Source organism: Aulostomus chinensis, chromosome 23 (assembly GCF_037954235.1).
Source record: "Aulostomus chinensis isolate RoL2024-O1b breed Wild chromosome 23, RoL_Achi_v1.0, whole genome shotgun sequence".
Classification (NCBI taxonomy): domain Eukaryota; kingdom Metazoa; phylum Chordata; class Actinopteri; order Syngnathiformes; family Aulostomidae; genus Aulostomus; species Aulostomus chinensis.
This window is the reverse complement of record NC_141342.1, coordinates 10207315-10350137: the sequence shown is the minus strand read 5'-3', so window position 1 is coordinate 10350137 and position 142823 is coordinate 10207315. Positions and strand designations below refer to the sequence as shown.

Below are 142823 nucleotides of genomic sequence, written 5' to 3'. Positions count from 1 at the left end.
TCCAAAAAATGTTGGCAAATCCAAAGAGGAAGTTCGGGGTAGAGTCAGCTAATGCTGCTTTCCAGAACAAGACCAAACAGGAATAGAGGATGAAAGCAAGTTAGGGGGAAAAACACACACACACACACACACAACTTTTGCTCGGAAGCCAATAAAACAATCAGGAAGCTAAAAGAAATAATAATAATCCTGTAAAATGTATTGTCGTTTAAAGTACAACAGCAAAATTCCACCTTCACACTTTTTTGGTGTTAAAAAAAGACGCGTTCTCCTGTTATGGATCTTATGTTTACCATATTTTGGTTCTAAGAATAAATATCAATTAATGGAAGACACAGGAATGGGGAGAAAAAAACAGAAAGAAGAAGTTTGGCCTATTAAGAGAAATCCACACATGCATCTTTGAACATATTTGACTTCAAACTGTTATACTGCACACTTCAAAAACAATGCATTTGTACTTTGACCAAATTTGGCCCACTTTTGAAAGGACCAGCACTTTCAATGTGGCATCTGTGGTCTTATTGAGGAAAGCATTCACACTGTTTTAATGTTCTGGGTTTTTCCTTGGCCCAGACGCCACAGTCCGCCAGGCGTGGTAGTTTTTGTGTCATCGTTTAGATTGACCATCCGGCGGGTGAAAGTATAACCTCATTAGAAATTAGTTTGTGTTCATGGACCAAAGAAGCAGCGGCAAGAAGATGTCGACAGACGTGACACAGTTGTAAATCCATCATGAGTGTCATCTGACCTTTGATTGAACATCTTCACGTATTCTGTTTGGCATTTTACTTGTTATGCCTTCATGTGTTCTAAATTCATTCCTGAACTAGCGCAATTTTCTGTCCAACATTTGTAGAACAAAACAAATTTTACAGATAAATATCGGGTTTGCTTCCATCCATCCATTTTCTTCCGCTTATCCTGTTCAGGGTCGTGGGGGTGGAGGTGGGGGGTGGAGCCTATCCCAGCAGGGTTCACCCTGGACAGGTCACCAGTCCATCACAGGGCCAACATAGAGACAGACAACCATTCACACTCACAGTCACACCTACAGTCAATTTAGAGTATCAATCAGCCTCGTCCCCTCTTGATGTCTTTGGACTGTGGGAGGAAGCTGGAGTACCAGAGAGAACCCACACAGGAACAGGGAGAACATGGAGACTCCACACAGAAAGATCCCGTGCTGGAGCCAGGACTCGAACCCGGAACCTTCTTGCTGTGAGGTGACAGTGCTGACCACTGCACCAATGCGCCGCCCTGGTTTGCTTTTAATGTTCCTTTTATTTAGCTGAGTTTCTCCACATTAACGACACCAGTCTGCTCTTTAAAGAGCGGACTGCTTTCTGTACAGCTTTCAGGTTTGTTTGGAAACCTGAGTAGAAAGATAACCTTTCTCTCATGTTCCCTTTAATCTACTCTTGATAATGGTGACGGTGACCTCCAGTTCAGCTGGGATTCATTCAGTCTTTCTCATGTTGAAATGCGCTTATAACTGAGAGTTTCATTATGGTACCTCATCGTACAATCGTTTTCTACTGTCTCATTTCACTTTTACCATGAAATTGCATTTATATGGTAAGCAGTCTTATTACGAACAGGGACGCCTTGTTTATGTCCTCATGTTAACATTGATTTATATTCCAAAAGTAAGCATTTTTCTTTCCTAGAAGAGTCTGTATCTAATAGTTACATTGAACATTTACTTGAGGGGTTCCGTGTCGCTGCTTTATTCTCGAGGGACTACAGTACTTTTTCTATGCTCTGCTCTACTTCCCAGAAGTGACTGGAAAATCACAAATGAAGACCAGCAAACGTTTACAATTCTATACTGTTCTACAGCAGAGCTTGAACAGTCAAGAGGTCATCATCTAGGCTATCAGTTAATTCAAACTACACAGTGTGGGCTCGGCTGGGAGTCACCATGACAACTACAGCCTTCTTGTTATCTTTCCAGGGCTTTTTAAGGTCGCTTTTTATGCCCTCCAGCGTCACATTAGGCTGCATGCAACCGCATGATGAAGCCCAGTGAACACAGAGAGCGAAAGAAAGTGAACGTGTTTTACAGAGTGACGTCAGTCTCGCGGCTCACACACACACACCAGCCTTGGGTGTGTGGCTGTGGGTTTTTCAGATGTGAACAGCGTCCTGGTAGAAGCGAGTGGCCTCAGTTTAAACATGCCCTACATAGACAGTCGTCTGCTCCCACTCAGGACACAAGGGTGGAGGGAGGGAGAGTCGGTTAGACTTCTGTTCCATCTCCAAACAACTGCAATCATAAAGAGAAATGCTGATCAGACGGTTACGACTTTGGCTCCTGCTTCAGTCGTGTAGTTGCACATCGCACACGTGATGCACATCGAAAAAAAAGGCTTGTCAAGGAACATTCGAGGGGATCAAAGAGGTCAGATGAGGAATCTCTGATAAACCTTCATTAGCATCTAATCAAACATAAATCATTTTCAAAGCTAAAGCCATCGACACGTTAAAAAAAAGTACATGCTTTCGTCTAAATTTGAAAATAATAAAAAAAAAAGTTATACAGTGAAATTAAGAAGCGCCACTGCAGTTGGCACTGCGGAGGAAACAATTTTCCCGTTGTCATGCAGGGGGTCATTGCTTCCACCACATTATTAGCCACTGAGACACAATAGATGGATGAGAGGTTATACTTTTGTATTAAACTTGAGAAGATTAGACTCTCCTTAAAAGGCTCTGGAGGACTTTGACTAAGACCCGGAATTCCTTTTTAGTCTACATTCATGCTCTGTTCTGACTGATGGCAATATGCTAGCACCCCCCCCCCCCATTAATTTAATCTCATTATTATTCATTTAATCATTTATTTTCCACCTCTTCCTTTTCTCTGGGGTCAAGGTTCAATGGGCGGGATGGACGTGGCTCGGTTCACAGATGTTTGGGATGTGGGTCCATCGGTTACTGGGACGGTTAATTTACCTTCTGCTTTTACCCATTACGGTCTGTGTTTTGTATTCGATACCAAAACTAAGAAAGAGATTTGTAAAAAAACAAAAACAAAACAGAAAAAGAGAAAGAGAATAGTGCAGCTCAGCAGGAAACTGTTGCAAACATTGATTCCACTCCCAAGCCACCAGGGGTCCCCCCCACACTAAATAAAGAACTTGCTTTTAGTTCAGCAAGTTCACTTTGTGGACTCAACAGTGGATCCCAGGCTTTGCTGAACACTCAGAAACTCTAAGGCAGCACTTGAGAAGGAATAAAAACAACAACTGAGCTAAACATGTATTTCTTCATCTCCACGGGAGTTGGATGTGTTTTCTGATCCAGCGTGAGTACGCCTGTCCACTCTCCCTCAGCGGTAAACGATTGGCAGCAGCAGCAGCAGATGCGTCTCCAGGGTCACTCTTACTAGAATGATGATGACAGTCCACATACGTTTTTTCCCCCAGTGGGATGAGGAATACCAGAGAATGGCTGCTCCCACATCTCCTCTCATCTCAACGCACGGTTGCAATTGAGCATCCTTCAGGACTTCCGTTACAGAGGACTGAAAAACCTCTACCGAGTCTTTGCGACGCTGTCTTAGTCAACAACAACAAAAAAAACAACAACAACTCTGGATTAGTTTGGTGATTACATTAAAGAGGACCCCTCATTAGCATGTCCCAGGTTTATTTCAAGTATTCAAACAACACGAATCCCACTAACATGAGAAGCATCTCCCCTGTGTTTTGTATCTAAATGTTTTTAGATTTAAATTTAAACAATCATATCAAGGCACTAGACAGAAGACCAACACAGGAAATGTAATCATCATCGTCACAATAAGAGTAGTGACACCCCTTACCACACGTCAATTTAAGTTCAATGACATTAAATTACAGGAGATGAACTGAACGAAATCTTAGTGAAAAAAAGAAAAAAAAATCATAAAAGTGAAATACTGATAGGACACTGTCAGATTATTTATTCAAATACTTCAAAGGACTATTCCACTTCATCCAAATCATTTAATCTGCCTTTATCTATACACAATATTTCATTACATTTCAAGTTCTGCATCCACAGGTTTAACTTTGACTGCAATTTTGAGTTTTATTCTTTTTAATTCATTTTACCAAAAAGGGCATAACAGAACAAAGATATCATGATGTGTTAAACAAGTCTTTGGTATTGCATCCATTAAAAACCTGATGGTACGTAACAAGTTCTACAACACTGGATAAGAGTTATTACGGTAGATATTTTATCACTGAAGATAAGTTCTGTCTCATAAAGCGTCATTCATAATTTCAAAATAAAAGCCTCATATCAGGTGTTTGCCCCCCCCCTTTTAACATATTAACAATAACAAGACTTTAAAAAATACTTTTAAAACTTAACTATCGAATTATTTAGTAATGTCATCATGTGAATGATAAGTAAGCTCCAGAAGGAGAAGAAAACAACAGCTCCAGAAGGAGGAGAGTCATCCATCATACAGCCCCTTTAAGCCCTTCACCCTGTGTGCATTATTCAGGGGTTTCCGAGAGAGACCCTCGGGGAAACATGGTGGAAGAAACAGTGGCAGCAGGGAAAACGGATAGGGTGAAGATTAGATCAACTGTAGATGCTGTACGTTTATGTTGTATTGTGGAGCTATGAGGATGTAACGAGATGCATGGGAATCCATCTCCTCCTCTTACCTGGTCAACATGCCCTAACGCTTTAACACAGATCACACTATTGCATGTCCTGCCAGCTCTTGAGCTATCATTAAATAATCATCACTGTATAATGGTCATATACATGTGCGAGATAAGGGCCAACGGTAGTGCTCATATAATGGCTTGTCATCTCCTATGAGGAAATAGGCTCTATTGACCTTAATTTGCTAGATTACTGAAAGCTATATTCAATTAAACTGAACTCAGTGACATTTCTATGAATCCTCTTCAGTTTTCTTCCAGTCTTAGAGAAACCAGAACAACACTGTGAACTCACTGTTTGCTCTCGCTGGTGTGACCGGGTCTGGTGATGCCAGGCTACAGTAAATTACCATTAACAAAGCTCCGGTTGTAATGTTTCTCCAGTTGCTGCTGTCAAGCTTAATAGACTTTGATGGTTTCTTTCTCATATAAAAGAACAATTGCAATTGTCTGTTCTTGATTAGTTCGGTGCTCCAGTGATCCAATTATGAGCAATCATCCTCATCAGAGTGATGGTATATATTAATCACCTCCGCTGAGGAGGTTGTGTTTTCACCGCCATCAGTAAGATTACGCAAAAATGACCGGGTTCGTTTTCATGATACTAAGTAGAGGGCTGGAACATTGGAACCCAGGAGTAATTCTGAAGAATGGGGTTGTGAGATAGGACATAGGCTATAGTGGGTGACATCACACACACACACGCACACACACGCGCACACGCACACACACACACACACACACACACACACACACACACACACACACACACACAGCATTTTCATTTCTATTCCATATTTAAGCATTTAAAATATGCTTAGATGTTGGTGTAGCCAGCAGATGAAAGAGGGCCACAACTTCCTTTCCTGTTTACGGTCCAACTAGTGACTTCAGACATGAGAAAAGAGTTGACAAATGACCTCTCCAACTGGATTGGCTCATGTTACGTATGAAAGAAGATCAGCTAAAGAGCTGTTAGACCAGCGGTTCCAAAACTTTTTTAGCCCCATACCTGCTTCTATATCGGTCGATACAAGCGAGTACAAGATAACTTCTTCAACACTTCATCTTACCACAAAGGAAATGTTTATTTACACGTCTTTATTGTGCGGGAAAATCACACTTAAAACACTCCAAACAGCCATCACGTTTTTTATCTTGCGCACTCCCTAGTGGCAGCACCCCACACTTTGGGAATCCCTGTGTTTGCAGACTGACAATGCAGGGAGGTTAACGATTCAATTTCACCCAATGAATTCCACCCCCTAAACTCTCCAACTATCTTCTAGGCCTGTTCAAACTGGATCGGTCAATTCTCCAAACATCCAGTCCCTTTCCCCAGTGTCTGTATGGATCTATTTGTAGAGGTTAGGAATTCAGTTTTTATAAAGGGCAATCAGCAAGCAGGAGTGACAAAACCACTAATGTATCAGACAATTATTTGATATTTAAGTTCTATTTGGAGAGACACAATAAAGGCGATGACTAAGTGCTTAATTGCCCTTTCGTGTTGCTGCAGATATTTGTCTCATCTCCAGCACTCTTGCTCTACCGCTGCTGTCCCACTCCCTCTTTTTCTTTTTCTTGGCTTTTGTTTGGATTTTCACATTGTCTCAGCTCACAGTGCTGAGATTAGCGGAGGGCTGAAGCGTGCGTGGGCTGACTTCAGTAGTGTAGCGAACATTGCCGAATGCCTGCAGATCGGCGAGCAGTGCACCAGATGAGCTGACGCATGCTTGGTTCTTTCCACTGGGACGCTCTACTGAAAGTGTGTGAAGTGTACGCAAGTGTGTTTAAGAGTCAAGGTGAGGTTAAGGGCGACGGGTGTCAGTTAGAATTTGATGAAATCAGATGGAGGACCCAAGATGTCAAACTTGTTCTGGAATTACACAGACGAAGATTTCAGCGAGGGAGAGAGAGAGTAGAGTGGAAAGTTGTCACAGCTTTAGCTTATCTGGGTTCTTAAAATTTCTTTTTATAATCACCTTGCTGGAAGATGAGCACCAGTTTGGCAGCTTCAATCAGCTCAGGGTCGGAACATGTATTCTATTATTTGCCCTCTGGAAGCATGTGCAAATGTGAGCCACAGCTGTGTAGAGTTGTTTAACAATGACTGGATGTGTCAAGGTCCAACTCTGGTGTTGGGTCACAGGGTGAGTGTTCCTGGGTAACTCGAAGAAGGCATCAAACATTTAGTTGGCCTCCTCTTCAGGATCATAGTATGTAAACAAACATATTATCCGTGTGATTGACACGCAGCCTTTTGTTATGGCACCAGAGTGAAAGCTTAGACAGCTCTTTAGCGTAAAAGGAAAAGAGGGTCAAAGAAGAGGATAAATGATCATATTAAAGATTGGATCAGACAAGTGGGAAGTCTTATTCTTCCACAAGTGCACTTTGATGAACAGAGTGTATACAAGGAGAGTGAACTCATATATTTGTCGAGGGATAAAAAACTTTGGAAGACAAATCAATTTCAATACCACACCTGAGAGTTCCGCAGGTTTTTACACCACCCTGCGTGCTGAAAAATGAAGCCTCGTTTTGCATTTTCTGGTTCATTATTCAATTTGTCCTGGCTCATATCAATACTTAACACACAGGGAAGCATTTAATGTAAGACAGGGCATTTGTACTAAAGTAATACCTCTGGGCTGAATGAAATTAAAGTGATCAAGCACTATAATTGTTGTTTTTAACAGAGGTAGATGCATGGAGGTGGATGGAAAACTCATTAAAGGGTGTAGATGAATAATGGAGGAGGGTGTGTTGGTATTGTGCTAGCTTAGTTTACATCTTCGCTGTTGTGGCTCCTCTGTGACGGCAGGGTGTGGGTTTGGGGGGGCAAGTGGGGCAGTAAGGAGGAGGAGGAGGAGGAGGAGGAGGAGGAGGCTGGCAGGGCAGAGAGCCAGAGTGCCTCAGCGCCATGCAGTGAAAGTGAGGAGGCAGCCTCACTGAAAGACCCAGCCAGCACAGCCTCATCAGGCAAAAATGGAAAAAGGTTTGCCAGCCAGACAGCAAGCTACAGGGATGCACAGCCACCTTGATCACTGGCAGCCATGACAGGAAACATAACCTGCCTCATTGTAGTTTGTGGAAAAACAGTGGGTGAGAATCGTTACATGCAATGTGAGAGGCGGACTGATTATACAGAATAATGATGTTGCACATTTCTGAATGTTGCATGCTGAGTACGATAGAAAGGCACAGGAATGAGTCCCTACTCCCAGAAATATGGTTTGAATTTATGGTTCCCTCTTCTTAAAGCCAGCAGGATTTTTGAATGGGTTTTTGGTTAAATGCCTGAAACGCAGTCCGTGGTAGCTTAATATATTGTAAAGATTTGTTCTATTGCATGAAAAAAATATAAGGAGATTGTTGTGGACATTAATCTCAATCCAAAAAGTTGAATTTGACTTTCAGGAATTAAAAAAATGGGTGTCTTGAGCTCAAAAACAGGATTTTTTTTCACCGCTGCATCATGTCATTCCAAAATGCCGAAAGAAACAGCAATGTTTCTCTAGCTTGAAGAGACCAGTGCTCCATAGTGCCAAACTACAAACAACAGCAAAACGGTCAAAAAATGTCAAACTCTTAACACATTAGTGAGTATAATTCATGTTTGTTTGTTTTTCCAGCAGTATGCTCAGTCATGTAGAGAATATGAGATCTGAGTTTAAAACAAGCAATCTATAACCTTCAGGTTGTCAGCTCTTGAAGAGTTACTATTTGTTTATAGCTCAAATCCAAGTTTTGTGGAGTCCGACGTATGTAGCTGGATAAAATTGACATGTATCATATTTTAACACAGCAATTGGAAGTTAATGAATGGACTTTTGGTACAGCTTTGCTACCGTTTGCAGTCGGTGACCGTGGGGCACCATTAGCTTGAAGCTAACTGTGCATGCCCAGCTCTTCCTGCATTCTGGCGTCACAAAATAGTGCAACAGTAAAACAATGCCTCCATGAGCTCAAGACAAACATTTGTAAGTACGCGGAAGGAAAAATACACATTATTGGTTCAAGTATTATTTTAAACATCTCCAAGAACACAGAAGCAGCACAAACCTAGTTGTGGAGATGCTGAAATCGTGCATCGGCGATGTAGTTGCTCATAGAATCATGTTGGTTTAGATTAGGAAATCATGAAATTGGTGTTCATTTGTCAAGATTATCTTGCCGAGCAGAAAAAGTGAGCTTCTTTTCTGCAATGGTTGAAAATGTAAATATTAAGTTGACTTCGGTTGAAGGCACCCATGGCAGCACCATCCAAAATATGTAATCCCTGGAGCACTCTGTATGTGTGAGTGGTTTGTTTTTTTTACATTTTGCTCAAATATTCTTCAGTGCAGTGTTAAAAGATGATTTTTATTCTGATTCAAAGTCTGTCTCTGCAGTAGTGGGACACTGAACGTCTGTGCAGCTATTATTGTTAACTCAGGAAGAGCATCATTCCTGCAGGCCAAGGATATGTAGTGGTGTACCACGAGTGTGTGTGTGTGTGTGTGTGTGTGTGTGTGTGTGTGTGTGTGTGTGTGTGTGTGTGTGAGCATGTATGTGTGTGCAGCCGTGTGGTGAAAGTGACAAATGAAGCTGGCTAGTTGTAAGGTTGCTGTGGGTGCTGGGTTTCAAATGACCAGTGTTGCATGGTCAGTGTGGTAACCAGAGCCAGGAGCCTCATTCAGAGAATAGAGAATGACCTGAAGTGTTCTGTATTAGAACGAAGACAGAACAGCACGAGATGAGCAAAACTACCGACGCAAAGACCCTCACACACCAAATTAATGTCAGCTATGCTCTACGCTTCAGTTCCTCCTTTGCAGCCATGCCTCATCCTTCAAGGTCCCAAGGGAGCATCTGGAAGTGAAAATTAATAATCACAGGTCCCAAAGTGTGATCGTCTGCACATCGTTACATATGCCTTGTTACGAGAGACAAGGCAATGATGTGCTCATCTAATTTTAGAATTGATTTAAAAAGCTGTTGGTAAATCATCTGTCACATTTGCATTTTGACAGAATAGAAAGATTTTCAGGGGATGGGAGAGCTCATTTGTCGCTCAGAGTCCTTTCAAACCCTCCTCAACAGAAGCACACTCATTTCCACTGACTTATCTTTTATCTCCATGAGTTACGCATACAAAAATTCGTTTATTCCGAGTTTCTCTGTCTGTTTGGAAAGAAATGGGAGGGCATGTTTGTTGTTTTTCACCTGTGGAATAATCCACTTTAAACCAGCGATGACAAAGAAGAGCGGTCGCAGGGATGAGGTTCGCCCGGGGTGCAGCACCAGTGCAGTCGGTGCAGCAGGTAATCTGGTCAGAAACAATATACTCCGAGTGGCAGATGATTCATTTGGAGAGTGATTGTACAACACTGAGAGAGCAGACAAAGAGAGCGTGGTTGAGAAAACACTCACGGTGAGTAGGAAGGCTACAATCCGCAGCTCGGCATTCAAATCACATCCATTTTCATTGTATACATGAGGTGCACAGTATTTTTTTGGGGGGGGTGCTTTTACATGTCTTCATTTAACATCAATATTTCGTCTGAGGTAAAATACTCTTCAAAATCTAGTAACTTGTCAATAATGAGCAGAAAACTCTCTGTTAGACTTGTTTATCAAGCCGTGAAATAAGGGCAGGTTTTCTTACAGTGGCTCCAGTCATAAACACACTGTAAAGAGGCACTGAGACTTAGAATTACAAAGGCAGCACAGGCTCATCAATATACAGCGTTATAAAGTATTCAGGCAATTAAGTATTGAGGGGAGAGAGACTAGTGATGCACCAGTCAAAACATTAAAAAAATGCACATAAGGAGTGAATAAATCACTTCATTGCAGATGAGAGGAAACAAAAGTGTCCCTCATTGCACGGGCAGTATTTGAAACATCATGACCTAAGAGGTGGGGGCAGAAAAATGTAGTGGAGTCCGCCGAATACTGTGACACATTCTTGAATGTTCCCTACAAACTGAAGCATCATTTTGAAGTCCTTGACAGACAATGAGCCATTCGTCGTTTCACGGTGACGTCAGTAGACAGGTAGTATAAAGGCAAGTTTTTGACTGGATGTTTGCCTGAGCGGAGAGGTCAGTGGTGATACTTCCTGTCACTTCTGATCACTCTTAAGAGTCGCTCGTAGCTGTTGGACAGGACGCGTCCTCCCGGAGGTCACTGCTCTGTACAATATTGTGTGTTCTTAAAAAAGTTCTAAAATGTAATGAAATTGTTTTGGGTTTTTTTCCCCAAGGGAGCCAAAGAAGGTAATGTTTTCAGTGGCGTTTATCTGGTTGTTAGTGAGATTACACAAAAATTAAGAGGCCTGTTTCTATGGAACTTGGCGGAGGGATATGGATCAAGAAAGGCAAGGCAAGGCAATTTTATTTGTATAGGCCGTTTTCACAGTTTGTCTCAAAGGGCTTTACATGGCATCATAACAACATCCTCTGCCCCTACACCCTCACATCGACTGAGGAAAAACTCCATAGAAAACCCTTTTAACAGGGAAAAATGGGAGAAACCTCAGTGTGAGCAACAGAGGAGGGATCCCTCACCCAGGAGGGACAGACGTGCAATAAATGGTGTTACAGACAAGAAAACAGTTTATAACACAGAATGTGGACTTCTGGTAGGCAGGGGAGGCAGGGAGAGCGAGCCAGCTTGATGGGAGGACTGGATGGCAGACTGGTTCATGGGAGGGGAGCGCAGGCCGGTGTAACAGCAGGGAAAAAGGGGGGGGTAGGGGGCGATGCAGGTGGCAGTTGGTGCAGAGAGATGGAGCTCCGGTGGATCTGTGGAAACACAGAGACACCAAGGCCAAACTACAAAGTGCAAAAGGTAATGATAATGACAGTTAAAAATCTTTTTTTTTTCAGATTAGGTTTGTCTGAATTTACATTGGCAGTTAACCTTGTTTGTTTTACTCTGTTTTTTTTTTTTTTTTTTTTTAGCAGGGTTACACAAAAAGTTAGAGATTTTTTAAAATCTATTTTTTATATCTATTTAATTTGCAGGGGATTTATCTTGACTCAGAGAGAGAAGGGGTTATCCTGAGTTGGACACTACAGTGTTTTGGAACTCTTAACTATTGTCACAAATGAATAAAGAAAATTGAGGAACATTATCTTCATGATTTCAAGAAAACACCACAAACTGATATACTTCTGAATCCAGGGGTATGAGAAACACACACACACACACACACACACACACACACACACACACACACACACACACACACACACATATATATATTTATATAAATGACACTATACTGTAAAGTGACTCAAGCACCAAGGTCTGCTGAGATGATGTAGATTCAGGGGAGTGTTAATGGACTGGAGCTATGGAGCTAGACGTCCTGGATATGTAATGTGGGTAAAAACAAACAAACACATAAGTGCACTGTAGGACGAGGGGATTTTCAGGCGTGGTAGGGGTTTGCAGCTGCTCTTTAACAGTTTCGTGAACTAGTGATGAGTTTAATCACGTCACGAGTTGTTGGCTGCCACTCATTTCTATCAACAAGTGACAGATTATCGCTCAGAATGAGTGTATACATGCGTATGCAGCTGGTCCACAGAGGTCACGGGGATACCAGACTGACCTAGATACTAAGAATACCAGCAGCCACAGTTAATTAGTGAAGTAATAAGATTAGATCGCTTGATTGGAAAGAAATGGACAGGAGCTTGGGTGAAGGAGGACTAATCCTGTTCAGCAGCTGTGATCCTGATCACAGGTCCGCACGGAGCATTAATGCAGGTCTGGAAATGAAACGTTTGATGTCGTAACATACAAAAAACATGTAGTATTCTTGAAGCTCAGCTGAATCAACAGTAGAGGAGCGGAACAGATGTGGCCAACGTTTGACTCAGTTTTATACGGCTGAACCGAGGTAGCCTTTTTCTTCTACCTGGCACGGAGAAACGCATCATCATCATCACCGTCACAGCAACGAATCATAGCTTTATATGAATGCTGACGAGATGTCAGCTTGAAGCAGCATTTAGCTGTTGGCTGGGAGAACCAGCATCCATAAAAAGACAACAGGTGTCAAGGAAGCAGATGGCAAATCAGGGTAATCTAGAATTGAAAAAAAGGACAAGAGAGACCAGGGGATGTTTACCTGCATTTTTGAACAGGTGTTGTCTGCAATTAGTTTATTCCCTTACAGCGCCGCTGAATTACACGATGTAATCTGTCAAGACATTAAAGGTTAAGATAAATCCTTGCTGGTTAGATATAACTCGTACGTCGAACCTGCCGACGCTGAAATGAGTCACGCCTGTTACTTAAAGATGTAGTCTGATAGCGTTTGCTTTAATTCAACGCCAGCGCGGCTGGGGAGGAGACTCCACGGTGACCCTGCAAAATACTGGAAGTCCTGTTGTACTTTGGGACTCTCACTTCCTTCACAGCGCAGTGGTTACTTTATTGGACAGCCGCACACTCAGCAGAGCTGAGGTCTATAAAAGCACTTTATCATTCCTTGGGGAGAATGCCAGACCAAACACAAAGTGACGCCCCATTTTGGACTAAAAAAAGAAGTAAACTGGGAAGAAACTACATCTGTCTGACACAGTTAAGTGAAATTGGTCGATTACCAGGCAGGGGCAAAGCTTGGAGATGGTTGACCACACTGAAATGAATCCAAAAGCCAATACTAATAATCCAACATGCATGAGATAACTGTCACAAGCTGCTCTAACAATCTTCTTTCAATTTCTGACAGCACGCGTCACTTGGGAAATGAAGCCATTTGGTGTTTTTCCTGCTTCAGTCTAGGCTGAAATAACCTCACATAAGCTTTCTATCAAATCATAGTCATCCTACAGAGAACACCTTGCACCTCTTATATGCAGGACAGACAAGAAAGCTCTGCTGTGGTCACTGACAAACCTCCTAGGGAGACGAAGACCACAAAGTCGGCATAATTGTGCATCCTCTTAAAGGTTAGAAGGGGAAAAAGTGAGAAAATGTGCAGCATCTTATTAGAGTTCTCAACTCCCTGTGGACACCCTGTTCTGTTATAACATCTGTTCTATTATAACCAAAGGTACCAGCATTCAGGTAATAATTGCCCTTGCCAGAGTGCCACTGTTCAGGCTGTGTGTGTGTGTGTGTGTGTGTGTGTGTGGGTGGGTGGGTGGTAAGGACGTCCCATTCCCCAGCGCCAATGACACAGGAGTTGATTAGATGCTCCCTGTAGAAGAAGTCGAGAAATGCACACAATCCAGACTGACGAACCACAGAGATGTTTGCATCTGATTATTACGAGAGCAAGTCGTTGCACTAAATCAATGGCTTTTAATGAATCTGCAGCCGCGCGATTGTCAACTAAAGCATGCTTTCTTTGTTCATAATAATCTCCAGCCCTCTCTCATGCTCCCCATCGATCCCCCTGGACCCTCAAGGCCAATCGGATCAGGGGACTGTGTAAAATGCAGCCCTCCAAGCAGTTTTAATGGTGAGATTGGGAAGGATGCGACAAATGTGGGATGGGACATTTCTGAAATATCACCCATGTACAAACACAACTCTCATATTAAAATGTGGCCATAAAAAAGTATAATAGTACATCATTGTTATATAAAAATATACAGTGGGTATTTTGTGGTCGAATTTTTAAAGACCTGGCAGATGGTTTTAAAAAAAATCCCATACCAACTATTGGGAAATAAGCTTATTTACCAACCTCCCTCGAGCCAGAAAGGGAAGAAGAAGTTTCGCCTCTGGATGAGAGGCGTGACGTCTTCAAGCAAACAGGAATAGTCCACTTGACTACAGCATAACACTTCAGAGACTCTAAAGCTCTTAATCTAAAATTGTTACTATATAATGAATGTTTTGCCTAAGCACGGCGGAGAGACACCAGCTCAGCAGGACGGGTATACATGCTACATACACCCTACATGTCTGCCCTCTGAGCTAGATCTAGAGCTGCCCTGCCAGAGGAAAAAAGTCCTCAGCGTGAGTTTTGAGTCAATCGATGTTTAGGTTAAAGACAATTTTAGCTCACAGTGATACTTCCTTCACTCACTTTATTTTTCTGACTGCTGCAGTTTGAGAAAGCTGGCACAGAGCATCCGAATATCAAAATAGCTGAGGCGAAATGAAAGGGAGCAAGTGTGGGCTGATTTGTTGATTTATTTTTCTCATTTCTCAGCCGTGATGCCTCATTTAAACGCCTTTGTAAAGTACCTTCTTGCATGATCTGTTTACAGCACAGGAATATTTAGACTGCAAGGGGAGACAGTGTTTTATATTGATCAAGTGATTGATCACCACAGTGGATTGTGATGTTTACCTTCCAAATAGTTCTCTGCACACAGAAAATCAATCACCATTCAGGTTTAACTACCTCTTAATAACTGAGGCTCAGCCTAAATACAAGATTTTAGTCATTTGTTTTAATTTTATATATGAGTACAGTATTTTATGAACACCGCAGGTCATACATAAACACAGAACCCCTCCCTGTGAGGTCTCGAGCGAGGGTGGAGGTGAGCAGACGGGTGAAATACAATCCAGGAGGATAGAGTGATTGGAGGTGATAAAAAAGCGGAGGTGATGATGACGATGAGAGGACAGTTCGAGGCCACTGATCACCACCACTGCTGCTGCCGAGGCTCCTTCATGCCGCCACACCCGCCAGCCAATTACAGTAATTAGAGGATCGTTTCCATCGTCTGAAAGATTAAATGCTCAATTTCCTCACAGCTAAGATAGCGCCATGTTTTAGTATCAGCTGTAAAAATCTGCATGTTGTGAAAGTGGTGACACATGTAGGATTTGAAATGTTTACATTACACGTGATAGAATTCTCTGGTGAACTGGACCTGCGCTTTCAAGAAATTTTAATGAATGAAGTTTTTTTTTTATATGTCCCTCCAAAATGTCGCTGTTCAAGCAATGACTACTGCTTCAGGGTATGTAATTATTTGTATTGCTATCTCACTTTAATGACTTCGCTGCAGACTGAATTGCTGTTCATTTAAGATAAGAGACAAATACCTAAACATGTTGATTTTGTGTTTCGGTCGGCTCTAAATTCCATAAAAGCAGCAGATGGTGATTTACTTTGTTAACTGAAATGACTCCATGAAGGAGCAAACTCTTTTCTGTCCTGTCATGCATTAATGGCCAGGGCACTGAGGTTACTGTACAGTGCTCCTGGCGCAGCTACTTGAGTCCTTGCGTGTTGTGAACGATCCAAAAATAAAACAAGTCCTCCAAAATGAGAGCATGAAGCATCACCACTTGGGATCTTCCTGTCCTTTACTGTTATTGCCTTGTGAAGCTCTGATGCCATGGGGTGAATTGTCCGTTGGAAGAGCGGATATTTCTGCAGCGCACTGCAGTTTAGCGGCAACTCACTGATGAAATTCATGAATCGGAAGAGAATGATTCATTTGTAATTTTTTGGGGCTCGATAATACAGAAGAACGGCCGCGTGTGCAATTAATTTTTTTCATGCTGTAATAGCTAATGCAGTAATATAATGAGGTTATAAGTCATTATGACACGAGAATGAATTTGTTATTTCTACGTAATGGGAAAACTAACTCATTATCATGAGGTAATGGCCATTTTCTCAAGATAAAGAGGACATTACCTCGTTGTAACAAGTTAACGAGTTAAGTTATTATCTTGTTATCCAGAGCTACAAGCATAAAAAATTAATTGCAAGTTCCGCCTTTCTTGGCTTCCGTACCATAAAGACAGTCTAGGTGTTTATTTCAGCTTTAATGAGGATGTATAAAAGTCCTGAGAGGCAGGTAGGAAAAACAAATCTGGTGATACATTTTCATAGTCTGATCTATATTGTGCTCTATCCTGTGTTTATTGCTGAATAACAGGCGGATAAAATTTTTTTCCTTATTTTTGATACCTAAGGAAAAAGATGGGAAAATATTTGGGAGGTTAAAAACAAAGTTTTGGTGGGATAACTTTTCTGAGTTACTAAAAGTTGAGGGTTACCGTCAGTTTGTTGACAAATTGCAACAAAAACTTTAAATAAAAAAAAGATCATGATGTAAAATTTTTTCGCTTATTAGAACTTCTGTCATCTATTGACATGAATGTCGTGTGAAGTTGTTCTATCAAAGGTCTAATTGATAAATAATTGGTTTAATTCTTAAAGGTCTGGCAGATAGAATGAGGATGGCGAATTGGCAGTGATGATCGTTTGATTATTGGCACCTGAAACTAAGAATCGTACAAAGGGAGCAAGTTGTTTTCCACAGAGACTTCAGCGGAACCAAATTCTGTTCTGGCTCCGTTCTCCGATTTCTTTCATCGTGTTTTTACATCTTTAGGGGTAGTAACACATTTCTCCTCCTGTAAACAATTAGGCGCAGTGACTCCGAGGTCACATTATGAACCTGGCTGGCCGTCATGGCAACTACAACTATGGACATCCCTGCAGAAATCCTGATGACACACAGAGCACGCAGGGAAGCCATGAGGAAAATAAACTGCTTCTACGCAGCAGAGACTGAGAGAGAAGAGGATTCATCCATTATTATGGGTAATGTGGGTTCACCGAGACGAAGTGTTTATGTGTTTCACAGATGAATTCTGATAAATAGTGAAGAGCCTCTGTGAGGCTTTGAAGCTCAAAAAGGGTCAGAAATCAAAGCTAAAAGCAATGCTGCTAATGAATTGCGGGTAATGAATGAAAAAAAAATTCAATTACGTCAATTTTCTCAGGTAGGATGAACGAGTTCAGAAGGGGTGAGATGGAGTTACAGGTGAGACAAAACCTCCGTGTGTGTTCTCGGCTCCTAGTGTCACTGACGAGTGTATTGCCAGGTTAATAGGAGCCTCTCCCCATCAGTGTAATAGAGAAGACGGGTGGCTGTCAGTTTGCACCTCCTCTTTCATGCTGCAGGTCTGAACCTGATGGTGACATGAGGGCTCAATCAGGAGGCTCATCGCAGTAACGAGAGCACCACCACCCCAGTGTCTCCTGAGTTGGATAATGTTATGAGCGCAAATCTTTAGGCTTTAATGCTAGAGGATTAGATGAACTCAAGCTAAATGTTACATAAGTTTGGATTCTTCATCTCCGAAATCTCCAGTGAGATGAAACCCTCTTCAACCGACAGCAAAGAGGAAAAAGCCCTTTTTTTCTTCCTACATGGCGCATAAAAGCAAGTGTCCTTTGCGCAGCCATTATAAATCAATGTTGAAATATAATATTTTATTATTTGTCAGTGCTGCGGTTAACATCGACTGAAATGTAGTCTCAAAATCACTTTAGGATAGGAGATTTTGGTTTGATTCAAATGAGCACTTTTGCTGAGGTGAGGGGAAAGTCCTGGTTTTTAAAAGGCTGTCTTGACTTTGCTGCAGCAACCATTAAAGCAGATTTGATGACGTGAATGGAAACTTGTGTTAATGTCATTTATTTTTATTAGATTTGTCTCAACTTTTGGACAAATCTCATGTACATAATGATTTCTCATTAATCTGTAATTCGCAGTCCAAGACAGAGGGAAGTTGTTGTTGTTTTTTTTGGGGGGGGGGGGGGTTGCATTGCCATGTAAAAAAAAAACAAAAAACAAAGACGAAGGAATCAAAAAGCCGTCTCCTGTACCAAGTCCTGGGTTTAGATGACCAATCCACCACCCCGAACTACGTCCTTACCCGTGACATCATCAGATTTTCGACTTTTTCTGGGGCCGTAATCACTCAGACTGCTAGATGGGATCTGTCACAATAATGTCAATTTACTTCATGACTTGCCCTTAAGTCCTATCTGATCTTTCCCCTCAGTCTCAAAAATGCACAGCAGCATGCGCGGCAGCAACAGAATACATTTCCTGAATTAAACGTAAAATTTCATCCCACTTTTTTCTCATTCACATTCAAAAATTCAACAAATGATACGATCTGAACTGCAAAAGATCAAGAAACAAACCGCACCAAATCTGCTGGTGGTAAGCCTTTAATAGGAAGAGGCCATGTTGCCAAAGATCATGATGCTCCCTACAATGATGCTGTCCTGTTGTGATTACTTCAGCAGTATAATCCCGATAAAGGGAGGCACACTACTTGAAAATGAATATACCCGCAGAGTTTGTCCTCTCTCCCAACGCTGTGGTTCCCACTGCTCGAATGAGGGCTGACTTTTAATAATTTCACACAGCCTCAGTCTATTTCTCACTTCTCATCCACACGCCCACAGTGAGAGCTGTTAAAGAGGGACGGCAACTCAAAGGGCTTAATCTCACACAGAGGCAACGTGAATCCCACAGGGTTACCTTGGGTCACTGACACCCTGCCACACACACGCACACGCGCGCGCATGCACGCACGCACACATGCGCGTGCACACAAACACACACACACACACACACACAGGTATACACACAATTTCACTGACGGTTTGACAAGTTCAGGTGAATTTCATCCATGTAGCAGTCAAAAAAAAGAAAAATGCTGAATATCCTCCCCTTCTATCCCATCCCTTTAAATCCAGCCTCTCTCAAGGGAACAATGGGAGAAATGTTTGGCTTTCGGAGCCTGTGAGCAGGGCCATTGAGGGCCCTGCGGTGGGATCGGATGCAGTGAATTAGTGTAAAGCCTCAGTAGAGAATAAAGCTGACGCAACGACACTGCTATGGCCTTGCTATCAGTCCCTGCCACGCAACACTGGGCTCAACCTAGAAAACTCCAATGTTGAACAACTGACATGCCCGTGCTGCAGGGAGCTCTATTTTATGCAGACGTGCAAAGGTTGAACTGTACTTGAAAGATGAGAGATGTGAAAAGCAAGTTCTTATCTGAAAGTTGTGCATTCTCAAAAAAGTGTATTCCAAAGCAGTGGCATTCAAGAGCCACGATTTTTTTTTTTAATTGTTGTTTTTCTTTTTAGAAAAGTTTTGTTTTTTTTAGTAGAGGAGTTACATCTTGTAATGAAGTAATGTAGTTGGATATTCAACCATGAATGTCATTTGTTAGAAAAGTTGATATTCCTTCAAGTTGGATTTCCATAAAACTCATTTTCCACTGGTACAAATACAGCTAACGTCTGGCTTTTATCTGCAACAGGAAATACCCACGTATTCATCAGTACTGATGTAAATAGAACACAAGGGTGAACGGGGTTATTGGTGTTCCGCTTCAACCGGTGACTTCTGTCACTTTTTTTCTTCTCAGCCATAAATTCAACCCGTCTTTGAAAAACAGACGAGAGGAGAAGATATAAAATAGTAACCACCGACAAACTGCCACTGCCTTCCATGCCGCTTTGCTGTACCATTTGTTCGCCCTGTTTTCCAGTGTTTTTCATGCCATCAACCACAACAAGCCAGCGGGAAAGGAGGGTCTACTTGCAATGGAAAAAGGGGGAAAGAAGATATATGTGGGTGTATCATACAGGTCTGTGGCTGCCGCCAGTAAAAAAGAATGACTGCAAAAAAATATACAAATTCAGTAGTCCTTTAAATAAATACAGTCGAGGGTCCTGGCACGACCGCTCTACTTCAGTGCTCATGTGACCAGGACAGATTATTAGCCCAGTATTATGAATGGATTCTTATAATTTTCTCCAAAAAGGCCCGAAGCTAAAGGGGCAAGAGGCATCCGACCATATGCCTACACAAAACCACCATATGCCCCACTGGTTAATTAATTTTTCCAAAGCCGCAGGCTGATATTTCCGCATTTCAACATACCAGTCATAGCACAATACACTTTTGAACCTTTGTTCAGAATTCGCTAAATCATGTGATGCTATTTAGAATACATCTGCCCCTCCTGTGTCTATTGTAGTGACATTGCAGACGAGTGTGTGTGTGTGTGTGTGTGTGTGTGTGTGTGTGTGTGTGTGTGTGTGAGTGACAGCTATGAAGTGTGTGAAAGTACATGCAAAGAGTAAAGATACATCTTTAAGAGTTTCTATTGGAGAGAGAGAGAGAGAGAGAGAGAGAGAGAGAGAGAGAGAGAGAGAGACTAAGAGAAGGGTAAAGTGTGAAAGCAAGAGGAAACCAGAGTGCGATGTTTTGAGATAATGGGGTCTATGATGCCACTGAGAAAAAGGGTCAGCTGCTGGTAAAATTAGGGCTTTGCTGAGCTCCGCTGTGTGGAATGGACAGATGGAAGATGGGTTCCCAGGGAGTCGGACCTGCTACAAATAGCTCTGCTGGCACACACTCTCTCACATACCTTCAAACATGAAAGAAGCTCAGAATGGATTCTAACACAGATGCACACACACCCACACAGAGAAATCTGCAAAACAAGAACATGGTAAATGATCCTCCAGACAACACACGCACGCTTTAATTAACCAGTGTGATAGACAGTAAGTGTATATACACACGCACACACACCAAACACCAGTGGTCATATTTGCTGTCAGGTTTGATTTCAAATGATTCCCCAGTTTCAGAGGGTGTTGTCTGGCTCTCGGCCTGGTTTCTCAGAGTTGCGTCGGAAGCACAACTCTGTCCCAACTCCCCAACCTGGGACAAACTCTTGAGTGAGTCACAGCGGCTGTCCAGCCACAATGCCACTGAGCCGTCAAGGTCAGGGGGACAAGGGGACACACACAGTAGCTATGATAAAGTCACAACGTGTCTTCTGACTCTTAACTGCTCTTCTCGTCCTTGGTCTGCCATCTATGTAACTTTGAAGAATATAAACCAGGTTAATGAGGACTGCCTGTCCTGTTTGTACACCCATTTATCAATTTTTTGCCCAAAGACGGACACGGTTATATTCAGGGTGATCGTGCGTTTTGTGAATGAGTGACAGGCAGTGGGCCATACAGGTGTTAGCGCCAAGGAACATTAATAACATGCTTTTCTGTGTAAAACCAACTCTAATCCGTTCAGCGCAAAGGTTTAATTTGTGTCATGAGTGTCACAACATCTGTTAAAATGAACGTGCAAACACACAAAGTCACATGAGGAAGAAGAACATCAGGTGAGCCGGCACCTCTCCGTCCAAACGCGACCTCATGTAGCTTACCGTGAACACAGAGGAAATGAACGACCCCCACGGCCACGAGCGTTTAAGAGCCCTGAATTAAAAGCACCAATGCTCCAAAGTTCTCTTTCTTTGCCAGAATAAATGGTTGAAAAATCTGTGAGTGGATTTCATCAAATGCAGGGTTGTTTTTTTTTGTTTTTTGTTTTTTTTACTGTCACAGCTGTTAAATGCGCTTCAAAAATAGTTGTGTTGTTTTGGTTTTTATTGAATTCTAATTAATGGCGTCAGTGAAGGGTAGATTTGGAAGACGTATTCACATTCTTCAATCAGTCGAACGGAATTAACACGAGCCAAAATATTATTGCATACAGTCTTCAGGGCAAAATCAACCCTTAGAATTAAAGGCAGAGTTCCAAACTTTTATTATACGTATTACCATCAGGATTATTGTTACTACTCATTAAAGATTGTTAAAGCAGCATTTCAGTGTAGCCAGTTGAGTTCATTTGGACTATTTATATTATTATATATACTATTATTATTATTATTATTATACTATTTATATTATTGCTATTATAACGCATTCTAAGTCAATCACATTTTTAATTTAAAATCCTAGGCTGTAGAGTAACCAGTTATGACAAGTGAAAGCTAAATAACACAGTATTTTCCTCTAAAATGTCTCTGAGGGCAAACTTCAGCAGTATACTTCAGTGATGATGCTGAAGGTTGGCCAGAGTGTTTGATCACTCCAGGGACGGCCTGTCGTTTGGGTGGAGGCAGAGGTCAGGGTCAGCAGAGAGAGGGGAGGCTGGGAGGACACCTAATCCTGAGACGATTAATTTTATCACCCCCAGGGGAACTGGTGGAAAAGCAGACAGGTGCTTTTCTCAGTGGACTGTGAAGGTGAGGACATGGTGAACCACAGACACCCGACTGCCACCCCCAGCGTCGCGCCACACAGCTCATTAGGTAATGAAACTGGGCAGCAGGTTTCAGGCAGTGGAGTCATTTGAAACCCACATATTATTCTTCTTTCAGAAAGTAAAGAAAATGTCTTATACTGACATCCCAAAATCAATATTAACACAGTCCAAACAAATGGCCTGGTCCCTTTCTGTTTCACTGTGGCAGACTTGTTAATACTTCTGTCTCCGTTTACTCTTTTAGATTTTGTTTGACGTGCCATCTGACATGGCAGATAGTACCTAAAAGCAGATACGTTCAAGTTAGTCGTTAAACTTGAAGAGGGAAGATGACATTTGTTCTGTCCTTCATGGGTGCGCAGTCAAACAAAAGTCTGAGCGTGTACAACAGGTCTTGTGTTACTCTCACAAACCCTCCTTTGTGTAACCTACCATCACAAGTCTGTGTCACACTCATCCTGTCTAATGCAGTTCAGCCAGGCTTGTAGTAAATAACTTTTATAAGCCTTCTTGACCTCTCCTAACACGCCTGTTACGTCTTCATCAACTGAATTTGCACACAGTTTTATGTGTGTGCACATAAATCTAAGGGAATGTCATCTCTGTACTTGCACACCGATCAGATGAGCTGCCTTTCCAGTCTTGCTTTGCTGATTCTTCACCAGAGTCTGAGCCGACTGATAGAAATGTTTTTGTAGGATAAGTTCTGTTGTTCTCAAGATGAGCTAGATTTTTCATTATCGTCCATTTCCTGGACTTCCAATACACACAAATAACACAACACACAACTGATATATCGAGGAAGAAAGACAGAAGTGGCTGGTAATTAACAGTGGGACTAATTAGAGCGATAGTTTACCCTAAGAGTGTATTTTGAGTGAGTTGGGTCAGCGTTGTGCCAGCAGGTTGCGCTCAGTGCGATGATAAAAAAGCGCCAAACCGGAAGTGCAACAGTTTGTTTTTAACTCAATTTGTTTGTGGTTCACTGAGCCTACCAGGACTCTCACTTTTGCAAAAGATCAAGTTCGACCAAAATTCAAATGACACGCAATACATTTGAAAACAGGCACACACACCCCCCCCGATAAAATGAAAGCCATGGATGTGCATCCATTTTTCATGACAGGTAAGATTAAAATTTACGGCACATCATTTTCCATATTCCTATGTGGGATCGTGTGAGAAGCAGAGGCATCGGTGTGGATCGGCATCTGGAGATCCACTGTTGAGCAGCGACTGTACCCGTGACAGCTTTCACGAGTTCCTGGCGAGGGGTCTGATGCGGCTGAGTGATCACAATAATAAGCAGTCAAACAAGGCTGAGAAGTCTGTGCTGCTACCCTCATCTGTCGAGCCTCGGCTACCTCAGTCTGATGCTAAGCTAAGGTTAGCAGGTGAGTCCGCAGACTTGCTGTTGTTGTTGAGGAGTAACGTTAAGATTGCCGACTTGAACAAAGTTGAAAAGCACACAGAGTAGAACCAGTAATACATCCACATGCTGCCTCCCAGGCGTTTGAGTGATTGTCCCCTCAAAACAGCTACATCTGCCCAACATCTGCTCAACATCTGCTCGCGATCGTGACAAAACTACGTAAGCTTAGTTTACTGATAGGTCAGGCGGCATTCAACAGGTCAAGCTGATGGACGTTTTAGAGCGCCCTCAGCTGGATAAGAAGGCAACTACAATTCTACAATTTCATTTAGCAGACGCTTTTGTCCAAAGCGACGTACAACACAAGCAAGAATTTAGACTTAATTAAGGAGAAGTCCATAGGAAGCGCAAAAGTGCTTCGGTTGTGATTTGGTCACAGGTACTGCCATCTAGTGGCAGGAGAAGTGTCGCCCCCACCCCCCTCCCTTTTTTTTTTTTTGACAGACATACAACATCAGACAACACAGTTAGTGCTACATAATCACTAAGTGCTGGGTCTTGGACCCTCTGACTTATTCTACCCCAAAGAGGAGAAGAGTCAGGTTAAGTGCCTAGGTGCTCTCTGAACAATTGAGTCTTCAATTGTCTCTTAAAAGTAGACTAGGCAACTACTTCAAACTTGTCTGATGAGTTCATAAAGATGAAACTTCAAAGAGGTTATTGAAGATCACAGGTGAACTTTTCACCCTACCGTCATAAAGACCAAGACCATATGGCTGGGTGAAGAGGATGACGTTGATACTGGACATTGTGCTTGAGAGAGAGAGAGAGATTTTTGAAAAATTTTGCTGCCGTTGGTGATCGGTCAAGAGTTGTTGTTTTTTTTAGCTTCAATTTAAATATATGTTTCTGGCTATTTTTGCATCATGGATTCATAAAGAAGTGATGCGGGGGGGGGGGACACCTTTGTAAGCTCAAGACACTTATTTATGAGTACTCGAAAGGCAAAAATACACTTTTGGGGTGAACTGGTATTTCAGCACATGCATGTAAAGCAACAAGTTTGTATGTGGAGTTGCTCAATATAGAGTACGTGACTAATAAACATCAATACCAGCCAGTAGGCATTACTGACAATGCAAAAGAATCAATGAGGCACTGCAGCACTTTATCAAATAACGAATTCGAATTAAACAATCAAGTGAATCAACTCGGCAACAAAACATACAAACTCCAGCACTGCCACGCAAAAACGACAACCAGCTCGGCTTGAGAACACGAGGTCCTTATCCCACCTATTTCCGCCAGTCCAGTAGTAATATCACACACCCAATCACTGCTGACAAGAACTTAAGTTGCAAAAATGTAATGACCAGGAATGGCTCTAAAGCCTAAAATAGCTGCATCAGACAGGAGTCTTGAAGAATAACGCCATTGGGGTGCTTAGTGACAAGCCAAGTGGCGAGTGTGGGTGGGGTGTAGGTTCCTAGCTTTTGAGGGCTTCAACGCTATTTAAAGACGCATTAAGTGTGAGACAAAATGAGATAATAAGGTAAGGAAGCACAGGGAGGTGTTTCTGTGAGTTTCAAGCAGAAGGGTGACAAAGGGCAGATTTCCTTTGTTTTTATGGGTTAATTTAACTATTTCAGAAAGCTCTTATGAAGGAAGGATATGCAATGAAGGAATCTGATATGTTCCTCAAAGACATGCCCAAAATGAAACGGTCAGTGCAATTTAAATAAAAAAAATATATATATGGAAGAACATCACAAATACAGCATGTATTTTAGTTACATTTCATTTCTAATAACAAATCCTTAGGCTGATATTTGTGGATTATGATGGAGAGTTTGAGCCGTCACCTGCAATAAGTCAGCGTCGCTCCTGCACAGTATTTGCTTGATTATAAAAGATGAAATGCCACAATCAATACAACCGCGAGGGGATTTTCTTACTAAATTTGACTCTCTCTACGTTTTCAAATTCACTCCACATATTATGGATTTTATGTCCGTTTTGTTTTGTTTTAGTTGGATTGTGGCTTTTGTTAAAAATAAATAAATAAAAGAAGCTTGTTTAAATGATGTATTTTGAAAAGTAGAATTGTTAAGATTTTCAGTTTAATTGTGGGCCCCTTAAGATTTACCAAAAATGATCAGATTCATGGCAGCGCACTGAGTCATTACTGGTGCTGGTTGACACTTAATGACATGTATCCATGACAGCAAAAAACATGCATTGGTGTTACAGAGAAATGGTGAAGTAAGGTAAGGTTAGGCTAAGCTAGCCCACCCCTAGCTTGAATGTGAGTCAACAATTTCATTTTGTGACTCTTCTCAGACTTTCCAAACGTTATCGGAACACTTAACGTTGCGGCAGAGAAACAATTTCTTAGTAATTCATCAATAATTTATCAGACAGCGTAGGTCTATAGGGGAAAAAGTATGTGAAGAGCATCATGTGATTGGGGAGAGCCGTAAAGATCAGAGGAAATATTTTCATGAACGACAAAATTAGTTCAAACCCGTGCGTGCAGGATTAGTCCTTGAATATTTTCACAGGAGGAGAAAAGAATGAGAATTTAAAAAATTCTAAGGCTGAATTGAAGTATTTATTTGGCCTGTATCAAACCATAAATTAGTAGTTAACACAAGGGAACGGGATTAAAACTGGGAGATTTTATCCGTCTCTCAGATGAAATGCGACAAACAAAGCCTGAATGAAAGAGTTTTCTTCATTTAAATAATTTAAAATGACCCATTTGAAAAGTTCAAATTGATCAAATTAAATTGAAGATAATGATTTCCACAATAAATAATCCTGTAATTTTACCTATGTTACCATTTCTCTGATGCATCTAGTTTACAGTGGCCTTAATTTAGCCGGCGCCTCTAGTTGACCAACAGCCCCCTCCCTCGTCTTTGGTCTGAAAATAGTGAAAATGTGTTATACCTGTAGCCATGGGAGCGACAGTGAAGCTCACTTAGCCTTCTCCCTGGGAGGCAAAACCCTCTCATTCAGACATAGACGTGCCAAGGATATGTGAGCTGCCACCTGTGATTATGGTGCCGTTACATAACAAGGTTTACAGTCTGGATGTGTGAACCTTGTGATCCACTGTTCTCCAGCCCTGAAGCGCCACCGTGTCCAAGCCTTACATTATGCAGAAAGCGGTACAATACCTGTTGCCGACACAGACTGAGAGGCGCTTTAAAGGGACGTTTTGAGCTCCATTAGTTGACGTCCTCGGCCAAATACAATAGCTTGATGATGATCACACACAGGCTTTTGCAAATCACCCTCAGAAGTCTGAAATCAGAGGCTGCAAGGCAGAAAGAATAAGAGCAGAGAGAGAGAGAGTGAGAGAGAGAGAGAGGACGGAAAAAAGCGAGGTTTCCTTCACTGATGAATCATTAGTGATAAAGCCGAGGCTGAGCCAGTACGGCTGTATTTAGAAACTTCTCACTCATTCAACCCCCTCCCTTACTAATTGTCATCTCTTTTAGCATTTGACTGATGACTGGTTCTCTGAAAAGACGCGAGGAAAGGGGAGCAGGCACTCAGCTCAAAGGATAATGTCACACTTTGAAGCTGTCAAGGGAAACAGTAATGTGGTAGAGAATAGAAATAGCTACAGCTTGCTAGTGAAAACACCTGAAGGTAAAAAAAAAAATAAAACAGAGACAGCGACCAATATTTCAGAGATGGCACAGTGACACATAGACACAATAGTGCTGTGTAAACACTGGAAAAGGCTGGTCCTGGGAGACTTTGAGAGTCTCCTCTGGGAGACTTCATATAGGGAGCCGACTAATAGAACGACTGGCATAATTCAATTCAACACAGGAGTGCTGGCGTGCACACAAGAACACACAGGAACACACACACACACACACACACACGTCAGATCAAATATTGCTGATTAGCTGTTGATGACAAGTGTGAAAGGCATTGCTCTGCAGTGGGACACATCAGCCAGCCGCATGTTATATCCTCACACACGCTGCTGTGCTCCACATGAGCAACAGGTGACGACAGGTCAAAAACAAAGATTTATCTCTCAGATATCAAACATTAAACTTATCCTCGCCTGACGAAATCAAAGGTCCCTTTCAGAAGAGCCTCTCCTGAATGAAAGCCCTTTTCCATTTCTATTTTCCCTTTTCCACTGCTAGATAAAAGGATTTTAAGGCTGAGCAGATGGGCAACTCTGTTAATCTGATGTGGGAAGTCATTGTGGGAACCTAGCGCCTTCATGATGTTGCTTTTGATAAACATGTGACCAAATACAATGATTGACTGTCTGTTCATGTTTTCTGAATGATGCTTCTGTGCATCAAGTTGCTGTCAACTGGTGGTGCCATGATATGAGAGGGAGGGAGGGAGGGAGGCAGGGACAGAGAGAGGGAGGGAAAGAGCAGGGGGGAGACAAGAGAGGGAGGCTGCAAATGGCAGCTTCTGTGACGCCACTAGGGAGAGAGAGAAATGAGAGAGAGAGAGAGAGAGAGAGATAGTCAGAGGGAGAGAGAGTGTGAGAGAGAGAGCTGTGGTCCAGCTAGATCAGATTGCAAAGATTGATGGAGAGAGGTGTTCAGTTAATAAGCAGAGAGGGACTCTAGTACAGTTTTATGGGAAAGGTGAGGGATTGACTTCATGTTGGATAAGGTGAGGGATGAGCAGCTGAAGAAATCCATTCGAAAGAAAGATGGGGATACAAAAAAATCTGAATGTTTACTTGGATAGCCCTTGCTTCACCTTTCGCACTCATCTTCCACGTCTAGCACAGTAGAAGTGTCTCGGCCCGAGGTTCTTGTGTGATTCAGCTGAGTTCAAACGGCATTTCACTGGAAACGCGAGAGGCAAGAGCTCAAGCAAGGATGAAGAAATTCAAAGGTGTTCTGTGCCTTATGCTGAAGATGATGGAGTGGTTTTCTTTGGAATTAGAGTAACACAAAGACGGAGCAGCTGCCGCGGCAGATGTAGAGAATGCCACAGTTTGGTTAACATGGACACTGGGAGAGAAGACACCTTTTAGTTCTGCACCCGGGGAGGACAGGTAGACATACAGGTAAGACAACAACTGCACTTGCAGCCTGGTTGTTAAATATAAGCAGCCAGTGTCAGGCAGCTCTGAAGCCTTCAACCTGATGCTAGAGAGTGTGAAAGACACTACTGTCTGTACTGAACCCGTATAAACCATTTATAAGCGATCAATATTAACTAAGAGGCTAAGTAAGCAACAAAAAAAAGCTTTTTTCTGACTTAGACTTGAACCAGGCCATTGACAAATTTGCAGGAAAAAAAATTAAATAAAGATAACTTAACTCGGTATCCAGTAACATCTTTTTACTAAAGGTGCGTGACAATGTATGAAAACGTGGCGCAATTTTTCCACTTCTCGTGTAAACACGCCAGATGAACGTCATCGGCACAAACACCAGATAACCTACTAAGAGCCCTGCATGAGTTGCTACAGCCAAAAACCTCTTCTATAAAATGCAATGAAACAACAAAGGCGATGTTGATGGTGCCAGCCCGAGGCTCCCTGATGCCTGATGTCAGGTGTACGCGTACCAGCTTCCAAATGGTAAAAACACATACAAATAAACCCAAGTTAAGCGCAAAATAAATCATGAAAACAGCCAATAATGTTTAGGTCTGACAACAATGTTGCGTCCATCTCTACATCGCCACCCAAACCTGATCCCTGCTGGTCAGGAGAGCAACACAAGTGTATTAAACTACGCATGAATAGTAATGTTGAGATAATCAATTCATTTGTTAATAAAGTTAGTAACATTTAACCGTAGTTACTATGACATTGATACTGTACTAAAAAAAAAAAACAAACCAAAAATATGTTTTGATTTGTTGCCACATCTCTCTGCCTCTTATCACATTTCTGACCATCTCAGATAAAATAAGCCATTTTGGGATGCCACGACTAACTCAGTTTTATTCATAAAGTTTCCACACTTGTAGTTCAACAATACAATTTCTTACTTTCAGTATCACTCAGTTCACTTGGATTCATATATATATATATATATGTTTTTTTGTGTTTGTGTTTGTGTGTTTGTGTGTGTGTGTGTGTGTGGGGGGGGGGGTTGTACATGACAAATTCAGCCTTTGTGAATGGATGCAAGTAATTAAAACACTGTACATGTGAAGATCAAAAAAAGCCCAGTGAGTGAAAAAGATCAATCGCTGAGAACCAGGTGTTGAAACGGAGGAAATGCTACAGGTGCAACAAGCACCAACGAGAGTTTGGTTGCAGAAAATGAATCAACAACTGCTGAAACAAAATGAGAAGGTGACTCACTTCTCTCAACAGCCACCTGGGATAGCATCCCAGCACAGGAGGTGGCTTGCACAGCCAGTCCAACAGCCTCCGCCAAGAATTACTGAATTACATTCAGAAACAGTTTACAGACAGTTCGGTCTTGCCAGTCCCACATCATCTCTGCACAGCGTGATGTTACTTTCTATAGGAAAATACCTGTAGATCATTTGAGACCACGAGTTCCACATGGTGAGCTATAGGAAAATACGATGACACCTGAGCCTCAGCTCTTCCTTCACAAAGGCCCTGGGAGGTGGGCAGGCATCTTAGTAGCTGAGCTCAGTTTCCTGCCTGCTCGTCTTGAGATGAAGTACCCTCTCCCAGTGCAACCCATTGTTCCTCCCTGTCCCTCCCATTATTTTGTACATCCAATTATACATTCTATTCATCCTAATCAGCTGCAGGCTCATCATCATCTCCCCTCGCCACTCCTCACAACTCCCCGAGATCATGCAGAGCAGACCAGGTGGCGACAGTGCAACTCACTGTCTGTGTCCTCCTTCCAATCCAACATGTGGGTTTGTTGGTTACAGCTGAATCCTTCACTCAAAAATAATATCTTTATTCTATAAAGCAAAGACACGATATAAGTTCACGTCTATGACTTCTGCACAGAGTCTAGAGCTGCAAGTAGAGCTTTAAAAACATCCAGCATCGGAGCACAAAGGCGGACAATGGAGGAGTGTAAACAGGTGTTCATATTTGACCCCCCCTATTCCAAACATGATTAACAGTTTTCAGTCCACTAAGAGTAATATTTCCCATTTTTTAGACAACTGGGCCTATTGATGGTAACATGTCTGATAAATCCAAAATGCACGGCTGACATTGACAACAAAAGTAAGTTTGCTTCATTCAGGCTAATTTTCTTCCTCTTCGAAACCTACTAAAATGTCTGTGGTAGTCCAAAAGTCACCTGAAAGACATCTACGTGCAGATGGAATCGAGAATCATTTTCGAATCAAACTGTAATCTCAAGAATCAGAATCGATTCGTGAGATTTACAGACTCATGCACCGCCTGTGGCCAAATCACCACCAGACCCCTGAATAACGGATATTAACAAAATCTCTGGTGAAGTTCTCAATTTTGTTGGAAGGGAGATCTCTCTGTGTTCAAATTTTGAATAATAGAATTCATCTTTTATGGTTCCACTGGGTTGGTTTGTAAAAACACCGCAAATGCAACTAGTCACATTTATGATCGCTTGTGAATATGGTTTGTGGAATAAAATTGATACTGGTTTATTTAGTAACACCTGTAGTTACTGGAGGTAACAGCCAGTGTGGTTTAATGCATCCACAATTTTGGGGGCAGTAAAAGAATGGATGTGTTTTGATAAACAAGTCAGGCAGTTATTGGCCGTTTTCCATCACTCTCTTAAGGATCAAATTTATTCTACATAAGGCGTGGCACAGTGACAGGAGTTGGTAACCGCACTGAGAAGTTAACATAGTTTCTTTAACTAATACAAAAAATAAAACTTAAACGGACTCTTTTGTAGGCACATTTTAAATGAAAGATAGCACAAAGGGCTACGCTTACAACTGGAGGTATATTCTGTTTCCCGCGACGAACTCATAAATGACAACTCGTGATTTGCGATTTAAATGTCTTGGATGTGAGCCAGCAGCACTAAGATAAGTTCACTTTGCACCAGTAGAAACTCAATGCCAGCAACCAGTTTTTAATACAATAATACAGCAGTTTTACACCGGGCTTTAGGCTTGAGAACTTTTCTTTTGATCACAAAGAAGTGTTTTGTCAGTGTCACTAAATCAATCTTTAATCAAATTTTGACTCTGGACAAAGTTATGGTCAAATCTCCATCAAAGAAGCAGCGAATAAGTTGAGTCTTTAAATAGTACATGCGCTCAAACCTGACATAAATGACCACTTAGAGGGACAATCTAATTCAAAGGCATCCCATGATACTACAGAAAAGGCTTTCCGTATTGGTTGCGACGATAAGGCACTTATCTAATGACTCCTAGGATGCAGGGGAGGGTTTTTACTTTCATTTGACCAACTCACTGGACACCTGACACTGCGTGACTACACTATGATATAGAGACCGCTCACTGCAGAGGGCCACTCAGGTCATGCATGAAGTATAGAGAGCAAGATGTATAATGAGCGATGCTGGGATGAAGTTCAGGCTCAGGAATCATCTCAATTATATAACGCAGTCAAGAACACAAAAGTTTAATCGTCAGTATAGATTTCCACGTTTGACGGGAGTGGCAGGATTGCTACTTTTAGCATTTTTTTCAGTTGTGGCTCTTTTGGGAATGTAGCATGATATTGTCAAAATGCAAAAACAATGTATAAAAATAGAGCAGGTTATTTGGCTACAGTATGTTTTCCTGATACAAGTATGTGAGAGCCCTCTGGGACAATTTCAAGAGAGTGCATGAGGTTATCTGGCTCCAGATAGGAGAACTTCCACCTGAAAGAGTGTGGAGCAGACGGCAGGGCACCTGGGATTTAGGGGCACACATGAGTGATCTGTTAAGTCTTCAGGGCCCAAATCAGGCCGGTCGACACAGAACGGATGTGGCCAGGCGATAAAAGCTGTCTGCACCCAGTGGGGCCTCAGTTCGGCTCCCATGGGTAATAGCCCCTGGCCCCTCAAAATTCAGCGCAATGGCCAGGTTATCTGCTGGCTGACAAAGACTTAACTTGACAATTTTTTTTTTATCCATTCTGATATCTAGTCTTGTAAAATCCTTGTGAACTGAAGTTCCAGCATGTAATTACAATATATAAGTAATGCAGGGCACTGCACAAGGGAGAAAAACTACATCTCCTGTGCACGATAGGGAAGTGTTATAAATGTACTGCATCCTCACAACATGATTAATAATAGTGTGAATTTTACAGAATGGGGCCAAATAAATAAGAGTCCCTCCATCCCCTTATGCAGCATCTGGTATTGTGTGTTCATGGAGTAAGTGGCACATATAGAGGTTCCTTTGGGACATTGTTTAAATACAAACAGACACACCACATCCCCTTCTCTCCTCACATTCTCTTTTTGCTGAAAGGACAATGGCAAATTTAGGCCACATAAGAAGCGATAGAGGAGCACAGCTTGTCTACTGGATGTGTCATGACTGCATAGCGTGCTGCTGATGAACTATAAATATAACCATGATGCACTGAAAATGAACAAGTGATCACTGACACTGGTGGGCCTAGAAAATGATAGTCTGTCTCCTTTTCTATTCCAGATATGAGCATCATGGTCATGTTTTGTTTTTCTAATATAATGTGAGAATAAACATCTGGTAGGTGATGGTATAGTTTTTCTCCAGTTTCAACCCTTTGATGAGTTTCAAAAAGAAAAGCACAGGAAATGCCATGTGACACAAGTGGCGGTCTCACCACCCAGCACACATCAAAAGACATAAGGACCCTTCAGCGAGGCCCAATTGGATTGAGAGTCGTGCTGCTGAAGGAGAGCAAGATGGTGAGGAGAAGGAGTGTGAAGCAACTGGTATTATGGAGGAAGCAAGACAGAAAATAAATGTCGACATGAATCCTTATTTGTCATGGCTCGTGGACTGATTTAGAAGAAACATTGTAACACAAAACATTCAGATGAACAGGTTAACCTGATATACCTGCTTTTATGCAGATCTAGCACTTGAAAAACTGGAAATGATGAGCATTAATGAAATGAGTTATTAATACCAGTGGGCTTCTTTTTCGATCAATAACATATGTTTTTGTACGAGCGTGTGTGTGTGTGTGTAAGTAAATTATGATCCAAAGTTTCCTCAGCAGTAATTAAAAACTGGTTATTTGATTATACTCTTTGCCAGTTATGGTGTGATTTAACTATTATGTCACAAAAAGACACTCACATTGTTCTCCGTTCCTCACACAGGGATTGGACTAAAGCACAAGGCTCCCGGCCAGCTAACAATCTATGACTCACTAAAATGCAGCTTCACCAGTGATCAAGCTGTGGTCGCAGCCTGGATCACACACTGGCACTCAAGGCCAGCCCTTCCGCTCTGACCCTGCAGCTGGAGGCCCCAGGAGCATGAGTGTAGGACGGATCAACCGCTACAGCATTGTGTCGTCTGAAGAAGAAGGCCTTCGCCTCACTACCATGCATGGCATGAACGGCTTTGGCAATGGCAAGATCCACACACGCCGCAAGTGCCGCAATCGCTTTGTCAAAAAGAACGGCCAGTGCAATGTGCAGTTTGCCAATATGGACGACAAGTCGCAACGCTACATGGCTGACATCTTCACCACTTGTGTTGATATTCGTTGGCGATGGATGCTGGTAGTCTTCACCCTCGTATTTGTTGTTTCCTGGCTGGCATTTGGCTTAGCTTTCTGGGTCATTGCTTTGTTACATGGAGATCTGGATAACCCAGCCGGGGATGACAACTTCACTCCATGTGTGTTACAAGTTAATGGATTCGTGGCTGCCTTTCTATTCTCCATTGAAACACAGTCTACCATCGGTTATGGCTACCGTTGTGTAACTGAGGAGTGCCCAGTGGCTGTCTTCATGGTGGTGTTTCAGTCTATCGTGGGCTGCATCATTGACTGTTTTATGATCGGTGCCATCATGGCCAAGATGGCAAGGCCTAAGAAGCGAGCACAAACACTGTTGTTTAGCCACAATGCTGTCATTGCCATGCGGGACGGAAAGCTGTGCCTCATGTGGAGGGTAGGGAACCTTCGCAAGAGCCACATTGTAGAAGCCCACGTCCGGGCACAGCTCATCAAACCTCGGATCACCGATGAGGGGGAGTATATTCCTCTAGACCAGATAGACATCAACGTGGGTTTTGACAAAGGCCTGGACAGGATTTTCTTGGTGTCACCAATTACTATTCTCCATGAGATAGATGAGGAAAGCCCACTCTTTGGGATCAGCAAACAGGACCTGGAAACAGCCGACTTTGAGATTGTCGTCATCTTGGAGGGGATGGTGGAAGCAACCGCCATGACCACACAAGCTCGCAGCTCCTACCTGGCGTCTGAGATCTTTTGGGGTCACCGGTTCGAGCCAGTTTTGTTTGAAGAGAAGAACCTATACAAGGTGGATTACTCTCACTTTCACAAAACTTATGAGGTGCCGTCCACCCCCCGGTGCAGTGCCAAGGACATGGTGGAGAACAAGTTCCTAGTCCCCAGTTCTAACTCCTTCTGCTATGAAAACGAGCTGGCTTTTCTTAACCGTGACGATGAGGAGGAAGATGTAGGTGGTGGAAGTAGGGCACTGGCAAACCTCAGTCCAGACCGGAACAGCCGACATGAGTTTGAACGCTTACAGACCACCAGGGCAATGGATCAAAGGTCTTATCGTAGAGAGTCAGAAATATGACCTCTACTCATTGACCCAGGGTCACTCTTCAATAACTTTAGTCAAGGGTAGAAATGCAGAACAATGCAAAGTGCCATAGGAAAAGCTGACTACTGTGATAGAAAGAAGTAGGACAGTAGTAAAAGGGACATAACTGCAAGGAAAGAAAAGCAAGTACACAGCTTAGGAAACTGTGATAAGGAATGTCTACAATCAAGGAAAAGGCTAGAGAAAGACCTTCTTCCTTCATGGAAACTTGAATCTTTTTTCACATGGTCATTTTGAGTGTGTAAGCTATTATGGCAAAAACCATATAATCAAATCTTAGATGTAAATACATTTCTTAGGTAAGTTATGTTTTGTGTGCAGTATAAGTTTCCAAAAGCACCTCTAAAATGTTAGAATGTGCAACTCCAATTTGTTCCTGAGCACAACTGTAGTGTTTTAAGGCTGCTTTTAAGCTCTCCTTGCATTCATGTAATTTGTTGGACTTGACTTCAGTGACACATTGTAAATTTGTGCACTGCAGCATTCAGATGCAATGAGCCATGATAAAACATCTGACTGTGAGCCACCGAGAACAACACAATTCAACATCTCTTTTCTTTGATCCCAAAAATCTACCAGTGGTTGGCAAAATTAATCACACTATTAAGAAAATAAATGAAGATGTTGAAGTGAAATACATCTATGTAGATTTGTTAACACCTAATATGTTAAGCGAAACCTTACAACAGCCTACAAGCCACCAACATTTTAATTTGGTTTCATTGCCATCCACATCATCTCATGGAGACAGTGTGAAAAAAAATTAAATCACAATGAGAGGAGAATGAATTTAAATGTTCCCCAAAATGTATTTCTAGCAAGATGCAGACTGCAATATCTATTTTATTAATCAAATTTTTAAGTACAGCAGCACAGTGAGTTCAATGAGTAACAGACCGCTAGAATCCTGCATGTCCGCAGACATCATGTTTCTCCCATTCCACATGGAAATCCCTTACTGCTCACAACTGACCATATTATTATTTATACTTTTGCCTCTTTAAAAATGAATCTATGCATATTGTTATGGTATCAGGGGACATTAAGTTCTTTGTCAGATTCAATTCTTTTTTTCCACAAAACATAACGCAAAGAAAAACAGACCGAATTTTCAGAAAGACTAAACAGTATATTTGAAAAGACTTTAACGAAATTTATTTCCAAATTTAACATCTTGAATGCTTTTAAAATCTACGCAGGAAATATCCTGATTTTTTTTTTTTCCGGCCAGAGAACAGAGTATTGTCAAGCTAAACTTCAAATGTGAGATGCATTATCGGGATTAAACCATTCTGAATTGTACATGAACAATAATTGTAAGGGCAAATGTCTACAACACGATGCGTTGTGCTAATGGGGTGAGAAAAGTCCAACTATATTTGCCAAAAAGCTGTAGCCGGCCCTCCATTTCTACTCATTTCACATCAGCTGAGGGTAAATTTAGCAGCTGTTGTTACGAACAGAGTCTGTCTCGGTTTCAAAAGTTACCTGGTTTACATACAAAAACATAATGTAACACCTCAAAAGCATCACTTGCTAAGCAAAGTGACGGTGTGGAGAACAAGGTTTGGTTACGAATATATTTCTGTCACTGGTGTCCAAAGATTTACGCAAGAGCAGCAGTACAAACAGAGAAAAAAAAAGCTTCCTCCAGGTCATCCTCATGTTGCTTCCTGTGGCATTTACAAGTATCAAACACTGTAGACGGCTAAATGCATTTTAGCAATATGCTAAAGAGGATGAGACGATGACATCGGACCAGTCTGAATGAAAGCAATAAACACTGAAGCACTGAGGGAATTACAAGCATCTTTTGATGGTTATTCTGTAATACACTGAACATTATCATTTTTGATTCCTAACAACTGGAGGGCATAGCGTGAGGAGACTGACCTTTCGTCTTTTCATTTCTATTGTTGTTGTATGCATTTGATTTCTTTGTGCAGATGTTGAACTCAGATCTGATACCAAAGTAATGGAGGGAAGTTCCAGCTATGTTTTTCCACAATCATGACCAGGGTACTCTTCCAGGATCAAGCCAACTGATCTGGAAATTTGGGTAGGCATATTCCTGAAGTGGGTTGAATTCTCCGGTTAGCAAATGGACTCTTTGTTGACTTAAAGCTCATCTTCACTCAATTAAAGTTTTATACCAACTTTACTATTAAATAATTTGGTGATATTACAGAGTATAAGGGCCAAAATTATGATGCAGCATAAAACTTTCTTCCTTAACATGGACAACAACATTCAAACCTGATCCTCCCAAACTTGTTCATGTGGTGTCACAGCTAATAACATGGATGCCATGTCCTTGTGAAACATGTTTAAAATATGGTGAAACCTGACATGAGGACGAAGGACCATCAGAGAATTGTAATTTTGATGAAAATGTCCACCCCCCCCCCCCCCCCCCCTAGTCATTGAATGGAAGAGTCTGCAGTATATTTTCTGTCGGTGTTTGTAGACCCACCGTTCAAATGTTATTCCTGCTCCCTGACACTTTTGCTTTGGGAGGCAGCTGGTTTCACAAAATCACGACATCATGAGACTGCGTGAGAAACCATCTTGTCAGACTTCAAGTTATGCATTACCTACTAGTTGTCCAAAACAATTAACGACCACTGAGGAGATATGCATGTGGTTTTGGCGCTGTGAGAGTGAGACTGTTCGAAACAACGATGGCTACTCATGAAGAGGTTAGCATAGACGCTGCTATATCAGCAGAGAGCAAGGAACTCCACTCGAGGCTTTTCTTTTCTTGTTCTTCTTCCACCTGGCTTCAGCAGGAGTTGTACAGTTCATTGCTCTCATTATTTAAGATAGTTCATCCAATCACCTTAACAAGTACTTCTGGAAAGCGTGTGCCCTTCTATAAACAGTTTCTATGGGTGTCTTCTCAGATGGTTCTGGGGAAAAAAAAAAAAAGTCATCTGAGACGTCAGGTTACTGTAATCAAAAATTCCAACTCCTCGTCATAGTTCCCCTTCATCTACTCCTTCATTGCTCCCCAGGGATTAAAAGCAAACCCCAGATTCATGTGTTTTACAACATTCTTAGTTCAGTTCCTGATTCACCTTGTTATATTTGCGTTTTTTTTTTTTCTCATCGCACTGCCCTTTTCCTAACTCCTGGAACCCGTTAGCAGTGATCTTTCTATACTGGTGTGTCCCCATGCCCTCAGTGGTGTTGGCTGGGGGCTACACGGCCCAAAGGTTGACACAACCACACTTCTAGTGTGGTGATTGTATGAGTCGATGTGAGTTATTTCAGGAAAATCCTGCAGACTCTACCATTAAGTCTCGAGGTACGCTTGACTCCATGATATTTCTTCCTGTATGTTGTTAATATTTTGCAAATTTTTAGGATGTGGTATAACGTAAGAGGCTTTTTCAGCGAACAGGTGAAACTTTCTTCACTCAACCATAAACATTTAAGCTGACTGCCTTCTGGGAAGGCTCTTTCTGCTGATGTGTCTCTACACCTATACTCACAAAATTTCTGTGGTTTAAAAAAAACAAACAAGCAAAGGTGAAACATCAACGGGTTCTATGCTGCATTACTGAAATGCATAGTTCAGTCATATCAAATTACATTTCTTTTTTGTGATTTAGCTTCGATGTTGCCCACCTGAGCCCTTAAAAGTAAACACAGACAAACAGTGTTTTAGCTAATGATATAAATATAAAGCGTTTATCGTGGGAAAAAAAGCATTATAACTAATAGGGAACAACCAGGCTGAACAAGCCAGCTTATTTTTATACAAAGTTCTTTTTGATAGAATACAGCAATCAATATTTATCTGTTTATGGCAGAATACTACAATGAACCTGCTCTTAAGAGGCAGAAATATGATTCATGTCTCTGTTTTTGATGATTTAATTTCTGTTGTTTTGTTTCAGCACAGAAGCTTGTGATTTAACAGGTATTTCTCTTAAAGGGATGATTGGAAAAACCTTTGACCTCTGTAGAAGTCTTCCTATGCCCAGCAAAATGTGTATTGGGCTTTTGATTTTAATTCAAAGTCATTTAAATTATTCAATTAAAAAACTAACTGTTGAACATTTTTTTTTTGTTTTATTGTCTTTTATTAAAAGTGCTCCACCTATCAGGTCCGTATTGAAATGTAAATTCAACACGAACATCATCAGGCCTGACTAATCAATAGATGAGGTGGATGCAAAGGTAATACATCACCACGAATGGCGCTTTAAGACGAGAGATGAAGATTCATGTCACTACAGCTCAAGACTCCCTCGTCTTGGTCCAATTATTCAAGAAGGCTCATCAATTAATCACTGTGACACACAAATAACCAGCGGGGCCATGGGCCTTTTGGCCACACTGAGCTGGGCAAGAGGCCTGCAGCTGTCAGATCAATGCGGTAGCAACACACCAGAAATCATTACTAGTCCACAGCCCCAGAACTAAAGGAACCTCTTCAGTTTTTAAGCATCATAGTACTCAACTGCACAGTAACTGTACATCTGAGCTTAAGGTCTTACACTTTTCAGTACAAGGCTGCACGGTGGTGCAGTGGTCAGCACTGTGGCCTCACAGCAAGAAGGTTCCGGGTTCGAGTCCCAGCTCGGGCACGGGATCTTTCTGTGTGGAGTCTGAATGTTCTCCCTGTTCCTGTGTGGGTTCTCTCTGGTACTCCAGCTTCCTCCCGCAGTCCAAAGACATCAAGAGGGGACGAGACTGATTGATACTCTAAATTGACCGTAGGTGTGACTGTGAGTGTGAATGGTTGTCTGTCTCTGTATGTTGGCCCTGCGATGGACTGGCGACCTGTCCAGGGTGAACCCCGCCTCTCGCCCGTAGACGCTGGGATAGGCTCCAGCCCCCCCGCGACCCTTAATGTGTAGGAATAAGTGGAAGATGACGATGGATGGATGGACTTTTCAGTACAGTCAATATCTGATATTTCTGATCGAGTCTTAGAAATAAGCTATTTAACTGAATCTCAACAGTGAATAAAGTAAAATTAATTTATTGCAAAATGATACAAAATATAACCGGAGGGCACTGAGACTGCACATGTATGTCTGCCAGTACAAAATAACATCACCAGATCTGATTCTGGATCACTTCCTAAACCCGTTTGATTGGTTTCTACCCAACCAGATTTCATGAAAACCATCTTCAACTTTTTGAGCTCTACGAAAAGACAAAGAGCAAACCAGCGCCACTGATCCAATTACTTCCTTGGTGGAGGTAACAGATGTCAAAATATATCAATTTGAAGTCAGAAACATAAGTAATGAGCAATAACTAACAAGAGCACATTTAAATAAGACTGAAGTTCATTGAAGAAATAAAATAAAACGCTGCAATAACTGCCTTGTTCATGTGCTATGACCTATTGCTTATCGTCTGCAAGCCTGCAAAAATACCACAGTTTTCTAAAAATATTGCTTATTTTGAATCACATTGTGATATGATTTGGAATGTTAGGGGAGCATTTTTTTTTCACCTTTATTCTCACTCTCATTTAAAACCTTGTCCAAAAAAATGGTACCAATGTGATATACGTGAGATCTATGTCAAACAAAGATGTTTTCTCAATTCTGTAAATTTGATGCATAGGCAGGGCATCTCTGCAGCACCACAATATGTATTTTGAAATATTATTTTGACACACAATTATTCTTTTACAAATATGGCAGCCCCCTGTGATTCGAAAAATGCTCTTGGCAATATTGCTTTTGATTAAATTTTGATTAATTGTGCAAACCTATTAAACAACCAAAACTTCCTTCATCTACCATGCTGTCTTCTTACAAGAATAAGCTACGCAACCAGTGAAGCCTTTGCTTGGGTCCTGAGGAGTAGGAAAGTTTGCACAGGGCTTTTACTTATTTATTTGATGATTTGATTTAGAAAAAAGTCCTACAGACTAAGAAGCAAACTGTGTGCAAAAGTAAGATGTTTCATGAAGGTAGATCGTCCAACCTTGGTTGAGAATACTTGCACAAGTCCTGGAAAAGGGTATTAGTTCCCAGTCTTAACTAAATTCCATGATCGTGCAAGGAACAGCAAAAACGCTAAGATTCAACAGTGATTTTTAAAAATGACATTTTATCATGAGACTTTTCCACAAGAGCTAGAAAATAAAACATCTTTAAACAAATATATAGTGTTTCCGCACTGGAGGTAAGGAGTTGAACTGCAAATTGGCGCGCATGTTAGCTGGCGCGATGTCGTCATCGTCAGCTACACTGAGCTCATTTTTGACTTATGATGAATAATCCTGAGCCCTTCGCACGAGATCTGTGACCATCAGTTCATTCTAAATAATTCAGGTTGGGGTGATTAAGTCACCCACAGTGATAGATGTAGGATTAACACGCTGGCCACTGGTTGTGCTGAGCTCAGGCGTTGGGTCTCAGCACTAACTGACAATGGGATCACAAGGGCTATGCTGGAAGCATTTGCCAAGTTTGATTATATAACGTGGCCTGGACAGTTTATGTCAGGCTTGTAATGGCTTGGTATGACACACAGAGTAGGAGTGAAACTTTCAGGATTAGTGGAGGACAGTGTTAATGAGTGCCCACTGCGTGAAAGCATTATAGATTTTTCATCAGCGTAACATGGATTGTGGAACTCCGAATTTGGCTTAACTCTGAATGCGAGCTGTCTTTTAATAGCTGTGGCGTGAAACTGGCGTACTATCACTGTAGGATTAGACAGCAGAGGTTCTGGATAATTAAGGGCATGTCAGGATAATCTGCCCTGCAAATGGGAGGTGACAAATTCAAGGAAAAATAAATAAATAAAAGGAATAAATGCAGGTTCAGCCGTCATAAACACAAATTATTTCACAGAGGGTACACCGAGTCTGAACTCGCAAAAACTGCAGTACAGGCTGCTCGTTACCTGCTGTGGACAAACTGTGTTTTTTGCACTTGTTATTGTGCCATTACGCACATTACCTTGGACATTGCAATGTGACAAGATAACACCAGCTTACAAGGTTTGAGACGTTTCCTTTCCTGACACCTGCGTGTGACTAAGGGATGTGCACGCTGATATAACTATACCTGTACTGTTAATTCAAACAAAACTTGGTATATTAGAAGTCTGACAGTTTTTTATGACGTTATCATCTCTTTACCCCCATGAAAAGGATTGTGCATGCAAAAAGAGGAGTCGGTGAATGGTTTGGTGAGCTTGAAAATGTAGCTGCAGTCCTGAAATCTAAACCCACTCAAACGACTATGGGACAAACGTTCTTTTACAGACTTCCAGAGACTTGAAGAGTCTATGCCAAGGCGCACCGAAGCTGTTCTGACAACTGGGTTGGATTTTCCTTTAATTGGTCATCCATCTGCAGACATCATCCCAAACATATGCACAACACATAAGACGGGAAGCCTAGTGAGAAGCGGGGAGAGGGGGATATGATTTAATTTATTTGAATAATTCTCATAATTCTTGTTACTTCAACTTCCCCCTTGGGTACAATATGATGTGCCTCCATAATGTTTTGTTAGCAGTTGTTATCTATCATGTTTCTTATACGAATCAAGCATATTAATTGGCTGGCTGAAAGACAACATTGCTCATTATGGGAACAAACAAGACACAATGCCAGATCAATAGACAGATTGAGGTTCTTATCGCTATTTTGTTACAATACCTTTTGCTATTGTTATGTTGTCCAGGCCTAATACAGCTAGACTGACAATTTCTCTTCTTATGTCATCTTGATATTTTGTTTCAATTACGCAATCGAAATGTTAACACCCAGAATCTCTTGGGAATGTCCCTTCTGTGACTCCCAGGGAACAGCCAGCTGGGGCTTGGAGGACTCGCACATGATACAAAACAAGTAAGTGTTACACCTGATAAAGACTTCTGACGCCAGTTGGAGGATGTGAAAGGATGCAGCTATTGATGCCTCTGCTTTGCCTCTGGACCACACATTTTGCTTTACATCAGAAGGAAGAAAAGGTTGAAAAAGGTTTTTTTGGGGGGTAAAATATTAGTGACGACACATCTATGATCATATATGAGTTGGTTGCTAGTTAAAATTCATACATGCTTAACGTAAGTAAATACAGGAGATCGTATCTTGACTGCACGGACCTGAGGATGCATGAAAAGCTAATTAACAATTCTCTGACAATCTGCTACGATACTTTCCTGGCTCTTTTGCTTTTTTTTTTTTTTTCATACAAAATTATCCATCTGTCCAGTAATTTAATAAATCCTTTGTAAGATTGTCCCAGTTGTTCTAGATTTCAAAATAAAGGCAGAACATAATGTTTTTGGAACATAACCTTACATGGCCAATATGGTGGACTAATATAGACCTATTTAAAACAGGTTACATCTATAAAAAAAAAAACAACAACTAATAAAATGTCAAAATTGTTTTCATTCACAGATTTTAAAGACAAAAAGAATTATTCAAATATGGCTTGAGAAATGATGCCGCCTCATCCTTTGGCATTAATGGTCTAATATGAATTAACGTTAGACGAGCTGGTATGGATGCGTGCAGCAGGAGTTGTTCTGTGAAATGTACAGAGCGACACAGAACCCCATATCGTCTATTCCATCTCAGTAGGGTTTATTAATCCCTCCTGTTGGCTCGAGAACCAGTAACACCTCACATTGGCCCTCTTCAGGTGTAACTAGCGTTAACACTTGAGATTAGCGCATCTGGTTGTCAGTTTATTTAAAAACGAGTGCCATTTCACGGACCAACACTCAAAGGTGAGCCCAACTCTGATTAGAGGGTCGTGTCTCCTTCGAACTGGCAGCATTGCCCTCGCAGGCCCAGGGCTGATTTTAACAGATGAAAGTGATGCTGAGTTAACAAAGTGATCCTGACATTTAAAGTGAATTTATCTAAAATCTGAGATTCTGATTGGGGGGGGGGGGGGGGGGGGTTGTATTTTCCCATTCACGCCTCTCGCCCGAAGGCAGCTGGGACAAGCTCCAGCCCCCGCACCCCCAGCAACCCTTAACAGGATAAGCAGTAGAAAATGGATTGATGGATGGATGGATGGATTTTCCCAAAATGGAATAGAGGCGACTGCCAAGTCCACCTACCCACGCCGGCCGTCCTGTGTAATAAGCCAAGAAGCCTGCTGGTGTTGTCCATTAGCTGTCGACTGTTCTTGAATACCAGAGAGTCTCTATTGTTTGACAATCTCATCTAAATGTCCCTCAGGAAAATATCAAGGCATTTTCCAGAGAGGACATTTTGACATGTCACTGTAGGAAACGGAAAGTTGTCAAAAAAAATATTCATGGAAGCTGAATTCCATTCAGCGACAATCACAACAGGCTACACTCATCCATGCTGTCATAGAGAAACAACACAAGTGTGGTAGACCCGTTTCACAGCACAGATGGGTGGCTCAACACAGGTGCAGTTCATCAAATTAATGAAGATCCCATTCTAGTTTGTTTCTTAGCAATTCAACTGAGCCAGCGTGCACAACACCAAAATCCTGGTCCACCACAATAAGACAAGGGAGGCGTAATTAACAGACCTAATTGCACCCGTTTACCCTGCAATGACACATCAAAATGGCTGCTGTGCAAAGGGCCTGTTTCAAACACACGGGTGCTTTCGCTAATGCTGACATAGAATCTGCACAATTTATTCAATATATGTTGCGTCAAGGTACTCAATCAAAATTAAAATGAACAGTGACACGTCAAGAGGCCCTTTTCATTCCAGTAATACCCCTGAGGGATGCACCATGTGCTGTTTTTGCTGAAATGCCAATACGTTCGAGCTGATTTGGCTGGTAACTGATATTTGCTGAAATTATCTGTACAAAAACAAACAAACAAAACTTTGAATTTGAATTTTAAGAATTTGAAAAACAAAACAATACTTTTCTTTATTTCCAACACATTTGGAAAAGTCCAGAAATTGTATATTTACGTTATTATTACCTCATCGTGAACAAGAGAGAGGAGACTTGAGCAAACCTGGGCTGATATAAATATCAGCCATCTGACTGATATCAATAAATTTAGAAAATGATTCATATCTGTCAGTACCGATGATGTGCTGATATTATTGGGCATCTCTAGTGTCAGCGCCCTACGCAAACTGTAGCTTATCACAACCAAATACAGCCATCATTAATGTCATCAATTCCTCCTGCATGGCAATTCCAAATTTACACATCTCTACAGCCCTGAGGGGCTTTAATCAAACATGATAACTGAATAAAAACAACGACAACAATGTGTTGAGTGAGAATTTTATAGTTTCATAAGAACTGATCAATAATAGAATGGATTAAACCATATGTCGTTAGCCCTGGTCCTTGCATTTGCATCACTGAAACATGTTACTTAGCCTCAGGCATGCTTTGCTGCTTTTTTTTTTTAACACAACCACTACAGACCACAAAGCCACAGTTTTTTTTAAAATCCATCCATCCATTCATTTTCTACAAATGTGCTAAGGGTCTGGGGGGGCGGAGCCTATGTTTGGTTTTTTTTAACCCTACATCTTTATTCAAAATTTGTTGTAATTTGCAACCATAGTTGTCCTTTTCAGTTGTATATCTCCAACCAAATGCTCACCCACTGGAGAGCTCTCACCTGAGGAAGGACAGGTGACACATTCTGAGCTTTATCTTCTCCCGGTTACAGTAGATGTCTCAAGCTTCTCCTTATTCATGAAGCAACATGAATGAGCTACCTGAGGGGACAAGAGGGGGGCACTCTCATTTCCTGGCTCTCAAACCCCATATAATTATTTCTATGTGCCCAAAGGCCCTTCGTGTGCCGAAGAGGAAGAGGGACAGAAATGGCAGAAGAGTGAAGTTAAGTATTGTACAGAGAACTAAATACTATTCCAACTAAACAGCCCAGAGGCATAAGCCATAAAATACTACTTCTGTTTGATAAGATAACTCCATGAAGATTGTGAAAAACACACAGATGGATTTTTTATGGGGTGTTTATCAATTTCTCCTTGTGGATTTGAGAAATAGTTAACATAAAAACGGTATCAGCGTCATGTGCTGAAGTTCTGAGATAGCAGCTGTTGCTCCACTCAGTACAAGGGAGCTTGGAGGTATTTTTGTTGCTCAAAGCACCAGTAAACTTACATTTGAAAAAGCGAGAAACATTTCTTTCAAAATAATACTCATAACAATAACACAGAATGCTGTTCTGCAGACATGCACTTCGGTAAAAAGGAGACGTACATGAAAATATTCACACTGGAGTCATTTCATTTCTTTTTCTAAGTACTTCAAATGAAATTGCAACAAGCTCTTTTTGAATTGATAGCTTCAAACTTAAGTAAATACAGAGTAAAAATAAGAGTCAGCGATACTGGGTCTGACTTTGCAGTGAAGTCATGAGAACAGAAACAGATCTGGCATTGCAGTCTCTCTGGTCTCCCCAAGGAAAGATTCAAACCTGTCAGCACCCTTCTTTAATGCAGCTCTCAGTGGAAGGGAAGAAGGAGGGGTCCTTACTCCCATATACTCCCACACACCCCATCGCACGTCATCCCTACCTGGACAGTTCCAGGACACGGGGATCATCTCTCGCTTGCAGGACATCGTCTCCAATGTCAGGCAGAATGAAGGTCTTTGTTGTTGCAGACTCAATTCATTCCCACAGGTAGCCAGTTGGTTTTGATATGGAGAACAGGATCCCTTTTAATTGGATGAGGAGCTGCATGCAAAATTGGAAAGGAGATCGTATGCAAAGCAAGCTTGAGTATTTTTTAAATATTAAAACAACCTCTTCAATATTATTATAACTTATACAGGATGTGCTCTGGTGGTGGTAGTAGCAAATCATTTTTGTTGTTGTTCTTATTTGCCAAATAAAGAAACCACCTTCAAAACTTGCCTTGTTTGAAGCAGACTGTTGAGCTTTCAAGCAAGAATTAAATTTTACTTCTCCTTCACCTCCTAATATGTGATGGAATAAATAAATGCCCTGGCCTGTTGAAAAGAACTGATCTGGACACAAAACAGATGAAACTGTAGCCAGGTGGTGATTCACACACCTGAATGGAGTGGTTATATAACACACACACACACACACACACACACACACACACACACACACACACACACACACACACACACAAAAAGAAGCCGGTAATGTTAGCTCATTTAGTTTCTTACAATGGATAAATGCAGAAAAGAGAAAGACAAAAAAAGAAGGCACGGGAATAAATTAACCTACTTAAAGATATGATGTGACGTAATTTTAGTGATGGAATTAGCAATTAAGCTCTAAGTGCTAATGTTGATACCGTAAAATTACACAAGAATGTCGGTTGACTTAATTTAGCTGGTTAAACTGGTGCCGAAATGTTCAATCTAGGATAAGTTTTTGCTTAATTTACCCTTATAACTTCACATAGGGTAGCAAACCTTGTAATTAAGTACAGTAAAGAGCGACATCTGGCGATAGGCCTTTGCCTCGTCGCGGAACAGCTGGTCTTCGCTCTAACCAATCAGCGGAAGGAATACTGGCACGCTCTGATTTCAACCAATGAAGGCGTGCGATTTTGTAGCAAAAAATGGCGTCGCTCGCAATATGAATCCGAGGAGCTGTTAACATTCATTGTCTTATGTATTAACCACAGAAAACGAGCGGTGGTGGGCCAGTGAAGCCCCATGAAACACAGAAGCTTTCCTTAAAAAAAAAGTGCGGAAAAAGATTCAAAGCTTCAGAGCTTTAGTGACGGTGACACCTGGTGGACAACTGAAGCCATAGCAACCTCTCGAGAGCATGAATGAAGCACTGCCACTGTTTCAATCCCGTGTCAGCTACAAAAATTCAGAAAAGACTGCGTGGTTATCCATGTGTTTTGTTGATTTATACTAAATACACAAATACAATAATACATCGTCATGACACATAAGTAAAACTAAAATCTTTATTAAAAAGGGGGGGGGGGGGGGGACTTAATATGCGGACATTCTCACCCATACTCCAAACCACATTCCAGATTAAACCAAAGAATAAATCCAAATGAGATGAGGGGTTAAATGTTGGTTAAGGTTTTATTTTAAGCTTTATTTAAAAACTGTACTAAAAGTCAGTTGCTAAGTGTTTCACTCAAGTGTTTTTAAGGAAAGCATTTTAAAGATAATGGCTTGTCATTTGGGGGACTTGTATGTTAAGGAGGAATGTTTATTCACAGAAGCAGACAAGTTATTGTCTTCACAAGTTTTTATGTAGAAATATAATTTTTTCCACTGAGGCAGGCTTCAGTCTGCTCCTCTTCTGGCTCCCCAGCTTTGGAATATACCCTTTTGCAGGGAACAGATGATGTCGGAATTTACAGATACTTGCATGCAAGTTTCCACAGCGTAGCATGTAAAGCCTTAAATGCTGCCCAATACTTCAGGGGATCCTCTGCTCTTACCAGAATTTGCTCTTTCAGATATCTGTGGACCTCCACAGTTGCGCTGGCAGATGCACTGCTGGTGTGGTGCTGAGACTCTGCATAGTCGTCCAGCAAAGCCAACAAGTTGTAGCTTTCTTCACTGGCACTGGCAGATGTTGTTGCAGTCTCCAGTGGCACATCTTCTGTCGATCCATCAATCAGACTGGTGCGCTCCTGCGTCAGCCTTTCGAAAGAAGCCTGGGCATTGCTCGGTTTACTAAAACCACCCTGTTTGAACCGGGCACATTCAGCAGAAATGACATGTTTTAGCATTTTGGTAATAGGACTCACCTTTGACCCTAACACTCTCCTTTCCTCAACAACAGTTGCCTAATAGAATGGTCTTCAAACTGTCAGGCACTGGTTGATTGCTGCATAGCCATCAGCACTTAAAGGCAGTATGTCAGTGCTAGGTGATGCCAGGGCTGCCCCAAAATGTTCTCTCTGCTCATAAAGCCTATGAAGCATGGCAGAAGTGCTGTTTCATCAGGTTTCCACCTCTTAAACAAGCTGTTTTTGTGACATGTCCATATTTACTTGAATAGAACACAACTTTTCTACTACTTTTGAATTGGTCTTGAAGTGTCCCACTATTTTGCAGGCCCTACTGCGCATGTTTTCCAGATCAGAAGGCTGACAGAGTGATTTTTTTTTTTAACAATGAGATTAAGCATGTGGGGAAAGCAATAAATATGCCTTTACAGCTTCATGGCTTGGAATGGACTGTGATGGGAGCAGGATTTTAATGAAATAGAAAAAGGCTGGCTTTCTTTAACTTTCATGTCCACCAAGGCCTCATCCAGCTTCTGTTTTCTAGACACTGTGTGGGAGAAAGGTTGCTATATAAACTCGATACACAACATCTACAGTATATAGACAGACACATACACATATGGAGTATATATACATATATATTTAGCTTACTGTCAGGATTTCCAGTGTTGACAGTCTCACTGATTTGCCACGCATGTTTGTCATCATGAAAATGAAAATTTGTTTCATTTGTAAATGGGTCTCAGAATTACACTACACAGTTCAACAATACAATTCAATAACGGAAACATAAAATGTAGGCCACAAACTGCATTATACCTTATTTGGTGGTGTAAGATCAAAATGACCCCAAACCTTCGAACGTCACTTACTGCTTGTACTTCATGAAAATCGCTAGAATACAACAACTTCACTCTCCAGATCTCTCTCTCTCTTCTCAAAACCCCATTTTGAAGAATAATTATGCATCCTACATAGCTTGTATGGCGCCAGACCACTCAAATCTGTCTAGCTGTCCGGCTCAGTCAGGACGCATTGAAGTACTATGAGCCTATGAAACGCTTGAAACATTTTGAAGCAATGAAGCGCGAAGTGACGCGGTTATGACGTTTCGACCGTCATCGGTCACACAGTGATTACGTATCACTCCGCTTCAGGGAGAGCGACGCTTGCTCCAAGACTTCGGAATTATATGCCCATCGCCACAGAAAAGGTAAGGTAAGCTTTAAATTAAATAAATGAGATGCAGGTGGAATTCCTTTCTTTCTTATGTCTTTGTATTTTTGCATGCATGTAGCCTATCAAACCTAGAGTCATGAAAGAACGACATCGTCAGCTAACGGCTAACGTTAGCCGGTAAACCAAAAATAAAGCAAAGCGCAAAGGAACAGAGACCAAACGGTAGCGCGTAGAAAATAGTTTGAATCTTGGAAATATAATTGTGTTTTCTGGATTCTTACTAGAATGAAGGTGGTCAACTTGAAGCAAGCCATTCTGCAGGCTTGGAAGGAGCGTTGGAGTGACTATCAGTGGGCAATTAATATCAAGAAAAACTTTCCAAAGGGAGCAACATGGGACTATCTAAACCTAGCAGGTAATAGCAAGCAAAGCTAATTTATCATGCAATCGTTAGAAAGATCTAGCAGGTTTTTCGTTTTTGAATCCTACTGTGGCTCACACATACCGTTTGTTTACTCCAGAGGCCCTGATGGAACAGGCGATGATCGGTCCCTCTCCAAACCCTCTTATTTTGTCCTACCTCAAATATGCCATAAGCTCACAGGTGAGAACGGAAAAGAGTTTTTTATACAAAAAAAAATCTGGTTAATTTATGCTAATTACAGTTACTCCTCCTCTCTCCTTAGATGGTATCTTATTCTAGTGTGCTCGTAGCCATCAGCAAGGTAACTTTTTTGCTTGAAAATGATTATAATCATATCATATACATATATATATACATATACATATATATGTGTATATATGTATATATATATATATGTATATTACGTAATTATCTGATGTGAGAACTTTTTATGAACATGCTTTTTTCTTTTGAAAGTTTGACGATTTTTCTCGAGAGCTGTGTGTCAAGTCACTGTTGGAGATAATGGACATGTTCTGCCATCGGCTCAGGTATACCGCATTTTTCCTCACTTAAAAGTTTCATGCATCTTTTTTTTTTTGTTTGTTTGTTTTTTTACAAATAACACCCATGTCCTAAATCTGAACTTGGAACCTTTGAGGAAATCTGTGGATTTTTTTTTTTTTTTTTACATTTCATGCACAGCACCCTTCATGATGTATTATGAAATAATTCAAATAATGTGTCAAATATCTACAAATTTCTTGGATAAAAATTTATTATACCCGTGAGTGATAGATGCAGCTTATTGGAAAAAATAATAAGATGAATTTTGCTGTATACCAGATAAAATCGTTTTTTTTTTTAAATATATTCATGTAAAATGTAAGAGGCAGTAAAATGCAGTATAAACAGGCGTGTCCTACATCTGCAGTCTCCTATTAATATTTGGTTCTGATTTGGAGTCTTGAGGTCACATGACATGGGAACAATTGAAACCAAATGATGAATTTTGCCTTAAAGAAAGTCAAATTAATTATTATGGGCAATGACATATAATAAAAAGAAAGCAGCAGTTAAAGAAGGCCCACCTTCAAGTTAGATAAGCAGAAAAAATATGTAAATATTTTGTCGCTTCGTCGTTTTCCTCCGCTTATCTGGGTCCAGTTTGTGGAGGCAGCAGCTTCAGCAGGGAAACCCAGACCACCCTCTCACCAGCCACTTCCACCAGCTCCTCCGGGGGAATCCCGAGGCATTCCCAGGCCAGCCAAGAGATATAATCCCTCTTGTCCTGGGTCGGACCCGAGGCCTCCTCCTGGTCGAACGTGCCTCAGGAGTTTGTCCAGGAGGCATCCTCACCAGATGCCTGAACCACCTCAACTGAATCCTCTTGACATGGAGGACCAGCGGCTCTACTCTGAACACCTCCCGAATGGCTGAGGTTCTCACCCTGTCTCCAAGGGAGAGCCCAGCCACCCTGCGGAGGAAACTCATTTCGGCCGCTTGTATTTGCGATCTTGTTCTTTTGGTCATTATCCAGAGTTCATGACCATCGATGAGGGTTGGAACGTAGATTGACTGATAAATTGAGAGCTTCGCCTTTTGGCTAAGCTCCTTCTTCACCACAACGGACTGGTTTAGCACCCACATCACTGCCATTCCACCCCAATCAGCCTATCAATCTCCCGCTCCATCCTACCCTCACTCGTGAACAAGATCCCAAGATACTTAAACTCCTCCACCTGAGGTAGGACCTCCCCGCTGACCTGGACTGGGAAGGCTATACTTTTCTGGCTGAAGACCATGGCCTCAGACTTGGAGGTGCTGATTCTCATCCCAGCTGCTTCACACTCGGCTGCGAACTGCCCCAGCAAGAGCTGGAGGTTGTGGCTTGATGGAGCCAAGAGGACCACGTGTCCGCAAAAAGCAGAGACGACATCCTCCTGCCACCAAACTCGACCCCCTCCATCATCCAGCTGTGCCTAGAAATTCTGTCGATCAAAGTTATTAACAGAACCGGTGACAAAGGGCAGCCTGTAATTTTTTAATTTCATATTTTAGACTTGTCAAATGCAAAGCTTTACATTTCTTATTTGAACAAAGATAGCTCCATGCGGGGCCATGATCTTTGGGACAGTTTTTTTTGTCTGTTCCATTTCAGTTGCTGGACCAAAACACTCCTAGTAAATGTCTGCGAGGAGAAGAGAGAGTTTTACATTGAACCTGAAGCACTCAAGCCATGTTTTTGATCATTTCCTCTGCTCATATCTTTCTCTTATTCTTCTCGTGGATTCCTTGCCTAACATTATGGCCTGGTAATGTATTAATTTCATCCCTGATTCTGCAGCTGTCACGGGAAAGCAGAGGAATGCATTGGACTGTGTCGTGCTCTGCTGGGGGTTGTGGTGTGGCTCCTGCAGGGCTGCGCCTGGTACTGTGACAGACTGCGGGAACTGGGCCTATCAACCAGCACAGAGGCCTGTCTGAGTGCCTGTCGTGAGAGGCTGCACAGCCTTCTGAGCAGCACCAAGAATCGAGCCCTGATCCACATTGCCAGACTGGAAGACCAAGGTGTTGGACTCATGCATACATGGGATTGTGCACTTTTCTAATATAGTTCAGTATCCTCTGCAAGATTCTGTGCTTTAAAGCACAATTTGCTCAATATTTAGAATATTATATGTGAGTAGATTTCATACTACAATGCTGCCCAGGTCAAAAATGTTCATTTGTTGTCAAATGTTAATATGCATGTTTTTCATGTGTTTGTGCTGCATATTCCTCCAAAGGTTCCTGGATCAATGTTGAGCAGGCGATGCTGAAAGTGACGGATGGCCTTAGCTGTGTGTCTAGCCCAGCCTTGAGGACTGAATTAGAGGAGGGCTTGCTGTTGGTAAAAGGGTAAGGAATGCCCCCCTTATTCCTAGATAATCACACGCAATGCTACGATGTTTTAACATGGAAATGCCCATCCATCCATCCATACCGATTATCCGTCACCAGTCCATTGCAGGGCCAACACATACAGACAAAGTAGCATTCACACTCACAGCCACACCTACGGTCAATTTAGAGTCCCCAATTAAACTAACTTGCACTTCTTCGGACTGTGGGAGGAAGCCAGAGAACCACGCAGGCACAGGGAGAACGTGCAAACTTCACACAGAAAGATCCCATGCTAGAGCCGGGGCTCGAACCCGGAACCTTCTTGCTATGAGGCGACAGTGCTAACCCCTGCACCACTGGGTCACCCAACATGGAAATGTAATTCTGATAAAATCAATCTGTCTTCTGCTCATTCTTCTCCATCCTCAGTATCCCCCTGATGCTGTCTATGCAGTGTGACCCCCCGCTTCACGCCTCCTTCCCATCGATTCACGCCTTCATAATGCTCGAAGGGACTATGAACTTGACAGGGGAGACCCAGCCGCTGGTGGAGCAGCTGATGATGATCAAGAGGATGCAGGTAAACCTTTTATACATTTTTTTAAAAAAAAATTTTGGCACATTGAAGAGATGTTCAGAGTTTAAAATAGCACATATAATTGTTGACAAAATAAGCAAGTTTATTGGCAGTATGTGGCACTTTCGAGTTAATTAAACGCATCTTCAAGAGGATGTCATCTACAGGTTCCATACTCCAAACACAGCCTTCATACCTGAAGTTTAAATTGTAGACTGTGATGTAAATTACCTGTAAAAGAAAAATAGACCCAAAAAAAAAAAAAACACTGGGTGGTCTTTAATGTTCTGGCTTCATTTAACACAGACTGTTTAATGTGGGTCAAAGTTCAAATACAGAAATAGGCATTGGTCATGCTTTGAAATACACACTCAAAAAGAGGGATGAGATCTCCTTTTAAACTCATATTATAACTCGTGCTCATGCTGGCTTCTTGAACAAATGGTTTCTCTCACATATTTCTTGCAAAGTTTCCTGCTCAGCTCACCAGCTATAACAACACCGCCCATTTTTCTTGCACAGCAAATCCCCACTCCACTGTTTGTGCTGGAGATCTGGAAGGCCTGTTTCACCGGACTCATAGAGTCACCAGAGGGCACTGAGGAGCTCAAATGGACAGCTTTTACATTCCTCAAGGTGAGCGTGAGATCAGGGTGAGGACAGACTGGGTCCTTCTGTCTGTCTCTGATCAATGAGGGGGAATTTTTGACAGAAATCAGTGCTGGTCTGTTGATCTGCCATTTAACCTTGTAATTTGATCCATATACACAGGCCTTTTGAAAGCTATCAAACAAGAATGCTCATCGTAATTGGCCAATAATGGCTCTCAAAGCTTAGATCTGTCCTGTCTAGAAGCTATAAGCAAGATGATTTCTGTCCGTATGATGACAATTGTGTTTGTGAGAGGAAAGATATCTACACTCAGCCTTTTTTGCCGGTTAATGCTTGCGATGATCGGTGATCTGCCCCCAAAATCCTAATTGGACCGTCCTTATTATTTATTGCAGTTATATAGGGAGCTGTTTTATATCTGATTGATGGTTATCAGGATAACACGTCTGTCAGCCACAGCGTGGGTGACACTGACAGGAAGACGGCATTGTTGAACATGATGCAACCCTTAAAATTTCTTTCTTGGTTTTCTTAGATCCCACAAGTGCTTCTGCGACTGAAGAAGTATCCTCAGGGCGACAAAGGACAGGTAAAATGATGTCTCTCTGAGAACTTAACTTACTGACTCTGAGGAGAAACTGTGTGTTTTGTTTGGTTTTTTTTAAATCGCGATTTGATGAAGACGTTGAAAACAAAGGAAATGTAATCTTTCAGGATTTCATGGAGGACGTGAATGTTGCGTTCCAGTACTTGCTCAAACTCACACCGCTGCTGGACAAAGCTGATCAAAGATGCAAGTATGTGCACTCGCATTTTTCTAAATCATCGCCTCCGTGTCTTAACTCACTGTAAAAATGCCACGTGAGGCAGCATCATCGAGGGTAATCGTTCTCTCCCCACCTAGCTGTGACTGTCTGGGCATGCTGCTGCAGGAGTGTAACAAGCTGGGCCTGTTGTCTGACTCCAATTCAGCCAGCCTCACGGCAACACGGTAAACGCCACCCCTGTTTAAAACGATCACCAATCGGTTGTTATTCACTGTACTCACACAATATCACACCCTCCGAATCTCCCCTCCCTTTCTTTCCTCTGTCCCCACACGTGCGCATGCACACACACACACACACACACACAAACCCCTCCCCCCCTGCACATTTGATTTAGGACGGAGGACAGGGATTCAGCCCCAAGGCTAAAAACAGCAGAAAATGCCAATATCCAGCCCAACCCCGGTCTCATCCTAAGAGCTGAGCCCACTGTGACCAACATCCTCAAGGTAGAAACCTGAAATATTTTCAGTGTCATACGGTGCTGGTGTTTATTTATGTGTTTTATCAGAAGTAATAAGAATCAGACGAAATACCAAAAGAGAAATATTAGACTGATTGCATATTTGTATACAGGATCTCGTTCTAACGAGATAATTATATCACACCGTTACATTCAGTTTACAGTCAACATATCTCTTTCCTCCTTGTACAATAGACAGTAGATGCAGACCACTCCAAGTCTCCCGAGGGTCTTCTTGGGGTCCTTGGTCACATGTTGTCAGGAAAGAGTCTTGATCTCCTCCTGGCAGCCGCAGCAGCAACTGGGAAGCTCAAATCCTTTGCCCGGAAGTTCATTAAGTGAGTAAATAGAGTGGTAAACTGACATGAACGTCATGATGGTCACTGGAATTGGTCATACAGTAATATACAGTCATGAGTTAATAACTTACCAACAAGTAAAATATATTTTTAAGTATGACAAATGGGGAAGTTTAGTGTTTCACACTTAAAAGCCATTTGGCCTTCGAAGTTTTTGTTTTTTTCCTTAAACATGATGATTTCTAAATATATTTTTTCCCCTCACTCTCTTTGATAGGCTTAACGAGTTTCCCAAGCACATCAGTGGAGAAGGATGTGAGTGATGGGTTCCAGTGTGGGATTTTTCTCTTTGTTTATTGAGTAGGATACTAACTCCCTCCTCTCCCTCAGCCAAGTCCGCATCAGTCCGAGCCCTGCTCTTTGACATCTCCTTCCTCATGCTCTGCCATGTGGTGCAAACGTACGGTTCTGAGGTCAGTAAGGGGGTCATGCTTGCAGTTTTTTGTTCTCTGCATGCTCTCTCAGTGTAAGGCTACAAGTTGTCTGGACAGTGCAGCATATTGATCACCGAACAGTTTCTGCTTCATCTTTGCTCCCTGACCGCGATATTGTCTTGATCTGTGACGTATTATCCAGGTAATCCTGTCAGATCCCAGTCCTTCAGGGGAGACACCCTTCTTTGAAACATGGCTGCAGACATGTATGCCTGAAGAGGGGAAGACTCTGAACCCAGACCACCCCTGCTTCAGACCCGAGCCTGGCAAAGTCGAGAGCCTGGTGACCCTGCTGAACAACTCCTCAGAGATGAAACTTGTGTACGTAGCAGACAGATTTCGGGTGAAGGAGCAGGTCCTCGTGGATCCCCAATGTATCTGAGGGCCTCTTAAGTGGATCTCTACCTCTATATATGCACTACATTGGAAATAATTAAACCAGGGATACCTTTGATTGGAACAGAAATATTGCTGTTTGGTTGTTGTTGATGAAATATCTTTGATTAGATGAAGCTTTCCACTCTAAAGAGCTCATTGGTTTGAGACTTCCTGGGTCTGTTTTTAAAACTGAAGTAACGTGCGATAAGAAGGACAGGGACAGAAAATAAAAGAAGATGCATTTTTCAGTGTAATTGTTCATATTTATTCAAAACAATTTGTAGCATTTGATATTCTTGATTATTCTTGTTTCGATTTGATTTTACTTTTTGGTGATTGAGCAATTTAGGTGTAATCGGCCCTTCCCTAAAACTCTAATCTCCTCTGACAGACAGGTGAAATGGCACGAAATCTGCCTCAGCATTCCGGCGGCCATCTTGGAGGTCCTCAATGCCTGGGAGAATGGCGTGCTGTCTGTAGAGGCAGTACAGGTCTGTCTGACTCTCCTCTCTCTCTTTTTTTCAACCTCTCGTTTTTGTCATGTGACAGATCACGCAGTATGCAGTCCTCTTTGGAAAGTCATGAGTAATGATGAGTAACAACTTACAACAGCGATGAAATCACAGATTTGTAGAATTAGCCTATTTCTCATAATTTCCTTTTTTCATTCAGGTTTTCACATCACGCAATGTGGAAGGATGAGCTTTATTACCACTTTTCACTTAACTAGAACCCACATCCCTGTCATAACACTCGCGCTTCCTCTTTCTTTTTTTGGTCTTCTTTCTGTCTGAGTGTAGAAGATAACTGACAACATTAAGGGCAAAGTGTGCAGTATGGCAATCTGTGCGGTGGCTTGGCTGGTGGCTCACGTCAGGATGCTGGGGCGGGATGAGAGGGAGAAGCCCCAGACCATGATCCGACAACTCGTGACCCCCTTGTATGGAGAGAACACGCTGCAGTTTTACAGTGAACGGTACAAATACCTATAACACACACACACACACACACACACACTCTTCAAGAAAATTAAATAACACACCCTTATGACACAGAAGAATAATTCCACCTCCCTCTCACACTCTCCCCAGCGTGATAATTATGAGTTCCATCATGGAACACATGTGTGCTGATGTCTTCCAACAAACGGCCGCCACTTTGCGCCCCCCCGTAGAGGGACAGGAGCCGATCCCCTACCGCAACCTGCTGCCTGCCAAGGAACCCATCCACACAGCGCTTAGCTCACAGTTCCAGGCGGTGCTCCGCAAGGGCTGGGTGGACAGCCGAGCACTGCACCTCTTTGAGAGTCTTCTCAACATGGGGGGGGTCTTCTGGTTCACGAACAATTTAATCAAGGTAGGGGGGCCAAGAAAATTATTGGGGTACCTTTTTTTTATTATTATTTAAATTTCATGTTCCACATACAAAAATACATAAACATATTGTACACAGTTTAATAAAAAAATAAAGTGAAGGAGAACTGCCAAAAACCCTCCTGGGACTGAAAGGTAGCATTCTTCAAGCAGCAACTTGTCTGTAAATATTAGTATGGTTTTTAATTTCTGTTTCGTCATCAACAACAGTTCAATCAGGGTTGAATAAACTTCTAAGGAGAGTGAACGAACAACTCTTATCTATGACCAGAGAAAAGGAGGCAAAAGGAAAAGGAAACAGTAACAACAACAAGCAAACATACAAACTGATAAATACAAAAAAGGGAAACAAGCAACATTCATGAAGCGTGGACAGGATCGAGTTAACTGTATTCTGGTGAACCAAATGGAAACTACTGGGTGATGATTTTTAGTACTTTTTGGACAGTTGTAAAGAGAAATTTAAAAACCTTGATAACATTAATGATAAACGTTAACATGCTTTATTTTGGGAATCTGTCTGTTCATTCGTAGCACAAAAAAAAAAAAGTAGGTTGATTTCTTAGCATGAGCTATTTGCCTTGACATGTCAACCCTTTTAATAATCCAATGACTCTACACTCATCGGCAGGTCAAAACAATGTGTTTTATAACTAAATACCTGAAGAATGTGTCGGAGCATCCTTGTGTTAGCATTGATAGAGTGTAAGCTGAGAGCTGCCAATGAAAACGACAAACTCGCCCCCTGGGCTTATTTTCAGATGATGCTAGAATGGTTTGAGAGGTGTGTGTGGTAACAGTCGGATCATTTCAGGAGCTGCTGAAGGAGACTCGGCGGGAGTGGGCCAATCGAGTGGTGGAATTACTGTACAGTATCTTTTGTCTGGACACCCAGCAGATCACCCTCACCTTGCTAGGGACAATACTGCCTGACCTGCTCACAAACCCCGCCCACTGGCACAGCCTGTCAGACCCTCCCGGCAAAGCTCTGGCCAAGTAAGAGAAGCTCAATACCTATATGATCTTGGGAGTGGTTGTGGCATTTTGTGGATCATTCTGATCTCCTGATAATTCGTCAGGTTGTCTGTGTGGTGCGCGCTCAGCTCCTACTCCTCCCACCACAAAGGCTCATTCTCAGCACATCAACGGCGGCGGCAGCGGGAAGACATTGAGGTAAATGAGTCACAGGTCATGTGTGTCATTAGGGAATTGTGTTCCTCATGAAAACACACACTCTCAGCTGCAACATGTTGACTGTGTGTTGGAGTACTACGACGTAAAGTTCCCGACACAACAAACTGACAGTTGGCTAGTGGCCCACGTGGGGCCTCGAAACCCTTGTTTTTTGTTGTTGTTGTTGTTGTCTTTCTTTTATCAAAGCATACAACGAAAGCTGCGCTCAAAGAAAGCACGCTGTCTCAATTTGAAGCAGTCACAAAAGCAGCCAGCTTATGTTGTGAGCAGGACAGACGGAAATTGTAAGCAAAAGCCGCATCATAGTCTGCTAGTCCTACTGTCCCTCTGGGTTCCCCGAAACACAGAATCACTTGCTGGTTTTCACTCACGCATGCACCGAAAATTGCCACCAGCTAACGCACCATTTCTTTGCTGTGACTCGAGACTGGTCAGTCAGCGTTTTGTTGCCTCTAGTTCTTTTAGACTGGCTCAGCGCATCAGGGGTCGGCTACAACGGTGTTAAACTATTGTTGGTTGCAGGACTACAGCAGCCTCTTTCCCCTGGATGACACTCAGCCCTCTAAGCTCATGCGTCTCCTCAGCTCCAACGAGGATGAGCCTGTTGCACTTTCCAGTCCAGGTGAGTCTATAAGTTATTTTTAGTTTTTTAACTACATGTTATTCTGAAGCCTTACAGCCAGTAATCCTTCCAAACTTCCAGTAAATCATCTTAGCTAAATCAGATAAGCTCCTTTATATAAACAGATTTTCCATCGTCAGGAATTATTTTCCTTTACCCTGTCATAATCTTAAATAAATCTTTTCTTTTCATCTAACAGCAAGAAAGAGAATATTGTACTAACACCAAGACGTCAGATGATTGTTCACTTGTAGCTCCAGCCACAAGCTGAAATCTCTAGACAGGGGAAGGTACTGCATGACTAAGAGGACAAATGATGTGCTACTATTCTCTATTTAACAGAAACCAGATGTTTTAGACCCTGCAGAAAAAGAGCAGAAAATGCTTATTCAGTTGAAGATGTTTTTACTAGACGGCTGAAAAGGATTCACATCGGTATTCATGGATCTATCCGTATCCCTCCGTCATCTCCAGTGTCTGATTTTTCGAACAGGAAGACAATGGTAGCCACGGCGTTAAGGAAGCCTTCAAAACTTTCACAACCTGTAGTGGACTTCACATTTTGTCAGCCAGCTACTTAATATAAAGGTCAAAACCCCTACTTCCCCGTTGAGGTTGCTTTTGTTTTCTTTTTTCAAATAACTGTAAAACAAACAAAAAAAACCAACTTGTTACACATTGTCAATCAGGAGACCGATCAATGAGCAGTTCCCTCTCGGCCTCCCAGCTCCACACTGTCAACATGAGGGACCCTCTCAACCGTGTCCTGGGTGAGACATCTGAGCCCGCGCACACACACACACACACACACACACACCAAGAGGGCTCTTGTACCAATTGGTCAACCAGTGGAGACTTATGAAATGAGAATTCCTCCACTATGTCTCCATTCCTGCCTACTTAACAAATGTAACCATTAGATGTTGGATCACGTTGGCAAAAATCAACTTCCACGTCACTTCTCACTTTATGTGTGCAGGAGGCTCTGTCAGGCTCACAGGAGCAGCTACTACCTGTAACTGCTGTAGCATAGGATCTTTAATGCTTGTTCATCTACGGAAGCAGAAGAGATTTGTTTTCTTTTATTTATTTTAGATAGATGTGTGTGTGTGTGTGTGTGTAGTTATATGTGTATATGTAATATATACACTGTGTGTGTGTGTGTGTGTGTGTGTGTGTGTGTGTGTGTGTGTGTGTGTGTGTGTGTGTGTGTGTGTATATATATATATATATATGTATATGTATATATATGTATATATGTATGTATATGTGTATATGTGTATATATATGTATATATATGTATATATATGTGTGTATATATGTGTGTATATATGTATATATATGTGTGTATATATGTGTATATATATGTATATATATTTATATATGTATATATATGTGTATATATATGTATATATATTTATATATGTATATATGTGTATATATATGTATATATATTTATATATGTATATATGTATATATATATGTATATATATTTATATATGTATATATATGTGTATATATATGTATATATATATGTATATATGTATGTGTGTATATATGTATATGTATATATGTATGTGTGTATATATGTATATGTATATATGTATGTGTATATATATGTATATGTATATATATACATGTGTGTGTGTGTGTGTTTTGTTTTATATGAGAGTTGAAGAACAGATCCTGATCAAAGAGAACTCCCAAGTTCCTTACAGAGGTGCTGGAGGCCAGGGTGATGCCACCCATACCTGTCTCATTAGATGAGGTGTTCCGAAGGTGTTTTGAGCCCAGCACAGTAACTTCAGGTTTGCCAGAATTTAGTAGCAGAAAATTGTTGGACATCCGTGTTTCTATTTGCTTTAGACGAGCCTCCAGCTCAGTCAACGGACTGATTTGATGTGGATGCATTGATAAGTAAGATAACGTCCTGTCTTCTCTCTGTGCAAGTTCAACGCTACTGCAGCATGTTGCACAGTACAAGGCACGCCTACTGCACAACACACCTGCTTTATAATGGTTAGAGTTTGGTTTTCATGAATAAAGCGGATTTGTCCAATAGCCTGAAAGCCTGCAAATGGAGCCCTCCCACACACACGTCCTTTGCCCAGAGCAGACACTTGAAAATTACATTTCACAGTATTTCAGACAAGTTTTACAATTTATCGGTTTCCTTCTCCCCAGCCAACCTTTTCCTACTCATTTCATCCATTCTGGGCTCCAAGATGGCTGGGCCTCACACCCAGTTTGTACACAGTTTCATGGAGGAGTGCGTGGAATGTCTGGAGCAAGGGAGTCGTGGTAGCATCCTGCAGTTCATGCCCTTTACAATGGTGAGTCATTAGTTTATCAGGGAGTTTAAAGGTGGCAATGAAGAAGAAGGGGAGTGGTGATTGCATCGGATACCGCAAGGAAATACTTTGGAATTCTGTCTGACATGTCCAGTGTTTCGAATGGTGTTTACTGGATATTTGGAGATTATTGCCGTCATTTATCGATCGAGTGTAGAAACCAGCGCAGATAAGGGCGTAGGAATCATCATATGACCGGAATCACATGATTCACCTGATCAGCTGAACCACTAACCCATTTCTGGGACATCTGGTTTTGATTGAAATCACTGCCGGTCAAGATTGTTGCTGTTAGTACTGAAACGCCAGTGGAAGTTTTAAAATTTGATGGATCATTATATAATCGGATGGACTCGTGGCTGCACGGAGGAGCCACAGGAGCTCCGCCATGAGTTAATCATGTCTTCAGTTTATGAATTTAAATCTGTGTAGTTGCTCGGCGAGGACACGATTCCGCCCCACCCTCCTGCAGCCGTGACCTTGCCGTCACCATCGGCTGTGGTCGTTAACCATCTAGTTTTAAATGAACATGCGTCTGCGTGTTCTTGGATGACCATCAGAACCGTCTCATAACAACCCTACGACTCTACCAGGTCAGCCCAAGTGGTAAATGCATTTACGCAATCTCAGACCTGATGTGAGATCTGGTTGTAGCTCGCGTACATATTGAAGAAATGCCCAGAGTTGCGCAGGAATGATCGCTCGCCATTTTCCCGTTGAACATCGGTTAATAAATGAGGGCCGGCGTCTTGAGAAAACCTGGAAAAGTCATAGGGTTTTTGGGAAATACATTAAACAAGAAATTTGGGGAAAAGTCATTGAAATTGAGTTCAGGTAAAACGCAACAGACAGCAATTTCTTCCGGTCAGTAGGTGTCGCTCTCACGCTTTCTGCCCTAATTTAATCTACTGGTCACCAGGCTGGACCTTTGTTGTGTAATGGCAGTATTTGAGACGGATGAAGTCTTGCGTTTCTAAACCATTTCTCTGGTTCATCCAACTCTTGGCAACGGCAAGTGTTTGAAGCATCGACAGCATCATGTCCTATCACGTCTTCATGCCATCGACTCACGGAGATCCTCAACTCTTTCCCAGGCAACTCACCGGAATGTAATTGTTATGTACAATTGTTTCACCACTGCAATATTTTTTTTTAAAATAAATTTAGACTTTCATTCAGCAACTTTCCACAAGTTCTGTGGATGTATCTTTTTTTTTTATAATTTAAAGGATCCTATTTTTTTCAAATTGTTTTTTTTTTTTCAACACAACCTTTTTTAGTTTTTTATTTTGGTTCATACCGACGTCGACATGTCTGTGTAGCATCCAACAACGTAGCTCGTCATTCGTTTTATTTAAAATACAAAGCATTCAAATGGATTTCTGTTCATTGTAATGTCGAAAAAGACATTTCGGAGAAGGTGGGGTCAAAAAAATATCTCTCACCAATTCTTTGGCAAAAATATGTATGAATTACATGTTGAAGTGAAAACCTCCACGTGGGGAATCACAAAGTCAGAATCAACAGTTTGTCCTCCATCGTCAGGTGTGTAGCACAGTCCCACTTGTTATGATGATGATGATGATGATGATGATGATAATAATAATTGATGGTATTTTTTTCTTTTCCTCTCTCTTGTGCCGGTCCAGGTCTCCGAGCTGGTGAAGCTGCCTGCCCTGGCGAACCCTAAAGTCGTCTTGGCCATCACAGACTTGACGCTCCCGCTGGGACGGAGAGTAGCTGCCAAAGCCATCTCTGCCTTGTGAACTGTGGGTTTCTCTCCACCCCAGCAAATGTCACCATCAGCTTTGTTCACCCCCTGTGGGGTGTAGGCCACCAACAGGATCTCTCCAGACTGCTTGGTCTTGGGCCTTCGTCCGAGCAAATACGCTCACTGCCTCTTTTGCTGGAGTTTTTTTTCCAGTCTTTTTTTTTTTTTTTTTTTTTACATTCATACTTTCAAACTTGATCTAGATGGTTTTTTCAAATAAATTTTTTTTGTTTCTGTTTCTGCTTGACATTATTGAATAGCGTAAGAGAATTTTTTTTCATCGGCAAAAGATACTGAGAGTCAGGTGCGTTGTCACATGTTAGCGAGGCGACCACATGACACCCGACATGGGAAATGGGTGACGAAGGCTTATGGTCATCCAGCGGTTGCAACACTTCCTGAAGGAAGTCAGTCTTGTAGAAATGACTCAAGGCTCTTTCTTTAGTCCTTGCGTTTCTCTAATACAGAAAGGAAACTTGAATTTCAGGAATATAGTCTTTTTCATGAATGACTCATCAATGTCTGATGGGGGGGGGGGGAAAGTTTATTGAAAGATCGTTATAAATGTGCACAGTGATAATGTTATGAAGTAACATTCATACAAAAATATTTCATTTTCAATATTATTCATAATGTGGGTCAGTGTATCATCCGTTCATACATTCATTCGATTCAGCCGCGCAAACAAAAAAAACAAGTGAGAATTTTCTGTATAAACCAAATTCTGAAAATAGAGGTTTGTTTTTTCCATCATCTGCTTGAAAGGAAAATCAGAAAACAAAATATAAACTAAAATTTATGTTCTTTTATTCTAAATTTATTTCATTTCCCATCAGGTTTTTTTTTTATTACTTTGGACAGAAAAGAAAAGACAATTCAACTCGACTTCTTGTTTTTTTTTTTAACCAATGAAACAAATTTTCCTCTCGGTGTTTATTTTTATTGGTGGGCGGTGCTTCAACGGCCCTTGCTTTTGATTGACTCATGTTTTTACTGTTGTCTTCAAAATAAAGGTCTACCTCAACACGATGAACACCATTTACCGAAGCAGCGAAAAACAGGAAATGAGCCCGCGGTCATTCCCGGGCACGTCTCAGCATTTGTCGATGTGGGCGGCGACGACCAAATCTCATGTCGCGTAAGATCGTTGATTTTAACTCGGCGTGAGCTGGCAGAGCAGCAGAGTAGACCAGGCAGAGACGGAGGGTTATTCTGAGACATTCGTATAAAAAAATAGATAATAAATAAAAAATATAGCTTAAGGCGATTGCAGTGACGGTACATTCATTTATTAAATACAAAATAAAACTGTCAGTCTGCTGCAGGACTGTCTGGATGCTAAATTCAATTCCTTGGTTACTGACGTTCCGAAAGTAGTTACAAGAAATGGCCAGTAGGTGTCCCACTGTGTAAACCTGTCCTCAAAGGGGGTGGGAGCAGTTGCTTTGGCATGTAACAGGAAGTGCCAAAAAAGGACTAAAGTGCAGAGTATGCTTGTTGTATAATCCTAATACAGAACAGGATATTTGCAGTATCAATAGCACTGACAGTAGCAGCGGATTGAGTCAAAGCAGACCTTTATGTAGAAGAGCTGAGCGCAAACACAAGCCAATTTGAAGCCCCGCCCACCAGTAACAACCAACGGATGAGACTCATTCAAGGGGAGGTTTTGTTTTGTTTTTTAAACCACCTAATTCAAGTCAGAACGACTTGACGGGGAATAAGAAAATGAATCAATTAAAATAAAGAATCGTGTAAATTTGTCTTCAGGTTTTTGTTTCCTCTCAAGCAGAGGGTGGGAAATCAGCTGTCTTTTCTTCAGTTCTATGTTGATAAGTACGGATAAATTCAATTCTCTTGCTTGTTTGTATGTTTAGCTATGCCCCAATGTGAGTGATGCTATTTCATGACGTGCTACCTTTGCAACATATATGTTGTTTTTGTCTGATTTTCAGTTGTTGCGCTTGATGTAGACATACAGAAGACACGAAAGGCCGCCGTTAAAACAAGTAACCAAAAAATAAATAACCTAAATAAATAATCAATATTCCAATTATAGAAATAAATATATTAATAGGATAATTAGAAAAATAAATAATCTTTAAACAGATAAATAAATAAATACTTTGATTTAACATGGCACGTGTTCTAGGCGCTCGTTGGTCAGCTGTTAAAGCTCGGGACCAGACTCCTGAGGCACCGGACTATGTCCTGCAAGAAGCCCTGGAGCTGCTCCAGCGTGAGGTGGGCCGCCACCTGGACCTCATATTCCCCAGAGAGCTGCAAAGCAACGGGGGTGTGTGTGGGCTGCACAGCACTCTCGGCTTGGAGCATTTTCAGCATCTACAAGAGATAAAAACCTCATCATGAAAGTGCTTGGAAACAGAAACACGGGGGGGGGGGGGGGTTGAAGAATGCGGTTACCTTATTGATCTGGATGGTGAGATCTCTGATGTCATCCATTAGGTCAGCCACTTTTTCTTGGTTTTGCAGCAGAGGGGAGACAAAGTTCAGCAAGGCCCGATGCAGCTGGAGACCCTCGGACATCTGTCTCACACTTGATTCCTGTCGGGACAGAACACCATCAGACTGCTGCCGCGGGTCTTTATTTAGCGTGCGGTTCAACAACCCCTCTGACAGGTTACTTACCAAAGTAAAGTTTTCTGACACAACTTTGAGCACAGGAGCGGGAGGAAAGCGAATGTTGGAAGCCATCGTTGCAAGATAGGCATTTTCTGAAGAGTTGAGCTGCAGAGTCTGTGAGGAGGAGATAAGACAAATATGTGATGGAGAGATTCCAGCAAGGCAAGCGTTGTCCTCAGACATCCTCACTGGTCTCAGGCGCTTAACCTTCGACCGAGAAACAAGATTCTACTAGATTTAATGCCGCAGAATAAAATGTTTGTTTCTGCTCAGGTGACCCCCCCCCCCCACCCCCTCACCCCCCCCCCCCACCCCACTGCTGGTTTCATGATGACCACATTCGATGAAGACATTCAAAGAGCAGGACATCGCCCTGTCGCTGATATTTTCGATTTAAATTTGACCAAAGCAGTGCTTGGGATTTTTAAAAACACTTTTATCTCAAAATCACTGCCTTCTCTCAAGATAAGTTAACTTTTTTTTTTCCCCCCTCTCAGGATAACTGCTTAATTCACAGTTCTATCTCACATTGTACAGAACCCAAGATAATGACTGCATTCTCTCGAGATAAAAAGCTGTTTTATCCAAAAAAAAAAACTAATAAGTTAAATTTACCTGTTATAAGAAGATGCGATGAGTTAGCTCAAGATAACCCAATAGCCAATTTGTGAACTCCACATAACAGCATTTAAAAAGTAATTAGAAGAATTTCTCCGTTTCAGTAACATTTTAATAAAGGCCCTCAACTGCGAACTTATTCTACTCTTGCGCGCGTAATATTTAAGTAACCTGCCAGCAAATGCATTTGGCCCTATTCATGAAATTTCTTGCGCACAAATTTGCTATGTGGAGGGGATTTTTTTTTAGCCCTCAATTGAATCTTACGGGCTTTGTTTATATCGGACTGCCGTAACTTCTCTCTGCGGACATCGATGTTGTGCAGTACATTGAGTGACAGTTAAACACTGAGGCTTGCAAAGACTCGAATCCTCGCGATAGACGTCAGGAGTAAGGAGCTAAAAATAGCCGTCAGGTTTTGCGTCCTGTCTGTAGGACCGCATTGAGGAAAAAAAACATCCTGCACTGTCGATGCGCAGATTTCTGCGTAAGACCGTTTCGTGAATAAAGCCCACAGAGTCCAGACGTAAACGCATAAAACAGGCTTTCATGCGCGTCGTCGCAGCAGCGCCGTCTCTGAAGACCCTTTTATGGGCTCTGATGCGCAGACGCATCACACGCAGCATAAAATAGACTTCATCCAAAACACGCACACACACACACACACACACACACACACACACGAACGTCTCTCACCTCAGTGTGAATGCAGGACTTGTGCGTATCGGGGATGGAGAGTCGAATCTTGTCAGTTAAAGCGAGGCTTCTTAGCACTATTTCCTGAAATTGTGGGTCTTCAACAAGTGCGCAGTTTCCAGCGCAGAAACCCTGCAAAGGTGCGCAACCGGCGATGGTGGCCATGAAGCCGGGAATTGCGACAAAAACTGTAAGAGGAGAAAAATGCAAACGTCAAGACTGTGCGGCATCAATCAACAATCGTTGTACACACGCGGCAGGGCGCTGGGGAGGAAGACAAAGACTGTCTCTCTCTCTCTCCCTCTCTCTCTCCGTCCCCCCCTCCCTCTCTACTCTGTGCTGCAGCAGCAGCACTGGGCTCGTCTCCCTTCAGGCTAAAATAGCTTGGGGAATATCTTAATGTCACGTGAAACCAGAGTAAAGAAGTTAAACATTCAAGAAGATTTCTATTAGTTCAACTTATAATGATAACAACAATAAAAAAAGAACCCCAAAACAAGTAGATGATATCAAACTTATCCTCAGAGCTGCGACACCTCTCTCCCCCCTCAGAGAGCAGACCTCCAGAGATGGTCAGCAGAGATGAGAGAGAGAGAGAGCAGCGTTTTGCAACATGACCTCACTACTCACCGGTCAGGATCTGCATGGCCTCTGTTTGTTGGGTCTCCAAGTATTGACTTCACTTTCCATGACTTATTGAATAGTCATATTTATAGGCCCAGCCTGTGAAGATATTTTGGGGTTTCCCTTTATTTGGATAAAAAAAAAGAAGGTCGTTATGAGTAACTGGACATTTCCAAGGAATCCACACTTCAATTCAAAAAAAAAAAAAGTGACTTCAGCATCGGGAGTGAAAGATTTGATTTTCGATTATCAATTTGAGACAAAAAGAAGTTTGTTTTTTTTCTCTTTCAAAAAGTCTTTTACAAAGTTTTCATGATTGGAATAAAATTGTAAAAAAAATAATGAATCGTTTATAATGGTTAACATTGAATCATAGGGGAAAGAATTACAAAGATTCTTAAATAAATCCGTAGGATCTATGATATTTTCAGCCTCTGAGTAAAAAATGTTCTACACTTTACCATTTATTATTTTATCATTTATTAATACACTTTATTTTTTTATTTTCTTATTTTTTTGGAGATGAAATTCTTCAATTACTGACTTTTTACGATAACGTAACACAAGTTTTCATTTGAGTCTGAACAGTTGCACAAGTCAGGACATGAAGAGGAAACAAGTGTTTCCTACCTCCGGAGAAATTGATTCAAAAACGTCTGCCTATAATAACCCTCTGACTTTCCCAAAAGGAAGGATATTGTGCTTTCTTGTGAAGTTCCTGAGATCACCATGAGTGTCTTGGTTGCGATGGTGAGAGAGAGTTGTGACTTCTGCCCCGCTATGAACAGATTTGGGGGATTTATCTGAGTGAAACAGTCTAATCTTGACGATTTATTTCTACGAAAGATTACTCCCAAAACATGGAGTGTTTTAACCATTTGTAGACGGTTGAAAACATGCAGGATCAGTGACGTGAACAGATTTTATGTGGGTACCTGGAGGGAGGCTGCCATCTGGTGGCTTTTATGATCACATGTAAACATGAATTTCCAGAGAATTTCAAAACACGTTCATTCATCCATTTTCTTCCGCTTATTCCTGTTAAGGGTCGTGGGGTGGAGCCTATCCCAGCGGCTTTCGTGCAGAGGTGGGGTTCACCCTGGACAGGTCGCCAGTTCATCACAGGGCCAACACACAGAGACAGACAACCATTCACACTCACAGTCACACCTACAGTCAATTTAGAGTATCAATCAGCCTCGTCCCCTCTTGATGTCTTTGGACTGTGGGAGGAAGCTGGAGTACCAGAGAGAACCCACACAGGAACAGGGAGAACATGGAGACTCCACACAGAAAGATCCTGTGATGGAGCCAGGACTCCAACCTGGAACCCTCTTGCTGTGAGGGGACAGTGCTGACCACTGCACCACCGTGCCGCCCAAATCTCACTCATTTAAATGGATTTTATTTCCTCTTGAATCTCCATCTTTTATCTTGACCCACCCCAGGTCATCCATATAATCCTCCTGTCAAACAAGTGTAATTATGTAATGCCTTCATAAATCAATGCGGCGCCTCCATTGTGGCGGGCCGGTGTGCTTCATGCTCCAACACGAGGAGCCCCGATCACTCAGTGTAGCCGTGTCGCATCCTGCCATGCTTGATCGGCTGTGAAGTGAAGCTGTCAAATCTGATCCCTGAAATCCACACTGGTCTGATCTCCAGTCAGTCCTGCACATGAAAAGAAGCCTTTATTCACCGCTGAGGCCTCGCTGGCGCCACAGGCCCCTCTTAGGTGGGCCGGACCACGTGGGTTTGACCTTGGAAGCACGAGCGCGTCCTCTGTGGAACACTTGCCGACGCTTTATTCGCTGCAACACTTTCATCACATTCAGTTTGACGAGCCGGCAGGAAGTTCAAACGAGGTTCTTCTGTGATGGCGTTTTAAAGATAGAGGCGAGGGAGGGAGATCAAAGTAATCCAAAGGCTAAAAACTTGAGAAAATAGTTTACAGGGTTACTTGTTGATCAAGTAATTGTACATTTTACCATCAACACCCTTCCAGACAATCAGAAACCTGAACGGACTTTGCAAACTACCTTTTCCGCTTATTTCTTTTTTAAAAAAAGTTATGATGATCTGTTCTTGGGGTCAGATGAGTCAGTAAAACTAACATCCGTCAGGATATCAACCTCTTTCTTGAATGTTGCTGATGATGTTTGTTTTTTTTAAAATGCGATTTCATCATCACTTTGGAGGAAATAAATGACACAATCTCTTCTTCAGAGGAAGTGGGTTTAGCTAGGACCTTTCTTTCTCAGGCAATGACGAAAAAAATGTAGATACTGATTTTAATTCAATACGTTTAAACCATTTTCAACACTTTTAAAATTTGAAAAATGTCAAAACGTGTACATTATATTCCTAGAAATTGAATTAAATTTAAAACTATAACACAAATCATTGTTTTTATATCTTTTTTTTTTAATTAAAGTGTTATAATTGATATCATAGCCCCGCATCTTTGTTGTTTTCTGACTGGAAACATGGACGTGAACCTCGACTGGGGTGAAAGATGGACCTTTAATGTTTTGGCGGTTGTCCGTTCATCCGCTCGGTTTTTCTTGAACGCAACATCTCTAGAAGACATGAGGGGATGTATTCGGATTTGCTACAAACGTCCACTGGGATTTAAGAATGACCTGTAAATGTGGCAGTGGTCACACGTTAAGGTCACTGTGACTGGCACTCATTAGGAGGCGTGCAGAAGTTCCCCTTTCTTCCCCGGCTAAGTTTTATTTTTCAATATGTGAATCAGGGTTTCCAGGATGGTGGATGTCGTTGGGACATTACCAGGCCCCAAATGATGCCTTGTTATCATTAAATACCTAAAGAGTTAATTGTGATTTATTTGCTGTTTTAAAAGATGCTTTGAGTGTGTGTGTGTGGGGGGGGTTCATTCAATTCATCTTACATCTCACAACAGATGGTGCTGTGGTAACAAAACTAAACCAGGAGATTTGGAAAGTGTTCTATCCCCACATCACCCTCTAGAGGAAGCCAAAAGAGGGACCAACTCCCACTGAGAGATGTCCTCCCCGCTCATCTTAGGTGTCACTTATCCTTTTTCTTTTTGGAGGGGGGGGGGCTGAAAAGAGGAAATTGTCATGAGCTCTCACTGAAGGAGACCCCCCCTGTTATCTAGGAGCCGAGAAACATTTTCACCTGCAACCCAATCCTCGACGGCGCTGCGCTCTGAGGGATTTGATGTGTCACCCTATCCCCCACTTTGTGTCCCATTACCCAGCAGTTGTAATGCTCACGCCAGTGTAACATGTCTAATGTAGCAGGCGGGGCAAGTTGAGCTGGCCTGAAATTTAAATTAACCCCAATGACATTCGTGTGTGCTGGAGCACACAGGTGTTACATTACCAGTACCCTCACTATCGGCATGCACGCACACCTGTCGGACATACAGGTAAACAAAAAGATACACACACACACACACACACACACAGAGTTGCTGGAAAAAAATACAGACACACACATTTCTAGTGTTTATCTCCTCCTGTAACAATGGCTGCTCTCAAAGCATCTGTGAGCCTGTTATCAGCGAGAAGAGAACTTGTGTGTGTGTGTGTGTGTGTGTGTGTGTGTGTGTGTGTGTGTGTGTGTGTATGCGCATGTGTCAGGAAATGTCAGAGAGAGGCTTACCATCTATTTTTCAGTACTGTTGAACCTCCTGTTCGTCCTAGGAGGCTGTACCTTGGCTTCCTTCAGATTAACTCTTGAACTCCGTCAAGATCACTATCATTGTTCTCTGGACAACAAACACAGAGGCTAAAAGTAGCTGAGACTGCTTGTGGAAAATAAGTAATGAGAGCGAAGGGAAAAACACATGCTAAGTACAACGTAGCGTCATAGTTTCACCTGTAAATTCTCATGTTTCTTTGCTCTAGACAGTGAGTATGCAGATGAGTATACTGAATCTTATATTAGCATAGTTTAGCATAACTGATGGGAGCTGCTAGCTTGACTGTATTAAAGGCAAAAAACAAATCATGTAGCACATCTATAACACAAAAAAACTCACATTTTAAATAACTTCTGGTTATGCGACGGTAAAAAAGAAAAGGTCTGACACGAATGCAAACTTTTATATTTGATTCTTCTTTTTTTTTCAGAACTAAACACAGCAGAGATTATTTATTTTGTAGGCCGACCAGGAAGTTAATATCTCCATGGGTTCCCCTCATTAAAAGAAAGTAGGATGTTCACATTGGATTTTTGGGAATTTACAAGACTGACATGAATTGTTTTGTGATAAACTCTTAACAAATGACCACATGGTTTTTGAAGTGTACATGCAGTTATCAGAAGTGAAAAGCTAATGTTAGCATACGAACGAACAACACTGCGGGGACCCTGCACGACTTCAGCGTCACAATTAACTCGGGGCTTCCTCTGTTTTCGGCATGATGACTTTTAATAACCACGGAAGCTTCTTTCGTCTTATTAAGCCACTTATTAAAATATTTTTAAAAAATAATAAAGCATTTGCGCAAGTGACTTTTTGAGGATGAGGTGGAATTGATGCACCGTCAACTTTCTGGAACCTTATGATGTGGTTGCTGTACTCAAGTCAAACTGTCCTTAATTTCCTCTCAAGAACTGGGTCACACAAGAGGATAGGTGCTTTCCCAGACTCTTTTTTTTTTTTTTTTTATGGCCATCATAAATCATTCATTGGCTTTGCTCTGCTCTGGAGGCATTTCTGGTTCTGACACAGGGATACTCTTGTTGACAAACCTTTTACCACATCACAAACATCCAATTTCATTATTTAGCATGCCTATTTTTGCCTTGCACTGTGCAAAAGACGAGTCTGATAAGGATTCAGATATCCTCGGTTCTTGATCTCAGAGGTGCGCTGCATCTTCCTCTATGCAAAGGCCTGGTGAAATTGGAGATTCACGTCCCCGGGAGCTTTTTTAAACACACATCAGCAGGTCACGGCCTCATAAATGTTATTTGGAAACCCCATGAAAGAGACTGCATCAGACAATATGTCTCCCAGAGGCACCCTTGGTGATTATTAAAAAAAAAAGACAGTGAGAATGAAAAAAGAAGCTCGGTCTGTAAAACCAGGTATGATAGAGAAGAGTCCTGGAAGAGTAATAAGCTTGTCCTATTAGGATATGAAAAACTTGTCCTCATTTGAACAAGACGTTTCTCTTTATTTCATGAACTAACCTGCAATTCTTCTCCAACAACCATTTGTATTAAAGTGTTATTAGCTTGTGACTAAAGACTGACATGTCAACAATGCAGAATAATTCTGCTGAGGAGTAATTCCGGAGGGAGCGGTGTGTTTCATGTAGATAACGGCCCAAGTTTTGGTTCGTTCCCTCCCTACCAAGCTTTAATAATCCCCGCAACAGGCTTTCAATTCAGCCAACATGAACAAACACATCAAGAAGTGGGCAACATTTTGAAACAAAATGGTACGAACTGGTATATGTCGAACATTTAGGGATCCTATCTTGTAGTGAGGAGAGGAATTTGCTATATGCGGCAAAAACAGAATGTGTCAAACCCTCCGACGCCTGCGGCTCTCATCAGTATGGAAGTCTGGTGCAGCAGCAACTATCAAAAACATCACAGAAAAACTGATAAGTCCGTCGTCATCTTGCAGCGATCGTATACGTCAGCGCGTGGACCTGAATATGAAATAGCTTGAGAGTGATTAGAATTTTGGTTCCATAGCTGACCTGTGTTGTCATCGCTGCGACTGAGCAGGTGAGAGGACAAATCCTGAAATGACGACTTTAATACGAAACCTCATTTTACTGATCCTACAGTGGTGAGCAGCTGACAGAAATTCCTAGTATTGTTATTTATTCCGCTTTCGGTGTTGCCGTCAAACATCGCCTCCTGTTGTGAGTAAGAGAGCTGCGTCAATGTAGATGCACCACTGGATATGTCCCATTTATATCCTGTGTTTGGAGTTTTTATCTTTTAAGTTTCTTAGTGCGCAGTCTCGACCATCAGCTCAATGCACAAGACCTCTAATGGGCCACTGAAAGATGAATAATTCATCTGGGTTCTGTTGCATCTGCCTGGTTTTCTTGTGCAGGCACATGTCATTACAACAGCAATACAACATTGTCTGCGACGGTTAAGGTTCCAGCTCCTTCCCTATACAACAGTACTAATGGTGGAAGATTCCTCGGACTTGCCTTGCCTGCTGGGCAATGACTTGAGGTACTCCAGGTGTCTGCGAGCATCCTCCTGGTTAGCTCGGACATAGTAGACCAGGTACGAGATGACCATGGTGAACCAGCCAAACATGACTACCAGCATGGCCACATCAGTAGTCCTCTTCATCACCACACAAAGGTCGATCTCTGGCGACAAGAGGAAGGCCAGTCCCTGAACACCTATTTGCTCTGGGTCTGAAGTCTGGCACACAATACCTGCCAATGACACAGGTTCCAGGTCCACGCGGGGCAGGGCCATCTGCAAGTTACAGTCACAATGCCAGGGATTGTTCGTCAAGTTAGCGCGAGCCCGCAGGCCCTCAAAGGAGTCAGGGTTAAAATGGACTAACTTGTTCGAAGAAAGGTCTAGGAACTGCAGGGAGGACCCCAGACCCCGGAAAGCACCTGGTTCCAACTGGCTTAATTCATTGTGTGATAGATCCAGTTCAACCAGGTGGGACAACCCTACAAAAGCATTGGCTGGGATTGTAGTCAAGAGATTAAAGTCCAGGTAGACGCGTCGCGTGTCATTGGGGATGTCCTGGGGGATCTCAGTGAGCTGCAGATTGCTACAGCGGACTGTCTTGCCGCTGTTCTCGCTCTCAGAGCAGTAGCAGTTTTTGGAGCAACTTGTGGCGGCGTGGTTGAAGCAGAAGGTCATTAGCACCAGGCTGTGCAGCAGTAAACACATGACCACCGAGTGGCGCAGTAGCCAGTCTGCCAGGAGGGACATCTTGACATGTGGGCATGCTCCGAGAAGGACCACCTGAACGAAGGAGCTGAAGGACACATCAACCTCCACAGTAACCGTTGAGCCTACAACATAACAAAAAAACACACACACACACAAAGTCACTACAGGAGCCAAATGCACAACATATGAAAAATGCAAAGTTGCTGTCATAGAAAATATATGATATGACCAGGAATTCTGAACCCGTGATTTCCACCAGACACAGCTGTGCAGAGGACAACCATAACCGGCGTCGCGGATGTAAAGAAACGCGTCTGTGCTTGGTGGAGATCAGGAGTAACGCTGTATCGCATGCTGGTGACACATATTGTCCTAAAAATATACAGCAGAACCACAGAAACAATGCTGATGAAAATCAGTTGCAATCTTAGTGCACACACAACTTAATGCAGCAGTTGGTAGTTACTGTTGCTAAGGAAGTCCCCGTCAGCAGCAGGGCGGAGTGGTGATTGGTATCAACAAACACTAGATTTACAACACGTGCTTGATTTTCCCAACATTAACAAAATCCACAATGTTGTCCTTAACCAAGTTGTATTCTTCTTAACCTAACTGGAAAGTGACGGTATTAAACCCCCATCAAACATTATACGTTTTCCAAAGTAAAATGAAACCTCACCCTTAGCCACTCGTGACTTCCTCGATGCACAGATATGGGGGTGTACCTTCGCTTGTGTAATCACAGAGAGGAGGCAGTGGGAATGTCGCATTCTCATTTCAGCATACTGGTGACCAGAAAGAACTACACTTATGTTCCATTCCAGGGAAAGTCAAAGGATCAAACATTTCCTTTATCATACCAGCACAATAAAAAAGCTCAGAAAATCCTTTGGTGTCACTCTGGCTCTTTTATAATTGACATCCCTGCAGTGTCGCGCTATTTCAGTACTCACAGACTGGCATTAACATAGTGATAAGACACCAAGAGGAGTGAAACGTTCCAAATAAAACACTAGGCTCTTTAAACTAATTAAAATGTTCACAGAGTTGTTAGTGTCATATTTCAATTTATTTTCAAAATAAAAGCTGCCATTCTCATTTAAAAATAAATAAATGAACTCGCTGTCGATAAAGCCGTCCACTGAGAAGTGCAAGTGTTTGCACAACCCGTGAGTTACACTATATTTTGTACATAAGCCTTTGAAAATAGCGAGTGAATAAACTCTGACACACACTTCATTAATAGCTCATCAGGGCCACCTCCTATTCTGTTACACTTCAGGAAGAACGTGTAGCATCAGTGTTAGCAACCCAATCCTGCTGGGGCTACTTGCTAATGCTACAAACAGCCCAAACAAAGCGATGGGTTGTCTACTTAAGGAGAAAAAGCAGCCACGGAGTTCTGGTCTTAATTCCTTCAAAATGGTTGGAGACTGAGACCCACTTACCAAGATTAAAAAATGAAATCGATCTCTAAGTAACTCTAGGTATCACATGACATTGGGGTTGGGGGGTGGAGGCAGTTGTGTGGTAGCATTTGTTAGTGAGTGTTTGTGTGTGTGTGTGTGTATGGGGGGTGGGGGGGGGTGCATGACTGTGAGCTAATAACAGTCATTGCTGGTTTAAGAGCTGCCTTTCCCCTGTGCTCTTAACTGCCTCCATCAGACATGTGATGTTTATCCATACATCTTCGGCAAGGCCAAGTAATGGATTCCAAAGGATGTCTGCACTTGTGTCAAGTAAAACCACACAGCAGCTCCAGCTTAACATCCAAGGATTTAAAAAAAAAAAAAAAAAGATCTTGGTGAATGTGAATGGGTAACCCCAGTAAAACCCGTACTTTTCCTGTCACACCATGGCAGCCTGGTATTTTGCTGAGGGATAATAGGCGAGCAAGAGTAGAGGGTTGGTGACAGAGGAAGCAAAAGCAAGGAGGGATATAGGACACAGGGCAGCGAGAGAAACAATGATAACAAGCGGACTTAAGGAGAAAGGTTAACGCTTCAATCACAACAACACTGTGGGACACTAATGAGACGTCTTGGATGGAGGTGAATTTTTCTAAGTCGCGGGAAGAGCTGATGAAGACAAGAAGAGGAAGATAATCGGCACTTGGGAATGATAGAAACACACATGGGAGGTGTAATGAGTCACAGGGTGTGGCAAGAGGAAAACTCACAAAAAACACAATTATCAAAAACTTTTAACACATCTCATACACCTGACATGTAATAAGTCAGTCAGTGTGCGTGAAGCTGATTCCGTTTTAGTAAACTGACACTATAACAGCCTTCCTTATGTCAGTTTAGGCATTCAAAAGGCGATTTGTGTATTATGGTGTTTACATGTGTAAATCCAAGGTGGCTGAGAGCAGGATCTTAATAATACATAACCTGCAGGTTATCAATGGGAAGCACCAGAATAGTAAACATCCAAATAAAGCATCCTTTGCATCTTTTAACCGGTTATTAAAGCAGCTGTAATATTATTTCAGAGCTCCATTTACTCCCGAGACTTAAACTTAATCTCTACAACTAAAGATGCTTCTTTTGTGCATCGTGTAGATTTCCCCAAAGACTCAATATGCCCTCACGGAATAGCCTTGAATTCATCTACAGATCAGCGCACTCAGCTTCTAATAGTGTCGTGAACTTCAAGACGTCTCAACATAAACTACAACTGCTTTTCAACTTTAATTAATAATCGCAACACAATCTGGAGATGTTTAATATTAAAAAAACAACAACAACAACAACAACACGTCTCGTATCAGTTTCTGATTTGAATTTCAAGAAATTCTGAACTCAAAAGACAGGATGCTAACTAGGACCCGAAACCCGTACTGTAAAGCAGACAGCGGTTCATGAATTTAAAAGAGATCCAGGACACATGACACAAATAACAACCCCCAAAAATGCGTTTGATTAGTAAAACACTCACGTTACAGTCGCCCTTTCTCTCCTTTTCATGATGTGTGACTTACAAAGTGCCCCCTCCAAAAAAAAAAAAAAAAAAAAAAAAAAAAGGTCCAACAGATCCTGAAGCGACCTTAAAATGTTGCATTTAGGTCCTCGCAGCTCGTTAAAGTTGCGCCTCGCCGCTATAAATGCTTCTGCACTTGTGCTCTTGCAGTCTTTTTGTTTCCACGCAACCAGAAAAACGAGGCGACATTGCCGGAGCCAGCGAGCGAACGAGCGAGCATTGGTCGCGGACGTAGAGGGAGGAGGGCAGGTCTGTCACTGTTGGCGATATCTCTCAGCCGTAATGAGATGACAAAACAACGAAACAAAACAAAACAAAAAACCGAAAAAGTTAAGAAGGCTTCACGCAACTTAATTACGCACAAACAAATGAGACAAGAATTCTCTGCTCTGCGATTTGAATCCCGCACATTTCCGAGGGCGCAACTCTCATTTTATATGCACGTGTTTATAACGTGCATTCATCAGGTGCCCGTCAAGCGGCCCCGCCCCAACGTGAACGGTTCCATGTGAGAACATTTCAGGACCCTCGTTCACGTGACGCGGAGGCTGCATGGTAATAGATTCACGTAGCGTGGAATATCCCCGTTTTTTCGGGATGTCTCACGCACTGCTCATGACTGCAGCAACACGCTGTACATTGCAACAATGAAGGTTTAAGGGACTGAACGCTTCACATGTTTTGTATGGAACGTTTTTATTCAAAATGGCAAATCATATTTCACCTGGAAGGGTAACAATCAGAGGTGCGGCATCCTCTGTCCTTCCTCCCCGGTGAGTAGGAATGTCATCAAACACATTTTGACGAGGATTAAAGGCTGAAACCTCAGTGAGTGCTAAAGAAAAGGTCCTAATCCAATTAGTAATAACATTAAATAAACTGCCCGTCTTAAACTGCCATCAGAGGGTGTTTCAGAAAGTGAGGTGCTACCCAAATGTCCTGGCTTTGAGGTTTTTATTGCCAAATATGTCCTCAAAAAGATAATAGTCCAAGTACATACACACACGGAGCTTTGGAGCTAAGCTGTTAGCCGATGGTGGCTGATCTGGGGTTTGTTGTTTCAAACATACCACCTTGCTCTTGCCAGGGGCTGTGGCCCGTTTCCTGCCTGCTGCCAGCCGATAAGGAGGAAGCCCAATCAAATCCACTGAAATAGACATGCACGAGTGCTGACCCGGAGAGTCTGCCAAACAGCCAGTCATAAGGTATTAATGGAATTAAAATCAATAAAGTTAGCTACTCCACCCAGGCTACCTTTTGGGTGCTCCAGAATTACAGACTTGGATGATTAACTGCAGCTACGGGGTCGTCTTTGAGTCTTGGTTTGTCATTATTGGACAATATATTGCCATCATCTATACCCCGGTATGGAACGCCATCCATCGTATCCTGGTTGGCTCAAAGCTGAGCACCACTATTGGGGAGGCGAGCCATTTTTGGCATTAAGAACAGACTTGTACACAAATTAAGAAGCAGATAGATGTTATGCACTGATGTCACTTTCCCCCTTGGACCCACAGGGACCCCCGAAGTGGATGGATGGATGGACGGGTGATGGATCTAAAAAAGAGATCCTTACACATTCCTAACATTTGGCCGGGATTTTGGTTTTCTTGTTGGTTTGTAAGCCACATGATCTGAAAAGGTATCTAAATTTCACCTCAAAGAAACACAACACAGATAATTCCAAGTTTGTATGTGAACAAATTTAACATTGCCCCTCTGCTATAGCCAATACCACAGCAGCTTTCCTATTTTTTGCATTTTTGCGACATATATAAGCTGAAGATTAAGGCTGGCGTTCCTCTTTTTGTCACCTAATGGGTGTGACTGCAGTGATGTCATGTTTATACCCTCTACAGGGGGGCATCCGGATCAACCTGCAGGAGGTGCAGCTCTATAATTAGGCTGTTCATGTTTACATTTAGCAGGCCTGCATAAGTAAGCATGCAGTTCTGTTAAAAGGGAGTGTTTGCTCATTGTGGGAATGTTGGGTCTCTTTTATTTGAATTAAAGATTAAGGTTCTAGACCCGCTCTTTGTGTAAAATGCCTTGAGATGGCTTTTGTTGTGATTTGTTGCTATATAAATAAAGATTGATTGATTTCTCATTCATCAGTGTGATTACAAGTTTATGTTTCCCTTTATATCGATCTGCGAGAAGCCGTATGAAGCTGCTGGCTGTGCTCACATGTGTTTCTTGTCTTCAATCAATAGGTTTGATAAAGTGGTGTATCCCACTCTTTATACACACTAAAGCAGTTTTACTGCTCTGTATTCACTGCTTTCATGACTCTCTCCTTGTCATTCAACCATAGATCAGATAGGTGGGAGAGCGTATGTCCCTGAAAGAGCAGAAAATAGGATTACTTTGCTCTCCGACAGAGGAGAGTGCACTTGCAGTTAGTCTTCCACAGCTTGATCAGATTACTTCAAATGCTCTGTTGCGGGTGGCAGCTTGTATGCATTATAACCCTGGCATTAGCCCTGATAGACTGCACTTTCAAGTCGATCAAAGTTTCATTTTCACTCTGGACTTTTCCACTCTCTTGTCTGTCAAGAAAGTAGACACCTGGCTCCTACAGTAGCTGGCTCAGGCTGGTACCCTGACACAGGCGCAGGCGATGTACAGAATCTGCGATCTGACAGTAATCCACGGAGGGAAAATCCGAAAAAAGGGGGAGGTTCAGCAATGTCACCTTCACAGAGTGGAAAGATTTTTGCCAGTAGGCTTCTCTGAGCTAAATCTTGCCTTTTCACTCTAATTTTCCACCCCACTTGTCTCACCTGCTCGCACAAACACACGTACGTATGTATGCACTTGAGCGCACACACATACACGCTCACACTGTCTCTTGAGTCAGGCTCCCGGCATAGTCCTCGTCTCCGAGCAAGATCAAAGAACTGCTTTTTCTTTGTGAGCACAGCCTTACTTTCTTTATTCATTTCTTTAACTGAACCTAATCAAAAACTATCAGGAAATATGTAGTGAAAGGATTTCCTGACCACCGCTGGTAACAGTGGGGGTCACCTCAACTCATCTTCCTTGTGAAGCGGCGAAGCTTTGAAGTCTAATATCACTGACATTAAGGAAACAATAGATTGGTATCTTGAAAGTGTTGTAGTTCCTCCTTGATCCTGGTTGAATTCCCTGCTGACAGTGATATGGCTAACTGAGTCGTGTCAGAGGCTTCCAACTCAAATCATTGTAGTTTATGTATTTTTTTTTTTTTTAGTTCTTTATATTCTTAAAAATGATCTGTCAAAACACAAGACCAAAGGTTGTGACCATCAACCAATGACCTATTTCCTCAGACTACAAAATCAATCTATTCTACTTTACTGTATGCAAACATTTATGAGCGCAATGTAGAATTGAAGGTGCGGTCGTCAGCACTGTCGCCTCACAGCAAGAAGGCTCTGGGTTCAAGTCCTGGCTCCAGCACGGGATCTTTCTGTGTGGAGTCTGCATGTTCTCCCTGTGCCTGCCTGGGTTCTCTCTGGTACTCCAGCTTCCTCCCACAGTCCAAAGACATCAAGAGGGGACGAGGCTGATTGATACTCTAAATTGACTGTAGGTGTGGCTGTGAGTGTGAATGGTTGTCTGTCTCTATGTGTTGGCCCTGCGATGGACTGGTGACCTGTCCAGGGTGAACCCCGCCTCTCGCCTGAAGGCTGCTGGGATAGGCTCCACCCCCCAACAACCCTGAACAGGAATAAGCAGTAGAAAATAGATGGATGGATGTAGAACTGATTGGAATTAAATTGTAAATGTAGGTCACTGTTTATGAATACATAATAAATATATTAAAATGTGTCCAATCAATGAATGATTCAAACAATGCTGCTAGAGGACTCCAAGACGGAGGTATATTCCAATTGTATCATACTGCATCGCATTGTTTCGTATCTAACGTATCATATGGTATCGTGACAAATTCATCCTGTGGGGCTCTTGAACGTAAGCTTAAAAATCTGTGGCAAATTGTACAAAAAAGTTCTAAAATGTCCTTCCTAAAGGAGTGTTTTTCTCTTCTAATTTTACAGATAAACATCTCAGAACAGTATAAGTTGTCCCTCAGATTCAGGAACTTGAGGAAAACAGCGATAACAATGATTGTTATACATCCTCACCTCCAGCTCTTTCAAAACAACCATTACAGTAAACATCAACGATATCACGTCAAGATCAAATTGCATTACAAAATAACGCAAAGGAATAATCACGATCAATGGAAATACTGTGTTTGGAAGGTTATCCATCCATCACCCTTATGAATGCTCCTCCGGGGAACATAGAAGCCTGTGCAATATTTCATGTCGGCCCTTGCTGAAGTATTTCCGCATGGACCGAAGAGAAAACGCATCATGGTTTGACTCATCCCCAGCAGCACAGAGCTCTCCATTTGTCACTTCACTGTAGAAGGAGGTACTGCAAATGCTGCTCTGCTTGAGGGGCTGTCACTCAGACGAGAAGGGGAACTACTCTTTCTGCTTTTGATGCATTTGCTGAGTCGGTTGGAGCTGAGAGTGACAGAAAGTTAGGTGACTAATACATGCAGGCATGATTTATGCATACATTGCCATCTACCTCTCTGTTTGCTTGGTTGAATCTAGAACGCAAAATTAAATCAGGACTTTAAAGACGGAATGCACCGCGACTTTCTCGCCACACCGACTATATTAGAGGTGCTGCACTTCGGTGACGTTATGTAACTTAGTAAACTTTTCTCACCGGTGCGAACAATCAGCAAAGTGCCGTCACTGCCTTTGACGTGTGGGGTCTTAAATGTTACAGTTGCCTGCAGTTGCCTGCCAACTAGAGTAGATCTGGTTGAACTTGTTTTCCACTGCCCTTTCAAAGCAATTAATAATTCTTAGCCTTTCATTGTGTCTCTCAGACATATTCACAATGACAGCCAGGGAGGGGTGTTCACCTTAAAGGTTATGTTGTGGACCTCCAAGGACACTGTTGGAAATACGATGGTCAAAACACAACACAAAGGAGGGAATGAAACCTTCCTGTAATGTATCTTAGAGGTTTAATGTAGATATGATGTACCTAAACACTTTAAATCCTGAAATGTTATCCGTGTGTGTGTGTGTGTGTGTGTGTTAAAAGAATTAAATAAAACAAAGCTCGACCCAATAAAATTTCCTCCTCGCTGTCATTTCATTTGTCACACACTTCAAAAAAAACAACAACTTTCAGGAATATCAGGCTGAAGACATTTTGAAAAATATCTTCATCATCTTTAATTTCTCCGTGTATCACACAAACCCATTAAGCCCTTCGTGCTCGACTCCCTGGATTTCACAGAAAGTCCACAGGCAGAAATGTAATACATCTAAGGAAATAATTCCTCTGCAATACGATCATGAGCTCAAACTCTGGGACGTCCCATCATCGCATCTCCTACTCGAACAGAAAAGAGGCATATTTTTACAGGTTTGGATGAAACATTTCATGGCAGCGATCTTCTGACTTTAACAGCTACATCCATCTACGCCTAGATCTCAGTGACTGACATTCATTCTTCTGTTCGGCTCGTGTTTCGTCGGCCGTTTCGTTGCTGTTTCCTTATGTTAAAGGATAAATTAAACACTAAATGAATTATCAGGAAACGAAAAGCAATCATGCCGTGGTGATTCAACTTGGACGTGGAAACTGCTATTTGAGATAATGACTGACTTGAGGCTATCGCTCAGGAAAGTAACAAAATGTGACGCTGCATAAGCTCATAATTGCCGTATTTTTCCTCTGCCCACAGGGTAATTTGATAACCGGTGTCTTTTTGCAGGATTTCTCAACTGCAGATACATTTTGATAAGAATTGGTAGATTGATCCGGAACCAGGTCCATGTCTGACGATGTCATATCGCTTGAGTGTAGGTATGCACTCCCTCACTTTCATGACCGGACATTTCGGTTTCAGTCGAGCAACTAAAATTGCACTAATAGCTCCCTTAATGGTTGTTGTTCTGTTTCAGCCCATCCTTCTATCACTGTATATTCAAATCCCAAACTGAAGTCGTTTTCATTTTCACTTCTATCAGACATGTATCCAAATTATCCCTTTTTTAGAGGTTCATGCAAAATTTACTAAGAAATTAAAGTTAAAAAAAAAGTCATGATCTCAAAGAAGATTGCTGGTTCGGCCCTAAAATTGAATATGATTTTATTGCGGCTCAAGCTTCCCCCTACTGCCAAGTTTCATGGATATAAACTGGGTTGTTTTTAGGAATGGAAAACAGAGTATTTTTGACAGACAGCATCAAATTGGTCAATTCAGCAGTTTGAGACAAGTATATTAAAGTGGGCTACATGTCTTCAATTTTGAAAAGTAATGGGATGAAAGGAAAAATGACACCCACTGCTGAGCAATCAATTAGAGGGCAGCAAGTCAACAAATAGATTTAGTTACCACTAGTTTTGTTATCTGGTCTTGCAGCATGTAAGACCAGTTGTAAGTTTATTTTTGCAGTTTTGACCTTTATACATTTTTCATGTGGTGGTCTTTGGTGGCTAGAAAGCTGGAGTTCAGAAAAACAACTTCTGTGTCAACTTCTCTTTCCTTCAAGTGAAAACCCGTACATCTGTATACCTGCCATGCTAATACCTTTGTCCTGGTATAAACAAACCCTCTAACAGATCGATGACAATAAAGTTTTCTCTCTCCTTGACTTCAACAACTGTCGAGCTGCATCAGGCCTCAGAAAACACACAGTCATCAATAAATAAAGAGGAAAACAGGTGGCACAGAGAGCCTGACTGTCCATCTACTTTGCTAACATCCCTCAACGATTCAGATGGGTGACTATTTTTGGATGCAAAGTACTTAGTTTTCTCTCTTGTGAATGGCCCAGTAGTTCGAGGCAAGAATAAGTCTCAGTGTGTGAATGTTTTACAGCATTAGAGTAGTACTGGAAAAAAGGAAAATATGCAAAAGTAGCAATAATGCCAAATACATGCAAAGATTGGCATGAAAAATGTTCAGTCAGCATGCATAAGTAATAATTGCATCAAATTCTCTAGTTTTTTGTTGTTGTACCTTTTGAAGTAATAGTTACATTTTGAGGAAAAAATTATTTTCATTTTCCCTGGGTATTACGTGAGAAAACAAATATGAAGCTAAAGACTGGTGGCTAGTATGTAAGACTGGAAACAAGGGAATTGCTAGCGTAGCTCTGAGGGTTACAGCTGTCTCTTGTCATTGTTAAACACAATATACAGTTTTTTTAATGTGCGCAAGAACAGTAGTGCAAATGAAATCCTACAAAGGGCTTGTTACAAATCATTTGTGTTGTGCATACGAGAACAGATTGAGGGATTTCCTGTTTTTTCATACAGGAGATCAAATTTTTCTTTCTGTTACATTAAAAAAAGGCCATGCGTGTTCACAGCCTCATTCAGGAGTGAAGCCTGCTTCCGCTGAAACCCACTCAAGCGACACAGCCCCATTATTATCATGTCAATGTTAGATCAGAGGGCAAAACAAAGGAGGGAATATAAGAATGGAAGAGCAATTGCATTACATTTAGAGCTAGCTAGACCTGCGCAGAGGTCTCTGTGTTCATGGTGGAATCCTGCTCATCTGAACCTCTGACACTTTTAAAGACAGTGCCAACACACAATGGGAGAGCCTGCACAATGATACATCCCTGCAGTAATACATCAGCTGAGGATTAGCTGGAAAACTCAATGACACAATTCTGTGGAAATTATTAAATTAGCCACTAGGGTTATGGTAGCTCTCATGTAGGCTGCAATGATTGTGAGGGATGTGAGGAGTTCAAAGAACAAAAACCCAACAACGTAAAAATGTGCACACATACAAAAAGTCTGCATTGTTTGTAGGTAAGTGACCAACAGATAAATGATAAATACCAATGTTTAAGGGCATCTTTTTTTTGGTCAGGAGAAGTACAAACCAATACTTATTTGTGAACAGTGAACAGATAAAGCCTGGTACAATCATACAATCACATATATAAATATATATATATATATATAAATATATATATATATATATATATATATATATATATATATTTATATATATATCATTGCAACTCAGTGTGACTGTGAAAATGCGTCTCACTTTACGTGCACCACAGAAAATAATATCTTGAATTTTAACATGACTCATTAAAATTTTCTATTGAACCAAGATTGTAACCTGCCACCCTTGGCTCTCCGAAATGTGTTAATTTATTTGCTGACTTTGTGATTCTAATTCTAGGCTAAATGTATGTAAGATGACATATGCACGAGTGGAATATGTCACCCTTTCCTCACAGTGGATTATGCATCTGTCAGTTAGGTAGCTTCTCTTATTTTTTTTTAATCCTGCTTGTCAATAACATATTGGGATTAAAGTCTAATAGGCCTACAGTTCCGTGTGTGAAATCTGCCAAAACAAAAACTGCCATCAGTTCAGTTAGGTCATAATTTCCGAACCAATCTGAGTTCATGCATTTTACCAGTCTGTTCTTTCATGAGGAACTGAAAGGAAAGGAAGATGTGTTCACCCTTTAAACCCAAACTTGTGTGTTTGTGTAAACAGTACAAGTTTTTTTTTTCCAGCTGTTCTTCATATTGGTGTTGACGAGGCTCTTCAATGATTTATTGTGGTGCTTATAGGGAGAGACATTTATCGTTTCTGGCAGTTACGCTCCATAAAAACTGGGCCTTACGATTTCGAGAAATTGCAAATCAAAGTTTAATATTATGTATGTTGACCCGCGTGTTTATGGCCATGGACATTGGTATTCACTGAACTGTGTGGGACTTGTAGACTTTTTATAATCCCTCAAGGATTAATGTCTTATGAGTTCTGTAATCTAATCTCCAAATGCTGACAGTCAGCACCTCTTTGTTCAATTCATCCAAAACCATTCCTGTGACGTGCTCATTGCGGGACAGAAATAATCTCAATCAAAAACTGTAAAAGCGTTTTTCCAGAAAGAGACTTGTATTTTATATCTTCAACAGAAACTATTTTTAAATGTATTTAATTATTATACCATTATTTTTTATTACTCGGATATTATTATTCATAAGATCGAACAGTTAAAGATCAATTATTCTAAAAACGATACCTCAAATGCTTCTGTTATATCGTCTTCCTTTGACATCTGTTTACGTTCTATTAAGGGAAGCTGATTGGTCGTCAGCGCAAGGAGGGTGGAGTTTCTTCTTTTGCTTCAGTGATTGGTTGATTTCCGGAAAAAGGCGGGTTTTAAGATTCCATTGGTTAAATAAATCGCGGGATCTATCCTTTGATTGGTCGATATAACTGGCGCCAGAACCCTCCTCCAAGTTTTGAAATTTCAAATGAATGTCCGAAAATTGCTCAGCCAGGGTTCGTTGTAGAGTCACCAGCTAAACGGCTACAGATAGGAGCTTTTAGGGGGCATTTTTGTCACATATCAACATAGTCCATACTGCAGTTAAATCTAGGGTGTCCCGGTAAATTTAAAATGGCGGAACCACTTAAGGTAACGTGAATTTCGCTTCCCCACCCGTAACTGTCGGTAGTGTTAGCTACTTTCGAAACGTGTTAGAAGCTATCTTGCTAACATTGTAAAGAAGCCGCGTCATTTACGCAACTAGCTGGTCGTCAGCTACATGATACATGGTGTTAAAACGCAAAAAATGGTTTCCAAAAATAACAGCAGTTTTCAGTTACTCAACGACTTTGTTGGAAACCAATTTGACATGCTCTTCCCGAAGCTGCTAGACATGGAGTCGCTTCATCTCAACACACCAAACCATAGCCGAATGCTAATCTGAACACTGAACCTGATTTGCAAGTGACATGTCACCCTTGTCTAGTTAATGTATGATTGGTTTCTCTCTAAAAACCGAATGGAACTGTTGTGGTTTGGCCTTTCTAATGTTGAAAATCAGAAACATTGGCCGTGGGTAGATTATCAATCAGCTGTGTCGTATTTATTATTTCAGTATACGAAATTGTCTTCATCTTTTTTTGTTTATATTTACAGAGATACAAGTAATTGTTTGTAAATAAAAAGGTTCATAAGTCCATAGAAATCTGGAAGAAATTCTAAAAATATATGTAAAAAAATACTCAGAACACTCAGGAAAGCAATGTTAATATACTTAGAAAATATTTGAATATTAAAACATTAGCGCTTTAGTTAAGATTGACTGAGGTTATTCTATTTTGGTTTTATTTACTTTAATATTTTTTCTTTAATCTATGCTCTTGTATAAATTTATTTTATACATTTCAAATGGATTTCTGTTTGTTTTTTCACAGGTGAACAAAAATGTACAGCCATGAAAATCTCCATTAAAAATGTGGAAAAATCATGAAAATTTAGCAGTTGAATTGTGCATGAACAGTTGTTGACTGTATTTAGAGGCTGGCAGGACCCCTGCTTCATTATTTGGACAGTGGATGAAAATTCCCATGAATTATATGCTATGCCTCCACAGTTGAATTTCTTTGACAACAAGCCGGCAGAGAAGCTGAAGAAAGATCCCAAGCGGATGTCGGTGGAGAGGATCTACCAAAAGAAAACTCAGCTGGAGCACATTTTGCTTCGACCGGACTCCTACATTGGCTCTGTAGAGCCTGTGACCCAGGTAAGGAATCTCACAGTATGATTGTAAGATGAACTGCCCTGAGCTGGTGAACTTTTGAATTTACTCTCACTTTCTGAAAGACAAAGCATAAATGGTTCATGTTTGTCCTTAGGATTTGGAAGTCACTTGTTTTCCCCCTCTGTTTTTTTTTGTTTTTGTTTTAAAGCAAATGTGGGTGTATGATGAGGATGTTGGATTGAACTGCCGTGATGTGACATTTGTGCCCGGCCTTTACAAGATTTTTGACGAGATCCTTGGTAAGTAAACCGTTGTTTGTGGATCAGAAGGTGAATGAGGCCATAAGAGAGGATATTTGTTCGGCTTTTAATAGTTTGTTTCTGTTTTCCTTCAAAGTAAATGCAGCTGACAACAAGCAGAGGGATAAGGGCATGTCATGCATCAAAGTCAACATTGATGTGTGAGTGTAATATCATTGCATAGATTTCAGATATCCTTTAAAATCCAACCACAGTGTTCCTTTGATGCTGTTTTATCAAGCTTAACTGCTCTCTGTGGTGGTGTACACGTTTGTTTGTTTTTTCCTTCCAGTGAAAACAACACCATCAGTGTGTGGAATAATGGGAAGGGTATTCCTGTGGTGGAGCACAAGGTGGAGAAAGTGTTCGTGCCTGCTCTCATCTTCGGACAGCTCCTCACCTCTAGTAACTATGACGACGAGGAGAAGAAAGTCACAGGTACGGTTCACCTTGTAAATCTGAGCATTTGTTGAAATGCGGGAGAGCACGTACAGTGAGATAATAAACTGTGTTTTAAACACATTGCAGGCTTTGTTAATGTAAAGTCATTGTCTTGTCAGTTCTGTTATGTGCACAAGACATCGACAGGATGGAAGTGCTGGTGCAAGCAAATGCAACTATGATAAACAGCAAGAACAAAAGGAGTCTGACTTTAATAGATAGGGGTGGGGGATACAAGAGCAAGGAAAGGCTGTAAAAAGTTGAGTTAATAAAGGAAGAGTATTGTGATTTAAACAAAAATAATTTGAAGCTGCATGAGGTTTTGCTTCTGACCTTTTGACTTTGTGAGTAAACCCGTTACAATTCTTGTGTAGGTGGACGTAATGGTTACGGTGCAAAGCTGTGCAACATCTTTAGCACAAAGTTCACTGTTGAGACGGCCTGTAAACAGTCCAGGAAGTGCTTTAAGCAGGTAGGAAGGAAACTGAATCCTTTTTTTTTTTTTTTCTTTTTTTGTGGAATCATCTTCATTTCTAAAGAATATCTTCATGTCACTCAATGTCCATGTTTGTGTGCATGTCCAGACCTGGTATGACAACATGGGCAGGGCGGGGGACGCGAGCATCAAATCCTTTGACAGAGAAGAGTACACTTGCATCACCTTCCGGCCAGATCTGGCAAAGTTTAAAATGAGCATCCTGGACAAGGACACAGTGGCTCTGATGAGCAGGAGGGCCTACGACATTGCTGGGTCCAGCAAGGGGGTCTCTGTCTTCTTCAATGGCAAGAGACTGCCAGTAAGTCTTTATCGCTTCGAAACCTTCTTAAATCACAGGCACCATCCATTCCTCACCATGGCTGCCTTTGGAATTGCCAGCTTGCACACTGCCTCCTACATATTTTAACGTTATATACTACGGTCTGCAAGAGCTTCATGATTTTGGAAAGAGCATCAAATTGTGATAACTTTTACAGATATTTCAGTATGATTTGTTATATTTGTGGGAATGTCACGGCAGTTTTTTCCAAAAACCCGTTAAACTGTTGTGATTTTTTTGTTGATGTTTTTTTTGTGGGGATCTGTATCAAACAGATGTTGGTAGGGCAGCTCTGCAGCATCACAGGGTTTAGAATGGTGTTTTGATACAAACTTAGCATTTAGCTAACATTGCGCTTTCATTGGATTCTGATATTCATCTATTCGCTACTGCCATTACAATCAATACGTGTAGAGGCGGGTTTTCAGAAATGCTGCTGAGGAATTTTCAAATGCATGAGATGATGATTTCATTACTGCCTGTGCACGTCTCAAAGCCCTCTTCAGCTTTGTTGTAACAGTCATTCTTTAAAAAAAAGAACAGACTGAAATCACGATGTGACTTATATTTTCGCCTGTGATGTTTTTTTTTCTTATAGACTTGGTTTCAATTCCCTGATTTAACTCAACAATTCTAGTGTTTTACTGATGGGCGCCTAAGCACGCGTGCCCCTGATGTTGCGAGTAAGACAACTATATTCTTGTGACTACCAGGTCACAGGCTTCCGTAGCTACGTGGACATGTACGTGAAGGACAAAGTTGACGAGACGGGCAATCGGCTCACTGTGATTCACGAGGTTGTCAATGCACGCTGGGAGGTCTGCCTCACCATGAGCGAGAAAGGGTTCCAGCAGGTCAGCTTTGTCAACAGCATCGCCACGACCAAGGTAATGTCTTTATTATACCCTCTACAATCCGCTTACTGTACGTGTACAACAGAGGGAATAATGACTGAGTGTGGTTCCTGACTTCTTTGACAGACCAATAAAACTATTGCAGTACAATTAGCCTTTTGGGACACTGATCGATAACTTGTTTTATTTTATTATGCCTGTTCATATTTACGTCACAGCAGCCATAAAGCATTCTTGCTGAGGGCACTAGCACGAGGGGTTTCTTACACAGCAAAGTGCACGTTTGGCTGCTCTCCCAGCCACTTTGTGTCACTGTGATTAAGATTCATGACAGTCAATCTAAGCAGGGTCTTATGTTTTTCCTCTTTACCTCAGGGCGGGAGGCACGTTGACTATATAGCTGACCAGATGGTTGGCAAGCTCATTGAAGTGGTCAAGAAGAAGAACAAAGCTGGGGTGGTGGTCAAGCCTTTCCAGGTACGGTCTGCTTATTGTATATCCAGATCCCAAATGGCAAACGGTTCCCATAATTAATTTTGCTCATCTCCTTCCCCTTTCAGGTGAAAAACCACATATGGCTGTTTGTCAACTGCCTGATTGAGAACCCCACTTTTGACTCTCAGACCAAAGAAAACATGACTCTGCAGCAGAAGAGCTTTGGATCCACATGTCCTCTCAGCGAGAAGTTCATTAAACAGGTGTGAATGAAAGCCCAACTCCCGTTCTGACAGTCGTCCCCCCAGCGCATATATCATTTGGCGAACTCCTCATTTTCTGCTCTCCATCATAGGCCATCACCTGTGGAATAGTGGAAAGTGTCATGAACTGGGTGAAGTTCAAAGCTCAGTCACAGCTCAATAAGAAATGCTCAGCTGTCAAACACACAAAAATCAAAGGGGTGCCTAAACTGGATGATGCCAACGATGCAGGTACTGTGTCTCACTTTAAGTACAGTCTGACTGTTACATAGCATCCAGTTATAACTGTGTCCTCTGGCAGGTGGGAAGAACTCTGTAGGCTGCACACTGATCCTCACAGAGGGAGACTCAGCCAAGACTCTGGCTGTGTCTGGCCTGGGTGTGGTCGGCCGGGACCGCTACGGCGTCTTTCCGCTCAGAGGAAAAATGCTCAACGTCCGGGAGGCCTCGCACAAACAGGTCAGGCTGTACAAACAGGTTGTAAAGCTTTTGAATGAAGGCAGTAGATGATTGTAACAGATTGTGTCGTCTTCCTCACAGATTATGGAAAATGCTGAGATCAACAATATCATCAAGATCATCGGGCTCCAGTACAAGAAGAACTACAGCGATCCAGACTCCCTCAAGACTCTGCGCTATGGCAAGATCATGATCATGACAGATCAGGTTTGTTGATCCTTTGATCTTCATTGTATTCTTTTAAGTTGATCATTTTTTCTGCTTTGTGTCTTTTTTTTTCTTTTTTTTTTTGATGCTGTCATAGAAAACCTGATAGACTCTGCTCACCCCTGTTACAGGTGCAATGCCACATAAAGATGCAAGTGGGATCTATTCTTTTAAACTTTTGTATTTATTTGACTTGAATCTACTGCGCTTGGCAGGATCAAGACGGTTCCCACATTAAGGGCCTGCTGATCAACTTCATCCACCATAACTGGCCGTCGTTACTGCGCCACAACTTCCTGGAGGAGTTCATCACCCCCATCATTAAGGTATCAAATTCTACTGATGGTCTCCCACAACATCTACAGAATATGTAGGCCACATACATAACACATTTTATCGTTTAAGTTTCCTGGCGAGATGAATTTTCCCCATCGTCTCTGGGGTTTGAGAACAAAGCTTTAAGGCGACTCACCTGCTCATTGGGTGAAGATGGAAGATGTCAGCCAGGATTCTGCTTAAACTCTGGATTTCCGAGATTAACCAGATTAAAGTCAGATCAAAGTGAGAAGTTTGAGATCAACATCAGATGACTACGATGGCGGGGCATATGCTCGTGAGCTCTCAGCTCCACCATCAAAGATCTTTCAAACTTTTATCGTGCATTATTACAAGGACAACAGTGAAGAGACGTTGAGACTTTGGTTTGGTCAAGACATCGAACCACTGGTGAATTAAATCAAGCGCCGTGTTAAGAATTAAACTAAACAATGGGAAATTGTGTTGATTTCTAGTCCCAACTGTTTGGTAATCTGTACTAATGCAACAACACTGCCATCTGGTGGCATGCGCGCGCGTGTGTGTGTGTACGTGTACGTGTGCTTTAATCATCAAAAAAGCCAAGTGATGAGGCTTTTTTTGTGTGTGTGTGTGTGTCGCCTTTAGGCATCGTACAAGAAAACCCAGCTGTCCTTCTACAGTATCCCTGAGTTCAATGTGTGGAAGGAGAGTCAGGCCAACCACAAATCTTGGAAAGTCAAATACTACAAAGGTTTGTTACAAACCCCTGTGTGGTAGTATAACAGACAAGTAAGCAACCCTTCTCAAGTAACACCTCAGGTGTCACTATTGGTGTGTGACGGTACTGTCCCTAATTGTGTGTCTTCATGATCTTCATCCAATCAGGTTTGGGAACCAGCACATCGCAGGAAGCCAAGGAGTATTTCTCTGACATGCAAAAACACCGTATTCCATTCAAGTACTCCGGACCTGAAGACGATGAAGCTATCACCCTTGTAAGATTGTTGCGCATCTACTCATCTCACGTTCCTTCCATTAAGACGTAAAGCTCATGGCAATCGCAAGAAATATAACTGATTTCACGTTTTTTTCACGTTGATTTTTTATTTGCATTTTCTTTCGGTAAGGCCTTTAGCAAGAAAAAAGTGGAGGAGAGAAAAGAGTGGCTCACCAACTTCATGACTAACAGACGCCAGAGGAAGGAGCACAACCTGCCTGAGGTTGGTCATCATTGCTATAAAGTTCCAGCTACTGCTGACTCTGTATAATGTGCTAACTTTTTGCTGTATGTTTACAGGAGTATCTATATGGTCAGACCACGAAGTCCCTGTCCTACAATGACTTTGTCAACAAGGAGCTGGTGCTTTTCTCCAACTCGGACAATGAGAGGTCAATTCCCTGCCTGGTGGATGGTACGTGGATGAGAACGAACATGTGTCAAACACTATATTCCGAACAGGGCTGGGTTATTAATTGGATTTGGATTACGACTTTGACTTACCAAGATAACAAATGCGAAATAATCAAAATAAAATGATTATTGTGTTGGAACGGGGAGCACTCTCCTCAGCTGTCAGTGCTCCCTGTTTCTCCTAATGCCAAAACAGTGTCAGCATATTTTTAGAGGGAGCAGGGAGACATGATGGGTTTCTGCGATTGCACAAAGGTAGAGCTGATCCAGTGGTCTGGAAACATCTTTATATTTACCCACAAAGGTTTGTTTTTATCGGACATGACGTGTATTTCACTCATATCATGCGGAGGCTAAACATCGTGGATCAATATCGTCTTTATTTGTTGCTGTGGTGACCAACACATCCATTGACTTGCACTTGCATTTAACCCGCTGAAAGAACTGTCGTCTTGTTTTGGACGAGCTGTCTGGATGTCCCAATCGAGCGGCCGTAATTTCCATCTATAAAATGCTCTAATGTGAGGATCTCCCTGTGTGCCTGTCAGGACTGAAGCCAGGCCAGAGGAAGGTGATGTTCTGTTGCTTAAAGAGGAACGACAAGCGGGAGGTGAAGGTAGCCCAGCTAGCTGGCTCGGTGGCTGAGATGTCAGCCTATCACCATGGAGAGGTGAGATGACTCTGGATTTGATGATTGGGTTGAACTTTTTTATCCTCTGAAGTAGCCTTTTGGTTTGACGTTAGGCTGGTGGCAAATACAGTGCTCGTGTGCTTTTTTGGAATGATTTGCTTCTATGAGAGAATGGAATTGTAGATTAAATGTGTTTGCCTCCAACTTTAAACCCTAGCTCCAAACCAGTCCTCGGTTAAATAATAGTTGATTTGGAGGGAAACATTTTTCCCACTGAAAACGAGCCCATGGTGTTTGATGAATGAATGCTATTTTCTTCTTCTAATGAATTTTCCAGATGTCTCTGATGATGACCATCATTGGTTTGGCCCAAGACTTTGTGGGAAGCAACAACTTGAACTTGCTGCAACCTCTTGGTCAGTTCGGAACCAGGTTACATGGTGGCAAGGACTCTGCCAGCCCTCGATATATTTTCACTATGCTCAGGTCAGCAGCTTCCACGAAAACAAAACAAACAAAAAAAAGATTTCTACTTGCACCAGTACTTGTGTATTACTCCATATTTTGAGATGAAGAAGTACAGCAATGGCATAAACGTCTAAAGGACTATTGAGCAGAGATTAAAACTTTTTTTTTTTTTAAAAACCCTCCAACTGTCCATCCCTTCAGCCCTCTGGCACGCCTTGTTTTACCGTCCGTGGACGACAACCTGCTCAAGTACAACTATGATGACAACCAGCGTGTTGAACCAGAGTGGTACGTGCCCATCATCCCCACTGTACTGGTGAATGGTGCCGACGGTATCGGCACAGGCTGGGCCAGTAAAATCCCCAACTACGACATACGAGAGATCATCGCCAACGTCCAGCGGATGTTGAATGGAGAGGAGCCTCTGCCCATGGTGAGGACAGGAAATGCCTGGCTAACTGCCATCCTGCGTCTTGCTGGCATGATGGTTAAATATGATTTTGCTGTGTTTCCCCATAGCTTCCCAGCTACAAAGGCTTCAAAGGCACAATTGACCAGGTGATGGACAACCAGTTCATGAACAATGGAGAGGTGGCCATCCTCGATTCCACCACCATCGAAATCTCTGAGTTGCCTGTGAAAACCTGGACACAGGTTGGTCCTTCTTTAACGGCCCGATGATGGTCCCGTCACGTTCGTTCATAACTGAACCCAGTTCAGTTACACCATTGTGTTTTCTTTGTCTTTGGTCTAGTCGTACAAAGAGAACGTTCTGGAGCCCATGTTGAATGGCACAGACAAGGTTCCTCCCCTGATCACGGACTACAAGGACTACCACACCGACACCACAGTGCGCTTTGTGGTCAAGATGACACCAGAGAAGCTGAAGGAGGCCGAAGCCGCTGGTCTCCATAAAGTCTTCAAGCTTCAGAGCCCCCTCACCTGCAATTCTATGGTAGCTGTGATGCTCCAGGGCCTCAGGGGAATTATCCCTCTGCACAGAAACAAGCAGGAATGTCTCCTAATCCAACATGTGGCGCCCCCCCTTTTTTTTTTTTTGTCTAAACTGTAGGTTCTGTTTGACCATGTGGGCAGTCTGAAGAAGTACGACTCTGTGCTGGATATTCTCAAGGACTTCTTTGAGCTGAGGATGAAGTACTATGTCTTGAGAAAAGACTGGTTGTCTGGGGTCTTGGGGGCCGAGAGATCCAAGCTTACCAACCAAGCCCGCTTCATCCTGGAGAAAATTGAGGGCACCTTAGTCATTGGTTTGTTGCTTCTTAATACTTTTGTTTTGGGAGGCAAAGCTGTGAAGGCAGATGACACGAGATGACCATGACTTCTGTGGGTTTTTCAATGAAGAATCTGAACGTTATCCGTCTACTTCCAGAGAACAAACCAAAGAAGGAACTTATCCGCATGCTGCAGGAGATGGGCTATGACTCAGACCCTGTCAAGGCCTGGAAACAGTCTCAAGAGAAGGTGGGAACACGGGATCAATATGGTTTTCATTTACATCCATGAAGAATGCTAGATAGCCAGCCCCATAACAAATACTTGATCTCAGGATGAGGAGGACAATGAGGAGGAGGAGGAAGGAACAGAGGACGACGCCAGCGGCCCAGACTACAACTACCTGCTCAGCATGCCCATGTGGTTCTTGACCAAAGAGAAGAAGGAGGAGCTGTGTAAGCAGCGGGACGCTAAGGTGATGCTATGCTACAACCTGCCGTGGTTTAAAAAAAAAAAGAAGAACATATTAACGTTTTAATGGGTCAAACCATTTCTAACCATCTGCTCCTCTGTAGACGCTGGAGCTGAAGACCTTGAAGAATAAGAGTCCTAAGGACTTGTGGAAGGAAGACCTCGCCGCATTCTCTCAGGAGCTGGAGGTAACTGCTCTCTGCCACATCTACTGCATGTATGGACAATCACTGTTTATTGGAGTAAAGAACCCTACTGGTATTCGAACATGACAATATTCCGCGTGCTGAAATATTGCTAGTTCAGACAAGAAATGTTTGTGTAGATGTTGGATCGCTTGGATGTGCGCAGAAACACTGGTTAGTTTCCCTCCCGAACTGTTCTTCTTGTGTTCAGCGTGTCGAAGCAAAAGAAAAGGAGAATTCCGCCATGCCTGCTGTCAAGGGGCCTGGAAAAGGCAAAACCAAGGTGAAAGTGAAGGAAGAGACTCTTCCCACGCCACAGGGACGCCGTGTAGTCCCCCGCATCACCAGCGCCATGAAAGCTGAAGCCAACAGAAAGAAAGGAGAGGGCAAGCGAGTCAGGAAAATCAAGGTCAGTGGATCACATGAGAAGAAGTGAATGTTTGAAGTGTCGCCTCAAGTGCAGCTCGGATGGAATAACATTTGGCATTATTGATTCCTACAGAGCTCTGTTTTGATTGAATTTCTGTTGTCGTAGGGTGAAAATGTCATCGTGAAGATGGAGTTTGAGGAGGATGGAGAAGATGCCGAGAATACAGCGCCAGACGAATCAACAGAGCCCGTAGAGGAAACTGGCTTGGCTGCTCGACTCAACAAGAAAACTAAAACCCTTTCAAAGGAAAAGGGTGAGAATGAAGCCCTCGTGATTGCTGATGCTGTGCGTTCATTTGGTCCAGTGAAGCTGATAACCAGCGATGAGGCCCAGAATATTGCAGCATTCACAACAAAAACGCAGCCACGACGAGTCTTTGTTGATGAAACTTTACGTCGTCGTACCTTGACCTCATGTAACGAAGCTTTTTTCTCTCAGCAGCGTCAAAGACGGGCAAGCAGTCCACCCTCAAGTTCAAGCCTGCCACCAAGAAGCACAAAAGGGATCTGTCGGACGAGTCTGATCAAAGGTCCGACAGTGAAATGGAGGCAGAAGATGAAGTTGCTGCCCCCAGGGTGAAGATTGAACGCAGAACCAAAGGTCCGTTTCCTTGATGTCCTTTTACACTTTGGCAGAGGACCCTTCCCCAGTGAGAGAGACCCAAGATGTTATCATTCCAGAGTTGCTTAAGAGGACTCTGCTTACTCCACAAACCTTGTTTACGTTTTTTTTGTAATCTGCAAAAAAAAAGTAAAAGGTTTATTCACACTAAGAAACAAAAGCTATAAACCTTTTCTGTTCTTTTTTTTTTCCCAGCTGCTGTAAAATACAGCGTGTCAGACAGCGAGGACGAGTTTGACGACTGGAAGGCCGCTTCAAAACGGAAAGATGATGACAGCTTTGTCCTGGAGCTCAGCAACATGGCTGATAGTGATTTGGACTCTCCGGCTCCGGCCCCCAGAGCGCGTGAGCGAGTGTGAGTAGTTGTGTCTCAGGTGTGAACGCACTTAGAGCACACTTACAGATCTCGTTACCACTTTCAGAGGTGGTTTATTAGCTTCTGCTCGCTCCGCTGATTAAAACCCACACATTTGACCTTTACTGACAGAAACCATGAAGGTGTCTATATGCATATAAATGAAGGCGAAGTGAGATTAAATCCCAGGTGGACATGATTCCATGTGTGAATCTGCGTTAATCGTCTCGTGTTGTCTGGTCTGAAAAGCATGCTGCAAAAGGTGCCGTCAAAACTTTTCATCGATTCGAATTCTCTTCTCCCACAGGAAGAAAGTGGCAAAGAGCAAATCGACCGTTCTGAAATCTGAAAGCAAATCCAGCTGTAAGTACTTTTACTGGCTCTTCACACGTGGGTCTGGGACGTGATGGGTTAGGGAGGGAAAAAAAGAGTTACTCATTTCCTCTCGATGGAACTTTGCAGCCCAGTCTGAGCAGGAGCCTCCGTCCAAGGCTCCCGTTCAACGTAAACCCAAACAGGCTGCAGCCAAGAAACCCGCCGCTCCCAAGAAAGCAGCAGCATCCAAGAAGAAGGCTGCAGGTACAAAATCAAGTTAGTAGAAACGAGCAGGGTCTTGAACATTACTTACTTGATTGGGAACTGTAAATTATGATTTGGGAAAATCAGAAATTGCTTCTTTTTTTTTCCTTCTTCTTTTTTTTTTTGGAATCAACCTTGCCCAATGTCTAGTCATGTGATCTGAGCTCCTAATGTTCTCTCAGATGGGAAGCAGCCGTCCATCCTGGAAGCTCTCTGTAAACCCAGACCCGCCTCCACCAAGGTCCCTACGTTCGACTCCAGCGACTCTGAGCGTGAAGCTAAAGGTGCTAAAAGCAAGGCCAAGCCCAAACGCAAACACAACTTCAGCGACGACTCCGACAGCGACTCGGGGAACCTCATGTCGCGCCTGAAGGCCAAAAAAAGTGTCGGCACCACGGTCGGTTTTCACACTCCTCTTAAGTTTTCCTGTAAAGAACCAAGGATGGTGTTGGTGGCATTATTAACAGAACAGATGTTTTCTGTCATAGAAACTGAAGAAGCTGGAAGACTACGGCAACCAGTTTTCAGACCAGGATTCTTCATCTCCTGTCGCCCTGGCACCTCGGAACAGAACCCACGCCAGAAAACCCTTGACCCACATCCTGGACTCAGACTCTGATTAGACGTAGAGTCCACAGGGTCGTTTTCTTTTAGAATTTGTTAAATGCAGGTTCTACTTGCATTTACTTTGTCCCGTGTAGGTAATGCTTTGCTTTTATCATTCACTGCAGTTTTAAACAAATATTCAGCTCCTTTTGTACAAAAAAAAAAGTGTCCCCCCCCCCCCCCCCAAAAAACCCCAACATTTTTTCAACTTGTTCTTTCTGTCTTCCTTTGTAGTTTACTTGTTTGTCTTGTAAATATTTCATTGGTTCATCTTATATTTTGCCAAATAAAGTTACCTTTTCCCAAAAGAATCCACAGCGTGTTAAGTTGTGACAGCTTTTACATCCATCACACGGTCTGTTTTCGTCTGAACTGAGCGGCGCTCAAACGACACGTTAAAGGAATAAACATCAAGTTAATGTTTGTTTTTTCACTTGGAAGCAACTTACCAGGAAATTTAGATCCATAAGCAACATCTAGGTTTTGTCACGGAGCGAACAAGCAACTATTAATTTCAAACATGTAGGCATAAAAACAGACTTTCATTCCCAGAGGCTGTGCTGGGATCCTGATGAGGCTCTTTCCGAAAGGAAGGAGCACCCAGTCCCACAACGCAGGGCATCTAGTTGGTGCAGCTTCAAACGGACCCTTCCTGTCACTTAGGAAACGCTCATCAAGACTTTGCCTCTCTTGTGTAAACATAGCTGGTCTGAGACTTAATGATTTCTGATTAGGACACTGACCGGAATTTCCTAAACTGTTACCGCCCTCTCAGTTTTAAGCCCCTGCAAACCTCAATCGTGCCATCAGTGGAGGAGAGAACGAGGCACACAGGCTGAATGGACCCCGTTTTATGTCGTGAGAACTCGCGGGAGAGGACAAGAAAAGTATCTCGAAAGCTCACTAAAGGGGGTTTGCATGTTTACATAAGGTAGATAAAAGTCTTCGACTGAACTTCCTGCTCTTTGAATGTCCTTTTATATGCAGTATCGAGTATTTCAGTCGGTTGAGGCTTCTGGGTAATCGAGGCTGTGCTTATATCTGATGTGGCGCCGTTTCAGTGTTTGTTTAAAAAGGTCAAAAATGAAAGTTTGATTTCCGGGTCATCAAATCTAATGGGTGCATGTTCTCAATTCTTCACGTTCTTCATAGTCATGATAATGCTGGAGATGTACCAAAAGGTTTCGCGAACACTAAACCCTGACACTGTCGAACGACAGCAGTGAAGACGGTGCAAAGATTTCTTCAGAATCCAGAGGAAAAAAATACTGAGGTTCATAATCTAAGGCCGGGATTGACAGATAGAAGTGTTGTAAAAATACTTTATATTTCTCTGTAAAAGTGCACGTAATGTTAATATAGTACAAATACAGTAACATGATATGGGGGGGGGGGTAAAAAAAAAACTTTTATTAGGTGTGTTTGTAATATGGATGGATTTTGATAAACTACATCATGGATTTCTAATAAGAAAATGCATTTTTACGACGTCTGAATGTATTTAATCCTTCTGGTAAAATCCCACTTTGTAAGTCTTCCATGTTGCTTCTAACGAGGCCTTGCACGATTTTTCTTTCGTTTCAGGTCTTTGGAATGTGAACCGTTAACGTGGGAAGATCAAACTTTGACCTGCCAGATAAGTCTCAATAACATTATAACGCACAATAAGGTTTCGCTCTTCAGCCGTTTGATTTGAAGCAGACAGGTGGGGAAGCCATTCCTGAGACCTCGGCGGCATCATGGGGGAATGGGGTTTCCTCAGTGGAATTTTTGACAGTCTTCAGGTCCACTCGCCGATGCTCGGTCGCTTCTGGCTGCTGCTCATGCTGGTCTTTAGAATCCTGATCCTTGGAACCGTAGCCAGTGACCTGTTTGAGGATGAGCAGGAGGAGTTTGCCTGTAACACCCTGCAGCCGGGTTGCAAACAGGTATGCTACGACTCGGCCTTCCCCATCTCCCAGTACCGATTCTGGGTGTTTCATATCGTCCTCATCGCTACACCTTCCCTGCTGTTTATTATGTACGCCACGCATCACTTTAACAAGAGGAAAGACTGCTCTAAACTCAGCCAAAGCAGCAGGCAGGAGAAAAGAGAAGCTCGCCATTTAAAGAGACTCTACATTATTAATGTGGCCTTCCGCTTTGTTGCAGAAATTGGCTTCCTAGTGAGCCAGTGGTTGCTGTATGGCTTCAAGGTGGAAGCCCAGTTCCCCTGCAGTCGTTTTCCCTGTCCCTACACGGTAGACTGCTTCACCTCTCGCCCTGCTGAGAAAACAATCTTCCTCTGCTTCTACTTCATTGTCGGCGTGGTTGCCGCATTTTCCAGCTGCCTCGAGCTCCTCTACAGCTCGGTGAAGTGGTTCTGTGCTGGCGAGGAACCTTTGACCCCGCAGCACTCCTGTAACTGCCAGAACCTGCACAACATCAAGTATGAAGAGCCGCAAGAGAAAACATCAGAGAGCGTGTCCAACAGCGTGAGGCTGAAGCGAGGATCGCTGCGGAGCGGCGGCAGTAGGAAGATTTCCAAGGCCTCCAAATATGGGAGCAGCAGGACGCACATGGTGTGAGACGGCTTGGACTGCTGAACTCTTGGAGTTTAAAATGTAATACTTGTAATTCCCCAGAGCCATGTCAGTGACAACGTTCAACCACTGATGTGTTTTTATGATGAGAAGCCGCGAGGAAATGCTTTGGATATCAGATCAGGCAGCATTTCAAGCCTGATCACGTTGACAAGGTGGATGCACACGTGACACGGGTGACACGTTTGTTAGTCATCGCAGTCAGTAGACAGCTAAGATGATACTTGATACTCTTGATTACTGCATTGTTTGAGAAGGGTCACTGTGCCACACCCGTCCTGAAACATTGTTTAGTGTACATTGTGCTATTTTGGTTGCTTTGGTCCGTAGAGACAAAACATGCAAACAGGCGGAAACCGTCTCTTTGGAAATTTATTTTTGGAAGTCCTTCCAGTTGAAACATAACATTCTGATTTAAATGTGTTTGTGGTCTTATCAATTTTAGAGCAGGCAAGCAGATAGCTTCCCTTCCCTCCTCTCCGAGTACAACGTGGCGCTATAGATGTAGTGGTTAGCTTAGCTGCAATCAACGCTAGCAGTGGGGCAGTTGAAACAACAGTGCAGAAATTGTTCAGCGCAAGATTTATCAATGCGGGCAGAGACGCTTTTTGGGACAAACGTATTGGATACTTCTGAGACGGATTTCTCTACTGCCCCGCTGCTAGCATTCACTATAGCTAAGCTAACCAGCAGTCAGCCACTGGGTGGCGGTCTGGAGCACCGTGATGAATACAGAGGAGAGACGGGTATCTGTCGGCTTGTTTGGCTCTATAATTGATGGACAATGAGTTTAATTCCCCAAAAAGTTGACGAGTTCCTTTAACTTGGCCAAAAAAAAAAAAGCAGGTTAACCCTTTAGTCTGGTTGGTTAATCTGTCAGTATTAATGTGACCCTTGTGTGGTTAATCTGTCTTGTTGCTCAACTGGCAGTCAGAGGTGTATCGATATACGTACAAAGAGCAAGAGAACAAATGGTTATTGATGCTGTTAGGTTGTTAACGATGTAGTAAGAAAAATAGTGCCTCAAGCTGTTAGCATTTACAACATGCTAGCTAGTGTGCTGTGTCACGCTGCTGAAACACTGACTGGCGATGAGGCGTCGATGCCATTGTGGCCTCCAGTGTGGAATTTTGGCCGACGCCATCTTTTCTTTTCTTTTTTTTTACAACGAGTGGTGATGTTTGAATAGCAGGGTGGAGCTGGAGAGAGAGTCAGACTGCTGCCGTAGCGATCTTGCTGGGACGAAGAGATGGACGATCCGGCCTCTTCGCGCACACGTCGCTCCCTGCTGGCCATTAGAGAGAATGCAGGTTTAAGGCGCCTCCATATCCACCCAGAAACCACATCCACTACTTTTATACAGTTGGCTTGATCCACGACTTGTACTGTCACGCCATATGTCCACATTTGTTCTTGTCATAATTGATCTTGCCTGTTGGCCCAAAACAAGTGGGTGGAGACTAAATGGTGTGACGTTATGTGACCATATAAGTGCAGCGTTGAAAAATGTAGAAATAACGTGTGCACAAAAACATGCACTTTTATGAAGAAAAACAAAAAAAACCCTTGTTTTCTTTTTTTTTGTAGTTCTTTTTAACAAAACATCTTGAATGGTTGGTTTTAGAAATTGGAATTTTTTTTTGAATGGTTCCTTGATAATTCAACTTTATTCATTTGTTGCGACAGTGCAGCCTCTGCAGCCGATGGTTGATGAATGACTCGTGAGTGTTTACTTCTTTAATCAGCCTTATTTCATCAAAATGAAATAGCTCCTTTGGGGAAAATGCTTGTGGTTCGTAGCTGATCTGTAAAATATCGGTGGTTTTATTGAGTACCGACTCCTCACCAGATATTTTGATTTTCCATGTCACTCATCGTAAATTACAAAAAATATATCAGTAACATGCTGTTGATATTTTGTCTGAATTTAAATCTTTAATAAATTATACATTTCTTTTAGTAGTTTTTTTTTTAATTGTTCCACTTGTAAAACAGCCAATCATGTTGTCACATGGTTCTGAGGAACGATCGAGTCAGTCTGTTCTTCAGGTCCGTGCGTGCGCGCACTAAAAGGCCGGCTGAGTGCAAACTAAACATGTCAAAATGTACGAGATGACTTCCATTTCCCTTCCGTAAGTTTCTGTTGGACAGCAAAACTCAATCCGTCGCATCACACAGAAACTCAGTCGTGAGTGTCGTCGCTTTGTTCGTCCGGAATGTGGAATATTCACTTTTACTCTCGCACTCTGTGGGATGTGTAGGGACGCCAAAAACAATGCAGCACACTTTATTATTCAGAGATGTTTTTTGTTTGTTTTTTCTGAGTGCGATAAAGTTGAACCAAAGATGTTCTACTCGTTTTCTCGAGCGCGTTTATGGCGAACTTATTTGATATTTTATAAGAATAATCGGGGGGAATGTGGTATTAGTAATTAAAAAAGAAAAAATTAAAATTTCGGCTTCTAAACGTGTGTTTTTCACGATAGATTAACTAATCACAAGGTTTATTTAAAAAAAAAATCAACTGATAACGAGCGTGTACCTTCCATTTCGTATCAAAAAAATAAAAGCATCCCCAGTAACTTTTGTGGAAATTTGATCTACCTGGGGTCACAGCCTCAAAATAAAATAAAATAGATCTAAAAATGAATATACAAAAATAAATCATGTAGTAGTAGTAAATCTGTTGAAATATTCTGACTGGGAGGAATTGGTAAACCAATGGCCACCTACACATCGCCTCTAACCTCAAACCTATTGGAATCCACAGCTTCAGTTCATTGTGTAACCAGTAGGTGGCAGCAGCGGAACAGAAAAGTGGACTCACATCAGCTAGGATTCTTTCATCTCCAGCTAGACAACTTAATTTGCAGCAGACAGCATCCACATTTTTTTGCATCATTTGAAGCATTGCAGCATGACAGAAGGCGGCGGCGGCGGCAGCGACGGCGGGGGAGGCGGGGGGGGGATCTATATTATCTCTCAGGAACAATCCAGTTTCAACCATTCCACCTTTTTTTTTTCCAAAAAAAGGTTGCGCCATTCTCGTCCTTTTGTTTTTAGAGATTACTACTGTACTTGCACTGAAAAACCCTCTCAGACGGACCAAATGTGATTGTTTTTTTTGAAGGCTTAAGCGGCCAAGTGACTCATCTAAACACAAAGTAGTCTAAATGCTCTCCAAAGAAGCTTATTTTTGACTCACACGTTCCTCCCAGAAATATACACACCTCCCGCTGTTCCCTGGACGCATCATATATGCAGATTGCAAAGCGGTGCAGCCTCTTTGATGTGCATGGAACAGAATTCGAGATGTGTTTTATATAACCGCAGAGGAAGAGTCGAAGAGGATTACCGTCAAAACTTTCTCCGTTTCCTTTTGTCTGCCTGCTCCTCTACCTTTTTTTTTTCTTCATGTCTGCCTTGTCAAACTGGAAGCTCTCTCCTTATATACCCCCACCTCTGTCACTCTCTTTTATTAAGTTTATGCCTTCTCTCTCTCCCTCTCTCTCTCTCTCCCTCTGTACCTTTTTCCATACTTCGCTGTCTCTTCTGAATCCGAGGAGGCCTCGCTGCTGGAGTCTGCCTCAAAGAAAATGTAGGTCATCAGTTTTCAGCAGCTCCTTTCACACCAACACGTAGGAGGAGGAGATGGATGTGATAACATCCTTCTCTCTCTCTCTCTCTCTCTCTCTCTCTTTCCCTCTCCCGCATTGTCTCCCATTCTCCCCGCAGCTTGAGTGAGACATTAAGACGCTCCCTGCACTCTCTTACCTGTTCCCGCCGAGCCCGTCTCACCTGGATGACTGGCGGCTTCATTCTGAACAGCTCACTTTCTGCCGAGTCATGTAAGGATAATACCTGACAGGTAGGTTTAAAAAAAAAAAAAAAAAAAACCCCAACCAGTTTGATTCCTCAGGCCCAAATATAATATTAACATCTCACTCTGCTACATCACTCCTTTTCTTTATTTAAAGCACAGCGCTCTGCAGCTCCAGGCTAATGAAGCTGTTGGTTTAGTGATAGAAGAATGTTGTCTCCTGTCAGTTGGGATAAACTTGAATGTACGCGTGATATAAATACATGAAAAACACAGTGCTTGGCATGATATTTATATTCTTTCCTGGAAATGACTGACAACATCTAAAAATACATTTCGATCGTGTTGAGAAAAACATCGATTAAATGCAAGAATAGAGCAAAAAAAAAGTTTGTTTTTTTTTAAATCCCAAAATATTATTCTCTGCATTTGACATTCACCTGCCACTTTATCAGATTCCTCAGGTCAGCTTGTCTCAAAGGTCAGTATCTACTCAGCCAGTCACATCACAGCAACTCATCGTGTAGACAAGAGGATCTGCTGAAGGGCACATTAAATTTCATAAAAGCGCCAGGTGGCCGATCTTTGTATTTTACGAAACAGAAAATGTGAGGGGAAAAAAGAGAAAACACCCATCGAGCTGAACTCTCTGTTGATGGCAGAACGGTTCCAAGTGGCCTCTGTAGTCAGCAGGTCTCAGATTGGCATCATGGATGTGCAGCTGACTGATCTGCAGCAGCTGTGTGATGCTTTGGCGTGAGAACCGACCAAAATCTCAGAGGAGCGTTTCCAGCACTTCATTGAATCCAGGCGGTTCTGAGGGTCCAACCTGGTCCTAGCAAGGTGTACCTGATGAAGTATGGTGAGTTTATGTCTGTATAATCTCTCCAAACCAGTTCAGGGAAACACAACGCAAATGCGCATTGTATTTTTTGTGACTTTTGAAAACCTCTTGATAAATTATAGACCGTATAAAACAGGTGGACGAAGTGTTGACGAGTGAAGCCTTTAAACTTGCATTTTCTCTAACGGCCAGCAGGGGGCAACTCCATTCCATACAATAAAACACATCTCGTGACATTTGATTTCCGTGCCCCCACACTGCCCCCATCCACTGTTCTAAACAGTCTGTGTTAATCACACGACAACACTTTCACATGTCTGCTGTGCTCATGAATGTAAACACAAGCTTTGTCATTTTGCGGATATTCTGTAGCGATTACATAACTGAGACCTTTAGGACCCTCCGTGCTGCTGCCGATGCCCGATGCATTTGTGCGTGTGTACCTGCTGACCTCTGCCCCCCCCTCCACACACACACACACACACACACACACACACACACACACACACACACACACACACACACACACACAAACACACACACACACACACACACACAATCTGCATCAGTCCGTGCTCAAGGACACCTTATGGCTCTCTTCTCACTCAAAGTTGCTGAAGCATGCCTCCAAGTTTATGGCGTCACCAAAAGAGCTCGGGTCAGCGCACATCACACCTCTATATCCCTCCGCTCTACACCACCCTCTCTCTCTCTCTCTCTCTCTCTCACGTTTTCTCTCGCCACAGGGCGAGCTGTGAGAACGCAGCATTTACTGTGAAGTATTTTCACTGCCTCTGTTCCTTTTCTCTCATTTTCTCAAGACAAATATTTTGTGAAGCCGCTGGGCTCGAGTCACTAAGCTGTGTAGCACACAGGAACCAGAGAGTGGTTGCACTGCCCCCGCTAATGCAATAGCTCTGTTTGATCAGGACGATGCTTCTTTGGCTGCTCACTTGGCCCAGTTCATCAATGTGTTTGATGGCGGTAAAGTAAATTGTTATGCTTCATTTGTTACTTTGTGTGCACATCTGGGTTTGAAGAGCTTCTTTCCAAAACAAGATATGGCTTTTGTTAGAAACACGGTGAGCCAAGAACATCAGGCTGCGAGATTTTTTTCCAGTGTGAATACACGGTGTTTTCGTTCAGACAAACTTCATTTGGTTGTGATTTATCTGCCTTCCAGTCATTGTTTCCACTTTGATATTTGAGAGAATAAGAAATTAATATTCCGCTATGACGCCTTCAAACACAAATGGCTGATGGGATGGATGGAGAGCTCTATTGATAGATAAATGGATGGATGGAGGTTGAGCAATCTGCCCTGCTTTCTGTCAAACCTCTATTGGTGCTCACTTGTTTCCGATGTCCTTGTGGTCCTCGTGGGAGATCACACTGCGCGCGTGTGTGTGCACTCAAGTGTAGTGTGTTCTTGTGTGTGTGTGTGTGTGTGTGTGTGTGTGTGTGTGTGTGTGTGTGTGTGTGTGTGTGTGTGTTTGGTTCACCCAGTGTGTGCTGAGCTGTCCAGAGTGGTGCGCTCGGCAGTCGTGCTCGGCTGCACACTAACACGATGTGACAGGGTAGAAATACCAGTACAGGCCTTGCTTTCGCCCACCCACCATCACACACACCAACCCCACCCGCTACAGTCACCGCCAACCCCCTCATCCACTCTCCCTCTATGTTCGTCCCACTCGGCTGCACTGCGCCCACACTCTATTGGCTGTCTACTTCCGTCACTCCACGTCTTCTGCTCGGAGACAGAACTATAAACCCTCCTTGCGCTCCCTCCCTCTTCATTTCACCCCCAAACTCCTTCCCCCAGTTTCTTACCAGCAGCATAACGTGGGGTCCTAATATGCATCATTGTGTGACGCTGTAAGAAATGGGACACATTATGCAACATCACATTATGCAACGCCACATTTTTATATGTTCATCTGCCAAGTTTCTCTACTTTCTCTCAGTATTTTCCTGCTGGTTTGCTCCCTGAACGCTGAACCAAGGTGACAGTCACAGTTGGGAGCCAGTCATTTGACATTTGCAGTTGTCACAGTTTGATCCCTGACCTCTGTGCCTTCGCAGCTGGTGAGTGCAAGCTGATAGGACAAGGAGGAATTTAAATACCACACCATCTTGTCCTCTTAATATCCTGATGTCAAAGGATAAGAAGACACCTTTCTCTTAACCTTCAGCTGGAGTGTCAGAGGGAAAGTTACCATGCAACACTGGGCTTTATACTCACCCTGCTACACGTTTACGAGGTCCGATGTTTGGCCACTGTAGAGCTCCTCTGGAGTTTTCGCTGCCTTGCTCAAGGACCTTTCTTTATTACTTGCAGACTGCTGCAAAGCTTCTCCCCAGTAAAATGTTTTTGTCAAGTTTTATTGGCAAGCAACAGATCGTGTGCTGGATACACACAAGGACAGATAGAGAAATTTACTGCTCCAGCATCTGCAGTTGCCATAGCCAGATAAAAATATACAAACATTTACTGTAAAAGGAAAGTGTTTACTCCCGAGTTTTAAAAAGTTTTATAACAGAAAAAAAAAATCACGTTTTGTTTCGCAGATTTCTGAAAAATGAAAGACAAATATTGAAAAACTGAAACAAATTGCTCATAAAATGTATCTAGTCTTGAATAATAATTGTCTCTTATTTTCAGTGATGAAAAACTACACATCAAATGAATGGGAAAAAAATACATTTTTCAACGTCTAGGATTATAGTTCTACATTTTCTGCCTTTGATCAATGGTTCCTGGCCTCGATCTCCTCTGAAATGTGTTCCATTGTATCAACTAATTATCTACGTTTCTTAATACAAATTCATTTTTATTCAGTCGTTGGTAAATAACCAAAAAAGACATTTCCGAGGTATTCTTCTCTTACCCCCCCCCACCCACCCTATCTTAAAAAGGTTTTTATTAAAGTGGTTATTTGATTGGGAAATTCTTGAAAACGTAGACCGTGCAAATTAAAATTGGAGCTGAGTAAACCCACGTGCTGTGGCGTTCCCACTATCACTAAAAGGTCCTGCATTTGATGTGTCAGTAAAGTGGCCAGTCTGTCCTATCAGCTCAAATCCAAAAATCAGAAGTGAAAGCACTGATTGGGGCGGGTGATGTCACATGACTGCATCATGATGATGATCGATGCATTTAGGAAACGGTTAGAATCTTAAACTTGTAGCTGATTGGAGTTGGGATCTCACGTTTTGTTGAAGCTGGTGGTTACTTCAAGTGTCATCCTCCAGCCTTTGCTTATTAGCATCCTTTTATTTTCTGACATCACTCTGAACTCCAGAGACATTAGTCTGCACTCACCACCTCAGCCCTTTTTACAGCAGCATCTATATTAAGACAGACCGTATCTCCATTCTGCATCAGTCTACCTCTCTCTCCTCCTTCCTATTGGCTTACAGCCCCCCCCCCCCCTCAAGTGTGTGTTTTATTTTTTATTTTTTTACTCCTCCATCCTCCAGGACTCATGCAGCAGCTTCGTGGATCACTGAGCTTTCATGACATCGCCTCTAAAAATTGCTCCATTTATCCAAAGAGCCTTTTTCTAAAGTGCCTGAGCGGGACAGGTGGCTTGATATGATGCCACTGCTGAGCTGATGATTTTGTCAGCGAGTTTTTAAATCTATTATTGATGTAATATCAGTTTTTTAATTTTTTGTCAGCAGCATGGATTTATTTAATACTTTATAAAAAAAAAAAGAAAAAGAAAAAGTTCCTGCCTTCCACTTCCCATCTATAATAGTGTAAATTTCACAGCAGTCTAACCCGCAGGCATCCATCTTGGATCTTCTCCAGTCCAGTGGAGGCGTGGGCAGCCCCTCATGGAGACTGGCCCTCTTCCAGTCCAGTGGACATGAAACAGGCCCCAGAGGCTTCTGGGATTTCCCTTTACGCTATATCCCTCTGTCCTCCATTAACCAATTAGAGGAGAGAATTGCCCAACTGGACATATAAACGACTGTGAACATCACCAGTAACAGGAGTCACGCAGAAGCACTAAGACGCAATGGAAGAGTAGATGATGGCCATAGAATGTGTGAGCACAGAAAATGTGGCTCCGCCTCATTGATGAACACGCAAGACTGCGGTCGATATTCATGAGCTAATATCCAGCTTATTCATTGAGTACTATCACCGGTTAATCATCCGCCAGTGCAGTTCTCGTAACGGCCAACAAGTGTCATCATTGCCCAGCTTGTTCTCAGGTCACCGGCGCTTCTGTCATCAACTGTTGTGGTGTAACACAGCATTGTTGCCATAGCTCAGTTAGTGAGTGTGACATAGAATATGTGTTTGTAAGAAGAAGAAAGAAGTGTGTGTGTGTGTGTGTGTGTGTGTGTGTGTGTGTGCGTGTGTGTGTGTGTGTTTGCAGTGGCTTTTAAACAAACATATTTTACATGCAAGAGAGAGTGCACAGTGTCTGAAGATGACAGAAGGTGACAGGTGAAGGACAGAGCATGTACAAGGTGTCACCACACCACCTCTTGGCTGACCTTCGTGTGTGTGCATGTGTGTGTGTGTGTGTGTGTGTGAGACTTGAGCCACTTTCAGGGACACAACCCTGACTTCAGAAATGACTGACAACAAGACAAAAGAGTTATTTTGGGTGAGCTGAGTTGCAGATACATCTCAAAGAAATTAATGTAAAAAAAAAAAAATTGACTTAAATAAACATGTGCATGTGTGTGCATGTGTTTGTGAGTGTGTGCATGTGTGTGTGTGTGTGTGTTTCTGTGTGTGTGCGTGCGTGCGTGCGTGTGAGTGTGTGCTTGTCCTTGTCCGGGCCATGCGCCTGTAAGCGACCCACATCAATTCATGGAGCCTCTTGCCCTTTTCCCTGGGCTGCCAGGGAAATATGATGTGACATGTTAGATGAACAAGATGGAGCGAGAGGAGAAGAGAACGGATAGGTGGGGTTAGGTGATCGTAGAGGACACTTCGATACACAAGAGATGCACAAAGTCAGGATGACAAGTAAAGACACTGACAGGCTTCACTCTGACAACTCCAGCAAAGGAAACGCTTGGAGGACAGCTATAAACACAGATGTTTACATTGACGGACACCATGACAATATTACAACATTTCTCAAACCTCTTTTTTTTTTGAAGCACATTGCCAGTATCTGTCAAGTGATGAAGACATTTGCTGCAAAAACAGGAACTGGGAGTTCACACGTATTTCCCCAAATTCCACAACTGATTTTTACATAAACGAGAAACCTGCGGTTGCAGTTTTTCATCTCTATCAGCATTTCAGATTCCTCATAAGCGGCATGCAATCCAGCAGAGAAAAAAATAAAACATGTCCACATGGACACGAGCAGCGGTTAGCGGACCCTCACTCCCCCATGGTGGAGTGGGTGTCTGCTCCGCAGAACGAGAAGGGGGTGAAATCTGGGAATTTTTGCGCGATAGAGCAGACTAATGTATGGACTGTGATGCAGTTATCGCCTCCTGTGTTAACTTAAGTGGTGATGCTGCTCACCGAGTGAAAACAAGACAGTTTCCTTGTCATGTCCATCAAATGATGTTTGTTACATTAGGCTTGTTTCCTGTATCCTCAAGTTGGCGCTGTGTCTGAAATTGAGCTTGTAGATGTCTTTGAGTGAGGTTCTGATCCGAACCTGCGGAATCCAATTACAGCAAATTTTGTGTTCCGTGGTCAAGCATCAAAATTGTTCGGGTCACTGCATTAACACTATTTAAAGCGATACACCCCCAAAAACTATTTTATGCAGAAAGAGCCTGCTACGTATATTTGGTTCAAGGGTGATGGAGCAACCATGGCCACCAACAAAACAAAACAACAGCAAAACAGGAGGAAATTGCTTTGGGGCACCATTGGGGCTCTTTCTGCTTTCTGGAGTGGAGTCACAAAAAAAAGGGATGAAGCAGTTAAAAAAAGACAACATCCTCACGTGCTCGAGTCACCTTCGAAAGGTCAAATATACTTTTTGGGTGCATCGCTTTAACAAAAACTGATGGCACTCACAGTCATCCATGACCTAATGGATCCCGCTGGGAGGAGTGCAACTGTGTAAAAAGCCTTCTGCTTGTTTAGAGTAAATATGACCTCCTTGGCGGATATCAGATTGTTCAGCTACGCCATAGCTTTTGCTGAGAAGGACATTTGTACCTTCAATATCTAGCAGATGAGAGAGAAATGGGAGAAAAACAAAGATAAGGTGAAATCTTTCAGCGTGTTCCGGAGACCTCTGGGTGCACAGGGTTCTTTACGTTAATCAAGAGAGGGAGGGAGGCTGAGTAAGAGAAGATATAAGGCCTGAATAATAGTCAGAACCGGAGTGTGTTTAAGATTATATAGGGCCCGGATGGAGAAGTGTGTGTGTGTGTGTGTGTGTGTGTGTAGGGTAGATAGTGTGTAAGCAGAGATTGATAGGCCTGCGTGTACATGCGTCTATGTATTTGCGCTGGCGTGTTCTCTCCTCCCCCTCTCTTTTGAGAGCTACCAGGATGAGTGTGTTCCATATGTATGTCAGCTCCAATCACTCAGTGAAACAGGGTGGGGGGCGGGTGGGTGGGTGGTTGGGGGAGGCTCATTCACATCTCCATCAGTCTATGGGTGACTGAGCATCTCAAACTTGATTTCAGAAAAAAAAATCAACAGTTATACAGTTTTTGGGGGGGGGGGGGTGATAGATGAGAAAGGTGTTTTTCAGGGGGGGACGGGTAGGGAAGTTGTGGTTTGCTGCTTGTTTCTTTACTTTCTCTATTTCTGCTTCTTTTGTCTCGTATCTTTAGCTTCACTACTTCTCTACCGTCAGTCACTCTCTCTCTCCTTCACTCTGCAGCCCAACCCATGTGTACTTTGACACCCAACTCCTGCTCAGCGCAGCAGAGGGCCGGCCCCAGCCTTCACTGTCCTAGACCTCAGTCATGTGACGCTGACCTGCTATGTTTTACAAGGCTGCAGTGCTGCAAGGGGGCCTCCGAGGAAAAAGGCTGCGTTCACCAGCAGCAGGAAACAAAGCACAGCTCGGAGGGGAGAGAGAGAGAGAGGGAGAGCGTGTGTGTGAGAGAGAGAGAGAGAGAGAGAGAGAGAGGAGGGTGTCAGGAAGCAGTATTTCAAGGGATGGAACTCTGCTGTAAAAACTTCAAGAAGTATGGAAGTTTGGAGCGTTCAAACGCACTGCGTTGTTGTCTGCCTGAGACGGAAAGCCTTTGATCAAAGCGAGTTGGATTTTTTTCCACCTGACTGACATTAGATTTTTCAAGCCTTATTGACATGCTCGGATGAGCTCTGGCCTTAATCTCCTTTCTCTCTCTCTCTCTCTCTCTCTCTCTCTCTCTCTCTCTCTCTCTCTCTCTCTCTCTGCATTAAATCTCACACATCTGAGCCTCTTCTCCAACTCTCTTTATTCCCAAAAGAGTTGACCTTCACAGTCGTAGAGCCGTAAGTCTGCTCTCACTCGCTCTGCTGCTGTAATCTATGGCTGTAGATGTATCCTGTTGCCCTCCCAGACGCCTACCTGCAAACACAAACATACATGAACACAAATCGTACACAGCAAAGTCAGTGTGAGAAGGACGACCACAGACACTAACAAGCAAATTTGGATGCTCTCTCTCTCTCTATCTGTCTCTCTCTCTCTCTCTCTCTCACTCACACAAACACACACACACAAACACACACACACACACACACACGCACACACACACACACACGCACACACACACACACACACACACACACACACACATCTGTGTCATTCCTGGGAGATTCTAGCCCATTAAAAGAGAGCAGCCTGGTCCAGTCTCTCAGATCGCTGCCGTCCCCCCCCTTTGTTCCCCAAATCAGGAACAGCTGTGCTCCTCCACAGTTGTAAGTCACTCACTCAGTGGAAATTTAAAAGCCATTAACCGAGCCCCTCATTGCTACCCCACCCCTTTGTGTGTGTCTTGCTTATCTGCGTCTGTACACACAGACACACTTGTGAGTACACGATGAGAGTCAAAATACCCCCTTGTTACGGCAGTGTACGTTCGAGACGGCCTCTCGTGCCTAAAACCTGTGATTCTGCAGGTAAAAACATTTCACAAGCTGCTCTGCTGCACCGGCTGCTTCTGGCGTGATAACACTCCCACACCTTCGCTGTTCTGCAGCCGTGAGCAGCTCGGAGGGGGTCACTCGAGGTCATGTTGTCTTTGAGCACAGAGCAGCAAAAATAAAGCTCAGCTGAAATAGCTCACTGCTTGTCCACTTTCTGGGCTTAGCCAGCGAATTACAGTGCCAGGAAAGAACAACAAGGCCGGAACCTTTCATGATCTGAGCCCTTCAAACTGGCTACATGGATACAGGCACAGCTGCACGCCTGAACACACACACATCCAGCAGATGTTCACGGAGACCAACATAGAGAGACAGAGAGGGTGAAAGGAGAGGGACCATGACAAGGAGAGTGGACATGTGGATGCCAAAAGTAAAATCCAGGGTTCTTTCAGCTGTTTTTCTTTTGTCTCCTCCTCCTCCTCCTTCCCTCCCTCCTCTATCTCCTGTGGAGATCTCTCATTTCCTGCAGACCCAATGTTGATTTCATACTGGAGCTCAGGGCTTAGAGTGGGAGTCTGGGAGATGGAGGGAACATGGGGAGGAGAAGTGCGGGGGTCTTTGGGTTCAGGCCAAAAACAACCTCTACCTCCTTCTACTTCTACTTCTTTTTTCTTGTCTTTTTTTCAACCCTGCCTATAATCATACACACTTCAACACCTGAGACAGGCCACAGTACAACTACACAGTCTTCCATTAGCCAAACACGAGGGTCGTTCACTGTTATCTCGTCAGCTTGGACGAGTGTTGATTTTCAGTCAAGTCGAAAATGAAAAAGTGTCTAAAGTGACGCCATTTATTCAGATTCAGATCCGCTCTCAGGTTGATCCCGCAGAAGCTGTGAATTGAGCACAAGAACTTCACACTGAGTCATTTAAAGAGTAACAAAGCAAATCCATGGGATCTTTCTGCTGTTACCAAGTTTTAGTGTTCAGCGTTCTTAGGTTCTTAGTGTGGCCGCTGCTACCAACAAACACCAGACTGAAAGCCTACCAGACCACAACATGGTCCTGACTGACTTGCTATTGTCACACATATCACACACGTAGTTCTGTGCAGGGGTTGGGAGTGTGTGACTTCGTATAATTGGACACGTTTGTACATGAATATTCAATGTATGTTTACTTTAGCAAGACTTAATGCACTCTAATAAGGTCTACTAATGTGCCACAAAGTTGACGTTTCTTACCTTTCATTATTTTCCATTTCCACTCATGTTCATGTTTGTTATAAGACTGCACAATCAATTACAATTAATCACAACATGAGCTGCAATATAAAAATCGAAGGAAAGCCCGATATTTGTTAAAGACCAGTTGTGTATCATTGTACCATTTTGAATTAAATCCTGGGGCGATGTCCTGCCAATACATCATATTCTACATACTTTAGAAAACTTCATGATTTAATACAGGTCACTACAGAAATCCCACTTTTTAATTAGGTTTTCAGTGAAACTGAGAAAGAGTCAATCAACATTTTCTCGAATGGAGCAAATCATATTCCATCGGTAATATCAGTTAATGTAATCACCTTTAAATGTTTTTTTTTTTTTTCCCAAATCGTGCTGTCATTATTAGCTCAAATGACTGTGACGCTGGACAATTTTCACGCAAAGCGGCATCTGTCCCCACCAAATAAACATGAAATCGATTGTTTCCAATTTTAACAGATGTCAGCCCACCACTTAGTCTTGGTAATTTTGCCGTGTTTCTGCAAGATCCGGTTGTTTTAAATTAGAGTGGAAATATTCGCTAGATGCACTTTCAAACTGCTGGTGTTTCATTTCACCACGCATCAACACCTTTGCCCTAAAATAAAGCATGAGCAGTCGATGATACGTCACTTATAGGAACTTGGCAAAGGTTCTCTAACAGTTTGTGGTCTCAGCTAAACCATTTCCCTGTCTCCTGTTTCGTGACATTATTATTTCACCCGAAAATATTCCGAATTTTCTAAATCCAATTAGCTTCTTGCGTGTACACAAAATAATCTTCCAATTTGTTTTTTTTGGTACTTCAAGGGAAACTTTTTGGTCTGTCTGGGTCTGCTGTCAATCACATGTAATCAAACATCCCAAAGATGCAGATGAGCGGGAATTTTTAGAATTGAACTCAAACCCAAAGATGTTCTTATTTCAAAACTGTACTTCTCATTTAATGTTATTGAGAACAACAAGTGACTCAGAACGATAAAATAACTGAAAAAAGAATGAGTCACCGTGACCTTCTGAAGTCCAAACCTTTGGGGTACAGATGACACATAAGCTAACGGAAGAAATGCCCTTTGTGAGGGTTTCAAAGTACCAGTTTCTATGTGTTGTATTTATGACCTTTTCAAGCTTTTCTCACCAGCAAACCAAACCAAACCAGGAGGAATAAAGGATATTCATATCGGATTTCTTTTTTTGAACGTGTGTTTATCACACAAAACAAGGAAGAGGATACTTCTGTCTCACTGGCACCAATAATGTGCTTGTGCATGTACAGAGTGTGGCACATGAGTAATTTCTGCTCTTGACTTCCTGTCTCTTATTGTTTCATAGATGAGGCCTTCTAGACATGAACAGCTGCGGCCTTCAGCTTTCACTTCCCCTTCTATGAAACCACACATGTATCTGTTACCATAACAAGTTCCCCAAACGTGGCCTCTGATGCCCTCTCTTCCTCCCCCATGCCAACACGTGCGTACAGAAACCCCCATACGAAGAGTGCAGGTCGGCAAACTAATGACGTTTCCAGACATTCAATCAGATATGTGGAGTTTTTTTTTTTTTAAAGGTATAAGTGTGTTTCTCAGCATGAGAGGGCGGTGTCAGGAAGTTCCTGTGTGCAGGTCTCAAGGTTATATCGAATGCAGAGATGCACTCGCCAGCTACCCGCAACATACATACCTCATTTGACATACTAGCACTGCCATAGCACCCAACACACACAAGCAGCCAACCAGACTGAGAGTGGCATCGCGTGACTGAGGCTTCACACCTCTCTTTCTCTCTTTCATGAAAAAATCCCTCACCCACAGTAATGTGAGAAGTGTGTGTGTGTGTCTCTTTTTCTCCCTCCCTCTCTCTTTCTGAGGCATTCATTCTCTCTCTCTCTCTCTCTCTCTCTCTCTCTCTCTCTCTCCCTCTCTTTCTGAGGCACTCACTATGCCCTTGTTTGGCCTCCCTCTTTGTCATTTACACACTAACTATATTTGCACGCACGCACATGCAGAAATAGACTGAGCCGATGTGCCCTTTCACACACTTGCTCCTGGTTTGTCGGCAGCTAGCGAGTCGATCCGAATCCAGACACCTCACATGCCTTCTTTGTTTGTGACTCTCTGCTTACGTGCAGTCCACATGCTCTTAGCAATTTGTGAATGAACTCACTGACACAATAGCTCAGCCTGCTCATTGTCTCTCATTGTTTTTCTCTTTGGGATTTAGGTTAGAGCGCTGTAATGCAGAGGTTAGGGCTGCTAGCTGTGAACAATAGCGCTGGGCTGATCTAACTCGCTCTACCAGCACTGCACGGAGATGGTTTATGGATGATTAGGAAAATAAGGAAAATATCCAAAACTGAGGAAGGTGCCCTCTTCAACCATGTTAGAGTGTGTGTGTGTGTGTGTGTGTTTGTGTGTGTGTGTGTGTGTGTCTGTGTCTGTGTGTGTGTGTGTGTGTGTGTGTGTGTGTGGTTAGCTAGCTAGCTGCCAAAAACATCCCCTCCACTTGATCTATTGCACCTCTGCCCACAGGCTGAATAGGCAGCCAGTGGCCAGGTGGCTAATTGAGCTGTTCCCAGGGCAGCTTTGACAGCGTGCCACTCTGTGCCAAGGTGTTAGGGTTTCCCAGCACTCAGTATTAAATGCTTTTAGGCACCAAAAAAGTGTGTTGATTTACCCGTCCTGCGTATTGGACAGACCAGACACTTATCCCAGAGGATTGGTGTATTTTTACCTCCGCCAAGGAGATCATGTGATCACTAGTGCGTGGCTGTATGGGAATTTGTCAGCAGGATATCTCACAAACTAATGGACAGAGGCTGATTCAATTTGATGGAAAGATGGGTAACAAGGAACAAGTGGTTAACCGTTGGAGGTTAGTCATTAGGAGGATACGGCTTATTGTGATAATGTCCTTGACATGTCAGACGAATTTCAACTGAATTCAATGATGGCGACCATGCGAAACAGTTGAAAGAAACGGTTTCAAGAATTGATCGTGATTGTTTCCTGTGGCACGTCAGTTAACACTGTAGTCTCAGCAAGAAGGCTGCGGGTTCAAGCCCTGGCTGTTCCTGGTCCTCTCCATGTACAGTCCCCAGTGACCATGAAAGACATGTACATTAGTTTATCGTTCCTGGCCGAGACACTGGCAGAAGATCTGGAGTCGGTCCCCAAGCACTGCACTGCTCCTTACAGGATTGATTAAATGAAGAAGACAAATTTTGCTGTACCACGTACACGTAACCATAAAGACATTATTATTCTCACTCCTCTGCGTCCACCTAAGGAGGCGTTCTGCTTGTTAAACCAGCTTGAATTAAGTTGCCGCAAGTTTTCAGCACTCCCTTAAAAGACAATGCATCCACTGGAATTCAAAGATGGAGGAATGTTGGCTTTTTTTTTTTAGCCTAAAATATAAAGACACACTATAAAAGTACATGATATGAGAAAAAAGTTGCATTGTATTCGTGTTATTTATCGGCTTTAATATTGTTTACCAAAAGTTTCCTCTCTTAAAGGCAAATGACTCCAACCAAATTGAAAAAAAACAAAACACAAAACCTCTTATTTTGGCGCTTCATGTGTTTTTTGTTTGATGAATATTACAACCATTTCCACTCTTAAACTGATTTTGTCCTCTGACAAGTGCATCCGTTTAGTGATCTGGTATTTTCAAGTCTTCCCCCTGCGTATGAGGATTTAAATCTTGCAGTAGCTGAAAACGCCAAGAATCTGATGTCTCAATATATTTTATTGGATTTGCGGATAAGTGATGCTACTTGTGCTTCTGCTGACATTATTTTATTAAAAAAAAAAAAAAAGAAGAAGAAGTGGAACGAGCTCAACAAACACTGGAAGCTGCATCCATGCTACAAGTGCAAACAGACGTTTCAAGCATTCATATATCAAAACAGTAATTTCCTGCATAGTTTCTCTGTTTGAGTGCCTTCTTTTTCTTTTTTCTTTCTTTCTTTCTTTTTTTTTTTAAAGGAGTGATCAGGGGAAAGCTCGACCGGCTGTGTGGGATCAGTTTCAGGATTGTAAACATGGCGGGGACACCCCACACTCCCCCAACTCTGAAATGTGCCTCTTTTGAAATGGTTGAGCCGATGGGTGTGCCCGCACCCCACCCCCAACCCCCCTTTCCTCTTCGTGTTTCCTGTTGAGCTGGCTAGACTCCTTTGACAGATTTACAACTCTGGGGTCAAAGTTTTCCGACAGCAGCAGATAAATCTTACACCGCCCCCCTCCCTGCTTCTCCTTCACCTGATAAAAAGACACTGAACAGCCGCCCTGCACTGCCCCCGCCAACACATCCTTTCATGTGTAACGTGCCTTTTGGTAAAAAAATAAATAAAAAGAAAATAGTGTGTGTACACCTATGTGCATGAACGTGTGTGTGTGTGTGTGTGTGTGTGTGTGTGTGTGTGTGTGTGTGTGTTTATAAGGGTGAGTGCTTCACAGTTTTGTGGTTAAGAGAAAGAATGTGGGCCGTTGTTGTTAATGCATAAAAGGCAGCTCTTCATCTTCCAATCGTTTTTTTTGGGGGGGGGGGTCTGCTGATCATCCCCTCCCCCATTTTCCCTCCATCTGATTTTTATGCTCGGGTCCCATGTGTCATCCTCACTCTGTTTTCGACTCCTCTCCTCCCCCAGATAAAAAGAGCAGGAGTATGCCTCATTCCAGCAGCATGCCATCATTTGTATTTTCTTCTCTCTCTTCTCTCTCTTCTCTCTCTCTCTCTCTCTTTCTCTCTCTCTCTCCTCTCCAATCAATGCTCATTTCTCTCCTTTGCTTACTTTATTGCTGTGTTCTGTGAAAAGAAACATTTTCAGGGTAGTCAGAGGAGAAGTATTGAGGGAGAGTTTTAAAACAGGCAGGACTTTTGACCTCATCTTTCAGCCTTTCACTCTTTTTTTCACTCTCTCCCCTTCCTCTTTATCAATTCCAATCGCTGTATGGGGGGGGGGGGGGGGTAAAATAATCAGTGTTTACAATCTCCAGCCAAAGTGTATTTTTGTGTTCACCAGTTACTCTTATAAAATCTTCACATTACTCTCCTTGTTTTTTGTCATTTAGCATGTTGGGACATTCATAACTGGGAGGGTATGGATTGATGGCAGATGAAATGCTGGTTTAGACCTTGGATCTGAAGAATGATGAGAGTAGAGGTATAATTTTCTTCTGTTAGTTTCGGTAAGCATGGGGAAATTTGAATATTTTTGCAGTTAAATGTGCACCTTGCTTGCTGAGTGAATGCGACAAGATAATAACCCACATATATCACAGAGACCTTGGTTTAGCCTTCACTGCTGTTCTTGAAAATCAGAGTCGGAAGTGGGACTGGTACCCACCAGCACTGGCGTTTCTACATACCTTTTTCTTGCCCACCAGAGGGCTATGGACATGTGTTAGTGTGCTACTTCCTGTGCTATCGTGCTACTTCGTATTCAGGGTTACGGGGCTTTCATGAGCAGTTGGGAAAGTTGAAAATTTCCAAGCTGTAGAGGGAATATCCCTCTAGAACGGGAAGTTTTTGTGCGCCGAGAGGTGTTTGACCTTGCTCGACATGGAAGCAATGAGATGAGAAATGTTCTTGTGCTCCGAGGCTCAATAAATCTTCTTGTTGTTCTTTTTTAGGTCACACTCATCAGGTATTCGTGATGTCGACAACACGTCACGAAATTTATCCCTGTCATGTATAGTTTTACAGTAGCTAATGTAATTGTAGCCTGTCACGTTACCTGGCAGCTGGGTTCAGAGCATCATGTCAGTTTGTTTGTGGTCCATGAATTTTGTGGTAAGTTTTCTGTATTCTGACAGAAATAGTTCCCTGTTGTGTGAAAGCTTTATTGGGAAGTCGGGCCTTTCCAGAAGGGAATTTTCCCACTTCTCCCACTTGCATGAATACACCATGGGACTCTCCGGTCACACAAGAAGGAACACTGGCATGTTTCACAAGCCCCCACTATCCAGGGGCACAGATTATGATGTAGGCTGTAATGAGTGGTGGTGAGAAAACTAATTTAACAAAGTTTGTCTGTTCAGCTTTACTGGCAGTAACTTTACCATCATAGTTGGCTGTGCCAGCTGCAGGTGCTTTGTTGTATTCATCTGGAGTTGGTGCTAAATAAGTTAGCATTACCTTGTTTCTTTCAATAGGGGTGGACTAGCAACTCGTAGATACGTTGCCTCCTTTTGATTCACAGTGTGATATACGAGAAACTAGCTTGTCCTTGGGGTCTCCTCTCCTCCTGAGGGGCCCCAATATCCCTTTTGCCTGGGGCCATCAGTCGTTTGGCTGGTGGTTGTCCCTTTGAATAACTACATTTTCATTGTAAACATTGTCTTCTGATATGTTTTATTAACTGCAGAAATGCAGAGTGTAATATTTTCTTTGTTAATTTGGTGATAGCAGCCAATACACACAAGCCAATATGTAAATAAGGGGTGTGCACCCCCCCATGCACCTCTGGCACTGAAAGTGAATTCTTTCACTCTTAACACCTCCTGCTGTTTTATTAAGTGGAGAACACACCATTTTTCTTTTTTTACTTCTTGCAACTTTGTAAATCAGCATTGATTTACAGAAAATATCATATTCTTTATCCCCCACAATGACAAACATTCCCCAATGTACACACGCACACACTCTCTTCCAGTGGTGTAAGATCAATGGACATGATTGATCTGATGGTGCACCGGACAGCCAGTCCTGATCAATATTGGCTTGGCTGATGGCCGCAGATCATACATCAATGTCATTCACAATGTGTGTTGAAAGAGTGAGTTTTCCATCATAACACCTACATCACTTGTGATGGATCGTGTCTTTTATCGCGTCATATCATGTTTGAATTCCGCTTTTGCTCAGTGAAGGAAGCATGTTACAATTTACAGCTTCAACTAAAATGGAGTCGGCAGATTAAAATTCATATGATTGATAAAGAGAGAGAGAGCTTTTGGATTATGTGTGTGTGTGTGTGGGGGGGGGGGGGGGAGGTTCATGTTTTCGCTCCAGGTAAAGATCAGCCTTGTACTTTTAAGGATTTTAGGTTTTTACCAGATGTCTGCATAGCAATTCTTAACAAACTACAGAAACAAGAGTTGAAAAAAAGAGTGATGATGTAGGAAGGGACCATTTTAAAACATTTGGTTGGTAGGGCACACATTGTCCATGGGTCATCCTGTTTCATAAAACACACACACACACACACACACACACACACACACACACACACACACACACACACAACATCAGATTTGCAGGAAAGCACATCAAATATTACAAAACATCACATGCCTTGTGAAACACTCCACGCGCTGCAGCGTACGCTTTGTCAAGCGGTGACCTTGAATTCTTAAGAGGCCCCATGGTGGAGGTTTCTCCCTCGGTGCTCCTCACACGTCAGTGCTGTGGGACTGAGTGATATGATGGTAAGACAGCAAAAAAAAGGGATAGAAAGAGAGAGAGAGAGAGAGAGAGACGCGGAGTGACGAAGGACGGTTAAAAGACAAAAATGAGAGAACTGGAGGGAAAGTGCAACGGGGGGGAGCGGTACCATCTGACTCTCTCCAGGGAAATCTTATCATGGTGTCGTTGGGGGAGGTTTCTTGCTACTGGAGCGACAGAATGGGATGAACAGATCAGAGGTAGGGGGCCTTTAGGGGATTAACAAATGAGCAAACCTGTTGTCCTCCCCACCCCTCCCTCTTGCCCTTCTCTGTCCCATCATCCTCTTTTGCAAAGAAGACATGCTCTATATAGCTGGGTAAGTCCTCATGTAACCTCCCTGGAGTTTTTATGGTCAGCGTGTCTTTTCAGCAGGCCTGTTATTGGATTACAGTCCGCTCCACAGACTTCTCTCTTCCCTTCTATCCTTCCTGCCTCTTACTTTCCCTCACTGTAGCACAAAGCATCTTTAGAGATGAGGTAAGGATGGACACAGAAAGCAAGTTAATGCTGTCTGGTCTGGTTAGGTTGGACTTTTTTGGCTCTATGCATCTTGTGTCACTCCACTGGTCCTCTGTGGGCCATAATATCACGTGACAGGTCAGCTTTCCACTCCAACAAGCCAGTGTCCTTAAAAGTAGGGACCAGAGAGGAAGTGAAAGGGATGGGATAGGAGGGGGATATCAAAAAAATAATGGAAGTGTTGTAGGTCAGAGAATGAGGGAAGATAAAATATAAAACAAGTAATGACATCCAGCCCATCGGCTCACCTCCTCCCCTCAGTAATACAGAGGTTGGCTGTTCTATGAGAAATCCGGTGACCTTTGAGAGCAAACTTTGATGTTAACTTCGCGTGATTTGTTTGGCTGCTCCACTGTGGTGGTGGAGAGACAGAGAGGGAAAGAGAGAGAGAGAGAGAGAGCAACAGAATAGAACGAGAGAGAAAGAGAGGACTGTACTCCTGAAACTAGGCCAGTCTCTGTCTAGAAATGTGGACTCATGTTCCCGTTTCCAGTGATTCCCGGAGGAGCAAGCCTCCACGCTGTCTGTCTGTCTGTCTGCCTGCCTGCCTGCCTGCCTGTCTGCACAGCCAGTTCACTGTCCAGCAGACGCCTTCACTGTCCCTCTGTTTTCTGTGTTCTGTCATGTCTGTCTTTGTCCAAAAAGTGAAAACACACCAGTGAGCTGCACCTGTGCCACGTGTCCCTTCAGTACAATTAATGAAGTTAACTAAGATATTCATGCGGCCACCCTGCTGCTCTAATCACCTCCTAAACCACACGAAGAGTATTTATCCACCGCTAAAAATAGACCTGAACAAATGCAATTTTTACTCCTCTTACATTTATGTTTTTTGCAGAGAGAGACTAAAATGACCGAGTGGATTTTAGAAATGAGGAAGCTTGAAGGAAATGCGTCCCATTTTAAAAATGTATGCACCGATTTGTCACAGAAGGGTTTAGCATCTCAGAAATTGTTTTTGCTTGTCTTTTTTTAAAATGGATTTATTAATTCCATTCACATTTATCCTTTAAGTAATTTATCAAACACAAATGCCACATATTTGTTGGATTCAGCTCCTGAAATATGAGTAGACTACCACTGCGCTGCCTTTATCTCTTTTTGTATCATTATAAGTGGAGAATCTTTGTGTTCAGGAAAAGCAATCAAGTCACATTTCATTTGAATTTCTATTCTCTCCACATCTGCTGCTGCTGAGGAAGTTGAAAAAAAAATGCTTGGATATTATTTGTGAAAACTCGTACAAAACCAAGCTTGGTCATCTGCTTTTAAAATATGACAGCACAGTGATGAAATAATAAGATAATCCCGTACAATCCTCCAACGAACAACAAAAAAACTCAAGTCTCTAGTATAAATCAGAGGCGGCAGAAGTAAGGACTTTCTTTCCTGAGCTACAGCAGTAAAAGGTAAAAAGCAGGAGAATTTTTTTACTGAGATAAAAGTCAAAAAGTTTAGGCTCCAAAATGTCCTCAAAGTATAAAAGAAGTCTTTTGAAAGACTTACAGACTGTTTGTGGAGCGCTAACAGGACCAGAATCTGCTGTTCGGCGTGATTTCAAAGGCAATGTGCTGTAGAGGCGGGTGACATGTCTTACGTTGGTTATAAATCTGAGAAAAGGATTTCTTTGTGTGCATGATTTATGTGTACATGTGGATTTGAATTGCATCAGGATGATGCAAAAATGAAAACAATCGATAATTCTGCTCCCAAACACTGTAAACAAAGAGCCTGTTTTAAAAACTGTGAGGTCTTGCGAATCACGATCTCTGTCATGAGCTTCACTAAATGTTCATCAAAGACTATTACACCGGTGCCCTAGCAACTGGAGTTACCTTGAGTATTTTTCCTTGTCCTTGAATAAAAGATTTATTTCAGAAGTCAGGTGAGGTAAGGCGAAAAGTGACAGCCTTGAGTGTGTGTGAGGAAAAAACAGAGCGAGAAGAAGAGAAAGGTTGATTCTGTTCCTCATTTTATCTTTGTGTTGTATTGTCAAATGACGGGGACTAGGCAGTTACCTCTATTGACCTACATATACTTGTTGACCCGCAGTATTGTTGGTTCTGAATAAAGTTCCCAGGAGCAATTATTCATAATTCCGTTTAATTTCCGTGCATCTAAATGAACTCATGAGTTAACTCTATTCATGATTAGCTCATCCATCTGTCAGGCCTTGCGGAGGGGTCAGGTAGCCACGTGGGGGGGACGGGGACGTCACCGACATCTGCCAGCCTACCTATGCCCCCAGCCTGCCTGTCAATGCTGACCCATTAGCATCATAGTGCTAGGCAGTAATCCTACCAGGACAGAGCGACCTTAATCTCTGCGCATGTCACTTGAGCTCCTAACACATCTGGGCACCTCCAGATGTAACTGTCACGCCTGCCTCTACTAGTGTGTCCTGCTCCGTGGGTGGCGTGTTAATCCCTGCCTGTGTTACAGCCACCTCTGTAAAATACAGGTTAGTCCTCTCCGATCAGCTAGAATGGCTCAGGATTGTTGCAGGGTATAATGGTGATACTACAACTTGTTATTCACTCGTTTGCTCTGTAATTCCTTCACCCATTTCCTGTCCGTCACTCATCTTCTCTGAATACCTGTAAATCCTCTCTATTATTGCTTAATTCACTACATAAAATGTTAAGCTATTGTCAGAGGAAAAAAGACCCCCCTTAAATAAGTGATTTATTTACATGCAATCATGAAAAGACAAATTTCCTCTCTTGGACTTCATGGGATATGTTGCCATCTGATATCAGAGCAATCCCACTATTAGAAGAGTAACAGTCCACACAGTATGGACATGAATCTGATCCTGGAAAAAAAAAGAAAGAAACAGAAACAAAAGGAAAAGCTAGAAACTTATGTCATTGTTGTAAACAAACAGAACCACCTCACTGCCAGGGTCAGACAGAAGTGGAAAGAATGTGGAATTTCACTTTATGGTAGCTTGATTTAAAGGTATTAGACTTGATGGTTTTGATGTAAAAACAACAACAACAAAAAAACACCAAACACCACCAACATTACGACAACACTTGCCCTTTTTGTTAAACCTTAAAAAAGTCAGTCTCCTGACACTAACTTTTTGTAGTTATAACAAATAGTGTAGTGTGTAGTCACAGTGAATTTGACTTTTGAAAAAAATGAATACTTAAATCTACACAGGAAGACTTTTTAAAAGGATCAACATACATACAGATATTAGTCCTGATATTACCTTATGTGGGGTTCGTCATTTCAGTTTTTAAGATCATAAACTAGATTAGGATCATATTCTTGGATATGTTAAAGTCTTGGTTTGGTTTGCGTGTTTTTTATCTTCCAGGGAGATCAGAGAAGGGAGTTTTCCATCTCTGCCTCATTTGGATCAGATCAGCAGCAGGTTTTGTTGTGGATCACAGCGAGATATCCAAGGATTACAATCATTCCTCTCTGCCTGTTTCTGTCCATCTCTGAGCGGCCATTGTGTATTTGTAGCTCTGGGAAAGAAGGCTAGAGTCACAGATGAGCAACATCTGATGCCGGCTGATCGTTTTAGGTGGATATTGTTTCCCATTTCCGTGCCGTAGAATGAGTCATAGCGAGTGAGTCGCAGTGTCGATACGAGTGGGTTGGTAAAGTTTAATGTTATATAGCATCTTTCACGGACACGAGATACAAAAAAGTGATAAAATATAAGATTCTGAGATGATATCAAAAAAACCACGAGGCAAGCAAGTTGAAAACAGCAACAAACAGCTAAATAGAACACAAAAGCTTGAAAATACAGATAAAGACGTTATCCAGTCGTTGAAACATGATCAAAAGATTGGCCATTCCATAATTTAGGTGCAAACACCTTTACCTAAAACCTGGTTTTCACAATGGAAGTCCTGTGTTTTTTTTCTTCAGCATACCCAAGAGTCTGTTTGGCTATGTAAGGGAGGAGAAGGTCAGCAATGTACTGTGGTGTTTGACCATTAAACACTCTTAGAACCAGTATTTCCAAAAGGAATTTAATTGGAGCGTAGTAGAGAGGACGAGATTGGAGTGATATGAGATCTCTTATTATTTCTAGCCAAGCAGCTGCATTTTGTGCAGTTTGGAGACGCTTCAGAGAAGTTTGATTGAGCCAAGTGAAGACAGCATGCCAGTGGTCTAAAGCCCCCCCCCCCCCGCCAAGCCAAAAACCCCACTAATACCCACTAACATCTGGCTTTTGTCTATGATGGGAGCAGGTTAATTCCAGATTCACTCCTGCATCAAATGACCCATCAGTAGCCAAATATATTAATCAACATGAAAAAATTTGAATGTATGGTCTGTGCCTCCCCCCTCATATGACAAGTTGTTTGGGCTCCACTGTCAGCAACATACACACCAAGGAGGCAATGAATGCTTGTTGCATCTGCTGATGACTGTGGCAGCTTCTCGTCATTTAAGCCACAAAATTTAACCAGTCAGTGATAAAGCAGTGCTCTAACAGCATTCAGAATGTTGAGTTTAGAAAACAGAGCAGAGACCACAGAAATACTGTCACTAAAAGCTGCTTTCACTCCAGTATTTGTCTTTGCTCTGGTCTCTGGTGCATTGACATCGAACATTACACCTGGAAAAAATACGTAAAGGCAATTTCTCATAAAGAAAAGTAATCAATCAGCCTTTTAAAGTTTTTACCCGGGTTCAAAACAGCTGCATGTATTCGAGTATGTGCAGCGGGAAGGAGGTATAGGAAGGGAAGGATTTTCAAAAGACACAGTGATGCCAAAAAGTCAGTAACGATGATGAACACGATTCTTTGACCCCAAAAACTGCTGATTATGAAAACTTCCAATCTTATTTTCATTAAACTGAAGAAAGATATCATCCGTCCAAATCTTGATGGTGTCTTAAAATTCGTAATTGGTTACTAGAGTATTTATCCTCTGGTCCAACCTCCACCCTTTACCAGATTGTCAGTTCAACTATGTGGCAGTGCCCATTCAAGACTGTTTTTAGTGTTTTTTTAATGCTATCTTTGAGCTCTGGATTTCTCACCACTACCTGCCAGCTCGTGCCACTAAAGATCCATACCTCAAGTATGGAGCCTTTTCTCCATTTCTCATGTTTCTCCTCGTGGAGTTTATTCCTGCCAAAACTCATATCTGTCTGCAATAAAACCCCTAAACTGCTCTCCAGTGTCTTGTGTCTGCATCTGGGTCCAAACATAACTAACCACAACACTCATCAGGGAGAGAAATACAACTGAATATCATTGGCATGAAAATGATGGGAGATGCCGTCATAAGCTGTCCAGCATGTATAAAGGAAACAACATTTGACCCAGAAGAGAGCCTTGAGGGACACCAGATGACAAACTTCTCTGACATGGACCAGGATGGGAAAACTCCAGGCAAATCTGGCGAAACCCTTCAACTGGGTTGGCCAATTTTAAAGTAAAGGTATTTCTTGAATACCATAACTGACTGGATCAGAAGCATTGACGAGGTCCAGAAAAATGGGGATTTTTTTTTTTCAGGGGCATTGCCAAATATATAAAAACATGACACACATTCGTAAAATGCTTAAATAAATGAGTAAATATATTCACATATATATAATATATATTAAATATATTATTTAACGTAATGTTTCACAAATGTGTAATGACCATCCATCCAGTCAATTTCTGTACAGCTTGTCCGTTAAGGGTCGTGGGGGGGGGGGGGGGTGTCAACATGGTCACCATTATTACTTTACATTTGTAAATCAAAGGCATAATTGCCACCATAAATAAATTGAAAAAAACATTATTTATTCATTCATTTAAATATGCCATTTTCGAAATATATATTGACTTGGTATTGAAGAGGCATGCTTTGTATTTTTATGATTATTACTGTCTCGGTATATTTAATATGACCTTTAAAATCCTGCATGTATAAGACCTGAACATGGTCCAACATTTCCTCCCCTTCTTAAAATAATCACCTGAGTCATTTTTTGACAATTTTTTTTTTACCTAAACCAACCCCTTATGATGTTTTTTGTGTTTTCTGAGAAAAAAGAAATTTAAAAATGACTTACGCGATTATTTGGAGTAGGCGATGATTTGTGACTCTGAGAAGAGCTGGCTCTTTTGAATGTGGTTTATAAGGACAGGAGCCCGGTGATAGGCGACACGGTGGTGCAGTGGTCAGCACTGTCGCCTCACAGTAAGAAGGTTCTGGATTCAAGTCCTGGCTCCATCACGGGGTCTCTCTGTGTGGAGTCTCCATGTTCTCCCTGTTCCTGTGTGGGTTCTCTCTGGTACTCCAGCTTCCTCCCACAGTCCAAAGACATCAAGAGGGGACGAGGCTGATTGATACTCTAAATTGACTGTAGGTGTGACTGTGAGTGTGAATGGTTGTCTGTCTCTATGTGTTGGCCCTGAGATGGACTGGTGACCTGTCCAGGGTGAACCCCACCTTTCGCCCGTAGCCGCTAGGATAGGTTCCAGCCCCCCTGCAACCCTGAACAGGAATAAGTGGAAGAAAATGGATGGTTATGGGTCTTGGTGAGAATTTTCTTTCAGAAGTTTAGACACCAGGGGATAATAAGATGGAGACTCATCAGTTCTAATCAGTAAAATAGCAACCTGAGTGTTCCTAGTTACTAGTGACCACTCAATCTCCTTTACAATTCCTTTGATCTTAAAATAAGCAGAATGCAAAGTCCAAGACAGTGATTCAATTTTACGCATCACAAGGAGGATCCTCTTCATTCAATTTATTACTTTTATTTATTAAATTACCCATGGCTTTTTTTTTTTAACCTGACCCTAAAAATCTGAAGAATTCTGTGGGTATTTTAGAGGTGTGGCTCCTCACAGGAAGCACAAGAGAGTGTGGGGTGACAGAAGTCTAAACCTCAAACATCCGTCACCAAGCTCATGTTGTTTTTCTCTTTCTTGCCCAGACTGGCAGCCGATGTCTCAGTGTTTGACTTCTTGACACTATAGTCTTCTGAAGACTAAAATGGAGGCCCTTGCTCTAAAACTTGACCTCACTCCTCCCGTCCCCCATATGTGAGCCCACTGTGTTTAAAAGAAGAAAAAGAAAAAAAAAGATACATTTTTTCACTCACCAGCAGGGTTTAATTTTCCGGCGCTTATCTCCGAGTCAGTCCGCTGCATCTTCTCCTCTTGTTTCTTCTGTTTTCGATCCGAGCAGGACAGAAAAGAAATTAAATGATGCAACACTGCAGCAGTTATGTTTCTGAATGAGCCGATGCTGACATGTATGCAGGTAATGATGCACACTACAAGAAATTCTGGCTAATTTGAAGTCTAGTTTGCCCCCCCCCCCCCCCCGCGTCATGGGGGCTTCAAGGCTGGATAGGAGTCTCCCCAGTCTGAAATATGAAATCTTGCCGCGTGAAAGGAACAATGAAGGAAAGTTGAGAGGAGATCTCGATAAACCCAACTAAAACAAGATGACCATGAAGTGCATCACCAGCTAGATGTTGCATACTTGAGCTCGTAGCAGCGGCTAGAGTTAGCCCTATTTGAGACTAACCATAAATCTTTATTTTTAGCTAACCTCCAGCTCAAAACTGCAACTGCAAATACATAGGAGCTATGCTCATTGAGTCATCCCAACCATGATTTCATCCACATTTTTTTCCTCTTTTTTTTTTTTTTTTTTGCAGACGCAACCGCAACCAAGACAACTGTCTGCTTCGATGTTTTTTTTTTCTTTTTCCTAAAGTCACGTTTGATTTTCAGTTTCAGTGAAATCCCTGGAATCCCCGCTCTGAAATCATTTAGGATGACGCCAAGTGTGTGTGGTCCTGCATCTTGACTGAATCATCGCGTTTGTGTATTCTTAGGTTGTGAGTCTTAAAGTTCTGTTTGAGTCTGTTGTTATGTCTGTGGTCTTATTTCTAAAATCAGTTAGAATTTGAAAATCTTCTAGTTGTGCGCACTAGGCATAAATCAGCTCCTCTTCTTTCTGTCTTTGCCGCTACTGCAATAAAATCACATCACTTATCTTAGCATTGCAAATATGATTCCTCGTCCATGGCACGACGGGCTGAGTCACTAATAATCACCTAATTTAGATGTCAAATTGATGTTTCAGGTCATATTAAAGCATGTGCTTTAACTTCAGTTATTCCTAACTATGACAGGCAGGGGACGGCTTAAACATTATTGCACTGGGGCCTGATGCCGACCTCTTATATATCTCACTGAAAATGCAACATAAGTTAAAGATAAGGCGGCACAGTGGTGCAGTGGTCAGCACTGTGGCCTCACAGTAAGAAAGTTCCGGGTTCAAGTCCCGGCTCCATCACAGGATCTTTCTGTGTGAGTCTCCATGTTCTCCCTGTTCCTGTGTGGGTTCTCTCTGGTACTCCAGCTTCCTCCCACAGTCCAAAGACATCAAGAGGGGACGAGGCTGATTGATGCTCTAAATTGACTGTAGGTGTGACTGTGAGTGTGAATGGTTGTCTGTCTCTATGTGTTGGTCCTGTGATGGACTGGCGACCTGTCCAGGGTGAACCCCGCCTCTCGCCCGAAAGCTGCTGGGATAGGCTCCACCCCCCCATGACCCTTAACAGAATAAGTGGAAGAAAATGGATGGATGGATGGATGGAAGTTAAAGATAATATATCAAAGGTTGTTTCGTTTGGTTTCAGGTGTTCTATATGAGCCTTTTATTGATGTAACCATGACATTTGCCTTTTTATTGATGACATTTGAACATGTTGACTATGCAACTTCCATGAGTATGATTCAAAGCTGCAGTTTTGGATGAGGGGGAGGACGAGCCTGCTTCAAGGTCAAATGATACTCTGCAGCAATCTTAACCAGGAAGAGGTGTTGAAACCACCCATCCTGTGCGAAGGAGTTGCTGCTGCAGGTTTAGAAAGAATTCACACGCAGACGCTGCGCTATTGTTTTCCAGTCTTTAATTTTCCAGCGTCAATCAGCACCATAGCAACCAAAAGGGGTTTACAACATCATCACACAGAGTTGTAGTGTGTGGCATGACACAACACTGTATACACACATGGATCTCATGAGCACATATTAAAGAGTTTAAACAGTGTTGGCGGGACTGAGATGTGTTTATGGTCACGGTGTGGTCTTTTTCATTTGTGAGTTCAGTTTAACCGAATGCCACCACTTCATTGTGCTGTCTCTTGACCCTGATAGACAGGCAGCTGGGGAAGATGTGTCTCATCAGCCGTGTCCAGCTATTTTGGAGAGAAGTGAATTTGCATGCATGTTAGTGTAGCAAGTATAGACTGAAGCAAAATATCTAGATTTATTAAAAGTATAGACTCGTTTTATTCTTTTTATGTGATATACTAAAAAAAAAGCTCAGTGAGTGTATTCCTTTGTGAGCCCGTGTTACCCAACTTTAAGGCGAGTAGCTCAACGAGCCTGTGTTTTTTCAGTGTACAATCATATGTTTTACATTAATGCCGGGGATGACGTTTTTCTCTCTCAAAAAAAAAGAAAGAACCACTGGTGAAGGCCAGAAACATCCACATCTCCCCTCCTCTGCCTCTTTTCCATCTTCTTATACTTTCTCTAACACTCTTTGCTTTTTACAGGCTGCCATTTCCACTAAATTAGTGCCCAGGGTTTTAATTGCAGTTTATGAAGCTCATTTATTGGCGCGAGAGTCTGTGTTTGTGTGATCTGGCATTCAGTGAGGCAGGCCGGTCCTCTCCAAGCCTCCCTGTGGTTTTGCATTTCTTTTTTTTCCCCTCCTTCTGTTGTTTTTTTCAACCCCCCTTCCTTTCTTTTTAACACCAGAATGTTGCTGGGCTTAACCGTACATGCTGCTGTTTTTATAGAGAATTAGCACTTCTTTACCCAGTGCTGGCTGTGTGGCTCCATACTGGAAGTGTTGCCTTTAAATCAGCCCTCCCCTTTCAAACCACGCAGGCACGTGCCAAGAGCCACACATTTAGCATACAGAAGCTAGCACTTCTTAAATCTTCTTAAATCGGTATTCTTTCAGAAATAATTTTATGATATTCAAGCATGAGACAGTCAATTTAGTATGTCAACAATGAGTGTTATACACACTTGTTATACACACTTCGAACACCTTGTATCTGTGGCCCGTGATGATCTCACTTTCTCTCGTTTTGTCTAAATTTCTCGTTTGCTCTCTCTTTTCCTCTTCCTTCACATCAACCCCTCCACGGCATTCCAGCGACACCCTGGAGGCTAATTAAGCCTTAATTACATTTGTTGGAATTGATTTGTGATTTAGTCTTTCCTCTGTTGTTCCAGCTCATTGGCCCCCATAGAAATGTCATTAATGCACCATTATTTTCACGGGCGGTCTAATTAAAGGGACATACTCTCTGGGTTTGCTCTGATGAGATGCAGGGAAGGGGAACATGTTGGCGACTGGCACCCCAGTGATCCAAAATAGAAAACGCAGTAGGACGGAGTGGCATTTAACGTATCACTATTATACTAAAATTAGCACATGTACTCAGGGTTTTTTTTGTTGAAAAAACAATTAAATTCCATTTACATTGCCGGCAGATGACTTCATCTGCATGTGGTGGTTCTTCCATCAGTGTCAAAGCCTCTGTGCGAGGCGCTTCAGTTCGTAAATGAGTCTTTTTTAGTTTGTTGTGGCTCTCACTCTTGCAGCTCACTAGCATCCTGCAGCTAGTTACCATTCATTGTTAGCATATATTTACCATGCTGTGTGTATAAAGCTTCACGCAAAACACGTGACAGAATGTTCCTGTCAATGTCAAAGCTTCTATCTGAGATGCTTAAGTCAATAAGGTGTGTTTTAAAAACATACTTTGTGTCTGCGTTCACTCTTGCTGCTCACTAGCATTGTACAGCTATTTAGCATGCATTGTTAGCATAAATGTGCCCTGCTGTGTGTGAAAAGCATGGTGTCGGTCAGGTGACAGGTTGCTCCTATCAGTGTCGAAGCCTCTAAATGAAATGCTTTCAAAAGTTATTCTGGGGCTGCACACACTCTGGCAGCTCCCCAACATCCCACAGCTGGTTAGCATGCGTTGTTAGCAATACCATACCTTGCTGTGTGTAAAACCACCATGCTGGGCAAGTGACAGGTATGTTTATCGTATTTGTATTTGACATGCAAAGCAACTGAGAGAGACAAAACTTTCTGCTCCGAGATTTTCTGTTTCCATCCCTGCTGATGCAGAGTTGCTGCCAGTAAGTTCTTTTGACTACTGCAGAGTCATTTGACCTGAGACTGAATGTCAATTGTACCCTTTACTACTGCAGGCAAAAGCCAGATGTTGCATTTTTTGTGAGAACGGGTGTGAGTTTAACTGTTCTGAGTGAACTGAAGTAACCAGGTGGTTCATTTGGGCGACACGTCTGGTCATGTTGTGTGTCATGACATTATCATATGACATGATGGAGTGGATGCCCCAGAGGCAGTATTATTAGATGATATTTTCCTTACATCTTGGCCAGCTTTAGAGGAGCATTTTGGAAAATATGCTGATTCGCTTTCATGCCGAGAGAGATGAGAAGATCGATACCAGTCCCATGTCTCTCATATGGAGCCAGAACATGGAGTCAATTAGTTCAGTTTATTTACTCTGGAACCAGGAGAAAAAAAAAAACTAGTCTGTCTCTCTTCAAAGTTTAAAAAAGTAAGTAGGAGTAAGTAAAGTTTGTTTAGTATGGAACCTTTCAAGTAATGTCACAAAGTGCTTCATATAAATACCCTAAAGACAAACATGAAGACATACAGAATGACAAACACTAGACACCACAAGGCCGGCTCTGTTTATAAGGTTTCAACAATCATATGTCTACATACACTGACAAAACTACAACTTCAAAAGTGCGAGTCAAGAGCAAGAGACGGCTGGTAAGCCCTGATCTTAAGACCCGAAGTGACCCGCTGGTGAAGTAGGTCACAGCTTGGGCGCTGACCATGCATGGATCTATATATGAATCCTTAAAATGAATCCTTCATTTCATGGAAAGCTCATGTAAAGAGGATAAAATGATGTGAGTCATCCTACTGGTCAACAACCTTCTGGCGCTTTTGCGGTGAAAAACGAATAGCAGTTTTCAAGTCGGGATGATATAAAAGCGTGAATGATCGTCTCCAGCTTAGGTTGTGATACAGCAGAGCGGAGTTTGGTCATGTTTCTTACCTGAAAGAAACACGTACAAGTCATCTATTGAATATGGTGATGGAAGTACATGATCGAATACTAAACCATATCATTTGTACAAAAACAGGAATATACAAACAAGAAGTTGTGCACGGGCTTTGGTATCGCTGTACTTCATAGTGGCCATAGCCTAGAATGCATGTCAAAACTTCATGATTTAGAGTAATTAAAAAGTAATTGACAGTAATACGAGTATCGTAAGTGATAAACTCTTTACTTTCGACATAGGGATTGTTTATATAAAGCACTTACAGAAAGTGTTTACCAGTATATTCCATCTCCTCTGCAAGGAAACTACGAAGTTGGAAATCGATGTAAAATGTGGAAATCGAATTTCACTCACTGCCTTTCAGGATAGTCTTAAAACTACGTTCTGTTTTAATAGTAAGTGACCTGATCACCAGGCTGCTTGCAACACAGCATGGCTATGGAAGCAAAACCATGCTTGATTCCCTCTCAGAAAGAAAAGGGCTGAATTTCACTTGTTTATGCTTCTTTTAAAACACTAGGCTTTCCTTTGGGAGGCTTGTGGGAGGGAGGCAAAAAAATAAAAAAATAGAGAGAGAGGGGGTTTGTGGTGCATTCACATGTGGAAGCTCAAAGCAGTAACAATCTTTCCCAGCTTGCTCTGGCCTCATATGGCCTACAGTATCCTGCGAAGTGCCATAAAGCACAAAACTATTCCCTCTGTCTCTCTTTCTCTACTTCTCCTCTGTCATTCTAGCATGCTCACCAACTCGCTGCTTGACACTTCTCCTCTGCCCTCAATTTTTACTGCAATTCTATCTGTTGCCTGTATGTACCATTTCTGTCTGTTATGATTGTGTATAATGGGACTCAGTCCAATATGCTGGCTGGCAGGCAGGCTGACGGGTATGTTGGACAACTGCTTCAAGTTGGCCGAGTAGTGTGAAAGAGGGAGAAGCAGGAGAGCGGGAGGGAGGGAGGGAGGGAGGGGGGGGGTAGGAGGAGGGAGAAAGGTGGAGGGAGGGAACTGGAGATTGAGAGGGAGAGGAGGGAATGGGGTCACTTGAGTTTGTTGCTCATATCAAGCAGCTCACTCTCTCCACCCTTTTTAATAGTCTGGTTCTTCTGGCTCCCTATCTCATCAAAACTGCCATCTTTGGGAGTGTTACTACAAGAACAATGTCCTTCATAAAATAATCCAGCAACCTTGTTTCGAGTCCCCACTTAATCTCACCGAGAATTAAGATGGATTAAGACTTCTGCTTCTGTTGTATGGCATTGACTCAACTCAGCAGAATATATTGAATAACCTGAGAAACAAAGGTTGAGAGCTGATAAAGATTACGTTTTTATAGGTTACTTTGCAAGGGACCAGTTATGAACATGGTTGTTTGTTGTAGGCATGTTATGAGTGACAGTCCCCAGACAGAGGTGTTTTTCTTATCATAGTCAGGTCCCTGTTATGCTGAGTCATCTGGAAAAAGCAGTGCTCTTGCGTTCGTTATTCTTGGTTAATGCAGCATAACAGGACATTTTTAGCTTTATGGCAAATGACATTAAGCTACAGTTCAGTGGAGCTTTGAAAGTAACTAAACTCAATGATAAAGGGGGGGGGGGGGGTAAAAGTTTTCGATATTGCTCAGACTTTCTCCCGGCAAGGTCTCTTTTATACCTCCTCCTCCCTGCCGCTGAGCGAGAAAAGAATGGGTTAAACCTGTCTGCAGCCCACATCTGGGAATCATTTGAAACATTCCACAAGGCTTACCACATGTTTTCAGATGGACTAAATCCTGCGAAAGGCTCGGCTGTCAGAGGTTTGAAAAATCATCTCTTTTTTTTCACCAGGAGGGGAAAAAATGAGAAAGAGAAAATTAAACTGTATAATGGCTTTTCTCTCCTGCAGGTGATATTATGTGGAGATGTGTGGAGGGGTGTTCCTGTGTGTGGCAGCAGGCTGGAAATATGGGCTTCTGTACCCTCCTGAATGTTGGTGGCATGTTATTCAAATGTGTTCTGAGTGAAAGCTGTTTCTTAAAAGCCATTTGCAGTTCAAAGGAGGCTTTGGGGCTTTGCTAACTGTTTCCATGCGGCTGATACAATCTCATCAGCTTCTCCCCCTCACTCATTTCTTTTTTATTCTTCACAACCTAGCACCATAAAGTCAACCAACTTGAAACCTATGGAGCTTTTCAGTATAGCTGTCCAGGCACACTTGCAGACACGGGTGGTGCATTCAGCTACTTGCTCATATATCTTCATCTTATTATTATATATCCAGAAAGGCTCTTTCATTTAGACCATTCTTGTAGCCTTCAGCCTTACTGCAAAGTACTTTCTGTAGTGGCTGCTTGACGGCCTCACCATTACTCTCTACTATGGTTGACAAGCTAATAAAGGGGGGTTGCAGCGTGATGAATGGTTGGCTGCTGGGAGTTTCAAATAAATATGTGGTTTTACGCAGGCAGCAGCAGACTGGAGGAATTAAAAGTCAAAGGACGCTGTAGATGGTGATTGACCACCAAGCCTTGGCGCCACCTCACCTTCAAGTCTTTCCAGTTCTTTGCATCAGTTTGCCACGTCTAAGATTTTCTCTAAATCTGGTATACTCCTGGTTTCTCATGTTGTCTCATTGCTTTAGAAGCCCACTGTAATTGTCTACTGACATTTGGGGAGCTGGTTATGTTTCTCTTGGGCCTGGGTGACACCCTGCTCAGAGGAGGGGCCCCCTGTCTCGGCCACCCTCTCTTTTTCTCAGTGGAGCAGGCTATGACATGTGGTATGTGGTTTCATGCTGGGGGTGAAAGAATTGATCGGGCTAGCTAATGTTACAGCTCTTTGGAAATAGCTCTGGACAGTAAATTGGCACCCGGTGATTAGAGGCGGAAACTGAGCACCTGCTAAGGGGCTCGCCAGGTGACTTGTAAAATGAAACATGAGAGAGACACCCAACCACAGTCGTGTAACAAAAGATATCTTCAGGGGATATTTTATGTTGTGGTTTTCATGGGGGACTATTACAAGATCAAGACAGTATTGTAAGGCGCTGGAGTATTTCTTGAAGCATCTGGCAGTGTCAGATGTACTGTAGTGGTTGGCAAATATTTGGGATTATGAGAATAAGTGTATTTGCTTTCTTGCAGGGAGTAGGACCGAGAATTCACACCACTTTCATATTAAAATACAAGGGTAGAACCAGAAGCCAGATAGCTTAGCTTAGCAATAAGACTGAAACAGAGAGTGCGCAAGAAAACTTAACCAGCATTATGATATTGGTTAGGGATGTCACGCTTTGAAGCCTTGAATTTGGCATTGTGGTGTATTTAGACAAAACATTGGAAGTGAAAAGTAGGGTTAGGGTTAGGCCAAAAGGATGCTCTGCTTTATCATCCCTTTTACTCTAAATTAAAAAAGCAGATGAATACCATGCTGTATTGAAGAAGGCAAGAAAACAGCGATTGGGGCAAAATACAACAATGTTCACTTAGATAATAAATAAAGCAAGACATAGGGTCACTTTCTTTATAGTCTTCTATTCATCCTGACTTCATCCATGCATCCAATCCTTTTTCTACTGCTTATCTTGTTCAGGGTCATGGGGGGGGGGGGGGCTGGAGCCTATCCTAGCGGCTACGGGCTAGAGGCGGGGTTCACCCTGGACGGGTCACCAGTCCATCACAGGGCCAACATAGAGACAGACAACCATTCACATTCACTCACAGCCACGCCTATGGTCAATTTAAAGTATCCAATTAGCCCAGTCTACATTTGCATGTCTTTGGACTGTGGGAGGAAGCTGGAGTACCAGAGAGAACCCACACAGGAACAGGGAGAACATGCAGACTCACACAGAAAGATCCTGTGATGGAGCCAGGGCTCAAACCTTCATGCTGTGAGGCAACAGTGCTGACCACTGCACCACCGTGCCGCCCTACATTCTGACTTCTCTCTGCAAACTCCCCACAATGGTGAAGTAATTCTTTGGACCTTAGAACGATACCTTGATACATATTGAGTGGAACAATAAAAATGCACATGCATGTTCCTGAGCTCCTGTTCTTCTTATGATTCTTAAATCAAATGTGACTTTCAGGATACATGTGGTGTCTATTTTTTTCATGTGTGACCAGATGGTTGCTGGACAACTGAGTCTGATAAGGCTGACGTCTTGCAGCTTTTGTTAATAATGAATAACTAAATGGTAAACTCAACCAATTATCATTCACTCAGAATGGTTACACACGGAATTCGCCCCCTGCTGGCCATTAAAGAGATGTTTAAAGCATTTCCACACTGGCTTCACATTTCTGATTGAAACGTTTTGTCCTTTCATTTCAGACAATCTGTGGAATAGAAGCAGCTTGCCTGTTTTCTGAATGTTGGTTTCCCAATATCTGGAATATCTGTTTCCTAATATTTGGAGACTCCAGCTGTTAACTGCTCGTCCAGCACTCACTATCCCATAAAACCAAAACTTGTCCTCTTTCAAAGTTTTTGCTCAAGACAACTAAACACAACCAGGCAAGGTATTACCTCTTTTTTTTTTAGTTTTGATGCTAAGCTAAGCTATTCAGGTGCTATCTGTGGCTTCATAGTTACCATATAGACATGCAGGAGGATATCTTTCCTGATGAGAAATGCTAGTATTGCACCAAAAATTGTGTTTAGGCCTTGCTATTAATCATCTTGTGTGCCTTCATTCATCTAATCCTCTGTCCCCTTAAGAAATCCTGATCCTTGTGTTGAGAACTGTTGTAATAATACAACTATCTGGCTACCAGAACATGAAAAGGAATAACATTAGTCCTCAGCAAATGTTCTACTAACCAAAAGCATAGCCAGACATGTTGATTAATGCATACTTAATCCTTCATGCCACTGTCAGGCTTGTCTGTCACTCTTTGTCATTCTTTGAAAGTCTTAAAAATGGAGAGGGGAGCATTAGAAATCCTGGATTCTCGAAGCGTGTCCAAACCCTGACTCTCTGTGTCTGTACAGTTGCCAGACACAAAGCAAAGGCATGTGCCTCACAAGCCACTGTGTGAAGCCTGACAGTCTGAAGGTTTGCCTGCGAACAGGGAGTCTCTATGTAAAGCATTAAATGGATCATGCATCACGTGGCTTTTCACTGTGCTGGACGTGTCCTTACAGCTGTACAGTACATACTGAAATGCAGTTTATATCTCAGAATCGAGAGGAGATATACTAGACTGGAGAGCCATTAACATTCAACTCCACAAACTTCCAGAGTAAACCTGGCTACAAGTGGAGGATGCAGCTGGGCTAAGGAGACCCCAGAGGCCTTCCCAGCCAAACTAGAGATATGTAGAGGAAACACAAC

At 42.4% G+C, this 142823-nt stretch overlaps 7 protein-coding genes and 2 long non-coding RNA genes across 20 annotated transcripts in view; 6 read left to right on the top strand and 3 right to left on the bottom strand.

Annotated features, from left to right (window-relative positions):
• The first annotated feature begins 28493 nt into the window (after positions 1-28493).
• kcnj12a (potassium inwardly rectifying channel subfamily J member 12a) lies at positions 28494-39596 on the top strand. The gene is made up of 2 exons (XM_086196394.1): positions 28494-28983; positions 34151-39596. The coding sequence occupies exon 2, from the start codon at positions 34310-34312 to the stop codon at positions 35609-35611; it is 1302 nt and encodes a 433-aa protein (XP_086052520.1). The 5' UTR covers positions 28494-28983; positions 34151-34309; the 3' UTR covers positions 35612-39596.
• LOC147239462 (uncharacterized) lies at positions 38248-50358 on the bottom strand. Of its 3 annotated transcripts, none has more exons than XR_015111672.1 (5): positions 50139-50358; positions 49026-49274; positions 47151-47311; positions 46223-46322; positions 38248-38547 (listed from the first exon to the last, which is right to left on the bottom strand). It is a non-coding gene; the product is annotated as an uncharacterized LOC147239462 (long non-coding RNA). The 3 variants fall into 3 exon arrangements; XR_015111674.1 differs by having other exon boundaries at positions 50192-50358; XR_015111673.1 differs by lacking the exons at positions 38248-38547; positions 46223-46322; positions 47151-47311 and adding an exon at positions 48747-48909.
• Positions 50359-50399: 41 nt separating this feature from the next.
• On the top strand, positions 50400-65269 carry med24 (mediator complex subunit 24). 5 transcript variants are annotated; one of them, XM_086196392.1, is made up of 26 exons: positions 50400-50532; positions 50783-50913; positions 51020-51102; positions 51185-51223; positions 51379-51452; positions 53249-53472; positions 53691-53802; positions 54217-54367; positions 54887-55000; positions 55512-55565; positions 55691-55773; positions 55881-55967; positions 56141-56252; positions 56462-56604; positions 56843-56880; positions 56956-57038; positions 57202-57380; positions 57829-57928; positions 58238-58413; positions 58529-58793; positions 59625-59806; positions 59890-59983; positions 60527-60626; positions 61316-61396; positions 62811-62959; positions 64627-65267. In XM_086196392.1, exons 2-26 carry the CDS (start codon positions 50784-50786, stop codon positions 64741-64743), a joined length of 2970 nt encoding a protein of 989 aa, XP_086052518.1. In that variant the 5' UTR covers positions 50400-50532; position 50783; the 3' UTR covers positions 64744-65267. The 5 variants fall into 5 exon arrangements, 4 of the variants coding, with proteins under 4 accessions (XP_086052518.1, XP_086052519.1, XP_086052517.1 ...); XR_015111671.1 differs by lacking the exon at positions 64627-65267 and adding an exon at positions 61120-61214 and having other exon boundaries at positions 50434-50537; positions 62811-62858; XM_086196391.1 differs by having other exon boundaries at positions 50435-50537; positions 56153-56252; positions 64627-65269.
• A 13-nt stretch (positions 65270-65282) lies between these two features.
• On the bottom strand, positions 65283-73027 carry LOC147239460 (uncharacterized). Its single transcript, XM_086196395.1, has 6 exons — positions 72984-73027; positions 69336-69452; positions 68706-68893; positions 67398-67505; positions 67173-67313; positions 65283-67091 (listed from the first exon to the last, which is right to left on the bottom strand). Exons 2-6 carry the CDS (start codon positions 69349-69351, stop codon positions 66912-66914), a joined length of 633 nt encoding a protein of 210 aa, XP_086052521.1. The 5' UTR covers positions 69352-69452; positions 72984-73027; the 3' UTR covers positions 65283-66911.
• Positions 73028-73068: 41 nt separating this feature from the next.
• On the bottom strand, positions 73069-79636 carry lrrc3ca (leucine rich repeat containing 3Ca). 2 transcript variants are annotated; one of them, XM_086195109.1, is made up of 3 exons: positions 79164-79636; positions 76903-77008; positions 73069-76345 (listed from the first exon to the last, which is right to left on the bottom strand). In XM_086195109.1, the coding sequence occupies exons 2-3, from the start codon at positions 76997-76999 to the stop codon at positions 75468-75470; spliced, it is 975 nt and encodes a 324-aa protein (XP_086051235.1). In that variant the 5' UTR covers positions 77000-77008; positions 79164-79636; the 3' UTR covers positions 73069-75467. The 2 variants fall into 2 exon arrangements, with proteins under 2 accessions (XP_086051235.1, XP_086051236.1); XM_086195110.1 differs by lacking the exon at positions 76903-77008.
• Positions 79637-79783: 147 nt separating this feature from the next.
• On the top strand, positions 79784-81184 carry LOC147239458 (uncharacterized). Its single transcript, XR_015111648.1, has 3 exons — positions 79784-79978; positions 80293-80410; positions 80726-81184. It is a non-coding gene; the product is annotated as an uncharacterized LOC147239458 (long non-coding RNA).
• Positions 81185-88510: 7326 nt separating this feature from the next.
• Positions 88511-101022, top strand: top2a (DNA topoisomerase II alpha). Of its 4 annotated transcripts, none has more exons than XM_086195613.1 (35): positions 88511-88705; positions 89670-89819; positions 89986-90076; positions 90174-90237; positions 90369-90514; positions 90892-90989; positions 91102-91314; positions 92049-92222; positions 92565-92666; positions 92750-92887; positions 92980-93118; positions 93189-93346; positions 93428-93553; positions 93769-93879; positions 94496-94601; positions 94736-94845; positions 94978-95070; positions 95148-95262; positions 95810-95931; positions 96230-96378; positions 96562-96793; positions 96880-97014; positions 97115-97315; positions 97433-97628; positions 97751-97842; positions 97928-98068; positions 98169-98252; positions 98461-98658; positions 98785-98932; positions 99121-99279; positions 99496-99655; positions 99963-100018; positions 100118-100234; positions 100417-100631; positions 100723-101022. In XM_086195613.1, the coding sequence occupies exons 1-35, from the start codon at positions 88688-88690 to the stop codon at positions 100855-100857; spliced, it is 4692 nt and encodes a 1563-aa protein (XP_086051739.1). In that variant the 5' UTR covers positions 88511-88687; the 3' UTR covers positions 100858-101022. The 4 variants fall into 4 exon arrangements, with proteins under 4 accessions (XP_086051739.1, XP_086051737.1, XP_086051738.1 ...); XM_086195611.1 differs by having other exon boundaries at positions 100118-100246; XM_086195612.1 differs by having other exon boundaries at positions 99118-99279.
• Positions 101023-101649: 627 nt separating this feature from the next.
• On the top strand, positions 101650-105364 carry LOC147239456 (gap junction delta-3 protein-like). The gene is made up of 2 exons (XM_086196021.1): positions 101650-101771; positions 102425-105364. Exon 2 carries the CDS (start codon positions 102580-102582, stop codon positions 103405-103407), a length of 828 nt encoding a protein of 275 aa, XP_086052147.1. The 5' UTR covers positions 101650-101771; positions 102425-102579; the 3' UTR covers positions 103408-105364.
• Positions 105365-136413: 31049 nt separating this feature from the next.
• The window catches only part of raraa (retinoic acid receptor, alpha a), a 162553-nt gene continuing 156143 nt past the window's right edge, over positions 136414-142823 (top strand). The window contains exon 1 of one of the 2 annotated variants that reach the window (XM_086196160.1): positions 136414-136429. The gene's annotated coding sequence lies outside the window, so the exon portion shown is untranslated. Of the gene's footprint in view, positions 136430-139284; positions 139300-142823 lie in introns of those variants that run through there. The other variant, XM_086196157.1, reaches the window with a different exon arrangement.

What these genes read in the sequence shown, in the direction of transcription:
- top2a (XM_086195610.1), top strand. An exon ending in TCATGATCATGACAGATCAG is followed by an intron (nt 93,554 to 93,768) that starts GTTTGTTGATCC and finishes TGCGCTTGGCAG; the next exon opens with GATCAAGACGGTTCCCACAT. An exon ending in GATTGAACGCAGAACCAAAG is followed by an intron (nt 99,280 to 99,495) that starts GTCCGTTTCCTT and finishes TTTTTTTCCCAG; the next exon opens with CTGCTGTAAAATACAGCGTG.
- kcnj12a (XM_086196394.1), top strand. Translation starts at nt 34,310, where the DNA reads ATGAGTGTAGGACGGATCAACCGCTACAGCATTGTGTCGTCTGAAGAA.
- med24 (XM_086196390.1), top strand. Translation starts at nt 50,512, where the DNA reads ATGCCCATCGCCACAGAAAAGGTAAG. An exon ending in TGCAAACGTACGGTTCTGAG is followed by an intron (nt 57,039 to 57,201) that starts GTCAGTAAGGGG and finishes CGTATTATCCAG; the next exon opens with GTAATCCTGTCAGATCCCAG. An exon ending in TGTCTGTAGAGGCAGTACAG is followed by an intron (nt 57,929 to 58,237) that starts GTCTGTCTGACT and finishes GTCTGAGTGTAG; the next exon opens with AAGATAACTGACAACATTAA.
- lrrc3ca (XM_086195109.1), bottom strand. Translation starts at nt 76,999, where the DNA reads ATGAGAATGCGACATTCCCACTGCCTCCTCTCTGTGATTACACAAGCG. An exon ending in GAAGTCACGAGTGGCTAAGG is followed by an intron (nt 76,346 to 76,902) that starts GTGAGGTTTCAT and finishes GTTATGTTGTAG; the next exon opens with GCTCAACGGTTACTGTGGAG.
- LOC147239460 (XM_086196395.1), bottom strand. An exon ending in TGTCAGAAAACTTTACTTTG is followed by an intron (nt 67,314 to 67,397) that starts GTAAGTAACCTG and finishes CTGTCCCGACAG; the next exon opens with GAATCAAGTGTGAGACAGAT. An exon ending in TCACCATCCAGATCAATAAG is followed by an intron (nt 67,092 to 67,172) that starts GTAACCGCATTC and finishes TATCTCTTGTAG; the next exon opens with ATGCTGAAAATGCTCCAAGC.
- LOC147239456 (XM_086196021.1), top strand. Translation starts at nt 102,580, where the DNA reads ATGGGGGAATGGGGTTTCCTCAGTGGAATTTTTGACAGTCTTCAGGTC.